Source organism: Chenopodium quinoa, unplaced genomic scaffold (assembly GCF_001683475.1).
Source record: "Chenopodium quinoa cultivar QQ74 unplaced genomic scaffold, ASM168347v1, whole genome shotgun sequence".
NCBI lineage: Eukaryota > Viridiplantae > Streptophyta > Magnoliopsida > Caryophyllales > Amaranthaceae > Chenopodium > Chenopodium quinoa.
The window spans coordinates 5,819,773-5,929,851 of NW_018742418.1; the positions used below are offsets into that span (position 1 = coordinate 5,819,773).

Consider the following 110,079-nt stretch of genomic DNA (forward strand, 5'->3'; position numbering starts at 1 on the left):
ATTTAGTGATTTAAATTTTGAAGTGCGGGTAATTTTATTTTATTTCACTTCAATAATCATGAAGCATTTCTTTTTTATTTCATTCATTTCATTACAATAGTCATGAATCATGAGATGAGGCAGATTTTTTTCTAACTGTCAGTAATTATGATTTGATTATTTGCATGAAACAGATTATTTCAGATACAGTTGATATCCATTGTTACTGCAAGTAATTTGTCTTTTTTAATTGAATCTTTTGCCACTTTATTTCATGATAATAAATTTATACAAGATTTGCCCCTAACAAAGGATGTTATTTAGGAAATTGGGAACTTATAGTATAATTGACTGGTTAAGGGTAAGATTACCTATGTTGTAATGGATCCTTGTGATTCTAGTCTATGACAAGATTTTGATATACGATATGAACACCTTAACTGACTAGAGGCCATAGAGGGGAGGTATAAATTTGGAACCTTATCAGTAGGATAACATGTCTTAGGCACCAACATAATGTACCTGTACCCGTCTGCCCTCGTCTGGATTCAGCTGTCAAGCTTCAGCACAATGTATGCTTTCACATTTCTGGGGATATCTTGAAGTTCCTCTTGCACAGTTGCACTACCTTTCTTGCTATCTTGAAGCAATAAATCTTGCATGACTACACTTACAAAAACTGTAGTCTTGAACTGCATGACTACACTTACAAAAACTGTAGTGGAGAGTGGAGACTAAGTCACATTATTAGTAACAGATTGCACAGGAATGTATTGACGAAGTAAATATACAATACATTAATCCTCACCATGTCTGCAAATTAATGCTTTATTACACTGCATCTACTTTATTAGAATTATTACACTGGTGTAGTATAGTAGTTAATAAATAGGTATGAACAGACGATCATAGTTTTACATATTGGGAGACAATGGAATCAAATGAGAATGCGAGTCCTCATCAGAAAAATAAGGAACTTTTATTGTATATAGATAGCCCAATTAGCATTACCAGTGCAAAGAAAAAATAAAATTAAAAATCCAAATGCTTAGGCTCATCCCCCTACAGCTGCTACCATAGCAGAGGAAGTGTTCTTACCGGTTGAGGGCATGATATATGTGCACCCACCTCCTCCACGTTGTTTGACTCTAAATCTGTTTGGTTTCGACAGTTGGAATTGGGCATCAATTTTGCAACCTGCAACCCACACAATCAACATAAGTAACCAATTATCTCACTGTTAGGCTAGGTCTTTTGATAGAGGAAGTGTTCTCACCGGCTGAGGGCATTGTATATGAGAACTCGCCTCCACCACGTTGTTTAAATCCACATCTGCGTTGTTTCCACTGTTGGAATTATCCATCAATATTGCTGCCTGCAAACCACAAAATTGACATAAGTAACCAAATTCCTTACTCTTAGGCTAGGGTCTTTTAAAAAGAGGAAGTGTTCTCACCGGTTGAGGGCCTTGTATATCATCACCCTCCACTCCCTCCTCCATCACACCGTTTAAATCTAAATCTGTATGGTTTCCTCTGTTGGAATTGCCCATCAATTTTGCAACCTGTAACCCACACAATTGACAAAAGTTACCAATTTCCTCACTCTTATCTAGGCTAGCTAGGGTCTTCTTTTTATCTAATATATATACCTCATCCTTCAGCTGTTCATTCTCTTGTTTCAGCGTCCTCTCCTGTTGAAGCAGTGATCACCAGATATAGTTAAAAAAGACGAGAAAAAAGGGAAGACAAGAGGGGAAAAAAAACAAAAACCTAAAACACAGTTGACATAAGCAGTGATCCAAATGGGGAAATGGTAATAATGGGCATGCACAAAGAATGCCCATTATTACTATTTCCCCATTTGGATCAGCTATAGTTGACAGGCCTGGGCAAGAAGTTGAGCCTGATCATAATGCTTAGACCTTATCCAACTATAACAAGATTAATATTGAGGGACAACTCTTCTAGGAATGTTCTTCCAAAGACCTACATATTCTCATCTGAAATTTCTGATCACTTTTGCTTTGAGTGAACAAGGAACTGTTTCACATGCTTCATACTAATGAAGAAGTCCCACTAACCTAGTTTTAGAATGAGGAGCAATTGGTAAAAAAAAATTGTCAGGAAACAGAAGATACTGCATCCACACCTTTTGAGTTAAATCCATAACTGAGCTACAACTATTCTGTATTTTTCACTTAAAGGAGCTTTATACAGCATAGTATCTTCTAATTTAATTGGGGCTGGGTTCTATTTATAGAGTTTGGTTGGACCAACCATCACATTCAACACTGTCTCTGAAATTCTGCATAGCTCCCTTGTTTCAGTAGTCTTGTTAATTGCGGTTGAATAGAGGTTCACAACTTGCTAACATAATATAGATTTAGTTGGCTGGAGCACTGAAGATAGGTACGCATAGCTCCTAAAAGAGGGATGTCAAAAGAGGGAACGGACATCAAATTTGTTGAACTTTTTGTTCACTGCATGCATTTTGAAGAGATGAAGCAGCAAGTATCCTATTGTAGTAGAATAGAATAAAAAATGTCAAGGATACTCTAGGATTAGTTCCATAGGTTCTAGTTTCATCCTGTACTTACAAGATAGTGTGTCCAAGATAGGGAAATGAGAGATGAAAAATATTGCCTGTTGGTGGGTATCATGTCACTGCAATCACTTCGCAAAATTCATTTGTCCACCAAAAAATGGACTACAAGCTACATATGCTTATCAAAACTGATTGGGTGTCCCATGTGAATTGAACGGTACAAGCAGTCCCTCCCATTGCCTATCAAGATCCACCCACCTACCTTATGGTGAGAATAAAGGGCAATATAGATGAAAAGAACATTGCAATAGAAACTTATTACAATCACGAGGATCTGCATCCTTACAAGTGGTTTTAAGGAATTGCAGTGGAAATGGTAAGCTTTAGGATGCTTTCTACTTCTTTGTTGCAGTGCTGCAAGTTCTAGACATAGATCCTGGTAAGGAAAGATGACCTGGCAAGTCTTTCCTTTGACTAGTTAATAAGTCATTATATAAATGGGGATGCATCTACATTGGTAAATAAGTACAACTTTACCCAGAAGCTGAAAGTACAACACATTATTCTTATCAGATACAAGAAGTCTGGAAGAGGAAATTGCTGTACCTTTTCATGTAGTGCAGCCACAGATTCTAGCATAAGCTGAGCCTGTTAAGAACCATCGTATCGAAGTCAGTGCAAAACATTTGATAAATATTGAATGGCGATCAAGAATCTACCCAATTGTTAAGCAATGAATTGTGTGGTGTCTAGTTTAACATTGCTTGAGAAAAGATTTTAATGACCCTCCTTGGTTCTCCCCCATTATTTCCCCTCTTTGGCTTCTGCCAACCTCACCATTTTCATCCTTAGAAACTGAGGTGAGAATGGATCGCCCATGAAACCTCAAAGAAAGATGAAGCAATAAACAGAAAAGGATAAGAGGTTCTTATGTGTATAGACTACAGACTGCTCACAAGAACGCAACTGGACTGGGGTAAGATTTAGTATGGCTATGAGATTAGATATTAGTTTAGCCTTTCTGAAGTAAAATGGTTACTGGATGCGAATGATAACAACCAAAGGAAATAGAAGGGCCAAGAGTTATGATTATGTATGGCTGAACATTTCAGTGAAGAAATTAAAGCATTCTGTACGATACATAGTGCAATATGTACTCTACACAAGAATGGATTATTTTCCTGTTTCTAGTGAGCATATTACACATCTACCAATCAGTAAATTGGGAGCTTGACTACACCACACAAGAGTAGCCAGTGCTGTTTGATATGAGAGAAATTTGCTCATGATGATAAAGTAGTTGCAAGAATTATGCTATGAAGCTCCTTCAAGTATGAAAGTTGCAAGATTAATAAAGAAAGAATATAAACTAGCCACATAGTAGCTCACTAACCCAATGGCCAACTCAAAAAAGGAGAGAGAAAGGATAACAAGGGCAAAGGGGGACCTTTCGGTTTCTGGTCTGTAGAAGGGCATCAGCTAGTTGCTTCTCCAGCTGCATGAAATCATCCAGACTAAGTTTCTCAATATCTGGGCCTTCTAGATACCTGCAAGGTTAAAATAAAAAATTATGGAACAAAGAAGTGCATCTTCAGAAGCAGAAGCAGATAGACATTTAATACTTGCCTTTCAACTGTGTTTACTAGTTCACTACATGTTTGGACTTCTGTGCATGTAGAAGGGGAACTCTGGTCACAAGGAAAAGAACACCAAATTTGTTATAATTGAGGGAAAAGGTCAAGAGAACTATGAACATTAATGAATATTCAAAGCATGAAAAATCATTCCTGGCCTAGAATAAGAATGATGCTCGATAGTCGATACAGAGAATTCAGAAACTGTCAGTAAAAGGAGTGAAGGACTATCGATAATGTCTACAAGGACGATCAATACTCTAATGCAAGAAGAACCTATCCTATGCCTAGACTTTATAAATAATCTCTATCCACACTAACATCAATACCTGCCCCTGGTAATTCCAACCATGATAGCTGATGGCAGCTACGGAATGGAACAGTAATAAGAATACAAGCACAGCCATACCCCCCACCCCCCTCCAGAATTAGTACCACACCACTAACTACTTGAACACAAGCAGAAAGACACTATCAAGGAATCAGGTGTGAGCTGTGAGTAACAGTGTACACCATCAGGAAAGGCAAAAGATTGAGAACAGATATCTCAACACTAATACCAAAACCTGTCTTTAGACTGCAAATTGCATAACAAGGATTACACTGAAGGCATTCTCATCAATGTCATTCTCTAATTTATTACCAACAATTCAGTCATCAATGGTTATGTGCAATCATAAAGTAGTATTAGTGATGCCATATCATCCTATATGATGTACTAAAATACCGCATAGAGTAGCCTTTAGCATACAGTCAGAACAACTAATTCATCAGGATTTGTCATGTATAAAAGACTTGGGAGTAGCAGTGGAATAATACATGAACATAAATGAGATGTTCATTACCTCTGTTTCATCAACAACCATTGAAGCTTTCCCATCTGTGGCGATAGAATCTTGGTAGCGCTTAAGAATCTGAGACAAACTGAACAAGAAAAACCATGTCATAAACCATAATATTAAGGCAAGTCAAACACACATACAGGAGCAGGGTAAGCCCTTGTACTCTAAACCGAATGAAAGTTTCAAAAATCATCAAACCAACAGAATTTTGTGCTATTTATGGAGGACAAGCCATAAAAAGAGTTCAGGGGATCCAAAATACTAGCAGTAAGAGTTTAAGTGACAACTCTTATGGATATCACCTGTAAATGTAAGTTAGAGGGTGGTTAGAGGCCAAGAACTAAAAGGAACCTGTTGAAGAGGAATAACTACATTGAGCTTGACTGACTAGATATGCCAAATAGTTGATAGGTGAAGGATTTGTCTTTTTAACATCTGACCTTATTCGTTAGATCCCATAAAGTTTTATAAGATAACTTTGATACATCATCACAATCTTAGTTGGAGCTTCTTTAACAATGACAATGGACATAGAGACTATATTTTGCTACCTATAACTTCTTGTATATATAGAGGTCAATAATGAAAGAAATATGAGCCAACTACAAAGAATGTGGAAGTAGAAGCAACACCATTGTGCATAGTTTTAAATTAATGAGAAAACATAGGGAAGAAGATGGTCAAATCTCTCTTTTTGGGAGGGCAAGTTTTCGACCATAAAGGTTTAACTTCCTTCATATGATATGCTAAGGCCCCTTAGTACAAAGAGAAATGGTCTATCTATGATTTTTCCTTTCCTTTTCAAAATCCTTTCTCCCCTAATGAGTAAAGATTTACTACATTTACTAAAAATGGTTGCTATACATTATGTGCAACAAATGTTTTCTTTCCTTTTTAAGTTGTCATTTTTCTCTACCTCTCTCCTCATCACATGCATCACTATCTTTCTCTCTCTATATAACATTCACAAGAAAATTTTGTCTAGGAGTCTTTGCAAAATCATTTGTTGCATATACTGTGGAAGAGAGGTAGTAATCAATTTCATAGTGAAACCAAACCTCGTCCAATTCCAATTAGATTATTTATACATTGGAAAAAATAGGCTTGGTCAATGAGGATTTCTCTTTGACTAAAGGAAATAGTCCTTATGCTCTTAAGGATTTTTGACAATATTGTTGTACTCTTAATGCAAAGGGAGGGTGACTAAACTTGAGCTACGAAGATTTCATTTACATCCATTGTTCCTATGCTTATTTAGAGACATTATCTAGATTAAAGAGAATTTATTTTAGGCTTAGAGCAAAATAGCCCCAAATCGCTGGAGAGTAAGAAGTGGAAGAATGTGTAATAGCTATGTAAAGTGTTAATGGGGATAAGATCCCGACCAAGTGAGTGAAATTTCTATCCGAGTCTTACTTGTGGTATTAAAATCCCGATTTAAATCTTAGAATCTTACAATTTTACGATTCATATATATCATACGAATCGATTTACGATTCTACCCGATTTTACATATTTCTCCTAATTAGTGAAATTCTTACAAGTTTAAAACATGTCTATAAAGTTATTTATAAACATATATAGTCAATTATTGGTTGTTTAATGGGTAAACAACTATTTTCTATTAATAATTAGGTTTTTAACTCATAGTTTATGTATATTTAATTAAATTTGGATATGAAGTCTTTATTATGCATGTCCGTAGAATCTTACGATTCTACGATTCGATTCTAAGAGCCTCTTTCGATTCAAAGTAGAATCCTGATTTTAATAACTTTGCCGGCGACAATTCAGTATCACGGAATGGTATATGGCAACAAATGATTCTTTATCTTTCCGAAAAAATTGTCAAAGGATTTATGTGCTCAAGTCCTTAAAAAAAACTTCCCAACCTTATATATTAGGATCAAGCATTTAGGACCTTAAGTTGTCAAAGTCAAGCTCGAGCTCACCACTGTCGAGCTCGAGCCGAGCCTACTCGGTCTTGGCTTGTCACACTCTAGTCATACCCATTTTACACATGATAGGATATATAAGTGACCCTTTCAAACATCCTTTTTATACTTTTGATAAAAAAAAAAAGAAAACAAAGAGTTTGTGCATCATGTAAAAGTTGACATATAAAGCAAACTCATAAAACACTTTAAGGTGTAAGAAGAGGAAAATATGGAAATAACATAATCAAAACCTTAGGGAGGGAAAGGTAAGAAAAGCACCTTCGAGAGACATATCATACATTTTGTTTCATGAACACTTTTTGGAGTTAATTGTTCACCTCTTAGATCTTATCATTCTAGGTACTTACATAAAGCTCTTACTGTATCTTTGTTCTTGTTCTAGTTCTAGTTCAAAAATTAATATGTATAATTACTCAACTTTTAATCATTTCTCAAACTTTAATTTTATATAATACATCACACAAAAGGAATTGTGTCTTTCAGTCTTCAAATATTTTTAGATTGTGTCCTTTAAACTTAATTCACAAACTGAAGGATTTCTCTTAATTTTTTCCTTGAAACACATTCTAAGAGTATTTGATATATTAAGCTTATTACTTCAGCTTATTATGAGCAAGTAGTTTAAATGCAAAAATAAATAAGGGGATTACTTCCCCATTCTTGTTAGCAAAATACAAAACTTATTTAGCACTTAGAGGGATGAACATGGTATGAAAAGATAAAGACCTTTCATTCTTTAGCCTTGTTCCTAAAGTTTGATGTAAATACTAAAAATTAAATTGATAAAATAGGTAATGAAGCTAGAAAAAAGAGTTTCATGCACATATCTAGGGTTTTCTCTCTTTTAAATTAATCCTTTACACATCAAAATCGTGTAAGCATGTAAAAGTAGTTTTTACCGATATATCATCCAAAATGCAAGAAGTTCGTTCTTCCATAGGTTTGATGAACATTAGATTTTCTCTTAATGTTAAAGGATCATTTAAACCGAAAGCTTAAGCTTATGGTTGAAGCCTAGGATTGATTTATATACACTTATCATGCCCCCTCACATGAGAGCCCTTTGGGCTTGAAATGTAGATGTAGCATGAGTTTCCTCATATCTAGTGCGAAATATTCCACTTGAAAGAAGAGGTGGATGAGATTTGAACCCGTGACCTTGTCATATTGGCTTTGATAACACTAAAGGAACATCTTAAAGCCAGGATCGGTTTATACTTTATTCGTCCCTTATTGTTGCTCTATAGAGGTAATGTTAATTAATTTTTGGTTGATTGGAAAATAATGAGAGTGAAAAGTGGTAGGGTTAATGGGGTGGTTGTGAGAGTAAAGATCTGGTCCCATACGTCTAAAATAGAATGGGGCAAAATCAAAGGGATGGACTAAAAAGGAAATTAGGGCAAAAAAATAAGGGACGGTGAGAGTATACTCATATTGTTAAATACAAGTATGGGCCAAACCCTTCATCAGAAAGTCCACTTCACAAGTTCGAGAAGGTTCCTTCCCAAAATCATATGGCAATAGGAAGAGTAGCCCCTTAACTTTATAAAGTGTTATAACTCCTTCTTCATTCATTGATGTGGGGCGCTTACATGAGGTGCTTGGTAAGAATATGCCTAAACACTTATTTCAATGAAATCTTTACTTTTTATCACCTATAAACACATTATATTAAAACAAATCAAAGCAGAAATTATAAGAAATCTTCCTCCCAAGGTCTCAGGTAAATGAATAAAAAAGGTAAAAGATAACTAAAAGGATATTAAACAATGTAAGATAATGTGAAAAAGACAATTACAAAGGGGGGTTATAATGTATTAATTTGAAGATCCTAATAAATATCCTTTGTGCAAGGTAAAGAAGAATCAAACATACAAGTGAAGAGTTTGTTCTCATTTAACATTCGATTTATGAAAGTTGATTTGTAATGGATATATAATTTTGCCCAAACCAACATGCTCATTGTTAAGACTACCAACTAAACAATCAACTATACATTGTCCATAATAGTATCTAATCACTCATCTATACCTAAGGAAGGCCACAAAGATCGTTTCCGATTCTTCCCCAAGTTAGCACACATCAATGGTTTTGAAATTATATCTCGTGTACTTAACTTTTAAAAATTTCATATTATGAATCAAGGGTTTTTAAGTATATTATTAATGCCTTTAATAAAAATCCTTTTAGTATATTTCATATTATGAATCAAGGGTTTTAAGGATATTATTACTGCCTTTAATAACAAACGGGGTTAGTTTATAACCGACCTTGTAAGTTTTTGAAAGGTTTAACTAAATATTGGAGTAGCTAAATATTCTTAAAATTTGTTAATGCATTGTTCATGTCTAATGTTAATGATGGAAGACTTTTGTTGAAGCTTCATTCATAATAGACTTTGAAAATATATTAAATATCATTCCACTAAGCATTTGAACTAAGGCTAATTACCTAAGGTAGAATAAAATTTTAATATTTGGATATCCACTATAGCCTTAAAAACATACAAATGAATCAAAAGCAATTTCATTTTTGTATGTATCAAAGTAATTTCACTTTTTTACAAAAGTTTTAATGAAAGATCATGAACTTAAAATATATTCATGGTGTAAAACTTGGAGACTATGTTCTTACAATAATATGACAATTGAGGATTCATTTGTGTAGTTAACAATATTGTGGTACAAAAAAATCTTCAAAACTTAATAATTATCATGAAAAAAGAAAATTGCGATGTGTTTTTTTTCCTTTAAGTGGTTTTTACACATCTTTGAATCTTGCTTTTGTACCATTTGCAATACTTTCTCCTTCTTGTCCTTCTAGTGAATGCGAAAATGAAATGATTGATGCCCTTATCAAATAAACAAACAAACAAGACCATCATGAACTTTCATGTTAACATAATCAAAATTTCATTACTATCACATCAAAGGAAATAATGCTTCTAATGTTTCAAATACGTAACTTATAATGTAATCGACATAAAATTTTAGAAGCACTCATACATCACTTAAGCAAAAAGTCTAATGCATTTCTTATGATTAGAACAACAAACGAATAATTGATATGAAACTCATATTTAAAATTTCACATCTATGATTATTGAAGCGGAGGTAAAAGGGTCGTCATGAGATGGAGTTAAACTATTAGTTTCGCACAAGATACCTATATATATATATATCTTTGCTGAAAATGCAACGATACATTAAATACTATTTTTACGCTAAGTAAAGTAATTGACTTTAGTTTATTCAAACAATTTTGTAGTTAACCATCATAAATCAAACTATTTCTATAAATCTTTTTCCTCTTCAACTAAAGGACATAATGAAAGATTATCATCATCCAAAACATCCATAATCATATCTTACTTTTTTTTTTTAATTTACTTATCGGGGCCTCATATTTCATTTCTGCAATAGCAATTTGTTTAAAGGTAAGTATTATGATGTTTATGAGACCAATATGTTAGTTAACAAGATTATGCACATAATTACTTGAATCTAAATTACATATCTACTCGTACTAATGACCAATTTTAGCTCATATTATTTCATATTAGAAGGTGTTGCGATGGATCTTATTAGTATTGTGTTTTCCAATAGATTGTTGAAATTGAGATCTTTATTCAATCTCATGGTGATGGTGGTGATGATGAGGATTTCAATGTGTGGAGGCGAAAAAGGAGTTTAGTCGTCTATTAATTGAAGACTATTGCGGTGGTGGTGGTGGTGGAGGGGGGATGGCAAAGGAGAGAATGTCAGCGGCAAAGATAGAATAGTGGCCTCGTGGTGGCAAGTGGCAATTGCGTAGATGGGGAGTGGGAGCAGGGTTGTGGAGGCAACCACAGGGATGGAGAGAGAAAGTCAGATGCCTATTGTGGTTGGATGTAAGAGAGGAGAGAGATAGGGTCTAATATGAGGAGAAAGAATAAAAGTAAGGGTAAACTTCATTTTACTATATAAATAATGCTTAATAATATAGAAACGTGCTAACAAAAAAGAAACCCAAAAAGAATGTGTATCAACTATAAAAAAAAATGAAAGGAACTTCTTAAAATGAATGTGTTAACTAAAAAAGAATGAAGGTAGTATTTTATTAATGTTGTTGGCATGGACATATCTACGCATGTTAGTGATTCTTCATCCATCATTGTGGGTCCATTGTAGATAAAAGAGGGAAGTTCGTCGATGACAATTAGGGTAAAATGTTTTTCACTCCATTGATTTTGAAGGACTTCTTGGTAAGGGTGCCAAAGCCTATATTTTTTTGCTTTGAAAGATTATGGTTGTTTGAGAATCATGGAAATTTAAGCTTCTTTTAAAACATATTTAAAAAGGGCTTTTAGTTTAGACTATCGGTAAAATCTACACAATTTTTTTTGTCCTTGTAATAATATGTTTTTCCTTATTTTTATCCTTCGATATGGAAGAACTTTTATTTTAGCAATAGTTCTAGATGAAGTATCCAGACCAATTCATCGAGATGAGGTTCCATGGTGTATGCTGTTTGCGGATGATAATGTCTTGGTGGATGAAACTAAAGATGGGATTAATGCCAAATTGGAGAAATTGAGGCAAAGGTTGGAATCTAGAGGTTTAAGCTAAGTCGGAGTAAGACTGAATATTTGGTATGCCGCTTTGGTACTTAGAGGGGGGCAAGCGATGATGTGGTGAGTTTGGATGGAAAGGATTTGACCTCGAGTGAATGTTTTAAATATCTATGGTCGATCATCCAGAAAAATGGTGACATTGATCAAGACATGACCCACAGGATTAAGTCAGGTGGCTTAAATGGAGAGCGGTCATGGAAGTGTTATGTGGCCAAAGCATTCTCTGACAGTTAAGGGAAAATTCTATAGGACTGCCATAAGACCACTGTTGTTCTATGGTACTGAATGTTGGGCTTCTAAAAAGGAGCACATTAAAAAGATGGAGGTTATGGAAATGCACATGTTAAGGTAGATGTGCGGGAACACTCTAAGAGATAGAAATTAAGTTATTCGCAAAAAAGTAGATGTAGCAAGCACTGCAGACAAACTAAGGGAAAATTGTCTGCATTGGTTTGGACATGTAAGACGAAGACTCGAGAGTGCACCGGTACGAAGAGTGTGACCATGGAGGGGTTAAACGAGGGAGAGTGAGATCGAAAATGATTTGGTTGGAAGGAGTTATGAAGGATATGAAGTATATAGATTTGCATGAGGATAAGGCGTTGGATTGAAAAGGATGGAGAAAGAAGATTTTTGTCGATAATTACATGGAATAATCACTTTTAATTCATGTAGCCGACCCCATTTATGGGATTAAGCTTTGATTAATTGATATAATAGAACTTAAAGCCATTTTAAAGATTCTTTTCCTTTTGGAGGTAAAATAAAAGGATGATGTAATATAAGTATCATATGAAACTATGAAAGAATCTCATAAAGTGACCTTTAAGAGTACATGGCTATATCAACTTTGGAGTAGTAAATTTTTTACTTTAAGCAATGAAAATACTTGTCGATGTGGAAATGTGTCTACATGTTAAAAGAGAAATGTGTCTACATGTTAAAAGATATAATTCTTACGGAAAAGGTACCCAATACAATCATAACTCTGGGTAAGAAGAAAGGAGAATTCTAGTGTTCTAGATTTTAAAACAGAAATAAACAAAAGATTAATGTAAAGTAATACACAATGACTTCATATAAGGCATAGGAGGCATGTAACTAGTGCCATATAATTTTTTATTTTTTATTTTTAAACAATATATACTTTACTTAGAGTGTCTTAAGGAGGATAAGGGAGTTAGAGAAATTCTATATAAATTATACTACCTCCGTTTTATATTTTTTGCTAAGCTGAATTGGGAGGTAGTACACATCTTGAAAATGAAACTATCATCCATAATTGATGTAAATCAAATTATAATTAAAAAGTATCTTCTTCTACAATTCTTTGCCATTAATGATGTTTAACCTATGTTAATTCATAGCAAATGGTATTAGAGCAATTATGTCCTTAGAGATAAGCCGGTAAAAGAAATTTGAGGAAAAAAAAAAAAGAACGAGAGATTTAGGTTTCGAAGAAAAGAAGATCATCCAACAAAGCTTCAGAATACTTCGCTCCTTAGTTCAACAGAAGAAATTTAAACGAATAAATCATTTAATTTGAGGATTTCTTCAAAATTTTATAGTTAAACACAAAAGAGAAGTTAATGGTTGCCATCTTTGGACTTGACGATGATGCATGGCAGTAATGGAAGAAGTATATCATCGACGTTGACCATTCTATGAGTGGGAAGAAGTATGGTCTTGGTGAATGGGTGTCTTTAGTAAAGGGAATTTCGTGGCGGGAAAAATCACATCTAGCACAGTATAACAATAAGCTCCCCTCTTAAATTATGACGATGACTATGATATAAGTAGTCATACGAGTAGTGGCTAAATATTTATTGCTGGAAGGCCTATAGTGTTTGAAAATGCGGCGGATATTATAGCAGACACAATGGAAATGTGGTGGTGCCAAACATGGAGGTACAACCAGAGTACAACCAAGTTGACGTGGAGTTTCTAAAATATAGAAGTCAATATACACGATTTACCCGATTCAAATCAATGGATGAAAACACATTAAATGGATGAGAAACGAGTGACGGATGAAGTAGATGTGGATCAGATCCATTAGTACTCTAATCCATCCGTTAGCCATCCCACCCACTCAATTAACATATTATTGTATATATATAGATTCTGCTATAAAAACACTAATTTGTTTTTTGCAAATTAAAATTTCATGTGAATTTTATTTTCATATTAACTTCTCACTTGTGGGATTAAGGCTTTTGATTAATTGATTGATTAACTTCTCACTTGTTATACACCTATTCCACCCATTTCAGCCGTGAATGACAAATGAATGGATACAGGTGATATATTAAGTGGGTAATGGATGGATGGAGATGTAGAGTATTGAACAGTGGATGGATGTTAATGAAGCTCCACCTGCTCCAAATCTGGTCCAAATCCAATCCATCGTCATCTCTACTTGTACATAACCACCTATTCTATTGGTAAGGGACAATCATTCAACCATCACATGGTGGGATACCCAGTCGAAGAAACATAATGAGCGGAATAGCTTTGGTGACTTATACAACCTTTGTTGGTGATGTTGAAGACAAAGTTGATGGTTTACTTTGCGGTTTTGAGAAAGGTACATTAGGTGGTAGTTTTGCGGGTAGATCAATCGCGCGGAGGAGTTACAAAAGTGGATTTGGTGGTGGTCCAAGTATCTAAAGGAAATGTCACAGTAGTGCACTTTGTTAAGAAAATCCTAAGGTTGTTTATACAATTGCATAAAGGGCCAAGGTAATAATGTTAACTTTAAGGTCACGTTGGGGACAAATATTTTGAGTGATGTCAATGTAATTAAAAGAGAAGTGATGTAGGCTAGCCTATAGTTTTAGGAGTTGAGTGGAGAAATTAGGCCAACTCATAAAAAAGCTTGCCTCTTAAAAATAAAAGGCTAATAAATGAGATTGTTATCTTTAGATCCACTTTTCATTCCCTAAATCTTAACCAATATTAAGTACAACCCATTTGAGATGGTTGTGGATCTTGGACTCAACCCACATCCATGGATCCACATTCCTTTTCACGGATATGGGTTCTTAAAATATAGAACCGACAGATTTAGGTCAGAAGAATTGGGTTATTTGTAGAAAAAAAAACCGATGTGGGTACGGGTCTAACCATGATAATCGCACCTCGAGTCTTGTACCTTTTTTTTTCTACTAATAATCCAATATAGTATTCCCTATCTTTATAACATAATTCAGTTACAATGTTATCGGGAGGAGAATAAAGGAGTTAGTTAGAGGAATACCTCTATAAATAAGAGAAGAATAGAAAAGAGTAAGCTTAATTGATTGATTGTTTTGGGTTAGCTTGGTAAGCTAAATTAGGACACCTCATGAAAGTGGAATTATCATTCATAATCGTTGTAATTTGGTTTATTAATCAAAGTATCTTCATTCTCCTTAATTTTTACCATTAATGATGTTTATGCTATGTTAATTTACAACATAAGACTTGGATGGAAGGATGCTAGACAAATTTTTTTTTAAGAAAATGAACTAAAGAAGGATTTTTCTAATTTTGATTTATTTAAATCTTTTTAACACGTATACATTGGAAAGTGCATCATAGAAGGTAGTTAGGGATCAAGACTCGGTCAAATGTAAAGAGAGTCTATTATAAGTGAAAAGACAACAAATGTATCTATTTTGGTATGTCGACAACGGATTTGCGCAGGCAATTGTTGCTCACCATAGGTTGCCGACAAGTCAACCTTATGAAGTCATTATAACTGTCGTACTATCGGAAAAGTTTGCTTATGGGTTTGCAATTAACATTGCTTAATTTTGACCAAAGAAAAGGAGCCAAGCATTTGCATTGCTATAATAATACCCCATTGCTTCAGTTCGACCTAGAAGGAAAGTCTTTATTCTACTAGTCCTCCATTTTCATGCTCTCATTTTCTTTTATTGTTGGGTCATGCTTCAAGTTACTCTTAGTAATCTACTCATTTATCCAAGTGTTAAAGTTTGTATATCTAGTCGAGGATCTTATGTAAATGGTTTTTTTCATTGGCTGCTTAGTCTTTTATTCAAGTTGAGTTTGGGTTTAATTTAGGTATGTTGGCTTTTAAGTCTTCACATCAATATTTAGTGAAGGGGGAATGTGTAAAGACTTTGGCTTTCCTCCTGGGGTGAAAGGGTTTTAGGTTATAGGGGATGTTTGCAGAAAGGATAAACCATGTCCCGTTGAGTATAGGGAGTTTTTTCCATCTTTATAATTAGGGTTGTAAGAATTTATGGTTAAGGAATAAAAAGAAATAGATCTTAGATGTAAAACTACCTATGTAAAGTAAATTTTAAGAACTATGCAAATGGAAAGAGAAAGGAAGAAGGAAGGATGGGGCTAATCGTCAAGATCCTAATGAAATGTGTGGTAAAGAGAAATATGGGAAATTTTATCATCCAATATAGAAAATCGAAGAAGAAGGCCTCGATGATTTTAAACAGTTGTTTAAATTTTTTTGTTTAACCTAGAATGAAAAGATGAATAAAAGTATTATTTGAATGCAGTTTGAAAGTGGATCTTAATCTTTAAGTTTAGAAAATTATTAATCCAATAGATTTTAGTCTACGAGTACTATTGTTGAGGGAAGAATTCTATTGTTGTGGTTTACTGCAAAAAATGTGTCTAATATAATTTCGTTGGTATTTTTATAATATGCAAGTTTCTTCTTGCCATTCCTTAATTAGAATAGTTCCTTCTTGCCATATTATTCTTCTTCTTTAGTTTATTCTATAGCATTAGGTTTGTCCCATCAAAAATTTATCTCCCACATTTTTTATTAAGGAAATTGGAAAAAGGTAGTCCTTTTAAAGCCAAAAGATGTTTTCCTTCCAATAATTAAGGCTCCTATACACGAAGTCAAGATATTATTGTTATCTAATTTGTAAGATCTAGTAAAGCTAACTGTTAATATTCCTTTCGTCCCTACTTGTTTGCTCCATTAGACTTTTCATTGTCTCTAAGACGTGATTTAAATGTAAATATCTCCATTTCCATATGCATAAAAATTATAAAAACTTGATATTAATAAAGCATATAATGAGACGAATCCAACAAGATTCCTCTTGACTATATTATCACTTATAAATTAATGAGAATTTATGGTCAAAGGTTTTAAAGTTTGACCCTAATTTTTGCTATGGGGCAAACAAATAGGGACAGAGAGAGTAATTATTTATATTTGCTTTATATTTGTATGAGAGTTTTTGTTTTCTTTTGCAAAACATTAAAAAAGTATTTAACAATAATTATAGCTTTTGTTTATGTTATTTTAATTTGTTTTCTTTTATCTAACAATTTTATTTTTAATGAGGTAAATATGACCAAAAATAATTTTTTTTTATTGTATATAGTTATATTGATAAACATTAAATGCATAAGTATAAGGCCCTGTTCACTTCATTTAAAAAAAATAATATTTAGCAAAAGTAATTTCAATTCAATAAAAATACTTTTAGTTTAGTAAAAATAAGTTACAGTAAAATCAGTAACTTCAAAGAAGAACTATGGTTGAGATTCAGTAGAAATATTTAAGTTCAGCAAAAACAATTTCTGTTGATTAAAAATAAAGTGAAGTGAACACGACCTAACTATAAAACATTAAATGTATTAAGTTAATTTTTTTTATTTTTTTTATTTTTTTTTATTTTCTTAGTTCACTCTATCATGCACTTTAGGCTAATATGAGTGCAAAATACTCTAGGTGACATAAGCAACCACAAAATAAAGGTTATATATGACCCCTCCACAGCTTAATAAATGTCTAAAAACTCCCTCGAAAGAAAGGGCTCCCTCTCTATCCTGTTTAAAAAAAACCCTACCGTCGTTGGTTGTTCTACCCACGTGGTCAGCTGCTCTCCTAGCATGAGGGGTTCTCTGAAATAGTTTCAAAACTATCACTCGGAGAGAAAGAAACGATTGTGGATTTGGGACAAATAAACCCTAGCGATGATGATTCAAATCTTTCTTTAATGTTGATGGGGAAACTATTAATGGAAAGAAACTACAATGTTAAAACATTCAAATGCACTATAAGAAGTGCTTGTGATCCGACACATGGCCTAGCAATTAGGGTAATTAGCCATAATATGTTTGCATTCTAATTCTTCCATTGGAGGGAATATGAATAGGTGTTAGAAGGTCACCCTAAGTGTTTCGATAATATGTTGATTCTTTTGATGAGCAGCCAGATGAGATCTCAATCACTTATTGCCCTTTTGGGTTTGCATTGAGAACCTTCCGTTCAATTGTCGTTCTGATGAGTTTGTTAGGGAAATAGTAACTGGCATGGGGGAAGTAGGAAGATGCCCTATACCGAAGGGTGAAATTGCTGCTTGATGTTTCCAGACCATTCTTTGGATTCCAAAAAAATAAATATAAAAGGAAGAGAAGGCTAGGGTGGGGAGTTGTTTTTAAAGCAACTCCAAGGAAGGGGAGAGCAACAGAGGCCAAAGAAGTAGAGCACCTTTTGCATAGCAAAAGAGCCTTATTTGTCACCAAAGGTAAATAGTTCGATGATTGCTAGCAAAAGGTGTGAGGAGGTTTCGAAAGGAAAGATGATTTCTTATGAGAAGCTAGCCTCGGACCACCACGATACACTTTCAGTTGTCCCAAGGCAGCAATTATATAGGGAAGGAGGGGGAGATGAAGAGGTGATTAGGAGTGCTGGAGAGGGAGGCAATAAGGATGTTGAATCTGTACTAGTCTTTACTATTGACTTCCAGTCGCAATGTGAAGCAATTTTCGCTTTTGGTAAAGGTAGTGATGGTCTAAGCATGGACATGGGAAGAAGTGGAAAATGAAGGCTAGAGCAGAATCTCAAGATATTATCATGGATATTTCATTATCAAATCAGAAAAGAATTCCATAATGGATGATTTCAAAGGAGAAGAGAACAGAGGTAAACGCTCTAAGCAAATGGAGGTTATTAGTGGTGTAGCTAAGACTTTGGCGAAGGTTGATGTTAACCAACCCTGTCGAGAATTACAAATATGTTATGCTAGAACTGCCGAGGGATGAGCGACCCTCGGTCAGTTCGCTAGCTCTGTAGATGGAGCAACATTTATGCCCCCGAAATTATATTTTTGTCAAAGTTGATGATCAAGAAGAATGCCGCAGAGAACATTAAACTTTAGCTTGGTTATGCTCATGCATTTGGAGTGGCAAGTAGAAGTAAAGTGGGTGGTTTATGCATATATTAGAGGGATGACATTGATTTCTCACTAGTTTCGTTTTCTCAAAATCATATGTGGAGATATGATGAATGATGGTGTGCCTTGTTGGAGGTTGTTGGGTTTTATGGATGGCCGAAGGAGGTGGACAAACACAAGATGTGGACTTTGATCCGACACCTTTGCGATGGGGTGGAAATTCCTATTATGTTTGGACGCGACTTCAACGAAATCCTTAGCTATGAAAAGAGTAAGGGAGCAACTGACCGATTAAGAAGGGCGGTGGAAAATTTTAGAGACACGGTTGATATGTCTGGCTATGTGGGTTAGTGGTACATTTGGGGGAAGGGGAATTCGGCTAGTACTAGAGCTCGTGAGTGACTAGACCGATCCCTTGCTACCTCCTCATGGTGAGAGCTCTTTCCCAACATGAAAGTGGACCATTTGATTCGTTATAAATTGGACCACACCACAATTGTTATCAAGCAAAAAGAAAGAGGGAAGAAGAAGAAAAAGAAACGAAGGGAATTCAAGTTCGAAACTTCGTGGTTACTTGATAAGGGTAGCGAGCAGGATGTTAGGGGTGCGTCGAAGAGCTCGCGCGGGGATAATGCAGTCTCTCAAATGGATCTTGTGGGGCGTAAGCTAACTGCATTAGGTGCGGAATCTCACAAAAAAATTCGTGACCAGATTGCTAAGACTGACTCAAAGCAACCAAACAAAACCCAATCTCTCAAACTAGCTTTGAAGGTTCTTTTTTGCTCGAGAACAAGCTGGATGATCTCCATGATAAACACGAGGCCTATTGGTACATAGGGTCGCGTGTTTCCGAGGTCCGTGATGGTGATAAAATCACAAAGTACTTTCATCATAAAGTCTCGCAAAGAAAATAGAAAAATTACATTGCGTGATTGTTAGACAATGGGGGAGTATGGCGAGAGGATAAAGACGAGATTGAACAGATCATCACTCATTTTTATGAGAATCATTTCAGGTCATTTAACACTTCAAATGGTGCAATTCAGGATGTGCTTGAAGTTATGAGCCCGACAATTTCCCATGAGATCAACCGTAAGCTTCTTCATCCGTTCACAAAGAACGAAAATTTTGAGGCTCTTCAGCAAATGCATCCTTACAAAGCTCTCGGCCCGGATGGTATCAACGATTTTGGCACATTATTGGTGATGATACTTCTAGTTTTGTTTGTAATATCTTTCATAGGTCCTTATCCCCCAATATTTTACTTCTACTTTGGAATTTAGACTAATTGCTTTATGTAACGTGCTAAGTAAATTAGTGTCAAAGTCGATTGTAATCAAGCTAAAAAGTATGCTTTCTAAGGTGGTTACCGAAAATAAAAATGCATTCCTTCCGGGTAGGTAGGCTAATCACTGATGATGCCCTCATTGCCATGGAAATTTTCCACACTAAGAAGACGAGGTGTAAAGGCTGAAAACAATGGATTACGATGAAGCTTGACATGAGCAGAGCCTATGATAGATATTAGTGGGGTTTTCTGCGTTAGTAACTTCTTACCATGGGTTTTGATGGGAGATGGGTTAATTAGATTATGAATTGTGTCTCCACAGTGTCTTACTCCTTATAAAATGGAGGAGTATATGGGTCGATAACTCCAACAAGGGATCTTCGGAAAAGGGATCTCTATCCCCGTATCTTTTTATTCTGATTGCTGATGCGTTTTCTTGTTTAATTTAGAATAAAGTGTAGAGTAAAGCTCTTCATAGGGAAAAAGTAAGTCGTAATGGCCCCGAAACTTCCACCTTCATTTGCTGATGATAGACTCCTTTTTACGAGAGCAACCCGACAAGAATGCAAAGTGATAGTTGATATACTCAACCAATACGAAGCAGCATCCAAACAACTAATTAATTACTCCCTCCGTATTTTATTACTTGCTCCATTTCTCCATGTGTGGAGTTTTAGGGAAATAGTATAAAGTAATATGAAAAAAAGTGGGGTTGGTGGAAGAATAAAGTATGATCGTTGGGAGGAGAGAGAATATCGAAATATTAAAGTATGATAGTTAAGGGGTCCACTACGAGAGAAAAAATTAGTAAAACATTGTAAAAGATTTCCAAAAAATAATGGAGCAAGTAATAAAATATGACCGCAAAAGAAAAGTGGAGCAAGTAATAAATACGGAGAGAGTATGAGAAGTCTGAGGTTTCTTTCAATAAGGGACTTAGTGTTGAGCAAAGAGAGGGTTTCTTGGAAATTCTACACATGCGACAGATAGATAGACATGAGAAGTATTAAGGCATCCCTACAATTTGGAAAAAGTTACAAAGGCTAGAAGGATAAATTTTTGTCTAGAGCTGAGAAAGAAATTCTCCTAAAATCTGTGATCCAAACCATCTCTACTTAGCTTATGGGGGTGTATCAATTTCATGTGATAATCATCCAAAATAATTAATCGGCAATGACGAAGTTCTAGTGGGGAAAAAAGATTCCAAGCGGAAAATCCACTAGAAAAGCTGGGAGAAGATGTGTTCTCCTAAATGTTTAGGAGGCATGGGGTTTAAAGATCTCACTTTTTCTAATGATGATTTATTAGGACAGCAAGTGTGGAGGCTCACCCGGAATCTAGACTCATTGTTAGGAAGGGTTATGAGGGCTAAGTAGTATCTTAATTCGTTGTTTCTTGAGGCTAGCTTGGGGATCTTTGGGAGTTATGCTTGGAGGAGTATTTGGAGTTCCAAATCCCTTGTAAAAGAGGGCATCATTTAGAGGGTTGGTAACGACATGGACAAACATTTGGAGGGAACCTTGGCTAGCAGACGAGTGTGGCAGACTTGTGACAAAAACTGGAACCGAAGACTTAAGGGTTATGGGTGATCTGATTAATGGCGATAAGGAGGAGTGGCGTATGGATTTAATTGAGCATTACAGATGCGAGGTGTATACTTGATATCCCTCTAAGTTGGCACAACCAAAGGGATGAGATTAATTAAGCCTTTTTGAAAAATGGGGATTATTCGGTTAAAACGTCTTACATGATAGGTAAGGGGTGCAACTTGGATGATTTCCACCATGCTTTTGTTAGAATTTGGGGAATGGAGGTTAGCCCAAAAGTCTGACATTTCCTTTGGAGGTTGTGCACAAATACTTTACTGTGAAGCATTTGCTTTTGTGTCTTTGGTGAAATTGTGTGGTCGAAACGATGGGCCACACGATTTTTGACAGTCAGGATGAATGTGGCTGCAATGCTATGGTCATATTGGATAGTGCGGGTTGCATGTGCAATTTGATTGAGAGTTGGAAGACAATAGATGCAAAGCTAGAGCAAAAAGGAGCTTTCCTGGTGTATTTGGTATGAAAGAACTCAGTGGTTCTTTGAGCAAAAATCAACCCCTGATAATGTCCTTATTGCTAGAGTCTATAGACTAGTGGAGGATCATGGTCTATATGCTAAACGCATCTACAATTCTTCTCTTCGAAGATAGCAGCGAGAAGGAGGACTTGGCTTGTGCCACCTCCGGGCATTATAAAAATAAATGCTGATACCAAACTAAGATTCTCAGTGAACAGGGGTGGAGGGCTTGGAGTCATCGCAAGAGATAGTCAGGGGGTATCATATTTTCTGCCACGCGAAGAGTTCGAACCTACTGGAGCCCCGAAATCGCTGAAGCAAAGCCGCTGGCCATGTGTTACGGTCCGGGAGTTTGGACCCCGAAACGTGCGGCGCGCTCTAGCCTTTTGGCGGCAAGAACGCTAGCCTTGAGCGGAAGAGGGGCTTGTGAGCACAAAGCAACACAAGCGGGCAATAGAATCTCAGGAGCACTCACGTCTATCTGGGCGACGGAGTGCGGGTAGTCGGGGCTTGTGACGGCCAAGACTTCAAAGCGGGCACAAGCGGGTCCGAACCACGAGTCCTTAGCGCATCAAGTTGGGTTGGAGGGGAGCTAATATGCAAGTAAGACACAATATCTATAAAGGTCTAACAACAAACAAGCATAAAAGCAAGGCAACACTTGGTAGAAGGCTTTAAGATTTCATTAATCATTCTCCCTCTAAAGAGCTTTAAATGACATACAAGGAGAATCCCTAGTGAACAATGATCTGACAGTAACACAATAATGGGACCTCAAGCTAAGAAAACATAACCTAAACTCTAGGAAAGCACTTAAATGGAATCTAATACATCAAAAGGAGTTGGATTCTAACACCATGGCTCTAAGGCTTGGAAGGAGGTTTGGCATTGAGAAGGTTATCTTGGAATCTAATTGCAAGACATTGATTCAGCGTCTCTCGAAAGGAGCTCTATTCCTTGCTGATCTTGACTTAGTGTTGGGTGACATTCTTGTACTCACCTCTAAATTCAAGTCTATTTGTTGGTCACATGTTAAAGAGATGGCAACTTCGTTGCACATCAATTAGCTAAGCTAATACCGTTTAATCGAACGGAAGTCTAGGGGGTCATTGTCCTAGTAAAATTTCTCCATATGTACTCTTGGACAATTTGTCCCTAACTTAATATATAAGCTTGGTTTCCCTAAAAAAAATAAAAGATAAAAGGTTATGTTTTCATAAAATACATGATTATACATACTATTACTATTATGATTGTTTCCAGTAATGGTGTGACTAAAGTTCATGGTATCTATGTGCTATACTAAAGTGGAGTTCTTTTTTGAGGGAATTTTCCCTCCTAAACCTTTTTTTTTTATTTTGGAAATGTTCGTTTTATTATAAAAACAACAAATATATTTTATATGCCCCAAAACATTAATTTCAACATTCTAATCTACTCCATAAACTCTAAAAAAAAAAAAAAAAACTATGTTGTACGAGTATTTCAAACAATTGTTACCCACTATAAATTGACTCATTTATAATTTATATAACTAAGTATTAATATTAAAATTCGAGCATAGTTCGGACACTATATATATATATATATATATATATATATATATATATATATTATATTATGTTTCAGACTTGTAATTCCTCTATAATTTTAAATGTATGATTTTCTTGAAGGTTCAATGGGCACTCAAGAGGGGGGGGGTGAATTGAGTGTTAAGTAATCGTTGGCTAATTTTGCTTCTTTTCGGATTATGTGTGAGGAACCAGTTGTGCTGGTTCCCGTACGCAGCGGAATATAAATAAGCAATAAAGAAGACAACAAATTTAACGAAATAAAACAAAGCAATAAAGAACACAACAAATTTAACGAGGTTCAGCCAACTCAGGCCTACGTCCTCCTATCCTAAGTTCTTTATTAATCTACTCCGAAAAACAAAGACAAAGAACACTCTGCTGTTCCCTACTCCGGGAACCAGCAAACCCCACACTCTACTCCGAGTGTGCTCTCGACTTACACTCGTAAGCCCAATGTGTTTGAACTCACAAACACTCACCCAGCCTTTAACCCCTTTGTTAAAGACTCAATACAAGAATCAAGAACTCCCCTTTGATCTCACTTCTACGAAGCTAATTAAGAGAAAATATTTAAGTACTAGAATGCTCTTGTATATGACTTGATGAATGGGATTAGTGCTTAAGTATATGCTCTCAAATAATTGCTCTTTTGATTTCTGGAGAGGCACACGAAATATGTGAAATAAGATGAGTTTATATAAGCTTAGATTCCTAAAACCTAGTTTCCTTAAATCACACAATCTTAGAGAATAAGATATAATGTAATTTTAGGAAAGTTTTTATCTTATTTGATTTAATCACAAAGATAGAATCAATTAAGATAAATACTCCTAGATTTTAGGTAACCAAGAATATTTCATCTTATTTCCAGCTGCACAAAATATTTTCAAGATAATCTTTTCGAAAAAATCTTTTTGTAAAATCTTTTTCCAAAACGGCAGCTCGAATACAGTGAACCTGGTTCCCCGACCTGGTTCCCTGAATTGAAACATGTTATGAAACCTGTTCCAACTTTGTACCAGATTTCATATCATACTTCAATATACTTTTAAGCACTTATATAACCCAAACATGCAAGCATACTACGGAGCATATTACATGAAAACCTAGATAACATATTAAAGCATAAATCGTCTTTTCTTCATGTAATCTTCAAGACTTGAATCTTCCTTGAATACTTCTATTATGAGCAAACAATCTTTCTTCGAAATATCTTCGAAAGGCTTCTATGCTCCAAGTCTTGGAATCAACTCAACTACTGCACATGTAACATGGTTAATGCACAATAAAGAGTATGTGACTGCTTTACCACGTAGCAACCATGGAAACAGTACATACTGGTTCCCTACCAGTACATAACACTTTTATCATATAACTGTTCCCTGTATAAAGACAAGTTAGTTCAATAAGAAAACTCATGTAAGTAATAACTTGTCTGGGGAAACAGTGTTCTATGTTAGCTGGTTCCCCCAACTGTATCGAACACTTTCAAGGACCTGTTTCCCTTAGCTGTTTGTCATCATTCAAAACTATCAATCAAAACCTAAGGGACTCAACAAATTCCCCCTTTTTGATGATGACAAACTCTTGAAGTTCTTGAACCTGTGGACATGCTCAAAAAGAAAACCGTCAAAAACTTCAAGGACTCAAGACTCTTTGGAACAAGTCAGTTAGGCCAACTGGTTCCCTAAACATAAAATAGAAAATACGAAATAAAAAGACTCAAACTGACTCAATCTAAACTAGCTAAACCTTAGGCTTCAACTTCAGACTACTTCCCCCTTTTGGCATCATTAAAAAGTATCCACAAGTAAAAGCAATGTGCACAAGTTAATGTGCTTATCCATACAATGGCATCAACCACCATTCAAGCATTATGCTGCAAAAAGAGATTAGTCAAACAGTTCATACCATAGCAGAGTTAGTAGTTCATACAAGCCAACAAAGTTCAACCAAGGAAGCCCAAATCCATCCAAAAAGAAAGTTCATGGAATGGAGAGAAGTAGACAGACCAACAAAATCAGTTATTTTAGAATAAACATGAGGGTGAGGAAACAAGAACAGAAACAGCATCACTCCTCATCATCATTCTCGTTCCCTTCCTCCTCCTCGAACTTTGCAACATCTTCTGTATTATCATCTGATTCCTCTTCATCCTTGTCACCATGCTCTGCTTAAACCAAAATCATTATATTGCTAAGCATATTCTTGTGATTCCCCAATCTGTTTCAAAACCACTTCCTGACCTGCTGGTTCCTCTATTTTTTTTTTTTTTTTTTTTTTTTTTTTTTTTTTTTTTTATAAAACATGAGAGATATGTACTGATTCAGAATGTTCTCCTTGTTGCATAACGAGTGCAAAACTGTTCTCCTTGTTGCATAATGAGTGCAAAACTAGCATCACATCAATCAAGCAAAGAGGTTCTTGCTGGTACCCTTTTTCTCTTGGTTCCTGGAACAGCATCAATGGACTGTTCCTCCTGCACCTTCTCAGTGAACTTCTTTAATTGAGTTACTCTACTTCGTACCATGGTCTTAGCAATGGGTGTTTCCTCATAATAACCAACAATCTCTATTTCATCCTCTTCACTCTGAATTTTCTGAATTTCCTCCAACTTCGGGCTTAAGGACACTTATGCTTCCATCTGATGTTCCCCCTGAGACTGAGCTGGTTCCTTGAGTGAACAGTAACCAAATGAACAATGATGAATTTAAAGCATACGAGAGAGAGAAAGAGAATTTCGAGTGATGATGATTGATGATCTGCACAAAGGGTTAGTGTATATTTTTAACAATGAAGCACAAAGAGAGAAGAAGGAAAGAAAAGAGTTAGTTGAGCCAATAAAAAGCAACTGTAAAGGATATTTTTAAATTGAAATCAAAAATTTGGTAATTATCTTTTACCATAATTATCTCAACCAACTATAAATAAGGCATATGATATGTTTGCCTTTTATATGGGATTAAATAACTGAAATAAGATAAATTCCTTCCAAAAGGAAATATCTTATAGTAATCTTCCGAAAATAAAAGATATTATCGGATGACATATCAGAGCTGGTCTGCTGTTTCCCTTTGCTGGTACCTGTATAGAACCATGTCACGCTGTTTCTGGCAATTCAGCCTGATTTCACCTGTTTCTTACAACAATGATTCTCAATCCTTTTGAGATTTTGAACCATCTACACAACACTTGAAAGATATCAACATAAGTATGTACACACACTATACAAGAGAATACCATTCTAACCAATCATTGAAGGAAGTAATTGAAGCCAATACCTAAAATCTAACTAGACCTAAAAGGACTCTTAACCTACAAAAAGACTCTCTACACAAAGGCTTTGTGAAGATATCAGCAATTTGATCTTCACTTTTACAAAACAACATCTCCACCAATCCTTTTTCCACATTGTCTCTTAAAAAATGGTGTCTTATTTCAATGTGTTTTGTCTTGGAGTGTTGCACAGGATTCTTTGAAATATTGATTGCACTAGTGTTATCACAAAACATAGGAACACTTTTATAAATAACACCAAAATCTTTCAGCTGGTTCCTTATCCACAGTAGCTGGGAACAGCATGAAGCTGCAGCTATATATTCAGACTCTGCCGTGGATAGGGCCACTGAATTTTGCTTTTTAGAACCCCATGAAATTAGACAAGAGCCAAGAAAGTGTGCCATACCTGATGTGCTCTTTCTATCAACTAAGAAACCAGCATAATCTGCATCTGTGTATCCAATAAGATCATTGGTACTGCCTTTGGGGTACCACAATCCCAGATTTGCTGTTCCTACAAGATACCTAAGTATCCTTCTAACAGCCTTCAAGTGAGATTCCTTTGGATTGCTTTGAAACCTAGCACACAAACCAACAGAAAACACAATGTCAGGTCTACTAGCTGTTAGGTAAAGTAGAGAACCTATCATTCCTCTATAAAGAGAAGCTTCAACATCTTTTCCCTTAAGATCAGCATCTAATTTTGTAGATGGGGGAACAGGTGTATCATAAGCTTTGCTGTTCTCCATGCCGAATTTTTTCAGCAACTCTTTTAAGTACTTTTGTTGATGGATCATTATTCCATCATCCATTTGCTTAATCTGCAGCCCTAGGAAGAATCCTAGTTCTCCCATCATGCTCATTTCAAATTCACTCTGCATAAGATTAGCAAATTCATCACATAAAACCTGATTAGTAGCACCAAATAAAATATCATCAACATAAATTTGTACTACAATCAAGTGTTTCCCCCTGGTTCTTATGAACAAGGTCTTGTCTATTGTTCCCCTCTTGTAATCATTTGCCATCAAGAAATTGGACAATCTTTCATACCAAGCCCTCGGAGCTTGTTTCAACCCATATAATGCTTTGTCCAACTTGTACACATGTTGGGGGAAAGGTGCATCTTCAAAACCAGGTGGCTGCTCCACATATACTTCTTCCTTTAAATATCCATTGAGGAAGGCAGTCTTTACATCCATCTGAAACAGCTTAAAATTCATGTGAGCAGCATAAGCAATTAAAATCCTAATAGCCTCTAGCCTAGCTACTGGTGCAAACGTCTCATCATAGTCAATTCCTTCTTGTTGATTGTACCCTTGCACCACTAGCCTTGCTTTGTTTCTGACTATAGTACCAAGGTCATCTAACTTGTTTCTAAAGACCCATCTAGTGCCAATGACTGATCTTTCCTTGGGACGGGGAACCAGGTGCCAAACCTGGTTCCTCTGAAACTGATTTAACTCATCTTGCATAGCTAGTACCCAATCAGGATCAGTCAATGCCATTTTATAGTCAGTAGGCTCTACATTAGACAAGAAAGAATAGAAAGCACAAAAGTTTTGAAAAACATTTGTTCTCGTTTGAATCCCCTTATTTATATCACTAATTATTTGATCAGTGGGATGAGAAGATTGATATCTATAACTTTTAAAATTAAGACTGTTTTGTGCTTTCTCATTAAGTTGGGAACCAGCATGTTCATGGATCTCTCCTTCTTCTGAGGAGCCAGGAGGATTCACATTCATGCTGTTTCCTCTATCATTACTTACCTCAGGTTCAGGGGTGGTACCTTCTTCTGTTCCCCCTGAACTCATTACCTGTCTATTATTTGAGGAACCATCAGGACTTGGTTCCCCTTCAGAGTCCTCATTATCTTCATTTTCTTCTCTAGGCACTTCATCATTATCATCTGGTGGAGTATTTGGTAGGCCTAGATCTGCTTGCACTTCATCCGTGGGACCAGTATACTGGTTCCCCGTGAAATCCATCAATCCAATCACTTCATCAGGTTGTACCTGCGCAATCTCAGAAGACATGTTAAATTCATCAAAAATGACATGGACACTCTCCTCAACACGAAGAGTCCTTTTATTAAAGACTCTATATGCTTTGCTGTGAGAAGAGTATCCAAGGAAGATTCCCTCATCACTTCTAGGATCAAATTTATCAAGCTGGTCCTTCCCATTATTATGCACATAACATTTACATCCAAAAATGCGAAAATATGTAATGTTGGGCTTTCGACCTTTAAGAAGTTCATAGGGAGTCTTATTTAACTTTGGTCTAATGAGACCTCTATTCAATATATAGCAAGCAGTGTCAACAGCTTCTCCCCAAAAACTCTTTGGGAGACCACTCTCAATGAGCATCGTCCTTGCCATCTCCTCAAGAGTTCTATTCTTCCTTTCTACAACACCATTTTGTTGAGGTGTTCTAGGGGCTGAGAAGTTGTGATTAACTCCACGTTCCCTACAATAATCAATAAAGTTAGCATTATCAAATTCAGTACCATGGTCTGATCTTACCGAGACCAGCTTGTGGGTGAGCTGGTTCTCCACTTGTTTCACCAATGTTACCCATTCTTCAAACGTTTCATCCTTTGTGTGTAACATCATTACCCAAGTGTACCTAGAATAATCATCAACCATAACACAGACATATCTATGACCTCTTCGACTTTGTACTCTCATGGGACCACACAAATCAATGTGTACAAGTTCGAAGGGTCTGCTGGTACTCAAAACAGTTTTAGGCTTAAAAGAGATTTTGACCTGTTTCCCCCTTACACATTCAGAACAAACTTTATCAGCTTCATACTTAATGTTAGGAAGGCCTACAACTAAGTCACGTGTTTTAAGTTTGTTTAGAAGTGTTAGGCTAGCATGTCCAAACCTCTTATGCCAAATCCATTGATTATTGTCAGAAACAGCTTTCAAACAGATGGACTTGTCTTGAGGGATTTTATCTAAGAAGGTGATGTAAACATCATGCTTCCTGGTTCCCTCACATACAAGTTCTCCTGTTTGTGAGTTAACTATGTGACATAGGTTGGCTTGAAACTCAACTATATTACCTTTGTCACATAATTGAGAAATACTCAAGAGATTATGTTGCAAGCCTTCAACATAATAAACATCATCTATTGCGTTAGAAAGTGTCTTACCAACCTTACCTAAACCAGTGATGGTTCCCTTGCTGTTATCCCCAAAGGTGACACTTCCTCCATCAAAGGCCACTAGTGAAAGGAATTGATCTTTATCCCCGGACATGTGTCTTGAGCAACCACTGTCCAAATACCAATAGGTGTCTCCCTTCACTCTAGCCTGCAAGAGCAAATCAAACATTAGTTTTAGGAACCCAAACATACTTGGGTCCCTTTTCAACAACATTAACATCTTGTTGATCCTTTCTTCTCCATACATATTTTACACCCTTGCTGTTCTTATTAGCACTAATTTTCTTAGCTGGACATTCATGCATTTTATGTCCATTTTTACCACAATGAAAACACACATGCATCTCTTTAGTCATGACATACTTGCCTCGTTGATATTCTTTGATCCAGGTGGTTTCTCTGGGAGACCAGTTAGTCCTGGTTCTCTGTCTAGTATAACCAAGACCAACTTTTCCTCTGTTTCCTCTTGATGAAATCAGGTAATTTAAGGATTCTTGAGCATTCAATAATTTGTCCACATGTCTATGACTATCATTAAGTTCTTTTTCTCTGGTTTCAAGTGTTTTAGTTAACAATTCGTTTTTCTCTTTAAGAAAATCAAAGTTACTTTTTAAAGCTTCGAATTGTAGATTAAGCTTTGAAACCATAGAGTCAATAGACATGTCAACAACCACTGGTTGCTTGTCCTTTTTCAGTTGATTGATTTCCGCATGCAAATCACAAATATTACTTTCATACTTATCAATCGTATTACTGACATCTACACTGGTACCTGTAGGGGAAACAGTGAACTGTGCAGCTTTAAGTGAAGCAATTTCCTTGTGAGAGTTTTCCAGGTTGTAAGCCAATGTTTCAAAGGCCTTCAACAAGGAAGTTCTAGTACACGAATTTGCTTTACTTATAGCTACTGAAAAATCAAGAGTATCACTAGTGGTTGATAAGTCTCTAGGGAACCAGGAGGTCAGATCCTCTTCACCATCAATTGGTTCAAACGATCTTTCCTTTTCTAGTTCCACTTTACACTTGTCCAATTCAACCTCTAGTTCTGCTACTTGATTTTTTAGTTCATAACAGACTCCTTCTAGATGATCACAACTAGCAATAGCAATATTACATTCACCACGTTTTTCTTTTAATTCTCTTTTGCAAGTTATGTATGTTTCACTTAGTTTATAGCATTCATCTAGTAAGGAATCAATACAAGCAAGCATATTTTCTCTATCATATTCATGCATATCTTCTCTAATTTGCTCTAAGCTTACCTTGCGTTCATGTAGTACATCCTTCTTTGCCATAAAGCATTTGTTGAATGTACTGGTTCCCCCTCTGGTTCCTGGACCAGTGCTGTTTTCCTTGATGTTTGTAAAGGCAGTTAGGCAAACATCTGAGTTGGGTGATCCTTCTTCCTCATCTGACCCTGAGTCAGAGTCTCCCCACATGGAAGCTATCATGGCATTCTTGTATGCTTGTTTATCTCCGGATTTAGACTGTTTGTCATTCCACTTAGGACAATCTCGAATAAGATGTCCTTTTTCTCCACACTTGAAACATCCTGTAGAAGAAGAATTAGAGTTAGATTTTTTATAGTTTTTAAAATGCTTACCTTTGAAATTCTTTCTTTGATCTCGAAGAGATCTCTCAAATCTTTTTGCAATCATGCTAATTTCATCTTCATCATCTTCTACTGTTCCCTTAAGCGCCATGCCTTTTGCTGGTTCCTTCTCAGACTTAGAGTCAATCAGCATCTCATGAGTCATAAGGGAACCAATCAGCTGTTCCAGAGACAAGGTAGACAGATCCTTTGCTTCATATACTGCTGTTACCTTGGCTGTCCATGCATCTGTTAAACTACGCAATAATTTTCTCACAAGATCCTCGTCAGATAAATTTTTACCAAGAGATCTAAGATCATTTACAATAGTCATAAACCTACGAAAGCAATCATTGATTTTTTCATTTTTATTCATGGCAAACAATTCATATTTAGACATGATTAAATCAATTTTAGACCGTTTTACCTCACTGGTTCCCTCAAACGCAAGTTCAAGGGTGTCCCATATCTCCTTAGCACTACTGCAGCCAGATATACGATTTGTTTCGGTCTCACCTATTGCTTGTTGTAGTATTGACATTGCCTTAGCATTCTTCTCCAGCAACTTGTAATCAGCAGTGACCAATTCGCTATCTTTCTTGGGAACCTGGTTCCCCTCAACATCTGTCTTGAGAATGATATTAGGACCATTTTTAACTACGAGCCAGCATTCATAATCAATACCCATGATAACATTCTGGATCCTGTTCTTCCACCAAGCATAATTATTTCCATTAAACTTGGGTGACTTGTTGTCATAACCGATTGCACTTAATTCTTGAGTACTCATTCTTAACTCCTCTAGATGTTACTCTTTCGAGAAGCTTAGGCTCTGATACCAATTGAAGGTTCAATGGGCACTCAAGAGGGGGGGGTGAATTGAGTGTTAAGTAATCGTTGGCTAATTTTGCTTCTTTTCGGATTATGTGTGAGGAACCAGTTGTGCTGGTTCCCGTACGCAGCGGAATATAAATAAGCAATAAAGAAGACAACAAATTTAACGAAATAAAACAAAGCAATAAAGAACACAACAAATTTAACGAGGTTCAGCCAACTCAGGCCTACGTCCTCCTATCCTAAGTTCTTTATTAATCTACTCCGAAAAACAAAGACAAAGAACACTCTGCTGTTCCCTACTCCGGGAACCAGCAAACCCCACACTCTACTCCGAGTGTGCTCTCGACTTACACTCGTAAGCCCAATGTGTTTGAACTCACAAACACTCACCCAGCCTTTAACCCCTTTGTTAAAGACTCAATACAAGAATCAAGAACTCCCCTTTGATCTCACTTCTACGAAGCTAATTAAGAGAAAATATTTAAGTACTAGAATGCTCTTGTATATGACTTGATGAATGGGATTAGTGCTTAAGTATATGCTCTCAAATAATTGCTCTTTTGATTTCTGGAGAGGCACACGAAATATGTGAAATAAGATGAGTTTATATAAGCTTAGATTCCTAAAACCTAGTTTCCTTAAATCACACAATCTTAGAGAATAAGATATAATGTAATTTTAGGAAAGTTTTTATCTTATTTGATTTAATCACAAAGATAGAATCAATTAAGATAAATACTCCTAGATTTTAGGTAACCAAGAATATTTCATCTTATTTCCAGCTGCACAAAATATTTTCAAGATAATCTTTTCGAAAAAATCTTTTTGTAAAATCTTTTTCCAAAACGGCAGCTCGAATACAGTGAACCTGGTTCCCCGACCTGGTTCCCTGAATTGAAACATGTTATGAAACCTGTTCCAACTTTGTACCAGATTTCATATCATACTTCAATATACTTTTAAGCACTTATATAACCCAAACATGCAAGCATACTACGGAGCATATTACATGAAAACCTAGATAACATATTAAAGCATAAATCGTCTTTTCTTCATGTAATCTTCAAGACTTGAATCTTCCTTGAATACTTCTATTATGAGCAAACAATCTTTCTTCGAAATATCTTCGAAAGGCTTCTATGCTCCAAGTCTTGGAATCAACTCAACTACTGCACATGTAACATGGTTAATGCACAATAAAGAGTATGTGACTGCTTTACCACGTAGCAACCATGGAAACAGTACATACTGGTTCCCTACCAGTACATAACACTTTTATCATATAACTGTTCCCTGTATAAAGACAAGTTAGTTCAATAAGAAAACTCATGTAAGTAATAACTTGTCTGGGGAAACAGTGTTCTATGTTAGCTGGTTCCCCCAACTGTATCGAACACTTTCAAGGACCTGTTTCCCTTAGCTGTTTGTCATCATTCAAAACTATCAATCAAAACCTAAGGGACTCAACATTTCTTCTATATATAACTTTGTCACGACCATTAAATTATAATTGACAACATATTTTGTGCATTATACTACGCTTAATAGACCCTTCTTGTGGTGATTTCATGTTAATATCATAATCGCACAAGTTAATACATGGCAACTAAAAAATCATCAAGAAGCTATGAAATAGTTTTTTATTGTCTCGTCACTTAAAAGGTACAAAGGATCAACTAAAGGATTTCTTAATGTAATTGATGTATTTATTTTAGGTTGTTTCAAACTCAATGATTGATCTAACTTTCATATATTTTGCTTGAATATTTGTTGGAAAATTTCAATGGGTATAAATGAATATTGTTCTACATCAAGAGATTAGTAAAACCACTAAAAAGCTTCATTACCTAACACTTTTTTTTATTCAATAGTGTTTGACTTGGTAAAACCACTAAAAAGCCCAAAAATCTATTGTTGAACACTGTATCTAAGATACATTTACCTAAACTCCATAACGCTATATGTCAAAGATAATTAAGAAGTTGTAACTTTAAATCCTTGAAATAATTGTACTTTAGAAAGCAACCAAGGTGAAGCTAAAGTATCATCACACACACACATATATATAGAATATTCAAGTTATAAGAAAAATGATAGTTACTCGAGAGGAACATAAAGTTCATAGCTAGGTGAAATATGAATGTTTTGATAAGTTGCGAATTGTAATATCTAATATTGAAAGATTAGTTGGCTGATATCTTCATTCTTGTCTAGTTCACCCAATTGTTTGATGTTTATATACACGATCCCTACTAATTTTGCTTTAAAAGTGAGGAAGGATTAATGTGAATTCAATTTGGACAAGAAGGAACTTGAAAAGGGTTGTAAGTGTGGACTATAAATACATGTGCATGAGTTCACTATGCACTTAAGGAGCACAAATGCACGTGTAAAGAACATCACATTATAATAAAGGAACATTCATAAAAAATAAATAAATAAATAAAGGAACATGGATTTGTTTTTCTATTTTTAAATTATAACCTAATACGAAGTGCAATACTTCATCAAATGTTTTTCTGTCATAGTGTCATGCTCTTTTACATATGCATATGTGTTATTTTGGTGTATAACGAGCAATGTGTGCATGTGTATCGAACGACTAAGATTATAAGGTTGAATCTTATGTCTTGTTTGGTTGACAATATAAAATGGGATTTGATAAGTTGAATAGTTGTTTGGTTGACACCAAAAAAAAAACAAAAAAAATAAATAAAAAAAAAAATTGAAAAAAAAAAAATCATTTCCCACAAAACATGGAAAATAAATTACGAATTCCCCATTAGTCAATTAAAATTCATGAGATTTTTAAATTCCCACATTACTAACCAAACAAGTTTAGGAAATTATTAGGGAAATAGCTTTCCATGAAATGCAATTTTCTACAGAAATGTAATTTCCATGTCAACCAAACGAGGCCTTAATATAAATGTTTTAGGACATTAAATCCCATGTAGGTCTCACGGAGATAGATATGAAGGTTTGCAAATGAAGCTCTAAAGACTGATAATTTTTGGACTAAGCTCTAATATTACAGAAGTTCGGACGAGAATTTTATTAGGATTATAATGAATATGGCAAGTCCTTACTTACTAAGTTGAATTGAACCCTATAATATCCAACATTTCCACTAGCAAGTTTCATATTGAACATGAAAGTCCTTGTTAAAGCTTTTGTGTGGACACTAGCTTTGGAAAGGATTTGCACGAATGAATTGCTCCAGAAAGTGTAGGCCGGTGAAGAAAACCAACTTGTGATCAAGTTCAAAACCTTTAAAATTGTACACCATAACTCAAGTTTAGAATATAAGTTCCGGAATATATATATATATATATATATGGGAAAAATATATAGATATAACATTAATTACACCGATCTACGCGTGATTTTATCATAAATTCCCAACTTAATTCTATTTTAAGAATTCTATTTAATACTTATATATAGCCCTAAGGGCTATATATATAGGAGTTGGATCATATGAAAACCAACCTTAATATGAAAACTGAAAACACAAAATCTTGACCGTAGATTCAAACTCATCTTATCCTACAGTAGGGGTTTTTTCCCACAATTACAGACAAAAGCCTTTTAGTTTCGCTCTCCTACATTTTCATGCATAACATTCTCTCTCCTCTCTTTTCTCTCTCCTAATTTCTACATTCTTCCTCAAACTTCATACTACTTCTCCAAAGCATAGTTGTAATTGATTGGATTCTTCATCAAATTGGTTCCTATTATCATCTACGATCTATCAAGGAAATCATTTATAATTTTGCTTTATTTGATCAGTTTAACCTTGTTTGAGTAAATTTTCTTAATTTTAGCTTTTAATCAATGTTTTTTTTTTTAGTTTTTCGTTTCTGATTTGTGTAATTTTTTGAGTTTTTCGTTTGTGATTTTTTATTGTTTTTTGAGTAATTATTTTGCATTTTTCATAATTTCATATTGTTGTTTTTTGAGTAATTTCTTGAGTTTTTCGTTTCCGATTTGTGTAATTTTTTTTAGTACTTTGCTTCTGTTTTTTGTTTAATTTTGTAATCTTTGGCAAATTTTATCTGATTGCTCGTCATTCTCCAATAATGCTATCCTAATGGAGCTATTTTCTTATACTTTTGTAAGAAGTTAAAGCACCTTTATTCATACTTCCTCCGTTTTTTTTATTGCATCATAGGGGTTTTGGAGACAAAATTTGGTAATGGAAAAAAGTAAGAGAGAGAAACGTAAAAATAAAAAATTGTCCATGTAATGTAAGATAAAATAAAAAGTAAGTATGAAAAAGTAAGGGTATGTTGGGTATTTGCAGTGTGAACATAGATATTTTTTATCCTAAAATGGAATTGATGCAATATTTTGTAAAATTCCCTAAAAGACAAGTGATGCGATATTAAAAAAACGGAGGAAGTATAAGAATTGTAAGTTTGATTTCGTGTTTTTCATTGTTTTTCCCACTATGTATAAGCCATTGCCTAGGAAAGCATGTCTGACATGACTGATCATATAAAAGCAACACCATACTCGGACAATGATCAGTTTCATTTTCATAGGAGTAGTTTTGAACGATATTTTGTTTAATTCTGCTTGCTTTTAGTTAATTAATTAGGTATTTAAGTGTAATTTTTGCTTGAAACTCTGCTCTAATTGTTATTCTTCACCTTTTTGTAACATGATTTTTGTATTTGTGATCTTAGTAAATTAGGTTTGAGTAAATTAGAAAAGCAAGGTATACTTGTTTTTATTTTCTTAATCACGTATTTTTCTAGTGTCTAGTATCAATTGATGAAAGAAGAATTAATTTAGTATAGACTATAGAGTATATATGTTTAGCATTGATGGCAGGAGCCCCGTTAGAAGCCTTGACTTGTGATATGTTGATGATCGTTTCGTCATACTCATAAATTTTCATGGCTTTGCTTAACAATTGTTGTGGCTTGGTCTTTGTATATTTATTCGTAATAATTCAGAATGATTTTCTCACTTTTTGTTGTGGGAATGCGTAGCTATTGTGTGTTGTTGTTGGGTTGCGTGGGTTGTACTGAAGTAGGTGAGTGGCGTGGATACTTGCAGGTTGCAACAAGGGAGTTACAAGGTTATTATTGCTGCTTGTTGGTGTTGTGTAGGTTAGCTGATGGTGGGGTGAACGTTTAGGCTGCTTAGGGGCAGTAGCAAAGGAGGGGAGCAGCAGCCTTGTGATGCAAAAGAACATTTGACAAAAAACCGATACTCTGAACTTGATTAGTTATAAGCTTTATTGTTCTTGCATGTTGGAAACCTATTAGCTCGAGCAATGTGTACTTGTATTGTGCACATGACGTGGGTTCAAATTCTACATAGGTTTACATGTAATGATATTAACAAAATGTAGTCAAAATTGATCGAATAACCTTTTTTTTTTTAATAGAGTGACCTTTATTTATACATACTTACATATTGACCTCTATGTAAATGTGGTCAAAATTGATATAATTAACTTATTTTTGTATATAGTGACTTTTATGTAAATGTGGTCAAAATTGATATAATTACCCTATTTTTGTATATAGTGACATCTATTTAAATATTGTCGAAATTGATATAGTTACCCTATTTTTGTATATAGTGACCTCTATGTAAATGTGGTCATGATAAAGTTATCCTATTGTTGTATATAGTGACCTCTATGTAAGTAAATGTTGTCAAACTTGATATAATTATCTTATTTCACTACTAGAAAATAGGCAAATTCCGATGAACCGGTTCTGACGGACAAAAAATTCCGTCGGAAAAAGCGAAATTTCCGACAAAATTATGTTCCGCCGAATATTTCTGACGAATTCAACAAATCCGTCGGAATTTTACTCCGTCGGAATATATGTGCTTTCCGACAGAATTTTCCATCGGAATTTACAATTTCCGACGGATTTATAGTCCATCGTAATATAAATAAAAAAATATTTTTTTGAAACCCTAAAATCTGGTTCTCCTCTTCTCTTACCCTCTCCGCTTCTTCCCTTCTATTTCTCTCTCCTTTTTCCCCTTTCTCTTTCTCTTTCCCTCACCACCTCTTCTCTTTCCCCTTTCTCTTTCTCTCTCCTTTTTCTTTCCCTCACACCTCTTCTCTTTCCCCTTTCTCTTTCTCTCTCCTTTTTCTTTCCCTCACACCTCTTCTCTTTCCCCTTTCTCTTTCTCTCTCCTCTTCTCCTTTAACATCTACAAACACAACCGCAACGGGTAGCCTATCTTTTCTTTTCTTTTTTCCCTTCACCGTCTAATTCTTTCAATGTTGTCGTCAGCATCGTGGGAGCACCGTCGTCCACCGTCAAGCACCGTAGAAGGTCGAAAATATAGGTTAAATATTGGTTAGTTTGTAGATCTAGGTTTATTTTTCACAAAATTTATGATTATAATTATTTTTTTGATGGAATTGTAATGTGAGTTTATAAATTTTGTAATGTAAGTTTGTAGATCTGGTTTTTCGATTTTTTGGTAATGTAAGTTTATAAATTGTTTTTTTCGATTTTTTGGTAATATTGAAATGAAATTGTAATGTAAGTTTATAAATTGTTTTTTTCGATTTTTTGGTTTTAGTTTCAGATTATTTTCATTTTTTTCCGAATTTTTTCGTCTTTTTCGATTTGGTTTGTTGTGGTGGTGGTGGGAAGGGGTTGGTAGATCTGTGTTGTGGGGGTGACGAGGTGGAGTGGGTGGCGAGGTGAATCTGGGCTATGTGGCTGGTTTGGGTTAGTTTTGGTTAGGGTTCGGTGGTTGTGGTTGGTGAATCTGGGCTAGGTGGCTGGTTTGGCTGATTTGGGTTAGTTTCCGGTAGGGGTTCGGTGGTGGTGGTGGTGGTGGTGGTGGTGGTGTTCTGAGGTGGTGATACGTCGTGCCGGTGGTGGCACGACGTTTTTTTTTAATTTCTAATAATTAGTTTTCGACAAAAATTCCGTCGGAACAGTATCCATCGGAAATTTCCGACGGATTTTTCCGGTGCCGGAATTTCTCTTCCGACGGAATTTTCGTTGGAAAAGTCCGCCGGAAGAGGTCATTTTTCCTACGAACGGTTTTCCGACAACCAGTTCTGACAGAATTTCCGTTGGAAACGTGTTTTCCAACGGAATTCAGGGTGATTCCGACGGAATTTTTCCATCGGAAATGGCCTGTTTTCTAGTAGTGTTTTTATATATAGTGACCTCTTTATAAATGTGGTCAAAGTTGATATAGCTACCTTATTTTTGTATATAGTGACCTTTAAGTAAATGTGGTCAAAATTGATATAGTCACCCTATTTTTGTATATAGTGACCTCTAAATAAATATTGTAAAAATTGATATAGTTACCTTATTTTTGTATATAGTAACCTCAATGTAAGTGTTATCATAATTGATATAGTTACTTCATTTTGTATATAGTGACCTTTATGTATATGTTGTCAAAATTGATAAAGTTACATTATTTTTCCGTATAGTTACCTTTACGTAGATGTTGTCAAATTTGATAAAGTTGTGTATTTTTGTATGTTGTTACCGATAAAGTTGTGTATTTTTGTATGTTGTGTATTTTCCGTATAGTTACCTTTACGTAGATGTTCCCTTTCTTTTTCTCCCCTCCTTTCCGAGGCACAAAACATACTTTGCCATTTGTAAGCCTAAGACTCAGTCTAAGTAATGATTGTTCAGAGAGGATATTATCGGGTTTGAGATATGTTGGGGATTCACATTCAACATCAATACCAAAAGATTTGAACAACACAGTAAGGAAAGAGCCATATGGAATTGTGGTCTTTTGAGCATAAAAATTCAAGTGTTCAATCATTAGAGCAGGGAAATTAATCTGTATTTTGCATGCAAGACAGAATATGAGGGAGGCATCCAAGAGTGATACGGTACTCCGTTTTTGTAAACGGGGTACTATACCTTGTCTCTGCTTAAAGGCTTAGTTAATATATCAGCAATTTGTCATTCAGTAGAAATAAAATTTGCCGTTGAAGTATGGAGGCCTTTGAATGGATGTACTCCCGAATTCCTTTTCCTCTGTGTAAGCCATTTTCCAGGAACTTACTCAACAGGGTTGCCTGCGTGTTCTGAGTTCCTGCTCTGATACCAACTGACAGTCTAACTGGCTAATACAAGAGGGGGGGTGAATTGTATTTGAGGTGAAATCTAAAAACTTTTTGCGGAATTTAACTAAATGAAATAATGACGAGAGAAGATATAGGCTTTTCTAAATTTCCACTATGTAATCAAACTCTGTACAAGTGAAGATTCAAACCCGTTAACAAGTTCCCCAAATTAGGAACTTGTTCCCAACTCTCACAGAAGACTTCAGCAACGAAGCTTCCTTAACCTCACCTTACAAACTCACAAAGGGAAAGTTGGAAAGATCATTTGGCTTTCAAACCGTTAGATCTTATTAGTAATAATGGACGGTTGAGATTTTTTGTTTTTAGTTTTCACCATAAGCCTTGTTTTCAGTGAAACCTCCCCGTGTATATATATAAAATAAGACTTCATCAAAAGTTGAAAATATTACTTGTAATATCTTTCAAAACAACTTAAAATTAGAATTTTTTATGTTTATCAAATATGAGAGACTTTTCAACGTCTCTAAAAACATGCACATAGGCAATCATTGCACTTGTGCATTTAACTTAATTAGTTGTTTTATTCAAAAAATAATGTTGACGAAATATTTACTCATGATAGTTAAGATTTACGATTTTAAGATTTATTATTTTATTAGCCTTAATATTTTGGGCTTGGATTATGATACAAATCAAGACAATTACGAGTATTTTTATACAATATGGTTTGTCAAAAGTTAGATCTAGGCATGCTACATGCGTACATACTTTAAGAGTAAGTTTTGTATGTGGCTAGCCACATAGTGTGGCCATATTGATTTATAAGAATAATCTTATTTATATATATGAGTAACCCTATTTATTCAAAAGAGTAACCTCATTTTGCCCATTAAAGTAACTCCAATTCATTATATGAGTAATATCAACTAATTTAGAAATAAATAACCTCATTTGTTCATTCGAGTAACTCCTATTTTTTTGTTTTAAAAATTGAAAGAATGATTATGCTTATGTAAGAGAGTAACCCCATTTTTTCATTTAAGTAACCCACATACGTCAAGGTAACCCCATATGCTCATCACCATAACCCCCTATTACTTATTTAATTATCTTATATGTGAAGTGGTCACACCATGCGGCTAGCCACATATAAGAATTTGTGCATACGTTAATAGTTCCATTTTTGTAGGTGGGATTCTTATAATTAGCTAGGGGGACTTAACTACTTAAGTTTAGTGTAGTAAAAGTTCAGCAAGAGATTTACTTATCTTAAGCATTGCTAATGTTAAATTATTCCAAGACATAATTTCATGTTAGAATTTTTTAGATTTTATGGTGATCTTCGTTAAGGTATGAATAATTAGTTTCATTGTCTTATTTATTTTAAAAAAAGACATTTACTTATCTTAAGCATTGCTTTTTTTTTTCTTTTTTTTTTTTTTTTGAAAAGAATCTTAAGCATTGCTAGTGTTATATTATTCCAAGACATAATTTCATGTCAGAATTTATTAGATTTTACGGTGATCTTCGTTAAGGTATGAATAATTAGTTTCATTATCTTATTTATTTTAATAAAAAAAAAAAAGTTTCTAGGGATATTCTTGATTTAATCATTTTGTCTTTACAAGATGAGATTAAGAGAACCAAAAATCCTAACTTGACCGAATCTCTCACGAGTCAACTTAATTTGATCCATCTTTATGACGCACAAACCTACCCATGTGGGTGGGGAAGACGACCCGAGTGGAAATTGGAAAAACTACACCTAGACCTAGCATTGAGACCAATGGTAGAAACTATCATAGATCTAGAAGCTGGAAGGAAGAAACATTTTCACGACATTTATTCTAGCGCAGAGGAACTTAAAGCACATACTCGTATGTAGCTACCAAAAAGCATATACTTCTTCTGTTCTTAAAAATTTGTCCCAAATCTTACAACCTACTGTTATCGAAACGTGATGAATAAACGTTTTAAAATACTAGTGGAAACGGATTTTCCAATAAAATCAAATTAACATACTATGTAGCCATCAAATCGACAGTACTTTGACTGTCAACAATGCTTATATTCCCTTAACTATGAAGATATGCTTTGTGTACTAAAGAGCAGTACATGTTCAACAAGTGGATAGGCTTTGGCTGTTTTGGCGCACTAATAACACTACACGTTGAAAAGTCTAGGCTCAAAATACACTACTACTAAAAGCACACAGAAATAAAGTATTTTTTTCCAAATTAAGAAACATTATATTACTAAAATTAGGCCATCCATATAGTACACCTCTAAATTTTCGCCCTTGTTACTATTTATGGAAATGTTTTACACTAAGTTTATAAATTTCTAAATATATACTCGTAGTATCATAATTGATAAATTTATACGAGTAATTAACATAATTAATGGTTGAAATATCAATCAAAATCGTATCATAATTTATATACGAATAATTCTAGAGATGAAAGGAATAGTTTTTATAAAAGACAAAATAAATAAATAAATAAATAAATAAATATATATATATATATATATATATATATATATATATATATATATATATTTGTGTGTGTGTGTGTGGGGTTGAAATTAAAAGCTAATAATAAAAAAATAGTTATTAATACTCTGTAGTATTAACAATACTGTACTGTAATAATTATTCACTAAATGATGTTTTCCTTTTCATTTGCAGGTTTGCTACTAAAAAAGGAAAGTTTTACACTTCTATTTATAGTACTCCGTATAAAAGAACCTAACAATCCAATAGAAAAAGCGCTTCAACCTCACGCTATCCAATGTAATATACTAATCACGAGATAAACAGTTAAATATTCAACTAACTTCATGATTAAGAGCAACTATATCATACGAGTAAAATATAGCTAAAGTACTCCGTAGTATATTATACAATTAATAATAAACACTCACGTGATTTTAAAATTAGTACTCCGTAGTTAAAACACTCACGTTAAAGACAAGGAAATTAAAACTAAAAAACAATCAAAAACAAAAAATAAAATGAAATAATAAATTTAAAAATTATACCATAACAATAAAAATAGTACTAATCAAATCATCACAGTTACATACGAAGTATACTGTACTTCTTCAGTTAAAGGATAACTCCAAAGGTTGTTTTTTTTTTGTTTTTTAACGGGAAGAAGGTTAAAATTCTTTATAATTTCAATAATTCAGAATTAATCATGGAACCACCGCCTCATAAATTCAAAATATATTTTTAAAAATCTAAATTAAAATTTCCATAAAATTCAGCATAAAATTGGTGCAAATTCCATTTTAATTTTAAACTATAAAAAATGAAAAAAAAAAAAAAAAAAAAAAAACTAGAAAATCGAAATTATTTCAAAAAAAAAAAAAATCAAAACCCGCGCAGATCGAGCTTATGTGAACAAAAACCTAAAATCGCGTAGTAGTAAATAAAGCTCTAAAATCCAAACAAAACTGCAAAGAAGTTTCCGCCATTTGTACATACAACAAAAGCAAAACTCGAGCACAAAGATTCAGACAAAATATTCATACAAAAACCAAATCAAATGAAATAAGAGCGAGAAAGAAGAGGAATACTAACCTGGAAGAAGAAGAGGAGCCGCTAACGAATTCGTAAAGGCGACCGCGATTAGAGAAGACAAGAACAGCAACATCGACGTCACAGAGAACGGAAAGTTCTCGAGCCTTCTTGATCAAACCAGACCGCCGTTTCGAAAACGTAACTTGACGACTGCTTTTATCTTCGATTCGCTTCATCTCTATCTTCCTTCTTCCCATCCTTAATTACCGCTTCGATCTCTTACACTTATCTCTAATTTAGTTTGAAAATGAGAAGATGAATTGAGAAATAAAGGAAACCCCAATATACTGTTTGGTTTTGTTGAGTGAGAGAGAAAGATAGGGAGCAATAAATTTTGACCCACACAATTGGAGGACATGATTTTTTTTTTATTGGACGGATTTTTTTAAACTACACGTGGTTTTTTATATAATTTGGACTGGTGTGGAATTTCAGTACTTCCTTTCTTATGGGTTTATCCTTTACTTATTTTCTCTTTTTTTTTCTCTTCCTATTCTTTACATTAAAAATTGTTTAATGTTGTGGAAGTGTTTTTGACACATCGCGTCATTATCTTCCTACGTTGTATACTTTGTACATGTAAATGTGACGGTAATAATTTATTGTGTGACTCATTCTAGTTTTTTTTTTTTTTTTTCGGTTTTACTTGACTTTTTGTACATTTTACATAAGCCATCTTGACTAATTTTAGTAATTTATACTAAGTTTAGTTTGTCAAAGTTGTGCATTGACAAGTGTGACGGTCAAACTAGAGCGCTTGAATAAAAACGGAGGAAGTATAAGATAAATTTCTACATTGGCATAATACGTGCCAAATCAAAATAGAAAATTTATTTTGAAATAGAGGGAATGGGTTTTTTTAACCATGGAAAATAATGTATCTCGAATACCAAATACTTCTTCCATACTCTTTTAAGTGGCACGTCTTTTATTATATTTGTCAACATACAAGTTCATCGGTCTAAGTATTAATAAATATAAGTCACAAAAAAATGACATTATGATGAAATATATAATAAGACGATTCAAATAAGACCTCGCATTATTGTAACTATAAATCACAATTCACTAAGATAGTACAAGCCCTAATTGTGCAGGTCACCCACCTCGCTCCGCGATCGTCGGGATGACCGCTCCAACTAACACTCTACGATCATATAGGCTCTACGGGTAAAAAATAAAAAGAGTGCTTGCGGATCTAGTCTTCGACAGAGATACCCTTTGTGATCCATGGATCTCCGATCGGGAAACCATATCCAAGCTCTGTGGCTAGTCTGTACAAAGTGGTTGCCTTTGCTCAATTTAGGTCAGACCTATCGAATAAGGGAGAAGATTGTGATTTGACTTAGTTATACTGCTAGAAAACAGGCGATTTTCAACGGAATTCCATCGGAAACAGTCGTCATAAAAGTATTTGTCAGAAATTCAACCTTTTCCGACGGAAAAGATCTACCATCTAACCCTAAATTAAAACAAGATCTACAATACAAAAAACCTTGAGTAGATGGTCGGACTCGTGCGGTTGACGATGCTCGCGACGGTGGTTGTAGTTTCCGACTTGGTGTTGCGCGATGGTAGTGTTGGTTGCACCGTTGTTGTTGCACGGTAGTGTTGTTGGTTGTTGATGTTGTTGGGGAAAGAAGAGGAGAGAAGAAAGAGGGGAAAGAGAACAGAAGAGGAAAGAGAAGAGGAGATCAAAGTAGAAGAGAAAGAAGGGGAAAGTGGTGGATAGAGAAAGCAGGGGAAAGGGGGAGGAGAGAGAAATAGAAGAGGCAGAAAGGTTAAATATAAGGGAAAGGGGAAACAAGCTCCGGTTTAGAGTTAAAAGGTTTTTTTTTTTTAATTCCGACGGAAATTAATTTCGTCGAAATTTTTAACTTACGACAGAATATTCCGTCGGAAAGTACATATATTCCAATGGATTTTTATTCCGTCGAAATTTTCGACAAGGTGTTTGAATTCGTCGGAAATATCCTATGGAAAATATATCCGTCGAAAATATCTGATGGAAAATAAATCCGTCGGAAATTTCAATTTTTCCGGCTGAATTACATGTATGTCGGAACCTGTCCATTGGAAATCGGCTGTTTTCTTATAGTGCTAAAAGGTTGATCTTACCCTCTAACCTGGTTGGAAGTTTAAGATCATTGACGGGGGCCATCCATCTTAGTGTCAGTGTTGGAAGAACAACAGCGTAATTTCATACCTCTCCTTTCTAGCTCGCTTTGGCTGGAGATCAATAAGATGTAATCACTGAGGTACTACATTACTTTACGCGTTCAGGGATTAGCCTTGATTAGATCCTCTAATGTTACACTATTCTTCGCATTCATCATGCAATTTCGCTAAGATAAGATGTCGACTCTTCTTCTCTGCAACTTCGTTCTACTATGTAGTAGTAGGATAGGGTGAGGAGAATAATTCATAGTTTCGAACAGTTTTCCATTGATAAGGCATTAAAGGATTCTTCTTTTAGGTTTTTCCTTGTCATGTACAACGTTTATTCTAAATAACCCTATAGAGTTATGCCCTATTACTCAAAAAAGAAAAAGGACATTATTGTGATGGATTTTACTTCTGAAGTATTGAATGAAACCTTTGTTGGAATATTTTGAGAGTGTTCTCACAGGTCTCGAAACTGAAGAGGGGTGAAGCGCTTGCCTTATTACTACAAGGGAAGGGGCGAACGACATTCTTTCCGCGTGTACAAAACTGTGGAGAAGTTGACCGGCTCATTCAAGCAGACGTCTTTGGCAAAGTCGCCACTATAGTTAAAAAAGAAGTGTGACTAAGCTTCTCAACGAATAGATAGAACACGAAGCGCTAGCGCTATTGGGTAGGTTTTGCGGGGGAGAAGCTTGCTCAAAGTATAGTTTATGAATAATACTTCGTATCAAAAGCCAAAACATTTTAACTAAAAAAGAATGAACAAAGTATATATTTTGACGGTTTGGAAATTGGAATATATAATTCAAATTAGTTTTTATTTATTTTGCTCACTATAAAAAAATGTAGAGAAAAAAAGACTAAGAAAACTGTGTCAAACCGACTTTAAATCGATCTTTCATATAAAATACCAAGCTAAGTTTGCGAGCCTCCTCAATAATCTTTTGGATTTATTTTGCTAATTAGATAAAAATAGTGGTCCGGCTGATATGCAGGAAGAAACTTGTGCTAAAATTTTAAAGTGATGTTCATGCTCGGTCAATGGCCTGGGGCATTTGTCTAGCTACCTCTGCTACGATGTTTCTACAACATGCTTGTGTTGTGTCAATTTGATTTTGTAATCTCCAGTTTAAATTTTCTCTAATTAGTTATTAGTTATAAATAAGCAAGTTGATGCTCGGGTTGGCCCATTATGCTTGTACAAATTAAAAAGACATTCATGCTTCTTCCATGACCCATAATCTTCTGCTTTAAACTAATTTGGTCAAGTCTAATCTTATATTATCATTTCTGACATACACTAATATTTGATATATACGAAATACTTAAGTTGAACTTAACGTGGCCTAAAGTAAGTAAAACCAAAGCTCAAAGCATTAACCAACACTAGAAAGATAACTTCACGATGAAGCTTTTTGAAAACTTCCAACTTCAAATGTTAATAAAATTAGGTAGCTTAATTGCTTTGCAGGCTTGCAGCCTTGTATATATATATAAACAATAAAGTCGAAGAAGATGAATTGAACACTATCATCATTCCAAAAGACGAGTAACTTAAATTTAATTTAGTAGATCGATGAAGTAATTCAAATATAAATTCAGAAATTGAAAGTCGGTTGGTTGAATAGTAGAAATGGATTGGTGCATATCAAGCGGTGGGTAGATAATGTCATCGAAGCCGCAATGTTGTCTGACGACTGTTTTCTTAGTCAGTCTACTTTTGATTACTCTCTTTTGGTACTCAACTACGAGTACACAACTTGGCAATGGCTATATTCTACAAGTATTATTCTCTCTTTTCAAAGTTTAAGCTTTGTTTGGTTCACCTTATTTTTACTGATCTGGTCTGGTCTGATCTGATCTGGTATGGTCTGATCTGATCTAATTGTCTGATTTGACCAAACTTTAACCTTAAGTGTACGATAAACTATAAGGAAAAATTATATCAAGTGAGATCTTGTTAGATTCGTAATAATGTGTAGTTTATTAATATATAATTTTCACAATTTTTTTCTTTACGAAATTAGGAATATTTAGCGATAAAAAATCGCACATAAAACGATGTTCTGATCTGAACTTATTTTTTCTGATCTGATCTGATCTGAACTTATTTTTTCTGAAATAAGTAAAAATAAGTTGAACTAAACAAGGCCTAAGTGATGTTATCAGTCCGAAATCTTTCACAACTTTATCCGATTTGAGCAGGGTCGGCTAAGGGCCTGTGCAAATAGACCCTTAGCATAGGGCCCATAATATTGAGGGCCCAACATTTTCGGAGCCCAATTGTAAAAAAAAAAAAAAAAAAAAAAAAAAAAAAAAAAAAAAGACATTTCCTAAACTTCTTGTATTCACATGCATCAGAGCTAAATAAACACAATTATACCAGATTTCTAGAACTTAATTACCCCCCATCAATGCATTGCAATTCCCATTAAATTGTCAGAACTTCAAAATTTCATTTATTGCTAATTTTCAGTTGATTATCATCTTATACCCAAAAACTTCATAATACCTTTTAAGACTCTTACCCTTCTCTGCCATTTAATAAGTCAATCAAACGAAGGATGAATTTCTCCATTGCTAAATTATTTCTAACCTGAAAAATACAGTAATTAATTTTCTCCCCAAATTAATCACTAGTAAAATTATTAGCACCTATGATTTTCTCATCAAATCACTATATTACCAATAATATCAGTCAACAATTTGATCTAGAAAGGTAAAAAGATTTAGATTAATTAACCTCTTGCATTGCTTGTGGATTGCTCACGAGGTATGCTAAATCCAGTAATTCTATGTGTAATTTACTAATTTTATATTTTTTTTGTTCTGATTTTTCATTTTTATAGAATTTTTGTAGTTACTTTTCAATTTAAACTAGGATTTTAGAATTTTTTTTTTTTTTAAGTTGGGTTAAATGTTTAGTTGTTATGAAGATTTTTTTTTAAAAAATCTTAATTCTCAAGCACAAATGTAAAAAGTTTTCGTTTTCAACAATTTGTAATTGAATAATTGGATTGCTAGATTAATATGTTCCTTGACAGACTATTTTTTTTTACTACACGTATGAGAATTAGGAATATATGAATCATCCCCTTAAAAGAAAATAAAATTAATTAAAAAATAAAAAGCTAAATAAAATTGAGTTTATTTTTCATTAATTATAATTGCATATTTTTTTTATAAGGGCCTTATTTTTAAGATTAGAACAGGGCCCCGAAAATATTTAAGACGGCCCTGGATTTGATAAGCGAGTTAGAGAAGGGTAAGGAAATCTCATCCCAAATTGCCTTTAATGGGGTATACACTTAATGTAGATGAGTATGTTTTTATGGATAGAATTTGGACCTTAAAATTAATAAGTACACTCCGTAGTAGTTACTACTTCCTCAATCTCTTAAGTTTTGCTCCACTTTCTTTTTGGAGTGTTCCTTTTATTTTGCTTCATACTTCCTCCGTTTTTTTTTTTTTTTTTTTTTTTTGTGTCCTATAGTGATATAACACGCATGCTGATTCAAAATTTTAACCAATAATATCTTTAATTATTATTAACTATAAAGTATAACAATTGACTATCAATAATTTACCCATTAAGAGGGGATTCCAACAGGTACCCACAAGACTATATTTTTTCTTATGTATAATTCACAAACATTGGTCAAAGTATTTTTAATGAATAGTGCCAAAATCTCTAATGGGTCACTTTAAAAAAAAGGAGTGAGTACCATTTATAGATATAGGGACCACTATTTTCCTCTTACAAACAATATTTTGGCCAACCATTATTCTCTCTTATCAACTTTATACGACAAAAAATAAATAAAGTGCATGAATCTAATAAGGGTGAGCATGGGCAGGTACCCGAACTGTTAGTGTTAACGGTTCGGATACCCGATAACCATTATCACTAAAAATGATATCCATAAATCGAACCGATAGGTTCGGGTACCTGGACTTTAATTTGGGTACCCGAATTTTCGGATTGGTTATAGTGTAGCCAATATGATACTCCCTCCGTCCCATAATACTTGGGACGTCGGGGTGGACACGTAGTTTAAGAAAATTACAAGTGCGTCTATTTAAAATATTTGTTTATTGTATAAAGATTCTCTTTTGTATTTTTATATTACAAGAAAACAATAAGTGGGGTGAGAGTGGTAGGTGAGGAGAGAGAAAATGTGGGAAAATATTTTTTAATTAGTGGTCTCATTCCGTATTTAGTAACGTGTCAAGTATTGTGGGACGGACGAAAATGGGAACTGTGTCAAGTATTATGGGACGGAAGGAGTATCCAATAATGATAATTAAACTTAATACTCCGTAATAATTTATGATATTATTCAACACTAATTAACAACAATACCAAATTATCTTGACAAAGTTATTAATTATATTACTAATCATTCATATTATGAAGTAAAGTTACAGTTTACATTTTGGATAAATAGATTTAAGTAGGAAAAAAAAAATTGGTTATCGGATCCGATTGGGTAACCGTTAATTTTAAAGCTAAGTGATACCCAATAACCATACCCGATAATATATTATCGAATCAGGTACCCAAACCGTTAATGTTATCGGATCGGGTACCCTAAATTTCGAATCAGTTATGGATTGGGTTTTTAGGTTTTCGATTTTTCGGATAGTTTTGCTCAGCCCTAAAACCTACACATATGGCCTATGGGGCAAAAAAAAAGGGATGGAGGGAGTAGTTGTTTAGTTTGACCAGTAGGGCTATGCACTGATCCAAAACCGGACCGGAATGATCCCAAATGCAAGGACCGGAGATCGGACTGGAATCAACCATTCCGGGTTCAGATCTGGATTTGTTTATTCTTGTCTGTTCCGGTCTTGGACCGGATGGATTGCTTAAACCCCCTTTTATTCCATGCCTTTTCACATTTTTATATACATTATATTATTTTTTTTCTTCCTCCTATAAAGTATCATTATAAAAGTACTAGTATTAAAATAATAAAAAATAAACAAATTTGTAAGTATTATTATGAAACAAATCTGATTTGATTTTTATGCAAACAAATGTCTAAGTTCTAACATTACAAAGTACAGACCAAAAACAAAAAAATTGAATTCGAATTTCCTCAAAAAATATTGAAGAAAAAAGAGGGAAGAAACACAACGGAGTGAGCGGACAAGTGGCTGGAACGGTCCGGCGATGAGGGGCTGGAGGCGGCATAGAGTGGTGGCATGCAGATTGAGTTTGAGAGAGGAGAAGAGGAGAGTTAGAGAGTAATACCCCGTATTTTTGAAATGTATTTGCTAATTAATTAATTCATATTATCTAAAAAAGGTATTTTAGTAATTTATTTTACTATTTGAATTTTGAAGCCAAAATGATATTTGAAATTTGGCTCCAAAAGTATTTTAAAACTTAATTATTATTTTGGATTTTGGATAAGATTTATTATCCATTTATTTTATTTTAAAAACCGGATTATTTATATATATTTCGGATATTTTAATTAAGCAAAATTATATTTTATTATTTAATTAGGAGGTCCAAAAATTCTTAATGATTGGCTAGTAATTTTGGATTTTCCTAGTGTGGAAAATCTGATTTTCTTAGTTAATTTATTTAGTGAATAATTGGTATTCTCTTAATTAATTATTTTATACAATATATATTATTTACATAATCATTTTTAATCCTTAAAATCTAGCAAAATAACTTCCGAAATTCTACTAAAAAGGTCCGAAAGTTTGAGCTATGGAAGCTCAAAAGTTTCGGCCATCTTGATTGATTTTGGGGAGATTTATTTTGGTAGTTTATCTTTTTAATTATCTTCCATAATTCTATTGCTTTTCCTTAATTCTTATTTTCCATCTCCTAAATATTTGATCATCTTATTTTCCTACTTTATATCATCCTTGATTATTCTTCAAGCAAAGCCATTTGCCATATTATTTTTCACGACAACACACTTTTCATAAATCAATTATTGCTTAGTCACATTAATATTAAACTTTCCATAATTCTTTAACTCTCTTCTCCAAGTAATTTCCTTAATTATTTTTACCATAATTCTTCCTACATTCTCCTACCGTAATTCTTGCATAAGCTAGCCTATAAATACCCCATGAATCACAACTAAACACTCACACCAAATTCTCTAATTTCTCTCTTAATCTCTCTAATTCTCTCCTCTCTTTCTCTTGCTTTTACATGACCACCACCACCAAACACCACCTCCACCGCCGGCTACCACCTGTCGCTGACACCAACCACCGCCGCCACCTCAGCCGCCCCTCCTTGCCGCCACCTTTCTTCCTCTTTTCCTTGGTTTTCAACCTCTTCTTCTTCTCTTTTATTAATTAATTATATTATAATTATGGGGGTTTTATAAAAATTATTATGAGTGTTTTTAATTAAATAAAATCAGTTCATTCTTCAAGTTTATGAAAAATAATTTATTAGGTTCATGTACATATAGTTGGGGGGTTTTATTTTAATTGTTGTGATTATTTGTTAACCTTATATTGAATAAGGTTATATTTAATTGTAGGGTGTGTTTGACAAGAGTTCTTGAGGTCCCTTTTTGTAAGGATCAAGGTACGTTTAGGTGGCTAGATACCTTCAAAATTGATTGGATTGAATAAGCATGTTTTATATAAGTTTTATGATGATTGAATTAAATTGAATTATAATTTATGAAATAAAGTATGTTTAAATAATTGGTTTTAATAAATAAGTTTGAAAGAATGATTTTATATCATGTTTTGAATGATTAAATTATTTATCATGTTTTAAAAGGTTTAAGTTTGAAAGCATGTTGAATTAAATAAAAAGGAGGTTTTGAATTGTTTTATTTAAAGATTGGAATTAATGATTTAGAGAACATTTATTGAGTTGTTTATAAAAGCTTTAAAAGCATGAATATTGTATTAATCCCACTATGCGAATTCATTGAAAACTATGTACGTTGTATGACCTAGTCTTTCCTCAAGGATATTCTTTCAACATAAAGATACTAGCTTGGGGGTGTGCACACTTAGAGAGGAATTGAGTTTTTGAAAAGAATTGATTTTTAATAATCACTGTTATTGAATTATTGAGTTAATGGAATTATATTGAGTATATTGTGAATTGACTTTAAAATTATGAGTTTGAAATTATTGAATTAATTATTGGAATTGGATTAAAAGCATGTTTGCTAATAAATTGAATTTACTTATCTTGCACCTATCGTACTTAGCATATTTTGCCAATTCATATTTCTTATTTGTTTTGGTTCACCCTGTTTACCTTAATGGTAACCAATGTTGACTATTTTTAGGTGAAGTCAATAAATGAGCATTTTGGGAGTCCCGGGATATGCTTCACCTAGATCTAGGAATGTTGGTGTTTGTTTCTATTTTGAGTACTCATAACATCGGTTACTATTCTTATTAAGTATTAATAAAGAATGAGTTTGAGTTTCCGCTGCGAAGTTGTAGTTTTAATTAGAAGTTTGAGTAGCCTTGCGTAATCACGCGTTGGTAATACGCCTAAGTCTATCTCTACGGTATAAATATATGTATTATACTAGTATTTCCGTAAATGGAGATTTGGGGGGTGTTACATAGAGTGTGCTTGTTGTCCTCGGCTCGTGGTCGCGGTGGCTCGTAGCTTGTGGTTGCGGTGGATGGTGGCTTGTGGACGGAGTTTTTGACGGTTAGTGATGAATGGTAACTGGTGAGAAGAATTAGAGTGAGAGAGAGGTGAGTTAGAATGAGAAAGTTAGTGAGAGAAAGAGAAATCATCAGGAAAGTGGCGGCTATGTGGGTTTCATTAAGAAATTAGGGTTAATAAACTCATAAAGGCCGACTTTTTTTCCCAAAAAACATAGTTACTGGGTTCCGGTCCAAACCGGTTTATTCCAATTTTTAACCAGACCGGAAACCTGAAATCCCTATTTCCTAAGGACCGAGGATTGGACCGGAATCTGCCGATCCAATTATGATCCAGTCCCGGTCTAGGTCCAGTTTTGCACACCCCTAAGTACAAGTGCTATATTTAAAAAAAAAAAAAATTGTAGTCCCTTTCAACTTATTATCATTCCTTGAATGAGTGAAGATTATATCATTATACTTTCTTTGTTTACTTTTTACTCCGTAGTTATACACATTATGATTAGTTTTGAACATTATTCTTATGAAGTGATTCGTTGGACATGGGCCGCACTTGTCACCAAGAGTAGATAAAATACTCTTCACAAATTCAAGGAGTTTCACTTCAAAATCACATGGCAATAGGATGAGTATTCCCTTAAGCCTTATAAAGCGTTCAACTCTCTCATCTTTTATTAATTTGGGACACTTAGCTTACATGTGTTGTTTTGAAAGGTTATACCTCAACACTCCCCCTCACATGTAAGATCCTATTTAATCCAATCACATGTGATGTTTCATGCGGCTAACTTAAACCGTCAAAGTGCATTTTCATACTCCTTCTTACATGGAACCATTCAATTTGATCTAAAGTACATTACATCCATTAAAAGTCCTGAACCACATGTGGATCTAGCTCTGATACATTTTAAATGCGGGTCTGAGTCGCACCTGTCACCAAGAGAGATAGTTCACTTTATAAGTCCAAGAAGGTTTCTTCCCAAAACCATTTGGTAATAGGACTTCGTAGCCTCTTAGCCTTATAAAGTGTTTATCTTTTTATTAGTGTATAATAATAATAATAATAATAATAATAATAATAATAATAATAATAATAATAATAATAATAATAATAATAATAATAATGAAATTTTGTTAGAAAATACCTTTTAATTAAAGCAACTTTTTTTTCAAGAAAAACCTTATAAAATTTACTGGCAACTTAGAACCTTATTGTAATTTTTTTTGTTGTTGAAAACAACCAAGTACCTCTAATTCACTTAATTAACCTCTATCTTTTTCTAATTACCCTCTAACTCTCACTTAACTATTTAATAATTAAATTCTTCAAAATAAATTTAATAATTAAATTAATTTATAAATTAAAAAAACAGATAAAGACCACCACCCCACTACCAGCTAGCCACCCCCTCCCCAATCTGAGCCGCCGCCTAGAACCCCCAACTCTCGGTGACCAACTTACACCACCGGCTAACCCCCCCTCCCTTTCCCCTGCTGCGACCACCCACCCCTCTCTGAACCCTAACCCCGACAGCCCTTCCCCTTCCTTTCCCTTGCCATTTCAACTTAATTTCATAGAACCCTGTATTCTTTCTCCTATTCTTCCACCAATTCATTGCATATTTCTTCAATACAAACCATAATCAAGCTGAAATTTCAAAACTTCAAAAAACCACCAATTCAATTAACACAATAAATAATGCTTGCTAACAAAAATTATCACAAAGAAAAGGCCCTCCGTCAAAAGTAAGCTTCTTTTGGGGTAGTTGTTGTATTTAGCACAAAACATTAGGGAACTTTGGGATCAATTTCCATAGTGATTACCAGAACAAGCAGAATATCGGAGGATGTTAGTTGTTGGGTGTAATACCCCGTATTTTTATACGTATATTAACTTAAACAAGTATTTCTTAAAATATTTAAATAATTCAAAATGAATTATTTATGGTATTTCATTAATTTAAAAAGAATTATTTTAATTAAAAGTTTATTTTTAATAATCTTGAAAATATTTTATTTCATGATTTGGAAATATTGGGGCATATTATTTTATAAAAAGAAAATTTTAAAGTCAATGAGTTTTTAAAGAAAGTTAAAATACTAGTTTGACTAGGAAAGGGAACATTAAGGAATAGTAAGGGAATTTTAAGTAGGAGGGTTATTAAGAGATGGTATAAATACCCACCATATGCCTAAGGTGGAGTGCACCCGAAGGTAAACTCTCTCTCTCTCTCCTCTTATTTTTTTCCCCTTCCCCTTCCCCTTTATTTTATTTTATTTTTGTTCCAATCACCACCCACACACATCACCACACACACGCACACCGCCGCAGCCACCAGCAGGCGCCGACGACAACAGTGGCACCACCAGCAGGCGCGCAACAACAACCCTGTTGTGGTGTTGGTGCTGGGTGTTCGAAAAAAATTATTATTCTTTTTTCTTTTTAATTAAATCTACCCTTAATCTAATTATTGTTTTTGGGTTTTGTGATGATTTTATGGTGTTTGATGATAAGTATTATGTATATAAATTTTCAGATTTGGTTTTTCATTAAAAAGCCCCAAATTGAAAACCCTAGGTTTCTAAATTAATGTTTATTGATGGAAATTATTTATGGGTGATTTAAATTATTGAAATAGGTGTTTTAAAACACAATTATAGCAATTTCAAATGATTTAATAAAGCTGGAATTTTTATATATAAACTGTGATTAAGTTTCTTGAAAGGATTTTTAATTACCCATTAATTGGGAATAAAAGTAAGGGTTTTAAACTAAATTTCAGCTTGTTTTAGAGGGTTTATGAGTGATTTAAAGAGTGTATATATTGCTGGAAATTTTTGTGGAATATGTATTAATGCCTCTTTGTAATTTTGTTTTGTAGGAATTTTCCGAGTGAGTGATTTTATTTAGTCGTGGCGATTTTGAGATCATATTCAAGGTACGTTCGCGTACTTGATAATTATTTAAATATGTAGAAGCATGTTAGGCTTTGATAAATTAAATCCAAGTAGTATCATGATAGGTGTTGGTTGGAATTTGTTGATTGGATTGATGTTGGTAAATGATTTGTGATGTATGCATTATTTATGACGAATTAGTGATTGGAATTAATTATGTTGGCATGTTGGAATATGAACCACACTTTTATTATTGGCATGATAGAGAGAATGTTTAATTAAACTAAATGTTTAATTTGGTTTGGAATATGAAAAAGAAATTTTATTATGGTTCATATAATTTTTATTGATGCTATAAGCATGAGGAAGGAGCTATTTTAGTGTCTTAGTACACAGTAATAAATTATATTGCGGTGCCTATGTGCACTTAAGTGTTTCTAATACCGAAGGATAGGATTTGCGGCGCATTATGCGTTTAAGGTGTCTTTGACACCGAGGTGGATTAAAAATGGTTCAACGATTAAATGTATGTGGTCACTAATTATTCAAGAATTAAATTGGTATGTTTGATTGCTTGAATGAATTATAATGTTTGATTGTGTTATGGTTGAGAGTCATCACTAAGTATAATAATATGTAAAGCAACGTAAAGTGAAAGAGATTACGCACCAAAACTCTTGGAATGTATATACCTTGAGTATGAACATATGGGGGGAGTTATGGGGTTTTATATTTAACCATGACTTTTACTGGGAGTACAAGACGCTGTATTTTCCTTTATTTATTTTATGCGCAGGACGTCCAGTCACTTCATGTGACATTTGCCTACCCGGTTAGCTCTCAGTGTAGTTTACCTCAATTTATTTGGGGCAGAGATTTGGTGGAAAAACCGTTCAATGCGTAATCAAATTAAATAAGCAATTCATTTATTTATTGGTTGGTCGTTTGGTATGTTGTATGCTTGTAAACAGGCGCAACAAGATAAGTTGTGTGTTGATAGGATGAAAGCATGATAGTGTGTTTTTATTACGCTTATGTACTCAACATTGCTAATTGTGTGTTGTATGTTTGTTTGGCCTTGTCTTTACCTTGGCCCTACGACGACCCATTTCTAATGGCGAGTAGTGGGGACAAGTAGAGAGAAGTTTTTCAGGTGACGAAGCACACTACAAGAAAACAGCTTGATTCCGTCGGAAAATGGTCTTCCGACGGAATTCCGTCGGAATTAGTCTGTCGCAAAACCCTTTATGGGAAATTCGACCTTTTCCGACGGAATTTCCGTCGGAAGGCTAGTTTTCGACGGAATTTCCGACGGATTTAATTCTGTCGGCGCATATTTTTGACTTTAATTGAAATTCCGTCGGAGTTGGAGAGGTTTCCGACGGAAATTTCTATCAGAAGAGGTAATTCCGACGGAAATTTCTGTCGAAAAAGTCAATAAAAAAAACAAAAACAACCCCGCCCCTAACCCTTACCCCACCAGATCCACCACTGCCCACACCCCTGCTCACCACCCCAACCCACCCCACCGCCACTCCCTAACCCACCACCCCTACCTACTAGAACGTACCACCGTAACTCAAACCCACCCCACCACCGTAATCCCATTAGCCACCCCCTAACCCACCACGACCACCACTGTACCCTAACCCACCACCAGATTCCCCACCCAACCCAAACCCACCCAATCCAGATCTACCACCCAAATGAACCCCACCCAAACGAACCCAGATCTACAACCCTAACCCTAACAAATTCGGCCGAACCACCCATCCTAAGCAAACCACCCCACCACCCCTACCAAACCACCTTAACCCCCACTAACCCGTAAACACCCATCAACCGTCCAAAACCCGTAAACACCCCACCAAAACCCGTAAAACCCTTAACCCACTAGAGCCACCACCTTAACCAACCTAACCCTAACCCACCCAACTAAACCATATATACCATCTAACACTACAAGAAAACAGGCCATTTCCAACGAAAATATTCCGTCGGAAAACACTGTTCCGACGAAAATTCCGTCGGAAAGGGTTGTCGGAAAACCTGTTGTAGGAAAATTGACCTTTTCCGACGGAATTTCCGTCGGAATAGTGTTTTCCGGCGGAAAATCCGTCGGAATTGTTCCGTCAGAAGAGGTTTTCCCGAGCACCGGAAAGTTCAACGGAAATTACGTCGAAAGCTGCAAAAAAAAAAAAAAAAAAAAAAAAAAAAAAAAACAACCTAGCACCACCTCTAACAGCCCCAACCCCCCTAATCTAGCCCCAACCACCCAGATCCACCAACACCGTACCTAAGCCCCACCCACACCAAACCGAAACCACCGACCATCCCAAAACCCCACCCAAAGCCACCCCAATAGCAGCCATCCAAAACAGCCCCTACCACCACCCAAAGCCACCCCTACAAAAACCCCACCCACACCACACCGAAACCACCCCTACCTAAACCCCACCCACACCAAACCAAAACCACCAGCACCAAACTCACACCAGCCCCCACCCCACCCCACCACCACCGACACCACCACATACCACCACCATTCCAAAAATTCAGTAAAAGTCGAAATTAACCCAAAAAATAGGAAAATCAACTCCAAAAAAACCGAAAATTAACCCCAAAAATACGAAAATTAACACAACATAATAAAATTATACCACACAAAAAAAATCAAAATCAGATCTACATATTAATCAAAATTTCAATAAAAAAATTTAACAAAAACGATAATTAACCAACGAAAATTATAAGAAATAAATAAATATACAATTTTATCATAAATTTTATAAACTAATATTATAATTTCATACAAAATTAACTAGATCTACACTAAACCTAAATTACAAGATCTAAAAAAAAAAAAACCTTGAGACTGGTGGCTCGCGACGGTGGTTGTTGTTGCCCCGGTTTGTTGCGGTAGATGATGGTTGTGGTTGTTGGCTTGATGTTGGTGGTGAATGGAGAGAGAAGAGGAAAAAGACAAGAAAATGAGAAGGAGACCGAGAAAATCAGATGAGGGAGGGCAAGAGAAGGAGAAGAAGACCAGGGAGAAAAAAGGAAAGAGAAGAAAGAAGAGACGGAGGAGGAGGAGAGAGAAATAGAGGAGAGGAGAAAGAAATAGTAGAGAAAGAGTAGGAAGAGAAGGAGGAGGAGGAGGAGAGAGAAAGAGTAGGAAGAGAAGGAGGAGGAGGAGGAGGAGGAGGAGAGAGAAAGAGTAGGTAGCTAGAGAAAGAGAAATGAGAAGGAAAGAGAAAGAGAAACGGTGGTTGATGTTAGGGTTTGTTTTTTTTTTTTTTAATATCATTATATTCCAACGGAATATTCCGTCGAAAATTTCCGACGGATTTTATTTCCATCAGAAATTTAATATTCCGCCGGAATATTCCGTCGGAAAGCCCATATATTCCGACGGAAATAAAATCCGTCGGAAATTTCCGACGGATATCAAATCCGCCGGAATTTCTAATTTTTCCGACGGAAATACGTGTCCGTCGGAAACTGTCCGTCGGAAATCGGCCTATTTCTAGTAGTGTAACCCCACCAACCTAACCCTAACCGAATCCCGTCACCACCCACCACACGCACACACAAAAACCACACCCACCACCACCACCAAATCCTATCACCACCCACCACACGCACACACAAAAACCCCACCCACCACCGAATCCCATCACCACCCACCACACGCACACACTAAAACCACACCCACCACCACCACACGCACACACATCAGCCACACCCACCACCACCACCGAATCTCCTAATCTAAAATTTTTTAAAAAAATAAAGAAAAATAATTCAGAAACAAAAGCAAAAAATTAAAACATAAAACATACCTTAAATTGAAATGGATTTCGAATTTCACCACGAAAACGGTTTAACAAGGCCAAATTCAGCCATGAAAAGTCTAGATCTAGGCTTTTAATGGTCGAATTTGGCCTAAAAAACCTTTACAATAATCAAAATAAAATCAAAGGTGGTGGTGTTGGTTGCGTCGCGACGGATTTTCGGCAGTGTTGGTGTGACATACTGTGGTGTTGGTGTGAGAAGGAGGGGAAAGAAGAGGAGAGAAGAAGGATGCGAGAAACTGAGAAAGAGAAGGGGAAGGAGAAGAGGAAAGAGAAACTAGAAAGAGAAAGGGAAGGAGAAGAGGAAAGAGAAACCAGAAAGAGAAGGGGAAGGAGAGAGAAAGAGAAACTAAGACAGAGGAGAAAGAGAGGGTGGAAATTAAGAAGGGGAAAGGGAAGTTTTAAGGGTTTTCTTTTTATTTTTTTATTATAAAATAAATTTTCCTTCCGACGGATTTTATTTTCGTCGAAATTTTAATTTTCCGACGGATTTTATTTCCGTTGGAAAGCCCATATATTCCGACGGATTTATATTCCGTCGGAAATTTGCGACGGATTTCCTACGGAATAAAAATCCATCGGAATATATGGGATTTTTTACGGAAATACGTGTCCGTCAGAAACTGTCCGTCAGAAACTGTCCGTCGAAAATCGGCCTATTTCTAGTAGTGGTATTTTCATGATGGGCTTGAGTGAAGAGCGATTCATGCTTAGTTCTCATAGGAATATGATGTGTTCATTTGCTTTGAATATTATTTATTTTATTATGCTCATGAGACTAACGTAAAGATTTTCAGTATTGTTTGGTTTTAAGGGCCTACAATGGTTCCAAGTTGTAGGTTGACTTTGTTTGACTTTACTTTCGTTTGGTTTGACTTTTAAGTTGACTTGTTTTGAATGGTTTTAAAGAAAGTTTTCCGCTGTGTGTGTCTTTGATATTTCCCTTAGCCATTTTCACGGTGGCGGTAATATCTTAGATTTTCCTATTTCGTATTTTAAAAAGAGCAAAACTGGTATTTTAAAGGAAAGGAATTTCTAGGGTGTTACATTGGGGGTGATGCACATCATGACATTGAGTTTGGAAAAGGCGGTTTGCAAAAGGTAAAGGGGAAAGGGGGGTCAGCTCGGCAATGGAGGCGGGTTGTCGAGGATGAGGGCTTCTAGGCGGCGGCTCGGATGGGGGAGGGGGGTTGCTGCCACAGGAAGGGGAAAATGAGGGGGTGGCTGGCTGGTGGTGGGGTGGTGCGTGGTTTTTGTTTTTTACTTAATATCTAAATTAATTTAATTATTAAATAGTTAAGTGAGAATTATAGGTTAGAAAAAAATAATGGAAAATTAGAGGTTAATTGAGTGAAATAAACTTGGATTTCCCTCTAAGAATACGGAGTATGGAGTAAAAAAAAAGAAAAATTTAACAACAATAAACCAACCTTTGCTCCATTCTCCCAAAATGGACCAACCTTTAAATCTTCCCAAAATAAACACAAGTTTGCATTTTTTTTCCCAAAATCTTTTTTCTTATCAGATCTCCTCTAGTTAGATCTCATTCTACCCAGAAATCATTGATGGCTCGCCACCTCATCCCCGCTGTCGCCTTCTTCTTCTTCTTGACCTTATTTTCTCTCTCCTTCGCAGAAATCCGATCAACAAAGATTAAATCCGACAATCGACCCATAATACCCATTGACAAATTCGGGTTAACTCATACGGGTCGCCTCGAACTCAACGTCACCAGAATCACCCTCTCCAACAACAACAACAATCTCGGTCACCGAAATCACCAAAAGAAGCCAGCAAACGCTGTACTTCACCCTCACCGTTGCAGAATTCCGGCCACCACATCAGGCCGCATCACCACATTAGGCCGCATCACCGCTGCACTTCGCTGACATCACAAAACATAGCAAATCGCAAATCACCCATTTAGGGTGGTTTTAGCGATTTTGGGTGGGAGAAGAGGAGGAAAGGCCGAAAAGAAGGGTTAGGGTTGCGGCGCCTGGGGGTGGGTTGAGCGCTGGGCGTCGGTAGGGGGAGGGAGGGGGGAATGGTTGGCAGTGGATGGGGAAGGAGGGCTGGCGGTGGTTAGAGTTTTTTGTTTATTTTTTTTAAAAAAAATTTTTAATTAAAAAGATAATTAAATAAAAAAAATAATATAAAAGTGACCGGTTATTCAGGTCGTAAGTCAACTTGGTTTAATATGGGAGAAAAAAATGCAAACTTATGTTTATTTTGGAAAGATTTAAAGATTGTTCCATTTGAGAGAATGAAGCAGAGGTTGATTTATTGTTGTAAAATTTTCAAAAAAAAAAAAAAAAAGGCTAACTGATTGGTTAAAATTTAGTTGAATAGAAGGAGTCAAATAATAAAAGCGGGGAATCTTACAAGTAGTTAAATGCATCCAATAATGTAAGGTGGACATTTTATCCTTTTGGGATTCTTGCTATTTTTCGCCTAACGTGTCACTAAGCCTATTATTATTGTCGGATTGAGATGGTTCATGGTAGAGGTGATCAAAGTTGGCCCGGCCCGACCCGATTTTGGGTAGATATTTCCGGCCCGAATTCGGGTTGGGCCCGGCCCGACCTGAAAATTATTATTTTTGGGCGGGTTTGGGAATGCATTTTTAGTTGATTTTTTTGGTCTGGCCCAAAAAGCCCGTTCGGCCCGACCACTTTGGGCGGGTTTGGGCACAAAATTTTCGGCCCGAAGTTTGGCCAGGCCCAGCCCGAAAAATGGGCAAAATTTTTTAGCCTTGGCCCGGCCCGGCCCGCCCAATGATCACCTCTAGTTCATGGTTGCTTACGGAGAAGTTGCTTTCTTTAATTTATTTATTTATTTATTTTTTAATAATAAAAAGCCCGTTTACATGCCGTAGGTCTTTATTATTGGGGAGCGTTAAATGTCGCCCTCATTTTACATACTAATGCCCAAAATTTGTCTTGAACGGTACCCTTCCCTTTTTCACTCTCAAATTCTACGAGTAACATTTTTTTCAATACCCACATCAGTTTTTTGCGGATTTTATTTTCATAAATTCTACTAACCAGACAAAACAACATTCATCATCAGCATCACCATAATTATATAAAAAAATCTCCACATGCTCCATGGTTCATAAACTGGGTATCGATAAAAACAAGAGAAAGCAGAGGAAGAAGACACCAAAATCAAGAAATTTAACAAATTTTCTTTGACATTAATATCCCAATAAAACCTTCAATTATTGTAATTCAATGATTATATCTCCCCCCCCCCCCCCAACCGCTAACCCCACCGCTATCACCATCTCCTCACCGGCCACCACCACAAACACCACCACCCGCCACGCCCACCACTACCATTAATGGCTTTAAGAGTTTTTTTTAAGAAAAATAGAGGAACGGCCAAATATATCGTAACCGGTAGGTGGAAACTCTGAATATTTCGTTCCCATCTACAGGTTACGAAATCATTTGGCGTTTCCAACAAAACGCTTATAAAATTCGTAACCTGCAGGTGGGAACGAAAAATTCAGGCGTTTTCACCTGCGGGGTACGACATTTTGAGGCGTTTTCCGACTACCTTCTTTCTCTATGCTTCCTTGTCGCCAATTTTTTTTAACTCCTAACTCGTCGTTTCCTGCTACCCCATTAAAGTTCTCTGTGAAGAATTGGTAATTTAATCCTAATTAAATTATTTTTTAATTTTTTGTTAATTAAAGATTTCTATAGAACTACATTTTTGCATAGTATATGAAAAAATTAGCAATTTATTTTTTAGCACATATCAATCACATGTATTGGACCAATTGTGTGTTCGATTTTAGGATTTGCAATGTATTGTGATTATCAATAGTACACTTAGGCTGTGTTTGAGAATCCATATTTTGTTTCAAATGAAGCTTCAATGGATGAGAGTGAGAAGGAGATGGGCAAAATGGTATGTTTAAGTTAAAATGTGGGCGTTAGCATGTAAAATAGGGGCGACGTTTAGCGTTTCACTTATTGGTTCCTCAAAAGAAATAAAATAATATACTCCTTTCGTCCCATAATACTTGAGACGTTGGGTGAACACGTAGTTTAAGAAAACTACAAGTAGGCTCATTTAAAACATTTATTTATTATATAAAAGATTCTCTTTTGTATTTTTACATTGTAAGGAAACAAAAGGGGTAGTGAGGAGAAGAAAATGTAAGATTTAATTGGGTTTTGGGGTATGTGGTCCCAAAAAGAGTATAGAAAAATATATTTTTTTATTAGTGGTCCCATTCTATATTTAGTTACGTGTCAAGTGTTTTTGGACGGATGAAAATAGTAACTGTGTCAAGTATTATAGGATAGAGGGAGTAGGTCTTTATTGTGTTGTATTGTACTCCATGATATATACTCTCTCTCTTTTTGTTTTTATTTTTTAAATTCAGAGGTATCTCTATTTTAGAATAACTAATACGATCAAATTTAACACAATTGTCGATGCACTACTTTGATTGTTAATATATACCCCCTCGTTCCGTAATAATTGAAATATTAGGTGTTGCACAAAGATTTAGGAAAATTACAGAGTAGAGACCAAAAGTTGAATTTTATAATATAAAGTATTGTTAGTGGGGATATATATATATATATATATTTAATTGTTAGTAAGAGAGAAAATTAATAAAAAAAAAAGAGTGTAAGTGGGGTTGGTAGGAGAGAGAAATAATAAAATAGTAGTGGATCATTGCTAATAAAATAGTAGTGGATCATTGCTAAATAAGGAATTGTTGTAATTATTATGAAACGGATGTAAAAGGAAAGTGTTGCAAATATTACAAAATAGAGGGAGTAATAATAAATAAATAAAAAAAATTAAAAAAAAACATTTTTTTTTTTTGGAATTCATTAGTAAATATCTGGAGTCAAGTTAGTATATAAAAGTGCAAAAAGTCAAACTATGTTAGTTATTTTAGAACGAAGAGAGTATATTTTTTACATTCTCATTAATTCAGTGTTCACCTGATCTTATTTAACCATTTTTTAAAAATTATACTCAAGGAAATATATATTATGTGTGATTTTGATTGAGTCGTTTCAATGCATGATTTCAACATGTAACTTTGGTAATCTCTACTTATAGATAAATTAAACATATTAATGATGAAAGATACATAGTATGTATTAAGTAAGATGCGTAGTATTTCCTTTGTTTTTTTTTAAATGTCCCAATGGGGTGTGTGCGGAGTTTTAGGCAAAAGAGTAAAATAATATATAAGTGGAAATATAGAGGGTCTTACTAACAAACGCCCCCAGACGTTAGATAAACATTTAAAATGTTTCCAATAGTATTAATTTGGGAATGCATGCCAAAATCACGAGTCAATCGATGTAATTAATGTTTATTTTAAGGATATTTTTGATTTTAACACCAGACAAAAACCCGAAAATTGTTTTTAACACCCAAAAAAAAAATGTATTTTAACACCAGACAAAAACTATAAAAATGGTTTTTACCACCACTTAACTGATTCCGTTTAGAAATCCGTTAAGTGGGGTCATGAGCCACATGTCGCTTTATTATTGGCCAAAAAAGAAAAAAATAAAAAAAAATATAAAAAAAACCTAAAACTACCCAACCACCCTAGCCTCACCACCGCTCCACCACCGCCACCTTCTTCTTCACCTTGACCCACAGCCGCCGACGCAGCTACCGGCGCACCACCTCCCCCTCCCTCACCGGCCAACCTAAACCCATCCCCACCCTTTTCCCGCATCCCTAAACCACCCTAGCCCCACCACCGCCATCACTAGCCACGAATTTCGATTTGCTCTGATTTTATGGCTGTTGCTCCAAGAACGGCCACGAATTCGGCCATTATGGCCAAATTCGTCGCCGTTTCTGGGGAAGGAAGGTTGCGGAAACGACCAACCCCGCCACCCCTGAATCAAAAACGACCAACCCCACCTAACCACTAACCCGATACCCAACCTCACCTTCGAACACCCAAACTTCACCGGATCCCGAAACCCACCCCAACCTAGCCCCAAAACCGTAGTTGTCGGGACCGATTTCGAAGGTGGGGGAATGGTTCAACGTTGGTGGCGTTTCTCGATTTCTGGGCTGCGGGAAGGGAGAAGGAACCGGTTTTGGTTTTTTGGGAAGCGAGGGTATGCCGATTTCCGGTGTTAGGGCTGGTTCGGTGGCGAAACCCGGTGGCGGGGGGCTGGGAAGGGGTGGTTCGGGAGTTGGCTAGGGAGAAGGGCCACCGTTGGTGGCTGCCTGCTGGTTGTTTGAGTTTTTAAAACAAAAAATCTTTTTTTTTTTTGAATTTTTATTTTTTGAAAACAAGTTTAATGGTGACACGTGTCACTGTGGACCTCACTTAACAGAATTTTTGGATGGAAACCGTTAAGTGGTGGTAAAAACCATTTTTGTAACATTTTTCTGGTGTTAAAATACATTTTTTTTGGGGTGTTAAAAACCATTTTCGGGTTTTTGTCAGGTGTTAAAATAAAAAATATCCTTATTTTAATTTAATATTTCTACCTTTAGTTAGCTTATCCAACGCCCCCGAGACGTTCATTAGCTTTTGCCAAATATAAATGGAGAATCGCTTCGAGGATTACACTTCAGAAGTCTTCAAAAGCTTTCAGGTATATTGTGTGAGAAAAAAATATTATAGAATGGTGGTGGAGTTAAAAGGAAGAGAGAAAAATACTCCATAATTTATAATGTGAGTGAGATTTCTAAATTTGATAATGAAACACTTAAAAAAAACGACTAATTTAAAAAAGTGAGACACTTAAAAAACCGGATGGAGTACTTATTTATAATAACTCCTCCATTCCATAAACAAATATTACCCCGTACTCGTACATCGTTTTTCTTGTATGGAAACCACGTGTCTTTTTGCTTCCATACAAGCAAGTTGCAAATATCTTTGAATTGGGGAAGTACATTAATACAAAAAGGGAAATATGTGGTAGAAAGAAAAACAGATTTATTGGCCTAGTCTAATAAAGTTGGTGAGACATTGCTTTGGATCCCCGTCTCCAACTTTCTTCATTCTCTCACAAAAATAGAAAGAAAAACAAAAAAAAAAAAAAAAAAAAAAAAAAAAAATAAGCAATATGGGCCGAATAAGAAGTATTTAATTGGGCCTCATAATTGGGCCATGTATGAGCAACCATTGAGTCCAGTAAGATGGATCACGCATCAAACATTAATGTTGGTCCAATAATAAGCCCACATTCCTTATCATGTCCTTGCTTGAGCTTGTAAGGTTATAGTTATACTTCCGTTTTTACAGAAGATTTTGAGATCAGAAATTTCAATGCTACTAGATTTCAATTATTTTAACCAAAACATAGGCCCTGTTTATTTTACCTTACAAAAAAAATAATATTTAGTAAAAATAATTTCAATTCAGTAAAAATAAGTTCAGTTCAGCAAAAATTAGTTCAGCTCAGCATGCTACTAGATTTCAACTATTTTAATCAAAACATAGGCCCTGTTCACTTCACCTTTAAAAAAAATCAGTAAAAATAATTTCAGTTCAGTAAAAATAAGTTCAGTTCAGCAAAAATAAGTTCAGCTCAGTAAAAATAATTTCAGTTCAGTAAAAATCAGTAACTTTGATGAAGAAATTTAACAGAAAATCAGTAAAAATAATTTCAATTCAGTAAAATTAATTTTAGTTCTGTAAAAATAATTTAAATCCAGCAAAAAAAATTTCAGTTCAGTAAAAATAATTTTAGTTCAGCAAAAATAAGGTGAAGTAAACAGGGCCTTATGATGAGGCTTAAGTTTATTGAATTTGGAAAAAAAAAAGTATTTATTTTCTTTTAAAAAAATGTATAGAGTACTTTCTAATACGCTAGAGAAACATGACTTAACCAGAGTACCAGACTATATCCTAACGAATCCACCAATTTAGGCTATATTGAGCCAAGTCCCTTAGGAGTAGAGATGATGAGGCAAACACTTTCAAAGTGGATCTAGTGAGATTTGAGCAATTATGCATGACCTTTGATGTAAAATCCTTTCACTAATAAATCAAGTGCTATTTAAAGTGTTATATGTTTATTTAGGTGGTCTAAGACAAAAAAAAAAAAAAAAAAATCTTAATTTTAACTACTCCGTATAATGGATTATCCATTCATGATGTATTCATACTTTCAATAACTTGAACATTTCACTTAAAATATCAATAGCAATTAGTTGAGATTTAGTTTGAGGTGTCAGAACTTAGAACTAACCAAATTACGAGATTTCACGCATACTGAACTAAGCCAGGAAATACAACAGACTTGATAGAGTATGTAATTCTTGGGCCTCAACTATCAATTTAAGTTTTTGGTTGAGTTGGTTCTTTAACATGGTATGATTGAGTTGGTCCTCTAATATGGTATCAGAGCTAGCGTGACAAAAATGTCACAAGTTCAAATCTCATCCATCCCTCACTTTCAAGTGGAATATTGAGCGTTGGGTATGAAGAGGGCCCATGTTGTATCCACACTTTAAGCCCAACGGGCTCTCGTGTGAGGGGGCGTGATAGAGTATAAAAATATATTCCTGGGCCTCAATTATCAGTTTAAGCTTTTGGTTGAGTTGGTCCTTTAACATAGTATAAGGCACAGGCCCACGGTATGGGACCTATAATGGCTTGAGTATATTGCCAGACCACTACTAGAAAAAGGTCAATTTCTTACGGACGTGTTCCGACGGACATAAAAATCCGTCGGAAAAAACGACATTTCCGATGAATTTAAATTTTCCATCGAAAAATTTCCGACGGAATTAAAATTCGTGGGAAAATACTTAATTTCCGACGGATTTCAAATCCGTAGGAACTTTCCGACGGAGTTAAATTCCGTCGGAAATTTCTCACTGCCCTACAGACGAAATTATGACTTTTTTTTTTTAAAAAAAAAAAAAAAACCTTCTCTTCTCTCCTCTCTTCTCTTTCTCTCTCCTCTCTTCTTCTCTTTCTCACTCCTCTCCTCTTTCCTCTTCTGTTTCTCTGTGAACTCCTCTTTCCTCTTCTCGTTTTCCCTTCTCCTTTTCTCGTTATTTCCCCTTCTCCTTGTCTCTAGTTTGAAGGTGGCTCTACGGTGGCGGTTCTCGCCACAACGAAGCAATGTGGTTGTTCTACGGTGGCGCAGCATTGAGGTGCGGTGTTTCATGGTTTTTTTGGTCAAATTCGACCATGAAACCTCTAGATCTAGAGGTTTCATGGTGGCCATATTAAACCAAATTTGAGGTGACATTCAAAGCAAAACTCGATTTAAAGGTATGCTTTTTTTTTTTAAATTTATTTTACACATTGTTTCGTTGCTTGGGTTGTGGTTGTGGTTTTGGGCGGTTGTGGGTGGTTTTTGGGCGGTTGTGGGTGGTTTTTTTGTGGGTATGGTGGGTGGGTTCGGGTTAGGGGTCTGGGTTTGGTGGGTCTAGGTAAGGGTGCGGTGGTGGTGGTTGGGGGACATGTGTTTTCGGTGTTTGTGGAGGGTACGGTTGGTGGGTGGAGATGGGGTTAGTTGTGGTGGTCTAGTGGGTTAGGGTTTGGGTGGGGTGGTCTGGGTGGGTTGGAGGTGGCTAGGGCTGGTGATGGGTTCAGGTAAGGTGGGTGGGGTTGTTTTTTTTTTTTAACATTTCCGACGGATATTTCCGTCGAAAGGAAGTAGATTCCGACGGAAAATTCCGTCGAAAGAGGTATATTCCGACGGAATCTTTTGCATTGGAAAATTACGACGGATTCTCGATTAAAGTAAAAAAACAGCGCCGACAGAAATAAATCCGTCGGAAACTAGCCTTCTGACGGAAATTCCGTCAGAAAAGGTCAAATTTCCTACAAAGGGTTTTGCGACAGACTTATTCCGACGGAATTCCGTCGGAAGACCAATTTCCGACGGAATTTCCGATGTTTCCGACGGATTTTTTCCGACGGAATTAAGCTGTTTTCTTGTAGTGGACCCAAGGTTTAGGACCTTTAATGGCATTAAGTATTCTGGGGCAAATTGAATTGGATTAAGTGATCCTTAAGTTAAAGGGACCTTACATGTGTGGGGGAGTGTTGAAATATCCTACCAAATAACACATGTAAGTGCCCCACATTGAGAAAAGAAGAGAGAGTTAAACACTTTATAAGGATAATGGGCTACTCCTCCTATTACCATATGGTTTTGGGATGGAGCCTCCTTTGGACATGTGAAGTGGACTTTCTCTCTTGATTTGCGGGTGTGGTCCAAACCCGTATTTAACATGGTATCAGAGCAAATCATTTGTAAGAATATTAGTCAAGTAAAGGGAATTGGAAGAATGATTGGACATGACAGCGAGCTGAATTCTTAAAACGAAAGCACCAAGATTGGAATTTGGAACTCACAACAAGCCGCACATCCACACTGAAGCCCAATGGGCTCTCATGTGAGAGGTCGTGATAGAGTATAAAACATAATCCTAAGCCTCAACCATAAGCTTAAGCTTTTAGTTGAGTTGGTCCTCTAACATGGTATCAGAGCTAGCGTGACAAAAAGGTCATGGGTTCGAATCTCATCCACCCCTCACTTTCAAGTGGAATATTAAGCGCTGGGTATGAAAAAGGCCCATGTTGCATCCACATTTTAAACCCAACGGGCTCTCGTGTGAGGGAGCGTGATAGAGTATAAAAACATATTCCTAGGCCTCAACTATGAGTTTAAGCTTTTGGTTGAGTTGGTCCTTTAACAAGACTAATAGAAATACTCCGTAGTTGGTTAGATAATTAGATTATGATTACTCATACAACATATATACAAGAATACTTATGTATTAGCGATGTGCAAGAGCTTAGCATAAGAAAGCAATATTACTAGTTACTAGTAAATATTCCATTTGCAGACAAGGTTTATCCAAAGTACAAAAATATAACAGCAAATAATGTTCAGAGTTGTTCTTACACACAAACACACAATAATCGTATACTTTTGGTCTTGTGAATTATGACAAGAGAACACTCAGCATATATGGATTACAGCTCGAATTCACAGCCATTTATATGAAGCCTTTTTAACTAAGGACAAAGGCATGTTCAAGGTAGCCAATTTGGTAAGAAATTGTTGGCATTAGCTCCTGCCGCGGCTGCTGCATTTACTGCATCAGGCTGGTAACTGCAATACTATACAGTATTAGCTTAACTAACTAGGTAATACTGTAATACCCATGCCATGCTCGGTTTGTTATAATTGATATAGGAAACGCTAAAGTTGCATACGTACCCCATTTGCAGTGTTGGTTCACAGTCAAGAGGGTGAAAGAAGGTATCATCATGAGGTTGAGCAGGCTGTCTACCATAACCAACATCTTGCACATTCCCCCATTGAAGAGAACTTGCTTGGTTTGCTTCAATCAACTGTATCAATTCAATGTAACGTAACACAGATAAGGATACACTACAACAATAGTTTTACTCGAGTCTATGAACAATTAAATTTCGCGAAATAACAGTATACCAAATATAATCACAGACAGAAATCATGCAAGTGGCTTTGATAATTCAATCACCATAACACAGGATGCGTACTTCCTCTGTTCCAAATTAGTTGTCTCATGTGCATCGATAGTTATATATTTTGCGAACTAGTGATACGAAAACTATGCATCCAGATGAAGGTAAAATTATGTGGGAGGAGGGAATAAAAAGGAAGATATGCTACGCACCCTTTGTTTTAGAGTTCTGTTTGCTTCATTAAGCATATGTTCCTGCAGCAGCAAAGATATTCTACTGAGTTAGGAAGCAAAAGTAATAGTTTTGGTGATAATTGTTAAGAATTTTCAGTTCTTCGAAAATTGTTAGCTACTAGTAGCTAGTTTACCTTCCTTTGTAGATCAGTGAGTTGATCCACCATGCACTGTGTCTGCAAGGAATAGATTGTTAAAAAAAAGAAATCGAAAACAGTCGGATGAAAAGCCATGAACTAAGGTACTACTTGGCCATCAAATGAGTTAGGCCGAGCTGGCTAGTTTCAAAATATCGTAGCACTCTCTCTAGACGTTTTATAGAAAGAAGACTTCAAGAACTAAGGTACTCGTATTCCATGTCTATCTAAATAAACATAATCTCGGTCAAATTTCACACTTCAGTTTAGCTTAAGGAGATGATGACACTGCTAGTAATAGAGTCCAAATACAGTTTCTGTGAAAATTCAATCATATGTTAGGTTTCTTTGTTAACACCAACTACACATGTATAAGGCAAGGGTATAATTTCAATACCCTAATTAATCGGTTAAATTTTCAAAAGATTATCAAAACATGATTCAACAACTAGCTAGCAGTGTTAATACCATGCATACCCAAATATCTATGTAGACCATAAAAGTAACATAATATCAACCAGAACCTACACTTTAGTACAAATGATACTACTTATTGTAGAGTTCAAGTATTTTATACTTTCTTCCTTGTAAGAGAAAGTATACACTTGCAAACCATATTCTTCCAATATAATTTTCACGAACTATAAGCATGTAATAAGGCAAGGATATCGGTTTAGTACCCTAATTGATCTGATCTGCTTCAGTGACATATCAAGCTGCCTTTCAAGAGATTCAAGCTCCTTGCTGCTTAGAGGACCAAGATCTTCTCCCATGAGATTCCTAACAATAGTATATGAGAAAAACATCATAGCTTTAGTTCATGCTAGTAACCACAAATTTTAAAGAAAGAACAATTGACATGTAACTAGCAGATCCCTCTGACCTATGTGTCCGCAGCAGGGACTCATAACGCGCTTTAAGCTTTAGGTACTCTTGCTGGCTACTTATTTCCTTCATTCATTACAACCAAGGAGAAACATTAATACAGTACATTAAAATTAGTTAGGAAAGAATTGAGTATTAATATATATAGAACTGAAAAGATTCACTCAATAAATCCAATACTAGCATTCTGTTGAAATGATAAAATGACCAAATGAATAGATGAATCGAATAAACTTAATGAACACAATGATTGGATATGTTATAAGACAAATAGAGCTTGTGTATTTGTGTATGATTGATGCATTGATCCTCAATCTTGTACATAATAGTTGTCTGCTGCTTCACAATATAAAAGCAAGATGCATCACATTATGGCATTAATTTATTTTTTTTCTCCTATTATACTTTTTTTTGAGGGAATTTCTCCTATTATACTTCAAAAGGCAAAAGTGGATTAGAGATGAAAATTTGAAAAACTTAAACTCAAGTTAATAACTAATCATTATTATTTATAAAGAAAAAAATCCGAATTGTTAATATTTTTCTAGAAAGTGAACATGCTATAAGTTGGAGAACTAAAGGTAAAATTATTAGTCAACAACACTATAATTAGGGTTTACATTTCACCAATGGCATGAAATTTAGCAAGCAAGCAAGATGTAAGGTGCCATAAATGAGAAATCATACATTTGTTTGGTTTATAAACAAGCATAAATAAAAGTGACATAATTGAATGTACTAAAACTTAAGTTGTTACACTTGATTCTACCTCTAAGGCTCTAATCAATATTCCTTCCAAACCATTTAATCCAACCATTTTTAATTAACTTTGTACATATTTTTTTTCTTCACCAACCACTTAAAATATCAATACTCTATTACTTGTTAAGTTTAAAATTGCCAATATATGTCAGTTTGGATTACCCATACAATAATTAACAACTTATAAATCAGCTTGTTTAACCTTATAAAACGCTTATGTGGGAATGTAGGAAATTCGTATTATAAATTCTACCAATCATCTTGTGTAAGCCACAATCTCAAGAGTCATCCATTCAGAGCAAAATCAGTTTTTAAATATGTAATGTTGATTTCTATTTCCAAATCATTATGATATGGCTTGTAATTCTTTTCTTATGACCTCATTTTTTCCTCTTGGTCATCTAAATTTCAAATTTCATCATCAATCTCCAACTTGCTTGTAGCCATTTTGCATCCTAGCCTAGACATGGTCAGTCACTCGAGAATTCAGTCATTTTCTGAACATATTATGGGTATACTCCTTGAAATTTCAGCAAATTAAGCAAATGAAATGTAAACAAGGCAATTCTGAGAATAAAATTTTCGTGGGTAAGAATAAAATTTTCGTGGGTAATTTACATACCAGGGCTTCTCTTGTAGAGACGGTGTTGTCTGGGGGTCCATAGTTGCTCTTTTGATACTTCTCTAGAGTCTTGAGCATGCTAGAAGGCAAAGAATGTATAGAGTAACTTCAATTGAGACATAAATTCAAAATTAATTAGAGAATTTTTGAAAACAAAGTAATTTAAACCTTCAATCTTTATTCAACCATTAGACCTTTTATGGTCATTTTATTGTATTACACACTTACATGAGATTGTCTAGAGAAGATTACGCAAATCATATGATCAATATGAGACACATATATGATATATGTATGCTGCAGAAAGCAATAAATTAAGCTAAACACTTCTTCAGCAAGCATCATTGTTCTACTTGTTAAAGCAATCACTGTAGTAAGAGTTAGAGACCGAGCATGACAAATTGACAAGTAGCTCTTGCATCAATAGCAAGATTTTCAATGTAATTTGCAAGAAATTAAAAAAAAAAAAAAAAAAAAAAAAAAAAAAAAAAAAAAAAAAAAAACCTAGCATCATATCTTGTTACCTAGCTAAGTGTGGCTTCTTAGGAAATAGTGTAGGCACTAATGTATTGATATCTTCCAATTGCACACAACTATTGCTCTCTAGGGCAAACAAAGCTTTAAGCGACATTTATATATTCATCGGCATTACAATAGATTTTTTTTTTAATCTCCACCCATCCAAAAACATTACAATTAAAGTTAACTACCATAAAATAGGGTGTAAAATTTCTTTTCTTTTTAATCATACAATATATTGGATATTGTCGATAGATACATAAACTCATAAGACAAGAGCCAAATGCATATAATAACTAATGTCTGGATCATATCAGACTTCCATGAAAACAAGAATAAACTCATGAATTTACTTTTAATTTTCCTAAACAAAGAAAAATCCCAAATATTAATGCAAATAAAAACCAAGCACTAAAATCATTTCATGTACTCAAATCACATGGATCTTCAGGGAAATATGATTGGATAATTTGTGTGGATACCAAGGACTTGAACCCCTTGTCATCTTAGCTGTTTGTTTCATGAGACTTCACAAAACCCAAAAAATAAAAAGCAAAACTTAAGAATATTGAAACCCAAAATACAATTAAGCATTTCAGATGGATTTTGCTAGAAATCCACTGGTTTCTTGCTAAAATAATGATTATCTTGTCTCATTCTCTTAAGAGAGCAAGAGATTGTCCAAAAAAAATTAAATCAACTCAAAATTTACAGATCTAAGAATTAATATCAGGAGAAATTCCTGGGAATCTGAAATTTCAGAAACCTGGCAATTTTGAAATCAGAAATTTAAAGAAAAGTATAAAACCCTAATGATACAAAAAAGTTTTGTATTTTTCAGCAGAAATTAGTTTTTTTTTTTAAAATAAAAAAACAAAAAAAGTCAAAAACCCCAAATCTAGGCATCTAGCTGTAAGCCCTTATTAGTAGAAGTTATGAAAGGGAATTAATTAATTCAAGTTGGAACAAATCCCAAATGATTACCTTAAACCTAGGATAAATCATTAAAAAATTAAAGAAGCCCTGAAAAATACAAAAAATGAGCACATTCAAGAATGAAAAGCAGCTGATCAATTGTTTTACTGTATATATAAAGGTGGCTAAAAATTTAGCAAAGACTCAATCCATATTTGCTTGACGGAAATTGATTTAACTTAATATCACTTGAATCTTCCTAGCCGATTAAATGAAAAATTAAAAATACTCAATTTGAAAACCAAGATCTTTAAAATTGGATATTTTAAATAAATTTACTTTAAAATTATAAGGTGAACTGAAGATTAAGCTCCAGAGAAGAAAATTTTAAAATCAAAATTTGTTGCAAGAAACTGATTTAAAAAGCAAGAGAGGAAGAGAGAAGAAAAGTAGGAAGAAGATGAATTAATACAAAGTTTGGTTTAGCATAAAAATGGAACCAAAAAAACAGAAAAAGAAGGTTGGGAAGTAGAGGCTATTGTTAGTAAAACCAAACACAGGACAAATATTACATGAGACCAGATCTAATGCTATTCAAAACTAAACACACAAAACACAACAAATTAATTTTTTTTTTTTTTAAAAAAAAAACCTCAAACTCCCATTTCAATTTTTTAAAAATAAAAATAAGGGAATACACAAAAAACTGCTAAAAACGCTGAGACATTCACCAAAACGGAAACCTATGCCCTTCTTTCCCACCTCTTTCTCAAGATCCTTAAAAACTTCATACAAAATTTCTTCTTTTATTTTTCTTTACATATAAAAAAAGCAAACTTTATTGATATAAGTATGTAGGTAGCTTAGTCTCTTTAAATTGTTTTAGGGAATTTTATAACAAAAAAAAAAAAAAAAAACGAAGCTTTAATTCTTAGGGTCGGCTAACATGAACCGTCGTTTAAAACCGTATGTTTGGGGCGGATTTTTGAAAAGAGAAGGGGGAAAGGTGTAAAAACAAACCTAGGGCTACTGCAAAACTCATAGAGTTTTCCTCGATTGGAGAAGATGATAAGAGCAACTTCAGCATCACAAAGTACAGAAAGTTCATAAGCTTTCTTCAAAAGACCATTTCTTCTCTTTGCAAATGTTACTTGTCTGTTGATCTTGTTTTCAATCCTCTTCAACTCCACTCTTCCTCTCCCCATTTTCTTCTACTTTTTCTCTCTCTACTCTCAATAACAAAGAAAGCTAGCTCCTTTCTTTTAAATCAGGAATTTGTTTGCTTTTTTTTTTTTTTTTTTTTTTTTTTTTTTTGATGAATTATTTTATGAGGGGACTATATTATATTGAATTAGATGTATGATACCCTTTAATCTCTAATCATGAACTGATAACATTTGTTTGTTCAATTAATTACTTTTAGGTAAATAAAAGAAAAAAAGAAAGAAAGAAAGAAAATTTGTGGGCCAATGATACCATGTCCTAGTTGAGATATTTTTGATGGAACTTGTCCTAGATTCCTAGCTACTTAAGATTGGAGGTAAATTGGGGTGGTAGTTACTTTGGATGTAAAAAGTTATACTGGGTATTTTTTGAAGGGTCGTAGATCTTAAAATGTTTCATTTTAGTGTTTTCGAGTACTTGAAATAACACAAAGATTTTCATACTTTTTTGGTCATATAATTTAAAGAGAATATTTATTGGAGCTTGGGAAGCGCTCTCTGCACTTAACCTATATGAATAGAACTTACTCGGTATAAGATTTGATTGGACCTAATTAGCTCTGATTTCATCTTATATTACACCTGATTGGACATGATTAACCATGATTAGACCTGATTTGCATTGAAACTAATTATGTTTTTCAAGGTGAATAAAATTGACCTACACTAAAGACAAAAAATAGCCTTTTTGTTTTTAACTTAATTTTATTATTTGAGCTATTTTTTCAACTCACTTTTATAATACTCCTTATTGTTTCCAAACATAAACATCCTTATATATTTATCTCCATACACATCTAATAATTCACACGTTTTCAATCACTCTCATACTTCTTTTCTTAAATCCCCCAACCTTTTTATTCTATTTTTCTTACTCGCATTTTCATACTTCCCTAAAAACAAAATTTATATGCTCGGTAAATACTTTTCCCATATTGCTCTACTAAAATATCATATACAAATTACACATTATTTACAAAACATTTATAGATACATCTTAATATTAATAGTCTAATATGTATGGTCACAAGTGTGAAAGTCATATGTGTTAGTTGCAACTAAAAGCCAAAGGAAGTAAAACATACTTGATACTTGTATATGACTATATACAAAAAGGTAAGACTTTCAACTGAAATTGAAATTTTTCTAAGATTTTTTATTTTTTATTTTTTAAAATAAAGAGATGCTTATCTAAGTGAACTTCCATCGACAAAAACTTATCTAAGAGAATTAGGCAAGTAATTCATCACTTTTTATAGGAAGAAGTACATGTGTAGCATGTCTAATAAAATTTAACAAATTAATCAACTAGTTTAAAGCTCTCTAATTTTACAAGATGTTGTAAGTATTATGAAGTCCCTTATTATCTTATCTAGTGCTTAAAACCTATTGATATGACAGCATATAATTCACCAGATTATTATTGGCTGAGGGAAGGACAAGAGTAGATGTCTTGATATGTACTCAATTGATTCTAACCCTTAAGTGTGAGAAATTTCAAATATGAACATATTTTATATTCTTGTGTTTAGGTTATAAGGAAAGATTGCCTCTCCATACCGTTACACCTTTTTTTTTTTTTTTTTTTGGTAGCAAAACAGGTCACTAAATTTAAATCTCACTACTATTGTTTTGTACTCCCTCCGTCCCCAAAAGAACGACCCTTTTTGGGTTGATTTCGCGGGTATTAAGAAAGTTATTAGAAGTATAAGAGTGTATGGGGAAGCTAAGAAAAGTAAATTGAAAAGGAAAATTTACATTGGAATTGCAAAAAAGTAAAGAGAGAAAGTAATAAAAGTATATAGAAAAAGCAAAATTTGCATGGGGAAGCTAATTTTGCATAAATATTATTGCAAATTAGAGGGTATTAAAATGGAAATGAGATGAACATTTTGGGACTAAAATTAGGCCAAAGGGTCGAACTTTTGGGAACGGAGGGAGTAAGCCTTTATTTTGCATAAATTGGCTATATGTCCTGTAGATGACCAAATCGAATCAACATATGTACTTATAAGCATGCATATGCCATCTTTACTTAAACTCACATAATTTCAATCTATATGTAACCTTTAATTGTTACGGAATACTTCAAGTTATATTTAGTGTACACCTTTATTGGTCGCTTTAGAATTCTAAATAACTAATGTTGTTATTCTGTGACACAATAAAAATCGGCACACCACAGATACTATGAAATTGATTACTCCGTAAATCATATACCCGTCAGTGGCGGACCCAATTAAGTGACATGGGGGGACAGTTGTCCCCCCATTTTTAAAAAAAAATTAAAAAAAAAAAGTGAAAAAAACCAAAAAAAAGCAAAACGCGACACTGCTACAGAACGAAGAACAGCCAACAACACTCAGTCTTCACTCCTCCAATTCGCCATTGCCTCCACTGAGATCGACCGTCGAGGCGTGCGTCACTGCTCCACCAACCAGGCAACCACCACCCTGCTGCGTCGCTGCTCTCAGTTCCTCACCACTCACCAGTTCACCAAGTCACCACAGCACCACTTCGGTCTTCGCAAATCGGCAGCCTCTTCACTAGCTGCGTGCACCGGCGCCGCCTGCGTGCAACCAGGCAACCACCGTCTGACCGTCGAGCCTCGGTCGTCCGTCACTGATGGTATGTCTTGCTATTTGCTGACCCTAATTCGAAATTCCCAATTTGAAATCCCCAATTGACAATTGTTAACCCTAATTTTCAGATTTTTGTTTAATTATTGTTAATTTTAATTGCAATCTTTGTTGAATTTTAATTTTAATTGCAATTTTAATCTTAGGTTTTACCGTTTTATTAGTATGCATTCTATGCAATGATGTGAATTGTGGAAATTGATATATATTTTTCAATTTAATTAGGAAATGTCAAATGATTCACCTAATTCAAACAAATCCAAGGCTACTAGAAAACAACCCGATCTTCGACAATTCATGTTTAAAAGAAAGAAACTCCATGAAAATGAGTCCAATAACTCCCCCTCATTAAGCTCCCCTCAAAGTCAAGAAGATGATATGGAAATGGGTGGTTCAAGTACTTGTAATGTGCCATTGGAGAAAAATTTGGTATACGATGTTGAACTTCTTCCTCATGATCCGGGAAAAAGAATAAACATAATGGATTACCCTGCAAATGAACGAAATGCAGTTAGGAGGGGTTATATTCTTAAAAAACCTTGCCAACCAAAAACTCATGACTTTCCTCAAAGACAAGTGTCCGGTTTACGTCGCTTTAGTGTTCATTGGTTCAAGAAATGTAATTTTTTTCATCATTTTGAATTGTATGACTAAGTATGTTTTTTTATTTTGAAATTTTAATACTAAGTATTAACCAATTTGTGTGTTTGAGTTATTTTTTGTTTTTATTTTTTGTTAAGCTTTTTGTAAGTTAAGCATTGTCCCCCCGAGTTGAAAATTCTGAATCCGCCACTGATACCCGTACTGTCACATCAAATTGCATACATATAGGTACACCTCAATTGTAACTTTAATAATGTACTCGTATGATTGTAACTTTGTAAGAACCATTAATAGATTCAACAATCTTTTATACCGTATTCAATTATACATGCAGCTCATTATTGCATACCCGTTTCATATTGAAATCTTATTATACCCTATTTGGCAATACAATATGAATAAATGAAAAACGATAACAGTAGAGTAACAGTTGGACTTATAAAAGTACCTGTTTATAGCAGCAATTTTCTTAATCAATTTATGTTAATATTTTCTGTTAAACTTTGGGTCGTTGGAATATGTATGATGACTGTGTGTACTGAAGTTGATTGATTGGACGTTGGTGGTTCGAGGAGAGAGAAAATGAGGTAGAAAAACCTTACAATAACCAAGGGATTTTGGACACGTGTCGATATCTAAAGGGTTCAAGTCACTGGAAAACCCACTGCAATTTTTGCGGGTCGGGTTATCATGTGACCTAACCTTAAAGAACATGAAAATCAATCTCGTACATCTTATTTTTACTTTATTATTATCAAATTATTATTTATGATTTTTTGACGAATATACCCCTATGTTCAGAGAAAGATGCATAAGATCTATAGGGTTTTATGATGTAAGAAAGCATAAGCAAAAGGATCTTTAAAGTTATTAGATTATTACGTCACTATGTAACATAACAATTAACCATAGGGCAATTGGTTGAACTTACGCTTTCAATCAACATATATCTATCCTTGGTACCACGTTTATGGATTGTCTAAGATAGAATTGAGTACTATGTATTGAGTATCTATTGTGACTTTGTGAGTTGTCCCACGTCAAAGAAGATAAAAGAATTATGGTTGAGGAACACGGAGTAACTATTGTAGGTTGAAAATCCTCTATACTTGTAGGTTCACCATATTCCATCCATCCTTGTTAAGATTCAGCAATTTCTACACCATACTCAACCTATCAATTTACAAATCCTTATTTTGGCTATTAAGCAAACAAGCCTAATTATGTCGATGGTGATATGATCGAGCTAGTGTCGTCCAACGTAAATTAATTGATTCCTTCCCTGACCTTCTCTTAGATTTAAAGACCAACTACGAAAGTCAAAATATTGACCTCATTCAAAGGTCTACTCATCAACTATTATGTACACCATTAACGAATAACTCGTCCGTAATTCTCCTCTTTCTTCACAACTTTACTTCAAATTAAAAAGTACTAATATAATACACACAAAGCACTCCATATCTTCTTAAGATCTCATTTGGTTTCTAATGGATTACCAGTAATTAATGGTTTAGTCGTTAATGTTATAAATTATAATAACACAAAGATCAATGTAAAACAAAGACAAAAACATACAGATTTACTTGTTTTTACTAACAATATATTCATCACTACTCCATAAGCAGAAGTGATTGTTCATATGTATAGGGAAAATCGATCAAGGTATATCTTTATATGCACGTCTTCCAATAATTTCAATACCATCGAAATGGTGATGAATGCTACATTATCTATCTAATAGATCGAGATAAATAAAGTTTTTCCCAAATATGAGTATGACAGAAAAGTTTTCATAGATTGGCACTTTATTACAACCTGGTTCTTATTGTGAAACAATACTTGAAACATTTATCACCAAAATTTGGCACTTAAATTCGTGAAGTACTCAAATGACATCATTTTGCATGATAGCATGTATTACTACGTACTTGTTAGCTCACTATTTTCTTATATGCTCCGCGATTTCTATTAGGACATAATCTTATTGCATGCTACTATTTTATGCAACTCCGTATATGTAACACATAAATTGTTAGGACAAATTTTTGCCAATTTTTTGGTAATAAAAAAAAAGTACTTTTTATGTTGTAACAAGTTTCATATATACCTGTATAGAATATACTTCCTCTCATTTTTTTTACTTGCAACAGTTTGACTTTTACACTATACACATATCTCATTTTGACTAGATTTGATGATTTATAGACTAGGAAAAATAAATTCATGTGAGATTTTGTTAGATTCATGTCGATTTATACTTTCATAATATCAATGTTTTACACATTGAAAACTAAAAATATTAACTATTGAATTAGTGCATTGGCAAGCGGAAAAACAGAAGTGTTGCAATTATATAAAAAAAACAGAGAGGAAGTATCTAGGTAGTTATAGGGTGATTGAGGCAATTAATCAAGGGCATGTAATTATCACAAGCAAGAGCTTTAATCGATCATTATTAGCTGCACATAGGTACTTATGAAGCAGGTGCATAATCACCTCTTTGTATGATACTATCGGAACGTAAGTAAGTATATGAATCACTCGGAAAATTTAATTTTGTCTTGGACTCCTAGTATTCCATACATTTCAATAGACTTGACTCAATCAATTACGACGTTCATTTTTAATTGGTTTCAACAAGGAGGGAGGTGTATCAATCGTACGTCTATACACATGTTATGGAGTTCATGTTAATCATCAATCATGTGATGACACCAATGAGTAGAGAGGGAATTGAAGTACCACCAATAAATAAAGGTATAAGCTTGAAATTACCTATACGTTACATACCTTTAAACTTTATACAGAGTAATAAAAATAATATTGTACCTTATATAATAATGTATACCTTTAAACTTTATACGGAGTAATAAAAATAGTGTTCTACCTTAAAAATAATATAGTGTTAACCAAGGTACTTTTTTTTTTTTCTTCTTCTTTAAGGTACTCTTTTTTTTTTTTTTTTCTTGAGATTAGGGTAATTAATGGTCGGTCTTCTTCATATCAAATATCATCCAAGCTCAATGACAGTTCACTACTACTTCGATAATTATTCATCAACAAGCAATGACAAGAAAGTAGGAACTATATAGGAAATTCATAAGAGAGCGAAAGAGAGCGACAAGGATTATTGACGACTCAATTAATCTATCCCTTTGTCTTCTCTCTCTACTTCATCATCTTGACAATGACAGGCAATGAGGTGTGATTGAGGTCTACTAGCACACAAAGTGGATATATGGTAGAGCAGGCAAGGGCCGGGCCAGCACATCATAAGCCCGGTACAACATGAATTACGTGATAAGCCGATACTCGTTATAGGTTGTGGGTCATGCATGTACAATATTTTTTACACAAGTACGACTAGTCGACCTGCACGTATATAATACGAGTAACAATGTTAATCGATGAACAAACTATATATAAAAATTATATCCTGTATGTAATTAATTAATAAGAAATTAATAAGAGTGTCTGTTGGCATAATACGATGCATATATAGGTCGTATTTAACTACTTATGGGAGAAAAATACAAGAAATCCTTGGCTTGCTTTAGCCCCCTCGAACATAAGATCTGCTGGCACGAAACATAGGCCTACACGGCCCAATTAATGGCATACCCAATCTAATTAGTATATATGTAAGGCTTGATAGGATCAATCGGGTCTATACGTGTCGTATAAAATTTAACTTAAACCAACATCAGCATATTGCATACGTGAATAACGTTTTCAAAACCCACCATTAGGCGTCCTAAAAAAAAACCACCATTAGGCACAACATTAGCATGAACAAATCTCATTTAATAAGGGTTGCTCTTAAATCTAATGTGCTTAATTGGCCGACACAATCTAACCCCACGAGTATCATATCGTCCATATGTCTATAATCTATATGCGATTACTAATTTCAAATATCGTCAAGAAATCAGATTAATCAAATCAGCTTAAGATAAAGTATGTAACTACAAATTTTGAATCCTCTTTTTGTTATACAAGTACTTGGAGAAAGTTAATACAACCAACCAGGGCAGTGGTACCGTATTATGTAATCGGACCACATCGAAGTATTTATATCTTTCATTAAGTCTGAAACTTCACTTAAAATGTATGTGACCACCAACAAATTAACTTCACTAATGATCCATCATAAAATAAAGGTCCCCTCACTTCATTACTAGTCTATTATTGCAAAGTACCCTTTCACACACTTGCATTCTTTTTTGGCCTAACATACTGAAAACAACCCTTCACATAATTATATTCTACGGAGTATTGATCAACATGTATTAGGAATTTCCCTCATAAAATGATTTTCTTAATACTTCATACTATTTCTTTATTGTTTTACCTTAAAAAACTGTAAGTATCCCTTATAGCATGGGTCAGCTTGGCACAAAAATGGTCCGACCCGTTAGGCAATGGCTCACTTGAGCTCGCCACGTATTATATTTGCTCGACCCGTTAAGCAAGGGGTAGACTGATGGGCCTTGAGTAACCATGCATGGTCATCATTTTTAAATTTAGTATTGTACGACATGATTGATATATACATGATATGTGGATCCAACTATGCATAAGATTCATTTATGAATGATCAGCACAACTTTTTACTCGTTCTAGGCACAGCCCACTGGTACAACACCTGAGGTTGCACGGCCCGGTCCATGCCCATCTCTAGCAGGTCTTTAATTTATATCGTTGGATCAGCTTTTATTATATTTGCATGTGTTAGTTACATGATATCAAATTATCAAGCATGTAATGCATAACATTGAATCTCAACCCTATTATTTGAAAGTAGTAAAGATGAAATTTAGTAAGACTCCAAGTAAAGAAACAAGAGATACTTGATTGCATGTGGGCCCTTTATCACATGTTCCTGTTCAATAATTAATCAATAGAAATAACTCTAGGAGGGTTCTATCTTATTTACTCCAACTTCTTCTCTCCCTTTTGTTTTCTCTTTTGCAGTTTTGTGTACTTTAATTTATGTATGATTGAATTGCATGATGAAAGAGTAAAGAACCGAAAACATACGGAATAAAGGTAATAGTTGTAAAAATAAAAGCCCTAAAATTCTAACGACTAATGTTTATTGTATATTGCTTAGATTGTGTTGATAAGAAAGAAAAAAACCAATCCAATACTCATACAAAATTAAATACTGTTGCATTGCATGCAATAATAAATGATAGATTAATCTGACAAATTCACAGCATGTGTTCCTCTGCTAACTTTTGATACATATAAAGGACCAACTCCACAAAAAGTTTAAGCGGATAGTTGAAGCTTAAGATTGATTTATATACTCTATCAGTAAATTAAAGATATCACTAAATTTGATCAAATTAAATTACTTTTAAGCATTTATAAGTGTTGGCATATTTTCATGAGTTATGTATATCTACAATGAACTGTACGTAATCTTTTTATGCAATGTATAGCAACTGAAATAATGATATTAGGAGAATTTTTTGGTTTTTTTTTTTTTTTTTTTTTTTTTTTAATATTAATGGCAAAGCTAGGTTATCTTGATGAGAAATTGGACTATTCTTCAATTCCCACGTACTCTCCAAAACTTCACCAAATTAGATTAGCCATGAGCCCATGACACCGTGCCGTGTGACTAGTACTCGTATCGATTTGGCTGCACCATCACACAAATCTCTTACTCATCAAGGATTCAAGGTTCCTTAATTATTGAGGACGAAGCTATGACATCAAAGTGCATTTGGACTAAAATAGATCTTGGACTGGTTGTAATTCAATAATTAGGCAATTTACTAAACTGATGTAATCAAAACTTATGCTTCTTGGCCTAATATGTTTTAAGCCGAAAATTTTGACCAAATCAACAAATTGTTTGCCTTTTTAAAGATTTTATTCATTCAATTTGTATGGTTAGGTTATAAAACCTACAACATCAAATATTCATTGAGCAATCAACATCAAATATTTAGCTTCTTTTGATCTGTATATTGTACAAATTTTAACCACATAATTGAACACATAAATCAGGCTTTTAAAGGCCAAACAAAACACATCAACATGAAGAATGACCTGATTTGATTATATTAAAATTAAATAAACGTGGAGTTAATTGAGATGTCAATGTCATTCATGTGCCGTTTTATGCTCCATTTCTTTGGAAAAAGTTAGCAAGGCTTTTTTATTTTCATGAATATCAGTCAAAATATAATTTTGAATAGAGATATACTTCCTCCAAATTATTTTTGTTGGACGAAACACTAAATATATAGTTTGTCGATGTATAATCCATAGTTTTAAACTTAATTTTTAGATATTAATAAGTTAAATTTTGTTTTTGAGGAAGTATTAATTTAGTTAAATTATAAAAGAAAAATTAATAATTTAAAAATATAATAAATGAAGATTCAAACAAAATATTTCACAATCATATTTTCCATAAAAAGAAACTAATAAAGTTATAATACTCCATATGTGAATAATGTCAAAATTAAAGTGTTCAATTCATTCTTTGTAATCTACTTTTTAATAGATTTAATTTTACGATCAACACTTTAAGGTCAGAATGAAGATTTGCATTACTCTTGCGCTAGCTGGTTCTAAGGGGTTAGCATGCCTAGCTGTCTAAATGGCTTGGATTAACTTGTGTTATTTTCCAGTCTAATAAGGTTTTTCTCTTGACCAACAAAAAACACACTTTCTTTTAGAGTACATGTTGGAACAAGTAGTGTGTAGTGTGAATTTTGTGGAAAACATAAAGTCCCACATTGGTGGGAAAGGGAAGTTTGTCCTCCTTTATAATATAGAGTATGGAAAATTTGGGTGTGGCCCTTGGGCTACCCACATTTTGTGGAGAGGGAAGACTTACCTATCATGCCAATCTATCACACACATGCGCGTGCCGAATCAAGCCAGGCTAGGCTGGGTCGGGTCGGGTTTCTTAAGTAAACTTAATTTTTTGAACAAGGCTTAATTACGTAATTAGTGCCTTGATTTTTGCTAAACGATTTTGACTTATTATCTCCACAACCGTTTTATTCCAGATTTTATGTTAATTAAAATTTGGCCGTTTTAATTAGCCGTTTTGAATGGGTAAATTACCGTTTTAGCGTTAATCACGCTGGTCTTGGAACGGGTTTTTTTGCTACCGTTATACTATTGCTTTGCCTATAAAAACCGTGTTCTGTTCACTGTTTTGATATACAGAAAAAAATTATCTTTCATTCTCTCTTCCTCTTCAAATATTCGAGCAGTGTTCTTTGTTTTTTCGGTGTTTAGTTGCCCGGTGGTTCTCTGTTTACTTCCTTGTTTTGAGAGGCTGTTTTATCCTGGGGGACATCCGGTTACGTACAAGCTGCTTGCACACCTTCGAGGCAATACCGTGAATGTTCTAAAGAGAGCGACATAGTCCGCGACTCAGTTTCATTCCCGGTAACATTGTTCTTAATATTTTGTTTCTGCAGTTCAATTTACAACAATTTTAGAACAATCTTTTCTGCCTTCCGTAATTATAATGTCTACCGAAGATATGACTATGTCCAATGACCTTAACAAGCCCTTCCGTTTTGAAGGCGCTCACTTTAAAAGGTGGAACCAGAAAATGCAGTTTTTCTTGACTGTTAAAAAAGTGCATGTTGTATTGACTATCCCTAGGCCTGTTATTCCTGATAATGCTGAACAAGATGACCTAGCTTATTGGAATAGTGAAATCGAAACTTGGAATGAAACTGATTTCATGTGCAAGAATTATATTCTTAATGGTCTGTCTGATAACCTGTATGACTATTATAATTTGGAAAATACTGCTAAGGATTTGTGGGATGCCCTGCAAAAGAAATATGATACTGAAGAAGCAGGTGCCAAAAAGTATGTTGTCAGCAGGTACCTGAAATTTCAGATGACTGATGATAAGTCCGTGGAAGTGCAATCCCACGAACTTCTGCCCATGAGATAATTTCCAAAGGTATGGCCCTTGATGAACAATTTCAAATTGTTGTTATTATTGACAAGCTGCCTCCTTCTTGGAAAGATTTCAAAAATAATCTCAGGCACAAGACTAAGGAATTCTCCTTAGAGAGTTTGATCACTCGGCTCCGTATAGAAGAAGAATCCAGAAAAAAGGGCCAGAAGGAAGAAATCTTACAGGTCACTGCTCCTAAGCGGTCTACTGCAGTTCTCAAGCCTGCTGGTAAGAATTTCAAACCTCAGAACCGGAAGAATAACTTCAATAAAAGTAAACAGAATGTTCAAAAGAATAATGGAAAGCAACAGTCTCAACCCCTTAAGAATGGTACTGGTCAATTTTTATGCTATAGGTGTGGAAAACCAGGCCATATGGCACGTAAGTGCAGGAACATGCCTAACCCTGCATCTTCGCACGCAAGCATGATTGAAGAGCCTCTTGTGGCTATGATTACTGAGATCAACCTTACAGGTGGATCAGATGGGTGGTGGGTAGACACTGGTGCTACGCGCCATGTCTGCTATGATCGTCGGATGTTTAAAACATATTCTGAAAAGACCGATGATAAGAAAGTGTTGTTGGGTGATTCCCATTCCACTAATGTTGCTGGTATTGGTAATGTTGAGTTGAAGTTTACTTCTGACAGGACTCTCATTCAGAAGGATGTACTGCATACTCCGGAAATGAGAAAGAATTTAGTTTCTGGTTTTCTTCTTAATAAGGCTGGTTTTACACAAACCATAAGTTCTGATTTATTTACTTTAACTAAGAATGGAATGTTTGTAGGAAAAGGATATGCTACTGATGGCATGTTTAAACTTAATGTTGAGATTAATAAAATTTTCAATTCCGCTTATATGTTGTGTTCTACTGTTAATATTTGGCATGCTAGACTTTGTCATTTGAACAAAAGACTCATAAAAAAAATGAGCAAATTAGGCCTTATTCCTAATATTTCTCTCAATGACTTTGATAAACGTGATTTTTGTAGTCAGGCTAAGATTACAAAAACACCTCATAAGTCTGTTATTAGAAATTCAGAACCGTTAGATTTAATTCATTCGGATATTTGTGAATATAATGGAACGTTGACCAGAAATGGACAACGATATTTCATCACCTTTATTGATGATTGTTCTGATTATACTCGTGTTTATTTGATGAAAAATAAAAGTGATGCTTTTGAAGTGTTTAAGTTGTTTGTGACAGAGTTTGAGAATCATTTCAACAAGAAAATAAAAAGGTTACGAAGTGATCGTGGAACTGAGTATGATACTAATGCTTTTCTAGAATTTTATAATTCACATGGTATCATACATGAAAGGTCAGGCCCTTACTCTCCAGAAATGAATGGTAAGGCTGAAAGGAAAAATAGAACTTTTACAGAGTTAGTAGTTGCTATTTCCTTAAATTCTGGTGCTGCTGATCATTGGTGGGGAGAAATTCTTCTCACTGTTTTGTTATGTCTTGAACCGTATTCCAAAGACTAAGAGTAAGGTTTCTCCTTATGAAATACTTCGTAATAAACAACCTAATATTTCTTATTTCAGAACTTGGGGTTGTCTAGCATATGTTAGGATTCCTGATCCTAAAAGAGTTAAGTTAGCTAGTAGAGCTTATGAATGTGTATTCATTGGTTATGCTATTAATATTAAAGCATATAGATTCTTTGATTTAAATGCACGTGTAATTATTGAATCTAATGATGCTGACTTTTATGAGGACAGGTTTCCTTTTAAGTATAGAAATAGTGGGGGTTCGTCCTTATCTATTATTCCTGCAATCAGGTCTAACTCACAAAACTTGGATGCTGAACTCGAACTAAGAAGAAGCAAACGGGCTAGAGTAGCAAAGGACTTTGGCCCGGACTTTGAAGTTCTCAATGTAGAGAAGGATCCTTCTACCCTCCAAGAAGCCTTAGCCTCAGTTAATGCAGACTTATGGCAAGAAGCCGTAAATGACGAAATGGACTCACTTAAGTCTAATCGAACTTGGCACTTAACTGAGTTGCCACCAGGTTGCAAGACAATTGGCTGCAAATGGGTCCTAAAAAGAAAGCTGGAAGTTGATGGCACCGTTGATAAGTATAAAGCTTGTTTGGTAGCTAAAGGCTACAGACAAAGGGAGAATGTTGATTTCTTTGATACTTATTCACCTGTGACTAGAATAACTTCTATGAGAGTGCTAATGTCTCTTGCTTCTGTTTTTAATCTTGTAGTACATCAGATGGATGTAAAGACTGCATTCTTGAATGGTGAATTTGAAGAAGAAATCTACATGGACCAACTGGAGGGCTTTGTCATCCCAGGAAAAGAGCATCTGGTATGTAAATTAGATAAGTCTCTTTATGGTCTCAAACAAGCACCTAAACAATGGCATGAAAAATTTGATAACTTAGTCATTTCACATGGTTTTAAGATAAATGGTAGTGACAAATGCATATATGTAAAATTTGAGAATGACATTTGCACTATAATTTGTCTATATGTGGATGACTTGTTAATTTTTGGCTCGTATATTTACGCTGTGAATAATGTAAAGCTATTGTTGAATGCTGAGTTTGATATGAAAGATCTAGGAGAGGCTAATGTAATCCTTGGGATTAAGATTACTAGGACAGAAAATGGAGTTTCTTTGGATCAGTCTCATTACATTGAGAAAATCCTAAAGAAATATGGTTACTTTGACTGTAAACCTGCTAGTACACCTTATGATTCCAGTGTAAAATTATTTAAGAACACTGGTGATGCAGTTAGGCAATCTGATTATGCGAGCATCATTAGCAGCCTTCGGTATGCCACTGATTGTACTAGACCCGACTTTGCCTATGTCGTGGGATTGTTAGGCAAGTTTACTAGTTGTCTTGGTAATGAGCATTGGCATGCTATTGAAAGGGTCATGAGATACCTTAAGAGGACCATGAACCTAGGATTACATTATGAGAGGTTTCCAGCTGTACTAGAAGGCTATAGTGATGCTAACTGGAACACCTTATCAGATGACTCTAAGGCTACTAATGGATATATTTTCTCTATAGCCGGTGGAGCTGTATCTTGGAAGTCTAAGAAACAGACTATTTTGGCTCAGTCCACCATGGAGTCAGAGATGATAGCACTAGATACAACTAGTGAAGAAGCAGGTTGGTTAAGAGACCTGCTAGGTGAGATTCCCTTGGGGGAAAAACCGTTACCGGCTGTCTTGATCCATTGCGATAGTACCGCGGCTATTGCAAAAGTTCAGAACCGTTATTACAACGGTAAGAGACGACAAATACGCATAAGCACAACACTGTAAGAGAATATCTCTCTATTGGAGCTGTGAGAGTGGATCATGTACGCACTAAGAATAATTTGGCTGATCCTTTGACGAAAGGATTGGCTAGAGAGAAAGTCCATAATTTTTCTAAGAAAATGGGACTATTGCCATTAAAATGAGTCACACATAATGGTAACCCAACCTATAGACTGGAGATCCCAAGAAATAGGTTCAATGGGTAATAACAAGTTATGGAGTGATATGAGTTGATTATGTTCAAAAGACATAAATTCCCGAAGCGATCAAGGATGAGTTAATAGGAACTCTTAATGAAATCTATACTCCATTTGGAGTGGAGTACCTAGCTACAAGAGTACTCTTGATAGATTCACCTATGTGAATGTGGAAGTTAGGCCGCTTCCTATGAAATGTGTGGCAGCATTTCTAGAGCGTTCACTATACTGGGATAGACGTGCATAGCCATAATAGCACGGGTCTGTAACAACACCAAGAATAGGTCGTGTGTAGTACGTTGTCAGAGATAGGGTTCAAAACTTCGAGTTACCCTTGTTAAATCTGAATCGTACTTACTACGCAGAAGTTCAAGTTGAAAAACACTTCTGTTTATGCACAACCTATATGTGTAAGGATTCTGCTCGAAAATGTTTTCAAAAAATTCAAGTGGGGGATTGTTGGAACAAGTAGTGTGTAGTGTGAATTTTGTGGAAAACATAAAGTCCCCCATTGGTGGGAAAGGGAAGTTTGTCCTCCTTTATAATATGGAGTATGGAGAATTTGGGTGTGGCCCTTGGGCTACCCACATTTTGTGGAGAGGGAGGACTTACCTATCATGCCAATCTATCACACACACACGCGCGCCGAATCGAGCTGGGCCAGGCTAGGCTGGGTCGGGTTGGGTTTCTTAAGTAAACTTAATTTTTTGCACAGTTTTTGAACAAGGCCTAATTACGTAATTAGTGCCTTGATTTTTGCTAAACGATTTTGACTGATTATCTCCACAACCGTTTTATTCTAGATTTTGTGTTTATTAAAATTTAGCCGTTTTAATTAGCCGTTTTGAATGGGTAAATTACCGTTTTTAATTGGTCGTTTTAGTGTTAATCACGCTGGTCTTGGAACGGTTTTTTTTGCTACCGTTATACTATTGCTTTGCCTATAAAAACCGTGTTCTGTTCACTGTTTTGATATACAAAAAAAATATCTCATTCTCTCTTCCTCTTCAAATATTCGAGCAGTGTTCTTTGTTTTTTCGGTGTTTAGTTGCCCGGTGGTTCTCTGTTTACTTCCTTGTTTTGAGAGGCTGTTTTATCCTGGGGGACATCTGGTTACGTACGAGCTGCTTGCACACCTTCGAGGCAGTACCGTGAATGTTCTAAAGAGAGCGACATAATTCGCGACTCAGTCTCATTCCCGATAATATTGTTCTTACTGTTTTGTTTCTGCAGTTCAGTTTACAACAGTACATATTTTTTACAAGGCTCAATATTCAATAAAACAATCGTCAAAAATATGTCAAGACAAAACATTACTCCGTCACATATTTTTGGAAATATGTTGACATACTCATGCAGACCAGGATTACGTCCGCGCCAACCTTAAAACGCTTCAGCCTGGCCCAAACCCCAATTAGCATATTTTTTTGGGCCCGAGGCAACTATGAAAACACACGAAGCAATTGTTGGGCTAGTATTTTTATTGAGATTAGGAATGTATATTGTGATAATTTTCGTTTTATATTTGAATTGATAAATTACATATTGATCCTAGGCCCAACTTCCTGTTATAGGTATGTTTGAGCCCCTAATTATGAATTGATGTATGGTGGTGTTGGCGATGATGTCGGTATCGAATAGGGGGATAGGATATGGACATGGTGGTGTTGGTGATGATGAAGGTGGGTGTCGGATATGAACATGATGGTGTTGGTGATAATGAAGGTGGTTGTGGGTAGGAAGAGGAAGAACATGAAAGTGGGAGAGGAAGAAGGTGTGTGTATTGTGAATCTGATGAAGAACAAGAAAGATGAAGGTGGTGGCCTTGCTTTAGACATTAAACGATGTTTTTTTTTGACACACAGACATTAAACTATGTTAGTAAGAAGGTTAAGTTACTATTCATTATCAATTACTCCCTCCGTCATTTTATTAGAGACCCATTTCTCTTTATTACGTGAGTAACAAATATTAGAAATGGGTCTCTAATAAAACGACAAAGGGAGTACAAATTTGTCCTTCACTTTATTGTGGAATTGACTGTTTTAATCCTCGATCAAGGTGATAAACATAGTCTTGCTTATAGTTTTATGATTTCCTATGATCAAAAATTTTGGATTAAAGTTTTTTATTATTATTATTATTTTATTTTATTTTTTTATTTTTATGTACACGCTTTTATTTGCTCTGTTCTCTTAAGTTTTTGTATATTATAATTTTTTTGCTTGCTATATCGAATTTTTATGCGTAAAATTATATAACTTTGATAATCTAATCTAATAGTATATATGGAGAAGAATTTGACGAGATGCAATGTTGTGTTTTGATATTTGTAATATAGTGAGAATTTATGATTGTTCCATGATTTTCAATAGTGTGAATTTATAATTGTTCCATGATAATTGTAACAGTGAAAACAATTTAGGAGCAGACTAAAGAGAACAATTAATAATTGCTCCATGATTTTTAATCTTGATACTTTGAATTCTCTTACATACTGTTTTTGGTAAGACTTATAAGTTAAAACTCAAATGAGACATGTAGCTTCTCTCGTGGCGCCAATAATTAATCTGTAATCTTCTCTGAAACAAATTAAAGCGACAATTGTGACCTATAAAATATTTACTATCCAAACTGTAGGTGTCATTCAAAGCGCACTTACGTTAAGCATATTGTGAATATACTTGACACTCATATGAAGTGGGAATTGACATACGATTAGGGACAACGATTAGGGATAAAGCAAAGTAGTGAGCCGCCAACAAGTTTTTAAAGAATTTGTAAACCGTTCACGGATCATTTAAAACAACCACGAAAAGGGACAACAATAGGCAACAACGATTGACCCGCGAAGGTTACACCCCATTCATAATCCATGAAATTACTAATTTCATATGGTTCGGAATCACGAAAGGAGGATTGGGGATGATGGTACGAAGTGAGTCATGGAGTCACGTTCGCCCGTATTGGTCTCTACTCGATTTTTATAGTGAAAGTATTCCTGCGATCTCAAAGGCACACAAACAAAGATTAAATTTGCTTCAAACTAATATTAGGCTAAATTGGTTGAATATTAACGCAACACATAATTCTAAAATATTGTGATCACTTCAATTAACAACAAGATTAAAAAGAAACCTAAATCGGTCGTCCAAATTATCTTATTAGGCATTATATTCAATTACATATTGCCTTTAAACATTTGATCAATAATAATAATAATAGAATAAACATTAATATTGGAAGCAATTTAACCATAATAACCTTAGTCAAATCAAAGCATAATTATAAACCTAATCATGATTCTAACAAGAACAATAAAAAGAGTAATTAAGTGAATTAATTACTCACGTTCCGCGTTTCCTTGAATTGCTACATCATGAATAAATTGTTAGTAACTTCAATAAAAATAATAAATAATAATGGAAATTAAATTAAATTACATAAAAGTTGATTTGGGGCCAAACCCTCAAACAGTTCTATCTTTCACACTTTGGCTTAAGTTTAGAACCTCGGGTAAAGTATGGACTCCGGAGAGTGCTTAAAGGATGTATGGTGGAAGAATAGGGTAGGCTAGTGTTTAGGCTAGAGCATAAGAGAGAAAGACAAAATATTTTGGTGTATAAGAGGGAAAGAGAGAATTGTTTGGTGCTCCGAGACTGAGAAATCAGCCTCGTATTTATAAAAGAAACGAACAAGGTGATGCACGAAACCCTAGAAATGAATGCGCTGCGGAGGAAAACCTAAAAATTGTCGCGTCACAGCAGGATTTGTCGTGTCATCTGTTTTCCCGATTTCCGTCCAAATTCATTTTAACCCTTTTTCTTAATCATTAAGTACGTGATATTTAGGCACCGTTTCAGAGTTCCGGACTTATTTAGGGTTTTATTACTTATTAATCGGGTTTAATTAATTAATAACGAAATGGATTAAAAAGGGTTTGGGCTACAATGAGAGTTGGACAATGTTCGAATACATGTTTTGACTGATTTGTTGACTGATGTGTTTGACTGAACATGGATTTTAAGCACTCCCGAGATTAAATACTCGACCCGGCCAATAATGACGGTGGAAGATTGTTCATCATCGGATTTAATTTTGAGAAGACATTTTTAGGTGTCTACACAACAAAAAAAAAATGGTATTAAAATAAAGCACCCAAAAAAGAAAGTTGACTGGTTTTTGAAGAAGCCAATTTCTTTGAGTAAACACGAACATGTCCTCGTCCTTGTAACCTACTTTTGTTATTAAAATCCTCCTCGAACCTCGATCACTCTAAAGATTGCCAATTGTACCATACACTCCGTTTAATATTAATGGTAGAATGTAGATATTTAACAGCCATGTGACTTTTTTCCATAACTTTTATGAGTAGAAAATTAAATTTTGATTATTGTCAAACTTGTAACATTTGTGTGAAAGTTATAATGATAAAATAATTAATTTAACAGAAATCAACTCAAAATATCATGCTTCATGCATATATTGGTGTTATTATAAGGATGTTATATTATAATAGTAAATCTAGTTATTTTAATAATTCACTGATTCCACCTTGAGAGAAGGGTCATCTAAATTATTTGTAACTCACTAATTTTTTTTAAAAATGACTCGGATGATGCTGCCAGAAGTCTTGCATGCACGTTAATCAATAAACACATAAAACATAATTAAGAATTCCATAAAAAAAAAAAACACAGTGAAGTTCAAGATGTTTAATTATGCAAATATCATTAGTTATAAAATATTTACGGAATATTTGTTTACTACAGTATATAAACAATAATATGCTACCAGCTTACCACTCACCACATCTTATGTGAAAGACATTATTTTGAGAGACTCGAAACCTTTTACAATTTGGGATGTTATGTTTAGCAAAAGTACAAGTCCACTTATAAGGAAAAGTATAGCATTTTTACCCAGAATGGTATATTCACATGTCTATTAATTGGCCATCATTACTTCTAAATTAAAATTTTAGGTTCTGTTTCTTTTGAGCTGTTGTGGTCTGCTCTACTCTATTAAAATTTGCTTTGCTCTGCTGAGTATAAATAAGTTGCTCTGCTCTGCTTTGCTTAGAAGCTCAAAAGAACAGGATTACTGTATATGATTCACTCTCTTACTTTTGTGTACAAGTTTTATTGGTTTTTTTTTATTATACATATTAGCAATAGTTTGATAAAGGATTTAAAGGTATGTTGATTAGCAAAAACTAGTTCAATTAATTACGTAGTATTAAAAAAAAATATCAACATCGAAGAAAATATTATAGTCAATAAAAATTCGTTTCAATTAGTAGAAAATCAATATTGATAAGTAAAAACCAGTTCAAACTCAGGTTTTAAGTACATGACTTTAATAATAAATAAATGTTGAACTAGTTGTTATAGGTAAATTGGATGTTACTAGTATTATGCTAGTTGTCAATTATCAAAGTAATTAAAAAGCCTTGAAAGATAGAGCTGGAAAAACTGACACGATAAGATAACACGACACGAATTGAACACAAAAAAGGAAACGGGTTAGTATCAAGGGTTTTTAACACGTTTAATTAAACGGGTTAACACAACATGACACGTGTAATTAAATAGGTTGGGTTAAAGTTGAGATTCTCAACACGAAATTAACACAACTCAACCCGCCTAATATAAAAACCCAATAATTTATGGAATTATTGATAAATCTATTGAACAAGACCAATATTTTTCAATTCATCACGACAACACGACACGAACCGAACACGAATAAAGTGGGTTATTGTTAAGGGTTTTCGACACGATTAATTAATTGGATCAACACGACACGACACGTTTATTAAATGGGTCGGTTAGTGTTGACCTTCCCCAACCCGTTTAATTTCCGACACGAAAACGAATACGACACGATTGCCAGTTTTACTGAAAGGTAATAATTTAAACTGAACTTCAAATCTAGTGTTCGATACGGAGTATTATTATCCCAAACTCCGTATTTCATACTCCGTACAATCTTAGGGCTCTAAAGACACCTGCCTGGCTAACTATCCACTCAAATTTAACCACCATTCTTAGCCACTTAAGATTAAAATAAACTGTACATCTGAATACATTCTTCAGCAATTAGTAACAGTAAAATGTGAAGTAGTATTGAAAACTCTAATTTTCATATACAAGCCGAAAGAGGTTTTTATTTTTTATTTTTTTTATACGGAGTAGGAAGAAAACAAACCTGTAGTTTAGATTTTAGACATGTAGCACCTTGTATTTCGTCCATGTAACATATTCCTAGAGAAGTTGCATAAATAATACAAGTACATAATCCCAGTAAAAATATTGTCTTTACAAAGGGTGATTTTTGAGAAATTACCCTTGAAAACTGAAAACAGAAACGGCCAAATTAAAGAGCTACAGACCTACAGTATGCAGACAACTCAGGTTCAACAAAGTAAGGGAAGTTTGGAATTATTGTAGGTTAAATTACAAAGTGAGACATCTCTTTTGGGACTGTAGTATCCCAGAAAACACAAATTGTCAAGCATTTAAGAGGCAACCAAATTCAAGGAAAAGCCAACTCATTTAAGACTTAGAAATAAAGATAAAGTTTTCATACAACAAAGTAATTTTTTTTTTTATTAAGGATTAATTAGGATTAGGAAAAGATTAGACAAGCGAACAAATCGCAACAGAAACGAATTACTCCCAAGAGAAGGAAAGTGTTTGATGGCCTCCACTAGTAGAAGATGCACCAGTATTATTCTGGAAAACATCCTGGCAGAGGCTGTTACTGCTCCGTAAGTCCGAGAACAGTCCAGAACCTGTAGGATGTCCTTCCATACCATGGCCTTGGGAGGAGCCTGGGTACTGAGAAGGAACGCTGTTGTAGTGCAGGCTTGAAAGCATTGCCCGAGTAGGGTTTACTAGGCTCGGATGATGGAAAGTATGGCCCAAACCCATCTCGGGAGTCTCAGCATTTGATGACAGAAGAGAGAGAGCACGATCCGAGTCAATCACTTGGTTCAGGCTATTGCAGAAAAGTGTTTTCTGGTTGTTAGTGTTGTTGTTGTTGTTGCTGCTGCTGCTGCTTCCGCCACCATTATTGGGATCGTGATGAAGTGTTTGACCAGCTGAAGAAACTCCAGTAAGTGGGGATTCAGGAACTTGTAAGAATGGGAACTGTCTGCCTCTGTAAGCCTGAGAGTATGAACTAGGTGCCGCGCTGTTGTAGAGTGTCGGGTTGCTCTCAGATTTAACAGCTCCAGACCAAGCAGTTGTCACCACTGATGTAGCTGGAATTATTGGTTGGTTGCTGAATGCCAAAAATCTACTACCTAAAAAAAGAAAAAAAAAACCATTTTCAGTATTATCAAAATGTTCAACAAATTAACCACTTTTCTTCCAAATTCAAATGCTTTCCAGCTTACAAAGGTTTCAGTTCAACAACCAAGGGAAGTTGTGGGTCAGGTTAAGACAATTCTGCTTGTGCTTGCTTCTCTAGCTATAAATGGGAGCACAAAATCTATCTCATAACTAAAAGAAAATGCAATACATTCTCAAAGATTTTAAGGATGATCATATTATGCATATGTTTTGAAGGATAATCCAAACCTTGGCTAGCAGAAAAGAAATTTCCTTGATTCACAGGTAGGGGTTCAGGCTGAGGCTTCCTTCTACGACGATTATGTCCTTCAAGACGTTTTCTACAACTCCGCTTCCCCTCATCGAATTCCCCTAGTGGGTGAAACCTACAAATACAAATCAATGATGATTTAATTCTACCCAGATCCTGCAAAAATAAAAGCTCCTCATGTTTTTCTGGGCTTGTTCAAAGAAGGAAGCGGCCAGAGTATTATAGCTAATTTAGGTGTGCAAATAAAGTATGCACTATTAGGGGTAAAAAAATTACACCCAAAATACCTTAACTAACTTAAACTGTCTTTGCGTCATAATTGAGCAGAATTTAAGACAAACTCTTCCATCTATAGTCATTTATGGTATCAGTCCACAGTTCAACTGTTCAAGGAAGTACTTACAGCACAGTTAACACTATAATGCTGCTATTCCATAAGGAGTAACACTATAAAATCCAAACCATTGATATTAATCGATATTAGTACAAATATTATTAGGCCAACAAGGGTATACTAGCAGTATCAGTAGTCACTTACAATAACAAACCGAATCTGAAGCTACTGAGAAAAACTCGAACAAATTAAACTAATTTGACCCGGTATCATAGTTGTAGTGATAGACTTTGGATATACTCAAGCATAACCCATTTTAGAACCAAAACCAAACCTGAATAGAGTCTTTTACCTGAATTGCCAGTTCTTACCTTAATGAACATGAAAGCAACATAAGCACAGACTCCATCAGAATTCAAAAAGGTACAATTTTCAAAGAAACTCCAGAAGTTAATTGATTAATTACCTGCTGCATTGCTGACAAAAGCGTTGTTCATTGCCCCCAATTGTAACTCTTGGGGTCTTGGAGTGCATCTCACAAACTTTATGGCGTCGGTGGTAGTCCCTGCATTTACTAAGGTCGGCCTTGCATCCATCCACTAAGCACGAAACCACTTGGCTAGTGGTACCTGGCGTTCGGGGCCTTTTTGATGATCCAGCTGTTGGTGAAAATGGGTCCATAATAGAATTTGAATGACCCTTGAAGTTGTTCACTAATCCTTTTCCAAAGTCACCTAACCTACCAAGTTTCAAATCCACAAGCCTCTCTCCTATTGCCTTCTCTGTATCAAAGCTAGAGGACCCAAAAATGGCTGAAATAGTAGCAATTCCTCCCTTCTTCAACTCAGCCAAGTCACAGTAATTTTTTGTAAGTTTATAGCCCATATAATAACCTTCTCCCTCCCAAATTTTGTCCACCCTACTATTTTCTTCCTGTAATAAAAATGTAACACCAATAAATTAATATGATATGAGGAAAATTAACCCTATACTTAGCAGAAATTCTTCAACATTGCTCTGTCTCAAAAAAGCCAATACAAGAATAGTTCACAGACATATATTGATAGTCTTTACTAATCCAAGATTTTTAGACTAGATTTGGTGAATACCTAATCTTTGTAATGATTAGGATATATAGGCTCCACTGAGGTAGTACTAACATAAAAACAACAAAGATATGTTAAAGTCAGTCATTTTCAAAATTGAATTAAATTAATCTTAAGAAACCAATAAAGATTAAGACAAAGTGAGGGAGAGACAGAAAGAGCCCCAAAAAGCCCTCCTCCAGTCATAAGTGAAGTGCAAGTAATATTATAAACGTAGTCGTTTAGTTGAACATAGAAGTAAATCTATAAATACATAAAATCAAGTTACTTAATTCGACTGGTACACATGATTTTTTTCACCCAAGATAAGTATCAAACCACATGAAAAATGTAAGAACTACAACAAATAAACCAGAAAGTAATTTTATGCTGGATACAGGACAGCTAAGAATGGGTATGGCTTCAATAGGCAATATTGGAGAGTGACCTCTATTATTGCTATTAACTTAATTCCAAATTCCACAGTCATATTTCTGCATCCCCAAAAACCCAGTTACACAAAACTACAAAAAGGTTTTTTTGGAGAGAAAATGGAATCAAAATAGGCAAATTTCAGGAGAGACATAAAAAAGAAGAATAACAGCAGGTATCAGAGTAGTAAGCATACTAAATTAAGGATATAAAAGAGAAGAAGATTGAAGAAAAGCTGTAAAATTTACAAAAATAGATACCTGGGAAATTATAGAAAAAAAAAAAAAAAAAACCTTCTCAGAAACCAAGCAGATTGTATAACAAACTTCTAGACTACTGTCAACATTGGGGCAGAGATAATCCAAGAAAGTTGGAAGGATAGAGAAAGCCCAAACAATTAGGAAATAAAAAGAGGAAAGCAGGGGATGTAATGTAAAACTAGTATAACAGCTAATAATGCCTATTTTATTTTTATAATTTTATTTAAAAAAAAAAAAAAAAAAAAAAAAACTTACAAAAAAGAGCTGCAGAACAAGGACACTGATCTGGGCTTCCCAACCATTCATTCTCTGACAGTGATTCCATTACAAACCAATAATATGACAACAGTGTGGATCAGGAAGAGAGAGACAGAGATAGAGAAGAAAGCAAAGCAAGAGCTGTGCTTAATAGTATAGCCTTTCTTTTTTAGCAGGACAAGAGAAAAGAAAAGCTAAGCCTATATTTAACGTAGAAGCAGAAAATTTATTAAGACTACTACACTTACTAATTAGAGAGTGAAAAGAGTTAAAAGTAAGCAAATAAGAGAGAGAAAATAGTTCAAGTTAAGGAAGGCAAAAAAGAAAAGAGTTAGGCTTACTTTGTTCAGAGTATATAAGTAGAAAGTTGAAATAAAAAAGAAAAGAAAAGGAAAATATAAGTAGAAAGTAGAGAGTAATGTGTAAAATAATGTTCACAAATATGGGAGTTAGGACTTCCTATATAAGGGTTTGTAGCCTTGCAGTAAGTAGAAAAATGTAAGTTAGTAAAATAATGAATAAATGGGATTTTGAAAGGTAAAAATAATAATTAAAAAAATGAGTGGAGGGGAGAGGGACAGGGTGTTGTTGCTTTCAACTTTTTTGGGTGAAAAAAATTGAAAAGTACAAAGAAAGGGGAGGAAAGAAAAGGGGGGTATGGGTCTTGAGTACTTTCTTGTGTTTAGTGTGTCTCACATTGGATGATGTCTCATTCTTTGGGTTTTTTCTTTGTTTCTTTCATCTTTCCCCATATTTCTTTTTTTGGTTTTAGTTTTATTTAGATGTCCAACTTATTAATAATTAATACTAATAAATAATAATACTTCTACTATGGAAATTGGAAGGTTTGCAAGAATACAAAATCCCCTTTAGAGTTTAGAATCAGAGCTCATCTCCAATGGGGTATGCATTGGTGACTAAACTACGAGTTCGTACAAGAGGAAATCAGTGACGTGGCTTCCTAAGATGTTTCTAATGGTTGATCACTAAAATCTTTACTTCCTTTCAATTCAAAATACAAGTACTTGTCTTTGTCTTTAGCCTTTCCAATAAATTTAGCTTTTTACTCCATTTATTAGAGCTAGGTTGACAATGAACACGGCGATGATTACCATCAACATAAATGGTCAGCTAATACTTGCAATTTTCACGAACATCCAATTATTGATAATAGACTGCCTATACCATATTATCATGCACCCAAACATATGTGTTTTAGTCTATACTTATTAAATTATACTCCCTCCATTCCCTTAATATTGTAACATTTTCCTATTTATACATGTTCACTTTTTCTCTTTTCTCATAACATAGGTCTCTATCTTTTTCCTCTTCTTAAAATATCTGTCTAACCTCTATCTTGCAATATTAAGGGGATGGAGAAATAATACATAAGTGTAAGATTTGAAACACTCATAAAACACATGGTTTTAGAGGGCACATGTATAAGAAAATTTGCACATATATAAGGACATACAATGTATACAATCAAGAGATCATAACGCACCAGCATAGTTCATGGCCTCATGAACACATGTATGGAAACATATATGTATATTTAAGAACTGTTATACAACGTACGAATTTAAGAGAGGTGGTAATAAATTTGAATGCCATCATATTATCAAGTGGAAGAGAGTGGTAGGCTCACACATTTTCTTCTTTCATTCACATAGTTACGGACAACACTATATTGTGCACAACAAAGGATCCTTTCTTTCTCCTCATCAATCATTAATGACTTTAAATAGGGGAGATAATACTGGATTTTAAAGGTATCTTCATTTCTCAATCAACCGTGTGAAACTCCAAAGTCTCTTATGATTACTACAAATTTTGTTTTCACCATCAATCCATCATCCACTCGAGAAATATGATATCATAAACCTTTCATATTTTTAACAGAATATAGCTCAAGGCAAGAAAAAGACAGGCAACTAACAATTGACATTAAAAATAAATAAAAACTAGGGACCACTTATATTAAACATTCCAAAGAGTGATCTCATAGAACTAGTTTAGTGAAGGAAACAACCTTTCATTGTGTTGCATGATTTTAGAGAACATGTGATACAATGTACGTACGTGTAAAAGTAAAACAAAATGCATTAACTCATAAAATGATAAAATAGATTTTGGTCATCTAGCATGACACTATGGCATTCGTTTGGAATTGGTTTTGAATACAGTAGTTAACAATTTGGGCAAGCAAATCTCAAAGTAGTAGTATGTCAATTTGGGTTGGCTACTCGAGTGAAAAGGGGACTAGGGTAAATTATTAAGTTACCACTATCATAATCATATTAGCTTGAAGAGGGATAGGGAGACAAGAGAAGGAATTTGAGAATTCTTTTATTTGTTTAGAGGGATAGGGATAGTAAGATAATCAGGATATGGATAAAACTAAGCTAATTATTCCTCCAATAAATCTTGTATAAGGCGGGCTTACGTTAAATTTATTGTAAAACGACCAATTTAAGGGGTAATTTTAACAATTTTATAGTAACTTTAACCCTTTTAAAAACAATTGTAATTAGTAATGAGTTTGATTGTATTTTAATGAGTAATTTCTAATGGATACATGATATGAAGGCTAATATGATTAATCTAATACATTATAAGTGTTTTTAGGGTAAGATTTATGTTAGAAAAATCGTAACTTTTGTAATATATAAGGGTAACTTAAATACTTTTAGGGTAATTTTAACCCGTCTCACAAAATATTAATGAAAGTCCATCTTAATCAAGAATTTGTGTCCAAAATAATACCTAAGGCTAAGGGAGGGTATATGAGGATTAGTAATGCAAGAGTAAAATAGTAAAATACATTTTTACCCTTAATGAATGACAAAGAGGAGAGAGCTAGGAATAGTATATAGTAAAGGCAGTTAAGTAATTTTCTTGTTCAATCCTATCTAGTTCTCCGCAAATATGATGGTGGAGGCAAACGTTGAACATCAAACCTAACTTCAAAAAAGATGAAGAATACATCCAATGAACAAAAACTCCAATGCCACCCTCCCTTGTGGTTCCCTAAACCCACACACACACACCAAAAAAAAAAAAAAAAAAAAAAAATTAACTCCAATGAATATAAGAGGTACAATTAAGACGACATTATGTTCATTGGACTTAATCTTTATATTTTTTAAAGTTAGGCTTAATGTTCAACATATGCACAGTAAGCACTATGCCTACACCTCCACAATTCCAATTTTCACTAATTCTTAATCCATACCAAATAAGGGAAAACATCATTTTTAATTCTTATCCCATCTTTTTTTATCCAACTTATCGCCATCCCTTATACTTAAGGGCTTGCTGGGGTATAAAGTATCACCATCTATATTTAGGACCGTCCCTTGAATGATTAATTTACTTCAATTTACTACTAGCAGCAATTTAGAGAATTCTTCCCGCGTTTGGCTTATGAACTAGTGAATTCTACATCGTAGTAGTAAAATTACATAAAAGAAAAGACAAGAAATGAACCAAGTTATTCCTGGTTCTCTCGGACCTATCTATTTCTGTCCCTCAACCAATGAATTCCAGTTGCTTAGATCAACTTCAATGACTTCCTGTGGAGAAAAAGCACTAAAAAATAATGTCTTTTGTTGTATAAATGAATTACTGATGTTTTTCATCAGCACATAAATGAAATGAGTGATGCATTAAAATTGGGGCCCTCTTAGAAATGAAGTAAGCTTTAATATGCGCTTGGGTCGCATTGTGCTTGCCTTTTCTCGCCAACTGTATTCATCCTACGAGGGCAGGGGTACTTAACTACTGGGGTATTTAAAGCGTCATTGGCAGCTCTTGCTGTCCAGCATTTATATTAGGAGTCCCACCTTATTATATCAACACTAGATGTTCAATCATTCAACTGTAAAAAAAACTCACTAGAGTAAATTACTAATCTTTGCTGTTTATAATTAACCTTGTCCTTAATTGTTTGGGATAGTTACTAGTTGCTAGTTACATTACTTACATACTCCTTTGTACCAAATTATCAATTACACCCTCGGCCCCAATTCATTTGTCCTCATATTCTATTTAAGGTATTCCTATTTACTTGTCTCGTTTCTCTTAAAAGGTTTTTTTTTTTTTTTTTTAAATGGAGTCTCACATTAATTTCATCTAATATTAATTCTTTCCATCTTTTTCAATTGTATAAAATCTTATACAAATAGTATAGATAAAGTATAATAAAATGGAAAAAGTATTTAAATGTCAATTACAATTACTTGTCTACAAAGGACAGAAGAAGTACTCGTACTAACTATTATGGAGTATTACCAATTATATGGAGGAAACATGTGTTTCTCAATTAATTACTACACTCCTAATTTTGCCACTCTTGAAAGTAGAGGAAAATATGCTCGGAATTGATGAGTGTCAGGAGAGGGTGTCAAATCAGTTTTTCGACTGTTAATATCAATTTCCATTTGATTGGGTCTAATTTGTTGGATAATATTCAACATAAACAATCCATAATCTGCCCAAAAGTTGTGACATTAGTTGGTACAAACATGTTGTACCTAAAGAGGAAATAAATTTGACATGGATTTCAATAAAAAATAATGTTCAATCGCAGTTGAAAGGTTTGGAATCTTGAGTCCCGGTCAAGAAACACTAAACAACACGAGGTTAAAACCTAAACTAGGACAAATACACAAGCACAAACTTACGTACAACTTTATAAATTTCAAATCAATCAACCATATTTTTCATTAAACACCATCACATATTTATAAGCTAAATAATTAGCCTAAATAATTGATGACACACCTTTGTCAATACAATTAATATTATTGAAATAATCCGTGAAAATATTTGCATCCCAATCATCATCGTCAAAGGGTAGAAGAAATTAGAACTTTTTTTTTTTACAACGGTTAGAAATTAAACCTTTGATTTCAACTTAGATGCCACAAATTTATCTTCCTCATCAAAGATGAAACTTGACAAAAGTACATCTTTGTGCTCCATAGTATAGTTTTTTTTTTTTTTTTTTTTTTTTTTTCTACTACACATTTATAAGATTGCTCCAAGATTGGATATGTCACATTAGCACTTGGTAAAGATACAATCTTTTCTTCATATATATAGCCTCAACAACATGTTATTCTCCTTTCTCCTTCTCACAAGACAAATCTTGTAAACCACATCTCACATTAAATCATTGACGTCGTGCTTCAATTCTATCCAAACATTCATTCATTTTCTTGATTTCCACCCTAATTGCTTCAAACAAACTTTGATTCTCCATGTTGGATGAGAAAACACACAGAAACAATCCAAATTGATCGAAAGTGTGAGGACCAAACCCAATTAAAACACCTCGAAAACTTCTAAATTTCGTACGATGCTACCCCTATATGTCTACAATACTCAACCAAAAACTCTAAGTCAAGTGGTCGGAGTTTTTTTCCCTTAACACTGCCAGATTAGGTCGATTTTTGACAAGTTGCAAAAAAATGAACTCAGTTTAATATCTATGCTCCTCGAAAAATTCTCAAATTTTGGAGGTGAAAACTAGACAAAAATTTAACCAATTTGAATAAAAGAATCACCTCAAAAGCTTTAAAATCGAAGGAGAACGAATCCAATCAATATGACCTTCGAAACACTAAGCAACACGAGCTTAAAACCTAAACTACGCCAAGAATACACAAGCACAAGCTTACGAAAAATTTCTTCATTAAACACCATCACGTATTTATAAGCTAAATAATTAGCCTAAAAATTGTGTATAACAAAACCTAATACAACTAGAAAATCTTATCCTAACTTGTAAAGATAAAGTTTTACAAATGTGATATTTAATGCTAATTTATCTTCTAATAACTGAATTATACTAATAATTATAAGCTAATTAATTATAATAAAAACAAACAACTAAATATTTTAACCATGCATAACTAAAGAAAGTAATTAAAATCTAATCATGATGCATGCCTTTGATCCGCATCAAAGTTATCAAATAAAATTGGAAAGATTGGTATAACAATTCCAATTTTCACGTATTTGCTTCAAATAATCCCAATTCATATACCTATACTAAAGCAGATTTATTTATTTATTTTTTTGTATTTTTTTTGTGAAAAATAGTTTACAATAAATATCATACTACTTTTTTTTTTTTTTTTTTTTGCTAGGAAATATCATACTATTAATATTATGCAACTACTTTTTTTAATCCACAAAATTTACAATTAATCTATACTTAGAGTGTGTTCTAATCACCTGATTTTTACTTATCTAAACTTATCTTAACTCATCTGACTTATCTTAACTTATCTGAACTTTATTAAAACTTATTTTAGTTGTAATTTGAACTTGAGCAACTCTTATCTTATCTTATCTGAACTTATTAGACTTGAAATAAGTGAAAATAAAGTGAACAGAACGGATCCTTATATACTTAAGTAATCCCCATAATTATCCCCTAAGTACACGTGTCAGCATCTCATAAAAAATTTCCCGCCAAAAAATTTTTCTTAACTTTTTTTTTTATTTATTTTTTTATTGAAAGAAGTTTGTTACTATATTTTAGGGAGAAGTTTGGTCTTATATTTAGGGAATGATGTCCAACAATAATAATTTAAATAAAATTAAAAAATGTAGTGGTAAATAATAATAAATGTTATGTAAAATCATAAAATACTATTTACCATATTATTATTATTATTATTATTTATCATTAAATTTTTTTTATTATAAACTCAAAAGATTTACATAAAATTAGTGGGAAACCGAGAAACAATCTGGCCCCCACTCCTTTTGCTATAGCAAAACTAATTCTAACAAAGATGTGGGCTGCTGCTTAGCCTCGATATCCTAAGCCTGAGAGAACTTCTGTACCCGCTTAAGCAAAGCAACAATACCTGTCTCTAATTCTCTCAATGAATAAAAGGAGAAAGGAAAAAAACCATACCCAATTGCCTCATAGTTAGCCTGATACTTTGCACGTTTGCGACAAGCCGCATCTATGATCACATGACCAGGTACGAAATCAGACGTCGCAAACTATGAGGTCAACACACACAGCTAGCCCCCTATCTCAAGAGTAGAGTAACATGTCCGCAGGACGGATAGGCTTGTCTTGCCCACCACATAGCCCAGTGTCAACCTCCTTACCTACAGAATTCCCTGACCAATAACAAATATCGACTAGGGTGTCATGAACAACATTATGTTGGTGTTTAATGCCAACAATACCAGCACATGACACAACATGATCTCCATAGATATCTCCGACAAAAACCCTAGATCAAGCAGAGCACGGCTTTGATACGAAAAACAAGGGGAATCCCAACCGATAACATAGCACAGAACGATAAGTCTTACTGTTCATAGTCTAACCTAACCCTGAAATCGGTACTGCCAGAGGTGTGGTTCTCCTGCTGAGATTTCCACAAAGCCATCTGTCGTGAGGACAATAAAAATGTGGATTCGGCGTGTGAAATATATGTCTGTCATTTTTTTCATGAGTTTGGGGACAACGATCTCACTAGAATTACTTAAAAAGTCAGTCTCCACACCTCTATTAAACAAACAAAGTAATGCAACCTACAAAAAATTAGTGAGAAGCCAAAATACAATCTGAGCTCCCACTCCTCTAGCTATAGCAATTCCTATCCTAGTGAAGATATGAGCAGCAGCACATGCCCCAATGTCTAGCGTCGTCGAGTATGCTTTCATATTACGAATACTAAAATATAATTAATCCTTCCATCTCACATTAATTGTACTGTAATTTAGACACTAAGTTTAACCTTATCGTATATCACAATGTTTATTGTACCGTTTTATTTTTTTTAATTTTTTTTTACAGTTTCTAATAAACAAATAGTAAAATATTATTGTAAAACCGTGCATAACACGAGGATTGAACTAGTTAATCTATAAAATAAAAAAAAGAAAAAAAAATGCAAC

The 110,079-nt window shown here is 34.6% G+C and overlaps 3 protein-coding genes across 4 annotated transcripts; all 3 read right to left on the bottom strand.

The window, feature by feature from the left end:
• Positions 1-750: 750 nt before the first annotated feature.
• LOC110711216 (agamous-like MADS-box protein AGL27) lies at positions 751-44,569 on the bottom strand. Its single transcript, XM_021889594.1, has 9 exons — positions 44,195-44,569; positions 5,006-5,084; positions 4,153-4,214; positions 3,974-4,073; positions 3,133-3,174; positions 1,631-1,672; positions 1,436-1,543; positions 1,256-1,354; positions 751-1,176 (listed from the first exon to the last, which is right to left on the bottom strand). The coding sequence occupies exons 1-9, from the start codon at positions 44,389-44,391 to the stop codon at positions 1,051-1,053; spliced, it is 855 nt and encodes a 284-aa protein (XP_021745286.1). The 5' UTR covers positions 44,392-44,569; the 3' UTR covers positions 751-1,050.
• A 26,954-nt stretch (positions 44,570-71,523) lies between these two features.
• Positions 71,524-77,726, bottom strand: LOC110711226 (agamous-like MADS-box protein AGL9 homolog). 2 transcript variants are annotated; one of them, XM_021889603.1, is made up of 8 exons: positions 77,275-77,726; positions 74,821-74,926; positions 73,435-73,502; positions 73,232-73,331; positions 72,549-72,590; positions 72,394-72,435; positions 71,952-72,085; positions 71,524-71,843 (listed from the first exon to the last, which is right to left on the bottom strand). In XM_021889603.1, exons 1-8 carry the CDS (start codon positions 77,457-77,459, stop codon positions 71,765-71,767), a joined length of 756 nt encoding a protein of 251 aa, XP_021745295.1. In that variant the 5' UTR covers positions 77,460-77,726; the 3' UTR covers positions 71,524-71,764. The 2 variants fall into 2 exon arrangements, with proteins under 2 accessions (XP_021745295.1, XP_021745303.1); XM_021889611.1 differs by having other exon boundaries at positions 74,821-74,899; positions 77,275-77,717.
• A 20,855-nt stretch (positions 77,727-98,581) lies between these two features.
• On the bottom strand, positions 98,582-103,033 carry LOC110711240 (squamosa promoter-binding-like protein 13A). Its single transcript, XM_021889619.1, has 4 exons — positions 102,139-103,033; positions 100,573-101,039; positions 99,751-99,887; positions 98,582-99,473 (listed from the first exon to the last, which is right to left on the bottom strand). Exons 1-4 carry the CDS (start codon positions 102,187-102,189, stop codon positions 98,839-98,841), a joined length of 1,290 nt encoding a protein of 429 aa, XP_021745311.1. The 5' UTR covers positions 102,190-103,033; the 3' UTR covers positions 98,582-98,838.
• Between the last annotated feature and the right edge of the window lie 7,046 nt (positions 103,034-110,079).

Coding starts and splice junctions, on each gene's coding strand:
- LOC110711216 (XM_021889594.1), bottom strand. CDS start 44,391: ATGGGAAGAAGGAAGATAGAGATGAAGCGAATCGAAGATAAAAGCAGT. Junction 1,544..1,630: donor ATGAACAGCTGAAGGATGAG/GTATATATATTA, acceptor TGTGGGTTACAG/GTTGCAAAATTGATGGGCAA. Junction 1,355..1,435: donor ATATACAAGGCCCTCAACCG/GTGAGAACACTT, acceptor TGTGGTTTGCAG/GCAGCAATATTGATGGATAA.
- LOC110711226 (XM_021889603.1), bottom strand. CDS start 77,459: ATGGGGAGAGGAAGAGTGGAGTTGAAGAGGATTGAAAACAAGATCAAC. Junction 74,927..77,274: donor GAGTTTTGCAGTAGCCCTAG/GTTTGTTTTTAC, acceptor TCTCAATTGAAG/TTACTCTATACATTCTTTGC. Junction 71,844..71,951: donor GAACCAACACTGCAAATGGG/GTACGTATGCAA, acceptor ATAGTATTGCAG/TTACCAGCCTGATGCAGTAA.
- LOC110711240 (XM_021889619.1), bottom strand. CDS start 102,189: ATGAATGGTTGGGAAGCCCAGATCAGTGTCCTTGTTCTGCAGCTCTTT. Junction 101,040..102,138: donor TTGTTCTGCAGCTCTTTTTT/GTAAGTTTTTTT, acceptor TTTTTATTACAG/GAAGAAAATAGTAGGGTGGA. Junction 99,888..100,572: donor TTTTGTCAGCAATGCAGCAG/GTAATTAATCAA, acceptor TTGTATTTGTAG/GTTTCACCCACTAGGGGAAT.